The sequence below is a fragment of the Crinia signifera genome, chromosome 12, assembly GCF_055691185.1.
Source record: "Crinia signifera chromosome 12, ASM5569118v1, whole genome shotgun sequence".
Lineage (NCBI taxonomy): Eukaryota > Metazoa > Chordata > Amphibia > Anura > Myobatrachidae > Crinia > Crinia signifera.
Genome location: NC_139228.1, coordinates 71,149,298 through 71,271,539, shown reverse-complemented (window position 1 = coordinate 71,271,539; position 122,242 = coordinate 71,149,298). Strand labels below are relative to the sequence as shown.

General features: G+C 47.7%; 4 protein-coding genes and 1 long non-coding RNA gene across 6 annotated transcripts in view; 3 read left to right on the top strand and 2 right to left on the bottom strand.

Moving 5' to 3' along the window:
- Positions 1-713: 713 nt before the first annotated feature.
- LOC146049544 (uncharacterized) lies at positions 714-45,819 on the bottom strand. Its single transcript, XM_083166074.1, has 10 exons — positions 45,664-45,819; positions 41,563-42,193; positions 39,868-40,138; positions 31,790-31,937; positions 28,803-28,991; positions 27,120-27,166; positions 7,978-8,663; positions 6,236-6,509; positions 5,209-5,356; positions 714-2,528 (listed from the first exon to the last, which is right to left on the bottom strand). The coding sequence occupies exons 2-10, from the start codon at positions 42,170-42,172 to the stop codon at positions 2,331-2,333; spliced, it is 2,571 nt and encodes an 856-aa protein (XP_083022200.1). The 5' UTR covers positions 42,173-42,193; positions 45,664-45,819; the 3' UTR covers positions 714-2,330.
- Positions 11,062-24,507, top strand: LOC146049824 (uncharacterized). Its single transcript, XR_014466212.1, has 3 exons — positions 11,062-11,157; positions 19,776-20,276; positions 24,238-24,507. It is a non-coding gene; the product is annotated as an uncharacterized LOC146049824 (long non-coding RNA).
- Positions 45,820-52,594: 6,775 nt separating the features above from the next.
- Positions 52,595-64,158, bottom strand: LOC146050712 (alpha-1-antiproteinase-like). Its single transcript, XM_083167865.1, has 5 exons — positions 64,007-64,158; positions 57,818-58,443; positions 57,293-57,563; positions 52,946-53,090; positions 52,595-52,837 (listed from the first exon to the last, which is right to left on the bottom strand). The coding sequence occupies exons 2-5, from the start codon at positions 58,437-58,439 to the stop codon at positions 52,649-52,651; spliced, it is 1,227 nt and encodes a 408-aa protein (XP_083023991.1). The 5' UTR covers positions 58,440-58,443; positions 64,007-64,158; the 3' UTR covers positions 52,595-52,648.
- A 6,173-nt stretch (positions 64,159-70,331) lies between these two features.
- Positions 70,332-99,741, top strand: LOC146050423 (cholesterol 24-hydroxylase-like). Its single transcript, XM_083167429.1, has 15 exons — positions 70,332-70,614; positions 73,292-73,369; positions 74,204-74,285; positions 74,809-74,879; positions 85,066-85,152; positions 86,293-86,431; positions 88,795-88,905; positions 90,037-90,193; positions 92,105-92,167; positions 94,093-94,165; positions 95,233-95,317; positions 96,134-96,244; positions 96,371-96,459; positions 97,352-97,418; positions 99,309-99,741. The coding sequence occupies exons 1-15, from the start codon at positions 70,478-70,480 to the stop codon at positions 99,468-99,470; spliced, it is 1,512 nt and encodes a 503-aa protein (XP_083023555.1). The 5' UTR covers positions 70,332-70,477; the 3' UTR covers positions 99,471-99,741.
- A 10,995-nt stretch (positions 99,742-110,736) lies between these two features.
- LOC146050717 (tyrosinase-like) overlaps positions 110,737-122,242 on the top strand; it is a 17,177-nt gene continuing 5,671 nt past the window's right edge. The window contains exons 1-4 of one of the 2 annotated variants that reach the window (XM_083167871.1): positions 110,737-110,913; positions 115,323-116,141; positions 117,442-117,592; positions 120,145-120,286. In XM_083167871.1, coding sequence (XP_083023997.1) covers positions 115,332-116,141; positions 117,442-117,592; positions 120,145-120,286 — 1,103 coding nt within the window. In that variant the 5' untranslated portion in view covers positions 110,737-110,913; positions 115,323-115,331. Of the gene's footprint in view, positions 110,914-115,322; positions 116,142-117,378; positions 117,593-120,144; positions 120,287-122,242 lie in introns of both variants that reach the window. The other variant, XM_083167870.1, reaches the window with a different exon arrangement.

Below are 122,242 nucleotides of genomic sequence, written 5' to 3'. Positions count from 1 at the left end.
CGCCCTTGCGAATGGTGGGCCGGCGTACCACCATTCGCAAGACGGGATCTGGTTGACTCCCAAGGATGCGAAATCACATCCGAGCGAATCAACCAAAATTACCCCCCATGTTGTTATAGGGATTGCAAGGGAAGCAAATACATTTATATTGTTTATGTGCAGGGTAAATACTGGCTGTATTTACATGTAGCCCAGAGATGTTAGTCAGCTTTATTTTTACATTGCAATTTCGATTTCAGTTTGAACGCACCCCTACTAAATCTAACTCTCTCTGCACCTGTTACATCTGCCCCACCTGCAGCCCAGCATGCTTTGACCATTTTCAAAGCTGAATCAGTCCCATTATTGATTATGTAGAGACACACCGTGGTACATCTTGCTGATGGAAGAGACAAAGGAGAATTATTATTTAAATATCTCTATTTTTCAATTTAGTTGGAAATAAATATGATTTAACATTTGCAGTTTATTTCATTACAAAATGGTACTTATTTTTTAGTATACTTCTTAAGTTACTATCTGCAAGAAAGCGTTATTTAAAATGGCGCGGCGGTCATTTTTCCAGCTTTTTTTGCATCGCTGCTGCTCCCGGCGTTGTGGAGTCTGAGCACTAGCAGTGATTCATGCAGTTGTCACAATATTTTATACATTTATAGCTGTCACATGCATAGATTCCCAAATAATATATGATCATTTCTGTTCCCTCATAGAGGTGAGGAGCAGCATTAGTATTTTATTATATACTGTAGGATACGTTTATTCACATACATGCGTTTCTTAGTTAACAGTTGTACAGTCAAATCCACATAATACAGAAAATTGATTCATGAGCGTTTTGTTAATACAGTTTGCATCAGGAATCAGTTCATCTCCCAGCCACATCTACAAACTTGACAATATAAGCATAAAAAAAAAGAATGTGTGATGGAGTATTCATCACCCTCCTTCCCAATAGCTTTCAATAACTATGTCACATAGCTCTGTAGCTGCAAACTAATACCCCTTTCACACCAGAAAATGCAGGGACCCACCCGGGAATATGGCCCAGGAATCGTGCCGGCCCATTCCCGGGTTGGCCCCTTTACCACCAGAAAAGTCCCTGCATTTTCTTCTGGTGTGTGAAGGGGGCGGGGAGGAGGTGGGGAGGAGGCGGGATGGCGGTGGAGGCGGGCAGGAGGTGTGTAGAATACGCACCCCGGTTGCTGGTCCTCCGTGCAGGTGAGGGATCCACACGGGCGGCGGGAGCAAATGACGGGACAGCCGGCGGATGAAGATGACGTAGCTCTCCGGTGCCCTCACTGCCGCCAGAGAGCTTTGTCATCTTTATCCGCCACCTGTCCCGTCATTTGCGCCCGCCGCCTGTGTGGATCCCCGGCCGGACAGCACACCGGCAACCCGGGTAAGTATCCCCTACCCCATTCACACCGGCCAGGTCCCCGGGTTAAACCCAGGAAAAACCCTGCTCCATAGCAGGGTTGAAATCCCGGCAATTTTAGCCGGGATTTTGTTTCGGGAACCTTTACACCTGCGCTAGTCGCGGGTTGTTCCCAGGCCCAACCCGGGAAATTATGCTGGTGTGAATGGGGTATAAAGGGCCTTGGCATCCATGGTGCGCAATGTGTGAGCTGCTATATGCATCTCAGACAGGAAGTTGCAGAACTCCACGTGTCTTTGGCTTCTGGCGAAGGACAAAAAGTTAAAACGGCAAAGCAGAACTTGTCAGTTACGTATGTTGTGTTATGATTAGAAATGTATGTGAACTATATGTGAATCTACCAATCTGAATTGTTATACAAGGTGTATTATTAATATGTACACTATGGGTGGGATGTATTAGCAATACAAAATACATACCAACAGTTTTCGCAACGGAACTAATCCCATATGTATTAACATATGCGATTAGTATCGCAAAGGGCAGTGCTTGAGAAAAGAGCCGCCCTTTGCGAAGGCGCCGGGAGAGAGGGTCCCCGCGGGTCTCCCTCACCTCCAACACCGAGGAGCCTCCTCATCTCTGTACCTGGAAGGTGAAGTCACTGTTGCTAGGGATGAGGAGGTGACTAGGTCCGGAGAGCACACCAGCAGGCTGCCCAGACAGGAGGTGAGGAAGGCGGGTGCAGGGTGGTGGTGGTGGTCAGCGGAAAGCAGCGGGATGAAAGAAAGCATTAACAACAGATTGCCTCCAAAGCTGCTGTCCTGCTCAACTGGGGCTGATAATAATGGGTGCTCCCTACTCAATATCGCACAGGGTTCCTACTTTGGGAACTCTGCTTTGAGCATAGATAATCTTTAAATCGGGTGTAACTGGTGCTTTTAGTAAGCAGTGAGGCTTAGTCTTTGGAACTTGTTGGGTTAATAATTCTTCCAATAAAGAGCATTGATTTGTACTTTTCATCGAAAATCATGAAGATGAAGGGACGATTAAGTCGGATTGTGTACGGCATTGAATAGGCGATAATTTCGGTGCCGGTGACCCCGGAGGCTTCTGTCCCGATCTCGTCGATTTCTATCACAGCTCGTTGTGTTACCTGAACATAACAATAAGTAAAACAAGTCATTGTAATATTACATACACGTGTGTCATTATGCAGGCATAACCCTAAAGTGCGAGCCCTTTGCTACACAGCGAAGCACTCGCACAGTACCGGCTGTCCCCTGGCTAGCGCATGTCAGCCATGTTTCTGGTGGCAGCTGCTGCGTGTGATGTCACTCAGCCGCCCCGTGAGTGATCCAGACACACCTGCGTTGTTGGGACCGCTCCTACAAAATGCTGCACCGCCGCCCGCGGCCAGCACTGACACTGCGATCTCCTGCTGAACGCAGTTTCGGGGCTTGCATATGCGCAAAACTGTGGAAATCGCAGAATAAAGAATTCCGCACTTCTGCTATGGTCTGAATCAGGCACAATAGCCAAATCCATTCAGACCTTCATTATCTATCTCTAGCATACGGTTTTATTTAAAGACTGGAATTTGGTTATTACATTGCTGCACTGTCATTATCTGGTCATTCATTTCCGATTGGACGAAACCAGACAGTTTCCCAAACCTCAGGCGAAAGTGTGGAGGTGGCGTCTTCAGGCCCGTACACACTGGGCGATTCTGAGCTGAAAAACGCTCAGTTTTGTCGTTTGATCTGCTTTCAGCACAAAAACCGCCCAGTGTGGTATTACCAGCAGATGAGCAATAAAGTAGACGAATTTCCATAGCATCCTGCTATGGAATGTCTTCCAACCCCCGGAAAATCGATTAGATGGGTGAAAATCACTCAGTGTGTATGTACTGAGCCGATTTTCGGCCCAGCGATTTTCCCCATCATCGCCCCGTGTGTATGCGCATCGATTTTCCCCAATCCGCCCTGTGTGTATGCGCCTGTAGATGACCAACAGCTGCCATTTGCAATAAGTTCAACAAGGATCCCTCCCTTAATATTTTGATAGTGACACTCCAGGACACCCCCCAGGGAATGCCACAGTCACGCCAAACAGCCCCTTTTGACTGGCCAGTTTGTATAAGAATCTGCTAGTGTTGGGCAACTTTTTTTGCCAAAAATTGTGTCTGAAATGTGAAGTGACTCGGACGCACCAGGAGACTGTGCTGATTAACGTGATATGAGACACTTGAATATAGTATTTGCGTGCAACTGAGTCTCTGAGTCTGTACACAAGATCTGTTCTGCGCCGTATACAGACTCTGGCGCACACAATATACAAGTGTCACGTATCTCTAATTTTATGGCAGCAACATGTCCGCCACTGTCGGTATTTGTGCGTGCACCGGCCTCGTGCTCAGTGTAAGAGATCTGTCAGAGTCTCCCTTTTCTGTGCACACAACTCAGGTTCTCATGGAATTTTTGACGCACACAGTGGTGTAACTATTATATATGCGCCCCCCCCCGCCGCAAATTTTGGCAGCGCCCCCCCAGTAGGGTTAACAAACCCCATACCCCTCTGTATAATGTCGGTACATCTGTCTGCTCCTGCTGCTAATAAAAAAATGTGACACTCAGAAAATGGCTGCCCACATACAGCAGACTGTTTTTAAGGATGCTAGAGGAGGCCTTCTGTTTAAAAATGGCAGTTAGAAGCTGTTTGGTTGGTACTTTATCGTTCTCCACTTTATCACTTTTCACAGCTTAGTACATATTGGGCGGGATGTATTCAAATACATCGCCATCCCTCGCCGCTGGACCGCAGTGATGCAAGCGCATATGTATTAACTTATGCGGCTAGCATCGCAGTGCGGGGTCGGAGGCCCCCCGCCATACCTGTGATATAGTGTCTCTGTCACCTCCCTAGGCTGCTCCTCCTCCTCTCACTCCGGGAAGCCTAAGCAGGCTGCCCCCGGCGCCTCCTCCTCCCCCCTGCAGCCAGAAGGACGTCCGACTGCGTTGCTATGGGGAGGAGGGGTTAACCTTCCGGGAGGACCTGCAGGAAGGGGAGGGGGATCAGTGGAGGCAGTTTGCGGTGGACCTCGATAGAAGCCCATAGGGTATCGCCACCCAAAGGTGGCGATACCCTGCCCTGCGATGACGCAGCAGCTGGGTATTAGTACTTTAGAAAATGCGGCAACACCGGTTTTACCGTTTTTTACTGAGTTTTACCGCATTTTTAGCTTAGTACCCTCTATCTCACTCTCCACATTATCACTTTTTGAGGCTTGGTACATTTGGCCCATTAAGCCAGATCCATCCGAGTTCCATCCACTCAGAATAGGTTGGAGGTATGAAGAAATGCATCCATTTGCATCTATGCTTGGACTGTCGGCCAAACTTTGTATCTTGCATCAATGCAAAAGGATCCGCTTAATTCAGTACCAGGGCCACTATCTGCGTACTTCCCAACTGTCCCGATTACAGTGGGACAGTTCTGCTAATTGGAGGCGTGTCACAATGTTCCGCGATCTCTGAAGAGATGCAGGAAGGGAGCCTGGGAGGGAGGGAGCAAGGGGGCTGGCCAGCTGCTCAGGGAATGCTAGGCACGCCCCAGAGTGATGAAAACGGGGGTTACAGCACTAGGCCCTGCCCCTCTGCCAGAGGCCACGCCTACTTCAGAGCGGCAGGACCCCGTTTTACATTAGCTAAAGTTGGGATGTATGACATGTGCGCATTCTGTGGAAAAACATTCCAGGCCTCCCACAGTTTGTCAGCGCCCAGTGATAGCTGCATTACTAAACAGAGCCTCATGTCTGGAAGGTCAGCTGTACGCACCTCGGAGAGCCGCAGGTTCCGTTCCTCCGTCATGCTAGTCAGGTTCGCCTTCCCAGTGAATACGTCTTTAATTCCCAGCTCTTCCAGGGAAGTTTTCAGTTTGTACTTATGGTCCAGTTTGAATTTTGGAAAGAAAATATCCGTTTTTCTGTCAGGCGTGAGAAATGGAAAGAACACGCTGATAACACATAACACGAACATGGCCTAATACACAATTATCTGTCACGCTGTTCCCATAACCACAAACATTTGCTACACTGTCACCCAGCCTCCTCCCAGACAGCGCAGGGCTGTCAGCATGCTGATTGGTGGATGATTGGAGCTATCCACCAATCAGAACGATGACAATCATGCACTGTATGGAAGCATGTTGAAAGACCACAAGCGTCTGCAGGAAGTTACAATTTCTTAATAACTTCCGTAAATGGTTGGGCAGGTACCCCGGTACGTTGGGTAGGTACCCCGGTATGTTGGGTAGGTACCCCGGTACGTTGCTTTGTGCAAGGCATACAATGGGATAAATGGAATAGCCTCCAATGCTAGATGCCAGGTGTGGGTAAGAATAATTAAATGGGAGCAGAGTGTGTGGTGGGCCCCCCTTGACCCAGGAGCCCGTGGCACCCATTATAGTTACACTCCTTGCCTATGTCCCCCTTGTGCCCAGCTCCAGTGCTTACAGTGTGTGATTAGCTACTTTGGGCTGGCGCATCCTCCGGGACTAAGTCCTGCGCCCTTCTGGGGACAGGCATTACTATCCATGCACCTATGTTTATATAGATCGATGTATATAGATGGAAATTGATCAATCGACAGAGATAGCTAAAAAATATAGATATACTAGTTAAAAGCCTGTCAAAATGACAGCACCTGCGATGTACTTTCACTTTGAGCTGTGACCGTTTTTAGCCCACAAACTCTCCCGGTCCATATCTTCTCCTACCTCCAATCTCTGTTTTCACAGCTCAGCAATTTAGGGTGCATCACCCCAATAATGCATCAGATCAGTTATAGTGCTCAGTGCCAGTACCTGGTCTTCATCTTCCCCAGCCACCTCGCCACAAGCTCCATTGTTAATCCATCCTCTAACGCGTCAAAGTTCTCCTCCTTCTCTGGCATGATGACCAGCATGTGAGCGCCCCCTCTGTACGGGAGGCTCAGGACGGTGCACGACCATAATTTGTCAAACATTGAGGCAACTTTATCCGTCTTGTACATCATCGGCACTTTTACTGTGTTGTATTTGTTTATAAAGAACTTGTCTGTCTCTGTTGAGTCCGGCTTAAAGGGGACTTGCCATTTACCTAAGAAGAGATATGTAAAAACATAAGTATAAGATTATACGTCAAACATAAGTCGCTCTCTAGGGTACAACTTTAGGTCATTATCTTTAGAACACAGTTTATGGGAATATTTCAGGAACTTTTCTACTCTGAACACTGTAAAGGGGATTAGGTAAAATCCTGAAAGGTCTGGACCGGTTCCCTGCAGCAAACTCTGCCATTCTGGAAGTTGTGGTTCTCATCCCCATCTGGCCGGTGTCTATCCAAGTGGGTGTCTGTGACAGCAGGGTGGGAAAAAGGACAGTATGGTCCAGGGATGGGATAATAACCAGAAAGATCCGAACCATAAGGGGAGGCTATAATCTCCCCCTCTCTCCTGAATAGGACACCCCCTTGAACGAGGACAAATGGGGGAGTGCACTACAAGTTCCAGTTTGCTGCAGGGAGCTGGTCTGGCCCATCTCCTACTTTCAGGTCAGCTGATGACCTTGAATTCATTGAAGTCAAATCACGCTTAAGGCCCCCATACATCAGAAAGATAGTGTACCCAGTCGTACAATCTCAACTGGTTGTATGACTGATTGATTGTATGACAGATTGTGAGTACATTGTGTATCCAAACACCACCAACGACTGCCGGGGAGTTGAAGGAAAAGTTGGACACAATCGTGATTGTAAGACAGGTCTTTCTGATGTATGGCCACCTCGACACATCAATTCCAATTCAGTTGATTTGGATTTGTATGAATGGGCCACTCAAGCTATAACAGACAAAATTTTTAACAAAAGCCAACCAAGTCCCCATTGTGCCTTACTGCTAATATTGTCTCACTAATGTTACTAAATACAAATATGGAGGACAACATTTTTGTGCAGATTAAATTATGTCTCTTCCTGAACTTTTTAACAAGCAGAATTGTAAAACACAACTCGTTATTTTTTTTATTATCATTCATTTTCTTTTAAACAGGATGCTGTTATTCCAACCTCCAGCCACTAGAGGCCACTGATTTCTCTTAAAGTTTCTTTTAATCAAAATGGCCAATTATATCTCAGAAGGCCTTATCTTGGCTCATGACTTCTATTTGGTCACTTAAATAGACATTTCCTGTCCTGCTGCCATAATCTGCACCTGCTGCTTTCGGCACAACCCCTGGCTTATATCTCATTAGTCATCTTTTTGGGCTTTGACAATAAATGGCAGACCTGCTGGTGTACAGCCTTCTTATAGTCAAAGCTGATTTATGCCTGTCTACCTGCTGGTGTCCCAACCTGATTTATGTCTGATTACCTATCCACATGCCAACCTAACGTATCTGAGTATCTGCTACTCCATAGAACTGGGTTGAACTTGAAAGCTTTTCAGATACCTGTGATCACGATTGATCACTGGACGTTGGCACTTTCCGTACCTAGCAGGACCATGGAGACAGGTATCTGATACACCTAACCATTCTGAAGATAAGCAACCATCAGTGACAAAGAATACCTTTAAACAAGATGAAGTCTAAGATCATCAGTTTGGTCTGAGGGTCAAAATCGTCCTGAAGCTCAGAAATTCTACCCCTTGACTTCTTACTGATCATGGCACCGATGGCATGCTTAGCATTAGGGTTGTGGAAATCAATATTTTGGTATTCCGTATCAAAGTACATAATAGTCTGGTTAAGAAATTCCTCTTTGAGGGAAAACTGTTCGTGTACAAAGGAGAGGCTTCCCAGGTCCAGAGAATACCCTTCGCTCTTTGTGACTCCTTCCTTTACCTCTTTCAGCAACATGGGCAGTCTAGAGGAATGTTGGTGCTTCTTAAAAGTCTCCCAATTTAGGCCACTCAGCAGCTGCTCGTGAGTGTCTCCTTGGGTCCCGAGCACTAAGGAAGCCAGAGTGAGGGACACACTGAAAGGGGAGAAGAAGATATTGTTGTCATGTTTGTCGGCCATCTTCCTGTAGAGGTTGAGCCCAAAGTTGCTATTCATTTCTGATAAGTTATAAGCTGAGAGTTCTGTGGTGTCATTTGCAGGATACATCAAAAGTTCTTCAGGAATCGGAATTTTCTCTTGGTTGTGCTTTTCCTTCCTTGATTTGCCTCCTTTAGTGCCCCCATGGGCAAGGCACAACCCCAAAACGACAAAGAAGACAAGAGTGCCTCGCAAGTTGTGATTTCTTATTGCCATCCTGTTGAAAGGTACAAGTGACACAGATATGTTAGGACTAGTGTTGCAATGATAGATCGGGAAGTACTGTGCTGTTGTCAGAGTATAGTCCCAGTAAGCCAGATCAATCTTTCATACCCCTTTCAGACGTATGACCCGGCAATATGACCCGTTATTTAGAGTGCCGTGTCATTTTGCCGGGAGAAGCCGGACCCCCGCGATGCTGTGTGCTGATCGATTGTGCTCAGCAGGGCTTTGCCTAATTTTAATAGGCAAATCCCCGCGATCTTGGAAGGGTAAGTGCATGCATTTGCTTTCCTTGCGGCCAATAGCGACATGCGGGACCGTGCATTGGCATCGCTGCAGGGCATACACCAGAGTTGCCGACTTATACAGTCTCCACTCCGGGAGAACACCGGAGAGGAGACTGTCAGCATCACTTCTGGGGGCAGGGCCTGATGGAGACATCATCAGTCCCTGCCCCCAGTGATGCAAATCCCACAATATGCGGGTCTCCGATGAAGAGGCAGAGCTAAATATGCCAGATTTGCATATTTAGCCCCACCCTTCTGCCGAAAAGTCGCGAATCGCGGCAATTTCAAGCTTCAGCCCACAGGTGCATGAGGGGGGGAAGGGGACTGCCGGAATCCGGGAGGGTTGCCCACCTTTCCGGGGGCCCGGGAGGGAGACCCAATTTTCGGGATCCTCACGGCCATTCCCGGAGGGTTGGCAACCCTGGCATACACAGAGTGATCCGTGCTCCTTTTCTAAGTGATCTAGTCCGATCGCCCTGGGTGTATGCCCCTTAAGAATAAATCAGCCAGAATTTACCCTGCACGGAAACAAAATAACTCCCCCCAAATCTAACTCTCTCTACACATCTGCCCCACCTGCAGTGCAGCATGGTTTTGTCCATATGCTAAAAAATATGCCCTGCGATCAGGTCTGAATAACCCCCTCAATACAAGAGGTGCAAGTGCAGGTTATATATTGTAGGCCTTTCCTTTTACATGCAATTAAGGGGCCGTTTCTGGATCACACGTAGTGATCCGAATTTGGCCCCTGCCCCGATGGTCGGGATTTGCGCATGTGCGAACCCCGACTGGGAACGGCCGTGGTGAGTTACACACTCCCCGGGCCGTTTGCAGCGGGGAGGGAAGGACGCAGGCAGACGGGGGCGTCGCTGGGCCATGGGAACACCCAGCATTTTATGGGCGTTCCCATGGATCAAGCCGATTTCTGTAGGGGGCGGGTGGCTGACGTCACATGACCTTCTTGTATCTTTAATGACTGAAGTGATATATGCAAGAGATGTGGTCGCTAGGTCGACACTGTGAAGGTCGACATACATTTGGTCGACCATTATTCTTCCTCCACACCCTAGTGTCGACTGTTTGGGGGAAAAAAGGTGACAAAATCATGTTGACCTTCCCGTTGTTGACATAATGCTTGTGTCGACCGTCTGACCACGTCGACCTTGGCCATGTTGACTTATTCATGTGTCGACCTAAGCTCTGTCAACCTTTAGTGATTGTAATGTATGTCGACATTCATAACGTCAACCCTATTGCACTTAGCCTTGAAAAGTGATAAAATGGAGAGTGATAAACCACCAGCCAATCAGCTCCCACCAGACATTTTTCAAACACAGTCTGTGACATGGCAGGTAGGAGCTGATTGGCTGGCTGTTTATCACTGGCCCTATTACAGGACAATTTATCAATCAATACAGTGTTTGCGGCACATCCCTAGATATAGACCCACCAATAGCATCACCCTAATGTATGACGGAGAGATCGCAGCAAATGTATCTAATAACTGCTGCAGTCCTTTCATTTCTGACACTACAAGCAGCCGTTATAGGCATACTTACTAAGATGGGAGTTTTACTAAAGATGGGATGTTGTCAATAGCAACCAACCTGTTCTATCTATTATCTTCTAGAAGGTGCTAACTAAATAAGAAAATGAATGTCATTGGTGGCTATGGGAAACATTCTGTCTTCAATAGAACTCCCATTTAGTAAATTCACCCCATGGAGTCCTGTAAAGATGTCTGATCTATACGGTAACAATAATCATAATTTGTGTGTCTGAAACCTATTCATTTGATACCTATGCCTCATTATTTTCAGTGACTGGCTGCCCCTCGGGAATGTTCCGTTTATCATCTGCCTTCCAATCCCCTTTAGAATTTTGAAATAAATAATTCTAATGATCACTAAGCTACGATGGAAGAGGTTTTTGCAAATAAAAATGTAAAAATCTTACCTGCAGCCACTTTTGTCACTTCACCGAGCAACTGAGCCGGTCACAGCCTAACGGCCTCTGTCCCAGCAAATATTTGACAATCCAAAGGATAGAACAGGATGACTCCTTTCCAGCACTTATTAACAGGTTTACACACACAAATGTCAGCAAGTGTCGCCCAAAGTCACATCTGGAGATGGCATTTTACCTTCCTGGGATGTCCTCTTGAGTGAGGACTAGAACCCAACAGACTCAGTACAATGAAAGGTGAGAGCGTGGATTAAATAAATTTTTCTATTTCTCCAGAATGGAATTTATAGACTATTCTAAACATCACATTGCGGTGTATTGTCGCTTGTTACTATTTATTTATTTATTAACAGTTTCTTATATAGCGCGCACATATTCCGCAGCGCTTTACAGAGTATAGTTGAACATTCACATCAGTCCCTGCCCCAGTGGAGCTTACAATCTATATTCCCTACCACATGTACATGCACACACAGACATTCTAGGATTAATTTTTTTTGGAGCTAATTAGCCTACCAGTATATTTTTGGATTGTGGGAGGAAACCGGAGTACCCAGAGGAAACCCACACAAGCACGGGGATAATATACAAACTCCACACAGTTAGGGCCATGGTGGGGATAGAACCCATGACCTCAGCGCTGTGAGGCAGTAATGCTAACCATTACACCGGCCGTACTATGGTATTCATTTTCAACAAAGAAGGATGCTCTAGTGCAAATATTTTTGTGATCCCTGCAGGCCTAACGATAGGTGCAGACAGTTGAGGGGCCCCAACCCTCATGAATCTCTGGAGTGAAATGACTGTGTGCTCTCCCCTTGTCTGTGCCATACTCTAGTCATCAGGCCAAATGCAGAAAGAGAAGGAGAGGGAGGTCGAGGGCAGGGCTGGGTACTGGGAGCTGGCACAATAAATTTGTTTTGTGTTGAGTCCGATGCAGAGCACGTGATGTCATCAGGGCTGCCACTAGGAATTTTGGGACCCAGAACGGATTTCCGATCCGGGCCCCTCCAGGCCCCCCCTCCCCCCCCCTCCCTTTACTTAGCACCCGACTCCTGCTCCCTCATCCCCTCCTGACGAACGCAGCAGGTCCCGAAGCACAGGCTTCTCAAATGCAGGACGCCTGCGGCCAATTAAAATGCAGCACTGGCGAGTAAGCCAATCAGAGTTGTGTACCAGCATGGGAAGACAGGGAGAAGGATGTACCAAAACAACTTCAGTACATCCCGCCGCACATCGCAAAGACACTAACTTCATATGTACTATCACAGGAGTCCTCAAACTGTTTTGCTCTGGGACCCCATCAGACAATAAAAATAATGACAGGACCCCAGCAAGTTACTGCAGAAGGTCATCACATCACACGTGTAGTCAGCAGGCAGCACATACATGGCAGCATTGTGGGGGCACAGAGTGATGGGAGGAGTCTAATATACCATAACCCATCACATCACACATGTAGTCAGCAGACAGCACATACATGGCAGCATTGTGGGGGCACAGTGATGGGAGGAGTCTAATATACCATAACCCATCACATCACACGTGTAGTCAGCAGACAGCACATACATGGCAGCATTGTGGGGGCACAGAGTGATGGGAGGAGTGTAATATACCATAACCCATCACATCACGTGTAGTCAGCAGACAGCACATACATGGCAGCATTGTGGGGGCACAGAGTGATGGGAGGAGTCTAATATACCATAACCCATCACATCACACGTATAGTCAGCAGACAGCACATACATGGCAGCATTGTGGAGGCACAGAGTGATGGGAGGAGTCTGATATACCATAACCCATCACATCACACGTGTAGTCAGCAGACAGCACATACATGGCAGCAGTGTGGAGGCACAGAGTGATGGGAGGAGTCTAATATACCATAACCCATCACATCACACGTGTAGTCAGCAGACAGCACATACATGGCAGCATTGTGGGGGCACAGCGTGATGGGAGGAGTCTAATATACCATAATACGCCACACGTGTAGTCAGCAGGCAGCACATACATGGCAGCATTTTGGGGGCACAGAGTGATGGGAGGAGTGTAATATACCATAACACATCACATCACACGTGTAGTCAGCAGACAGCACATACATGGCAGCACTATGGAGGCACAGAGTGATGGGAGGAGTGTAATATACCATAACCCATCACATCACAGGTGTAGTCAGCAGACAGCACATACATGGCAGCAGGGGCGGATCCAGGATAAAATGACAGGGGGGGCACCATGATAAAAGAGGGTTTAGGTGGGGGGGCGGTGTTAGTGGTGCCAGTGTACATGCTAAGAGGGTGAGAATGGGATTAAAAATAGGCCCTGGCATTTAAAGTACGCAGGCCCACCATGGTTACAAAAGTGAAGGATGTAGTTTTGCGCGCGCCTAAGGCGCGCTCCGGAAAATGTGGTGTGGCCACTCAACAGGGGGCATGTCCTTGAGTGTAGTGTACAACACCATATACAACTTCTACACATTATGCAACAAAATACTAGACCCCATTATACTTGCCCCTTACACATGATGCCAAATGGAATGAGCCAAAATTCACATAATGCCACACGGATTGAGCCAAAATTCAAATAATGCCACATGGATTGTGTCAAAATTCACATCAAGCCACACGGATTGAGCCAAAATTCACGTAATGCCACATGGATTGAGCCAAAATTCACATAATGCCACACGGATTGAGCCAAAATTTACATAATAACACACGGATTGAGCCAAAATTCACATAATACCAAATGGATTGAGCCAAAATAAACATAATGCCACACGGATTGAGCCAAAATTCACATAATGCCACACGGATTGAGCCAAAATTCACATAATGCCACACGGATTGAGCCAAAATTCACATAATGCCACACGTATTGAGCCAAAATTCACATAATGCCACACGGATTGTGACAAAATTCACATAATGCCACATGAATTGTGACAAAATTCACATAATGCCACACGGATTGAGCCAAAATTCACATAATGCCACACGGATTGAGCCAGAATTCACATAATGCCACACAGATTAAGCCAAAATTCACAATACGTTTCATAAACAGGAACATTGTCCACCAAAGCCGCGCATTAAACATTTGCACCATAATGTCCATTACACATTAAGTTACACGCCATTATATCCATTATGTATTATGTCAAACACCATAATGCCTATTAAAAATTATGCTACATAAGTGCTGCTTATCTACATGCTCATTGCCAAGGGTTCCATGCTCATTGCCAAGGGGAATACATGCTCGCGGTAAATGGGGGACAGCCGCCAGGCAGAAGTGATAGCCACTGACAGTGGCAGAGCCTGGATGTATTCAGAGCACTGCAGGTCCCGGCTATTTGAAATAATACCCCTTTCACACCAGAAAATGCATTCCCAGGTTGGCCCCTTTTACACCAGCCTAGTCCCTGTATTTTCTTGTGTGAGGGGGAGAGAAAACCACCCCTCCCCCCTTTAACCAGTTATCTCATTTAACCGGCTATATCTTCGGAACCAACTGATCCATTTACATGAGACAAGTATCATATTGAAGAACTTTTGAGTCGGCTTTGAATGATTTTGGTCCAGTGAAACTGGAACGTTTGGTTCCAGAGTAATCTGCCCTCAAAGAACATGAACAGCCATGTAATTACATTTCAAAAATAAAAAAATTAGTTTACACGTAATATCTCTGGAACCGATTGACGGATATGGACCAGCCTGGTATCATATTGAAGACCCAGCGATTTGGAATTGAATGAGATCAACCACAAGCTTCTGTGATGCCAGGGGGGGAACTGGCAGCCGTCGGAACCGGGTGGGGGTCGGAATTGACGGGTCCCATATTATCCTATGGGGAAAAAACGTTACAGATTTGCCAGGCGATATCTCTGGTTCCCGGGGGGCTAGAGACACGGGGCTCGGCTCGTTGGAAAGCCCTGGTCCTCAGCTACAAAATGAAATGACAGGGGGGGGGCACGTGCCCGGGTGCCCCCCCCCCCTGAATCCGCCACTGCATGGCAGCATTGTGGAGGCACAGAGTGATGGGAGGAGTGTAATATACCATAACCCATCACATCACGGGCCTTATTCTGCTTGGAGCGTCCGGGCCGTACGCGTACGTCCCGGGGTTTTTTACGATCTGCGCATGTGCAGATACGCTAATGCGCCGGCGCGAGCACTCCACAACGCTTACGGCCGGTGTCTCAACGTGCGAAAAAACCTGTACGCGAGCGTACGGGTAACGGGGCGGCATAGGGGCGTGTTGATGGGAGCGGCCGAAATAATGAGGGAAAATGGGCGTAAATATGGGCGTACACGGGGGTGTGCACCCAAAATGAGCGGTGCTACTACCGCACGATAGACTAAGGCACCGTTCATTTCGGACACCAAACAGGCGGCCGCCAACCGCCAGCTAAAACCACCCCTACAGATACCGCATGCCAGCGTGCGCCTGAGTTGGCTAATTAACGCTGATTACTACTCAAACACATACACCTGAATGTAATAAGCAATGCTGCAGTCTATTAACACCAAACCATGATTTCACTGCCTGCAAGCCACACATGCAGCACGCAAACACATTGGAAGCTTATGTTTCTATACTTCTCCACATTTAAAGGTTTGTTTAATTGAAGGTAAGAATCTTTTTATACGCTAAGGTAGGTATTTGCTAAACAGACACATTCACTACCTGCTTTCATAGACTTTACGCAGTAGCACACTCAATCTACACAAGTCGACATGTGTCAACGTGTTCACTCTAATACTAACATAGGTTTTGTATTTAGGATACAATAACATAAACCACATCTAACACCTACAAAGGATGTTTCAGCAATGTTTTAAGCCCATGACCACTATTTTCCACACAATCTTTGTATAGTACCCAAAATTATGACCTGTACCACTATCTCATCTGCTATGATTTGGATTTCACTACACTCTGGATGTAAGATGCCACCAATCACATTATTGCACTCTCATCTCTCTAACAAAGGATTCCTACATCTGCTTATGACACTGTCAAATCATATATATTTTAAAAGTTATGCATGTTTGTTCACAAGCTAATTTATCATGTTTGGCCCATTCACACATCTTTTTTTAGGGAGGACACATATGCATTCCTACACAAATGTACCTTTTCACCCTTGTTTGTCTGCCTCACCCACTCCATGAGGAAAGCATTGTTCTGGACCTGCTTTTACCTACTACTGTAGGAGCTACCTCACCTGCACACAAACTGCTTTCTCACCTATTAAGTTGCTCTGCACATGTGCTGACACAAACTAATTAGCAGGGAAAAGTTGGATAGGAACATGGGAATGGCCATGGAGAGGGTTACACATGGGAAACTTCCACCACACTTCCACAAATGTTCAAAAATACCCTGGTCAGTAAGTACACATAAATCTAGTATTTGTTTCACACAAGAAATTACACATACCACAACCTGCAGCTGGTTTGTGGCCTTCCACTCCGCCAGAAAATCCGCCACCTGCTGCTGACGGATCGCAGCATCCACCCCTTGCTGCTCGATCCTGTCCAGCGTCACCAACAGGCTCTCACTCAATGTCTCCTGTGGCTGGGGCTGGGGGCGACGTCTTGCTGTAGGCTGGACCACCTGCTCCACCTGTGGCTCTGCAGAGGAAGATGCTGCCGGTACATCCTGACTTTCTGCTTCTGCTAGGATAAGAATTGAAAACAATGTCACCATCACATACGCAATAAAAAATATCTTTCTAAATACAATGCATTACTGTGACTTACCATCAAAAGCAGCAGCAAAGACCTCCGCCGGGAGCTCACTGTCCATATTGGAGATCCCCCTGATCTCCCCCACATCGATGACATCACAGGAGTCCAGCTCCAGGGGGGTAAACTCCAAATGGTCAGGCATAGGACCGCTCCCGGTGGACATGCTGTGGTTGTACCGGTCAGTCATCTTCCTCTTCAGGGCACTTTTGAAGTCAGTCCACCTACAAGTTTAAAAATACAAATATCACCATGAGATATGTGCACCACTGTGCTACGTGTAGGGTTACCACCTAGTCCCTTTAATTCCGGACACATGTTACTTACACAGGTTCTGTGGCAGTTTAAAATTAGGTGAAGTGGAGTCTTGAAGTCAGCCAGCCACAGAACCTGTGTAATTAATATGTGTCCGGAATTAAAGGGACTAGGTGGTACCCGTAGCTACGTGACATTTCCTAGTGTGGGTGATCTTATGTTTTTTGGCCATGTGTGGCCAAATATTTCTTTGATGGACAAAACCATGTGCACTGCAGGTGAGGCAGGTGTAAAACCCCACCCAAATCGGATTATCTCTGCACAAGTAACACCTGCCTCACCTGCAGTGCACATGGTTTTGTCCATCTAAGAAATATTTGGCCAGAAAGAGTGAACTAGAATAAGGGCCTCAGTTCCTGCTGGAGACTGCTGAAAAATTGCCCTGACAAACACACTAACCTTTTCTTCACCGCGTCCCAAGTTCTGACCACTGGTGCCACCTGGTTCACTTCCTCTGTGATCTTGGGCCTTATTTTGGTTCATTCTTTCTGACAAAATCCTTCTTAGATGGACAAAACCATGTGCACTGCAGGGGGGGCAGATGTAACATGTGCAGAGAGAATTAGATTTGGGTGAGTAATTTTGTTTCTGTGCAGGGAAAATACTGACTGCTTTATTTTTACACTGCAATATAGATCTCACTTTGAAGTAAAACCCAACCCAAATCTAATTCTCTCTGCACAAGTAACACCTGCCCCACCTGCAGTGCACATGGTTTTGCCCATCTAAGAAGGATTTTGTCAGAAAGAATGAACCAAAATAAGGCCCCTTGTCCCAAAGGTTTCGCCTTGCACTGGCACCCGGCCTCCTGGTTGCCAATTCAATCCATTCGCGTGCCCTGGGCACGAGAATTCGCATTTCGGCCTCTACAAATGCAGGGTTTCTCCTTCTGGTGGTGGTATCCTGCTCAGTCATCACCCTAGATGTTGCAGCACGTTTTCTGGTGGCCCCAGTTCTCTCACCATGCACCTGCTGGGTCACACCTGTTTGGAGAGATGCAACCTCTTGTTCTGGCTGGTTGCTTGGCCCTTGTGGAGCTGGTGGAGGTTCACCAGGGCCTGTTACTGAGGGGCCCGCTTGATCTTGCAGGCGACTCCTCTCTTGGGCCCTCCTTCTCCGCTCCTCTTCCCTCTTCTGTAATGCTTCAAGCATGGATTCTGCTTGTGCTCTCTGCAGAGCGTCCTCTGCTGCTGAATCGTCAGAGTCAGACATGTTTGCAGCAATTGTGGGCTGCATCTGACTGAATATTTATATGTTAATCTCCCGCCACGAACAAGGGGGCGTATATTTTTCCCCGCAAGGTAGATGCAAATTTACGCCGATATTTCCCGCCGATAATTGCCGCTTAAATTACGCAGGTCTCAATGCACCTGATCAATCACCCGTATATGTATATACACAGGTTGTGGAGCATTGTGGGCTACATCGTGAAATGTGTGCACCTGTCATTCCAATGATGAGTGTTGTCAGCTGGTATCTGTTGGAGTTCGTGTATGCTTTGTGAGTCACATTTCAAAACATCACGTTATAATGCTTTCCTTACATATGTAATGTGTATGAAATTGTCATACAGCAACATGTTGCATTGTGGCCCTTTAGGCAGCGTAGTTATAAGTAGAGGGTTGCGTGTATTATTTTCCGCCTACTGTATATACAGTACTCCTCCCCATGCATATCGGTGTATCGTGCCCCCTTTAAGCAGCGTAGTTATAAGTAGAGGGTTGCGTGTATTATTTTCCGCACACTGTAAATACAGTACTTCTCTCTTCATTGAATGCATGCTGTTGGTTGTGGTGTGTGTATATCGGAACGGTCCGCGTAAGTTTCTATTCGCATCCAGTTTGTTAATGTAAGAGGGATTAATAAAGTTAATACCAAACAAACAATTTTTTCGACCAATCAGCAAGCACCAAAAGTGATATATGTACCTGCAATTAATAACTGCGCCATTGCCAATATGACTTGTACAAGAGCTAGGCCCTTTTCGACATCAGAGCATTTGGCCCTGGTGGAAGTGATGGATCGTCACCTGGGGCCCAGGGGCCCATATGTTTCTAATGCGGACAAGCGGCGGGCGTATAATGCTGCCCGCCGCCTGATATTTTCCACAACCGGCGTCCGCAGAAGCCTGGGGCAGGTTGAGCGGCGCTGGTCCGACCTGCGCCGGCGGCAGCCGGTTTTACTCAGCAGCCTTCGCCGCCATATTGCCCGATGTAAGTTTTGATTACTAGTATGTCAGCGTTTTTTAGCAATGTTTTGTGTACTTTTTATAAATATGTTCCTGAGTATGGGGGTGTATATGGGTGTATAGGGGGTGTATATGGGTGTATGGGGGGTATATGGGGGGTATATGGGGTGTATATGGGGTGTATATGGGGGGTATATGGGGTGTATATGGGTGTATATGGGGGTATATGGGGGGTATATGGGGGGTATATGGGTGTATATGGGGTGTACATGGGGGGTATATGGGGTGTATATGGGGTGTATATGGGGGTATATGGGGGGTATATGGGGTGTATATGGGTGTATATGGGGTGTATATGGGGGGTATATGGGGGGTATATGGGGGGTGTATAGGGGGTGTATAGGGGGGGGGTTTAAGTAGTTGATCAGTTTTTGGGTGTAGGATATCAAATAGTTTGCATGATAAATGTCTGAAATTTCACAGCAATGATAATTTTGAAGGTTATGAGCATGACTAATGTGAATTTTTCTTTCCCCCTTTTTTATGAAACCCAATCTTCGATTTCTATGCCATCAACATGAACATTTCAGCACGGGCAAGGGCACGCATTCAAGCCCGGGAGCAGGCAGCCCGGGACCAGGCAGCCGAGGAGGAGGAAGAAGAGGAAGAGGAGGAGGAGGAGGAGGAAGAGGAGGATGAGGAGGAGGAGGAGGAGGAAGAAGAGGAGGAGGAACAAGAGGAGACCCAGGGTGCAGTTTGGACCCACACCATTTCCCCATCCCCTTCCCCCTCCCCAACCCCCACCCCCTCCACAACCCCCACCCCCTCCACAACCCCCCCCCCCTCCTCAACCCCCACCCCCTCCACAACCCCCCCCCCTCCCCAACCCCCACCCCCTCCACAACCCCCACCCCCCCCCTCCCCACCCCATTTCCAACCCCCCTACACCTCTCCACCACCCACCCCCAAACCTCTCCACTCCCCAGTCACACCCACTACCTCGGTCCAAACACCAGGACCATCCTCCTTGCTCCTGCCCCCCCCAACCACTCCACAGCCAACCAGCGGCGCCCAGGATGGCTCAAGTAGCCGTAAGTAAATAATGTGTCTAATGTTGACCTACACATTTCTACACATAAACAATCACAACAACCACATATGTGTATCCAACATCAACATTAGTTGCAACATATCACTGCAGGCCGACCATGAGGTGTGTCCTGTCCTTCTCCAGGAACAAGGCTCCCCTTGGTGGTTTTTTTGAGTGTGGCCATGCCTCACCCCTTGAATAATTGACATAACAGTACATCCAATGAGATATCCGAAATTAGTGGTGTGGTAGTTATGTGGCTCCAGGTGTTGGGTAACTCCAGTTCCCAGCATGATGTGCAACACAGGGCCAGATTATAATGGAGGCGCAAGGGGTCAGTGCCCCTGGGACCCCCTCTAGCTAGGGGCCCCCTGTGGTTGTCATTTTTTTTTTAAAAAAGAAAATGTTTAAGTTATAATTTTTTTTTTTAGCTAAATGTTTTGTGCATGGGTGGGGTAGTGCTGCAGCTTCACCTATCTGCCAATGTGACAATGATTTATGGTGCTGAGCATCGGGAGGCAAGGCACACTGATTGCACAAGTGTGCAGTGCATTTCTGGGAGTTGACTAAGTCCCATGACACTTTGCACCAGAGGACAGAGGCTGAGAAGTTTGTGCTGAGCTCTGATTGGTGGAGCTCATTACATACTTCTCAGGTCCATGGAGAACAGAAGCAGCAGCTTAGTCATAGGAGGGTTTTTAATCAGAGGCAGCACTAGGACTGTGAGGTCTCCTCCAGAGTAAGGGGCAGAGGGACAAACACAGGCTTTTCATGTGGTGTGTGTATATATATATATATGGTGTCTATTATTATTCCGAGTGCCGCCAACCCCCTGTCTATATATATATATATATATATATATATATATATATATATATATATATATATATATATATATCCCCTGCAGGTAACCATTGACCAAGTTTATTCTGCCTTTACTCTATGTTTTGACAGTATAATATTCGCCCATGCAGTGTGCGGCCAGTAATGACAAGTGCAAGGGGGCCCCCCGCTCTAAAGTACCCCGGGCCCCCCAAAGGCTTAATCTGCCACTGGTGCAACTTAACCCCTTCATGACAGAGCCAGTTTTTGCCTTCCTGACAGAGCCCTTTTTTTCCAAATCTGGCATGTATCACTTAAGTGGGGATAACTTTTTTTTGCTTTTACTTATCCCAGTGATTTTGAGATTGTTTTCTCCTGACACATTGTACTTCAAGTTAGTGGTAAATTTTCGTCGATACAGTCTGTGTTTTTTTGTGAAAAATACCAAAATGTCGTAAAAAAATGGAAAATTTTGCGATTTGCAAAATGTTAAATTTTCTGCTTGTGAGACAAATAATCTTACCACTCAAAATAGTGAATAACTAACATAGACCATATGTCTACTTTATGTTGCCATCATTATTTCAACCTCATTTTCATTTTTTTGGACACTAGGAGGCTTAAAATATGAATAGCAAATTCTCAAATTTTCAAGAAAATTTCAAACTCTGATTTTTTTAGGGACCAGGTCAGTTATGATGTGACTTTGAGTGACTTGTATGTGAGACACCCCCATAAATGATGCCATTTCAAAAACTGCACCCCTCACAGTATTCAAAACAGCATTTTGGAAGTTTGTTAACCCTTTAGGTGTTTCACAGGAATTAAAAGAAAGTGTAGGTGAAATTTCAAAATTTCATTTTTTTTGCAGATTTGCAATTTTAATACATTTTTCTAAGGAACACAGTAGATTTTACTAGAGAAATGTGACTAAAAATTGATTCCCCCAATTCTTTGGTTTTCATAAATATCCTATATGTGGCCCTAGTGTGCACGGTGACCAAACCACAGGCTTCATAATAGAAGGAGCACCTACTTGATTTTGGAGCCTCCTTTTTATGAGATTATTTTTTTAGGCACAATGTAGGTTTCTAGGCACCATAAGATGCTAAAAGTTAGGTACCCCCCCACAAGTGACCCCATTTTGCAAACTACACCCTTCAGGGAATTCATCTAGGGGTATAGTGTACATTTCAAACCCCCAGGGGTTTCACCAATTGTGGTACAACTGGGCAGTGAAAATGAAAAAAAAATAATTTTTCATTTTCACAGCTCAGTTGTATCAAAATTGGTGAAACCCCGGGGGGTTTGAAATGTACACTATACCCCTTGATGAATTCCCTGAAGGGTGTAGTTTGCAAAATGGGGTCACTTGTGGGGGGGTTCCACTGTATGGGTGTTTCGGGGGTCATTCAACCAGAATCTGTGCTGCAAAATCCAAAAATCACTCCTTCCCTTCTGAGTCCTGCCATGCACCCAACTGGTATTTTTTGGTCACACATGAGGCATTGCCGTACTCGGGAGAAATTGGGGCACAGATTTTGGGGTGCTTTGTCTCCTTCATTCCTTGTGAAAATGAAAAATTTTGAGCCAGATCTGCATTTTTGTGTAAAAAAATGTAATTTTTTACAGAAAAATGCAGTTCTGGCTCAAAATTTTTTATTTTCACAAGGAATGAAGGAGACAAAGCACCCCAAAATCTGTGCCCCAATTTCTCCCGAGTACGGCAATGCCTCACGTGTGACCAAAAAATACCAGTTGGGTGCATGGCAGGACTCAGAAGGGAAGGAGTGATTTTTGGTGGTGGAATGAATGGTGGGTGCTATGTCGCATTAGCAAGACCCCCGAAGCACCAATACAGTGGAACCCCCCCACAAGTGACCCCATTTTAGTCACCAGCTTTGGGAGGGGGGCTGGCGCTGCGGCTGGCGGGGGGGTGGGAGGGGTGCTGGTGCTGCGGCAGCCGGGTGGGTGGGAGGGAGGGGGGCTGCCGGGTGGGAGGGGGGGGGGGCTGGCGATCGGTGCGGTATATACACACACACACACACACACACACACACACACACACATATATATATATATATATATATATATGTGTGTGTATATATATATATATATATATACATATATATACACACACATATATATATATATGTGTGTATATATATATATATATATATATATATATATATAGTTTTTCAGTGCATATATTTATTTTTTTTACTTTTTCTGCAGCTTGATGCTGCTGCTGCTGCTGCGGGGGGGAGGGGGGAGGAGGTCAGCGCTGCGTGCGCTTCAGACGCTCCGGGGGAGCCGGGGGAGCTGCTGCTGCTGCCGGGTGAGTGCCCGGCGGGTTGGAGGGGGGGCTGCACATCGGAGGTGATCGGTGCTGTACTTGACAGCACTGATCACCACCGATCCCTGTGTTACCGAGCGGCTTAGCCGCCGGTAACACAGGAAACGCTGTGAATGGCTGTTCAGATTTGAACAGCCAATCACAGCGATCGCCGACCGGGGGGGGCACCCCTGCCCCCCCTGGGCGGCGAGGGGGGATGTCTGCTGTCAGGGACAGCAGACATCACCTAACTGTCACTGCGTCTCTAGACGCAGTGACAGTTAGAAGTCATGACGTATATATACGTCATGTGTCGGGAAGTACTTCCCGACCATGACGTATATATACGTCAAATGTCGTGAAGGGGTTAAATGTAGAGATTGTTTTGGTAATAGTGTGTGAGGCCATGCGGATGCATGCTTTACAAACATAGCTGTAGGCCTATAATTTGTACAGCAATGTCCTAAATTTAAAATAGTAAGGAGTGCTTAAGCCACAACAATGTCATAACCCTTAAATAGCACAGGCTAATTGTGAGGTTAGAGGAGAGTCCCCCAAAACCAAAGTACCAATTGGGATACAGCATACATTCATTGATGAAGGAGTAATTGAATTAATGTTATTTACTATGTACAGTATGTGCATGTTAACATATTATTTTTTAGTACTGTGTTTACAGCAGACCCATCTTCAATGTAGTTTCTAAATGTATGTGGCCTTCACACATAACTCTGAACTTTTTATTATGTACAAATACAACAAACATTTGTGTATATTAATTTTTTGTTTTATCCCTTCATTACAGACACTGAACAGCAGCAGGAGGAGGTGGCAGCCCTCATGCGGGAAATAATGGTCACCCTGGTCTACCTGCAGCTACTTTTTGGCCTTCTGGAGGCCCGCCTTTAATTTTTTATTTATCCCCCCCCCCTTTTTATTTTTGTATCCAATAAAAGTTTGATGACAGTTCGAAATTGCCTGTGTTTTTAATAATAAATATGTTAGAGGGCGTGTAAGGGTAGGTACATACAGATGTGTACTGTAAGTTATACTTGTAATTTGAGGTGAGGGGTAATGATTGATGTGTGAATGTGTGTGTTTTTGAGTAAAATAACACATAGTGAAAATGCATGAATGTTTAATGTTGTTCGATTAAAACATCACACATAACATCAGGGTAGGTATACATGTTACACATTTTGGAAAAAGTAATTACGTACATAATTTAATACATATACAGAAACACCAACATAACTTGATTTAAAAGTAACAGCAATATGGGGACACATAGATAGTGATTAAAATGCCACATTAGAACATAACAAATATACATGTAATGTGGGTTAAAATGTAGTTTTATTAGGTCTTTATTAAGGTAGACAATTGAGTTAATAGAAAACAATAAGTGAATAACAAATAGATTAATTAATCAATTGTCAGATTAGTAGTTGAGAGGCAAGATTTGCAGGTCCATATATGTGAAGGGTATGCCAGCGTGCACGGACGTACGCTCACTCTCACGAGCGGTGACATAAGCTGAGTTTTCCATTGAAAACAATAGGGACCCGTCCGTGCAAACTGGCGTACGCTCAGATCTCCGCAAGAAGTCGGTGGGGAGACGGAGGAGAGACGGCCGTAGACGGCGCCGTACGCTCAGTCGTACGCCAGTTGTCGGAGTGTAAGGGCTGGGCCGACCGCGTACGTTGCCGTACGCTCATTTGTACACCACTCCCCTTCTACGGTATTTCTGCCCGTACGTAAGCGGCTGATTTGTGGGTGGACTTAACCCTAACGGCCGCGTACGGCTAGCGTGCGGTAATTGTGAACGTACGCACGTTTGGCCGCTCCGATCAGAATAAGGCCCCACATGTGTAGTCAGCAGACAGCACATACATGGCAGCATTATGGAGGCACAGAGTGATGGGAGGAGTCTGATATACCATATCACATCACATGTGTAGTCAGCAGACAGCACATACATGGCAGCAGTGTGGAGGCACAGAGTGATGGGAGGAGTCTAATATACCATAACCCATCACATCACACGTGTAGTCAGCAGACAGCACATACATGGCAGCATTGTGGGGGCACAGAGTGATGGGAGGAGTGTAATATACCATAACCCATCACATCACGTGTAGTCAGCAGGCAGCACATACATGGCAGCAGTGTGGAGGCACAGAGTGATGGGAGGAGTCTAATATACCATAACCCATCACATCACACCTGTAGTCAGCAGACAGCACATACATGGCAGCATTATGGAGGCACAGAGTGATGGGAGGAGTCTAATATACCATAACCCATCACATCACAGGTGTAGTCAGCAGACAGCACATACATGGCAGCATTGTGGGGGCACAGAGTGATTGGAGGAGTCTAATATACCATAACCCATCACATCACACGTGTAGTCAGCAGACAGCACATACATGGCAGCAGTGTGGAGGCACAGAGTGATGGGAGGAGTCTAATATACCATAACCCATCACATCACACGTGTAGTCAGCATACAGCACATACATGGCAGCATTGTGGGGGCACAGAGTGATGGGAGGAGTCTAATATACCATAACCCATCACATCACACGTGTAGTCAGCAGACAGCACATACATGGCAGCAGTGTGGAGGCACAGAGTGATGGGAGGAGTCTAATATACCATAACCCATCACATCACACGTGTAGTCAGCATACAGCACATACATGGCAGCATTGTGGGGGCACAGAGTGATGGGAGGAGTCTAATATACCATAACCCATCACATCACATGTGTAGTCAGCAGACATCATATACATGGCAGCATTGTGGGGGCACACAGTGATGGGAGGAGTCTAATATACCATAACCCATCACATCACACGTGTAGTCAGCAGACAGCACATACATGGCAGCATTATGGAGGCACAGAGTGATGGGAGGAGTCTAATATACCATAACCCATCACATCACACGTGTAGTCAGCAGACAGCACATACATGGCAGCACTGTGGGGGCACAGAGTGATGGGAGGAGTCTAATATACCATAACCAATCACATCACACGTGTAGTCAGCAGACAGCACGTACGTGGCAGCATTGTGGAGGCACAGAGTGATGGGAGGAGTCCAGAATAACAGGCAATTCAACAGATTTTTCAGACTAACTGACAATAGAAAAGTCATCAGCCTGATGGTTAGCAACATGGAGTCGCAACCTCATGCTGAGGAGGTCGGGACCCACTTTGTGGTCAGGACCCAAAGTTTGAGTACCGTTGTACTATCATATGGGATTAGTATCACAAAGGGCAGCTCTTGCGATAAATGCTGCCCTTTGCATAGCAGCCGGCGGGGGTGAGCTGGTCCCCTGGGCTCTCCCCCCCATCCGGTGCCCGGCATCCTCCTGCTTAGATAGCTGCAGGGACTGTCGGGCTCCGCCAACTCCTCACTGCACCTGGAAGGGGGTTGTGCTCTGGTGCTAGGGAGGAGGTCACTGGTCCGGGCAACATAGCAGGAGGCTGCCCATACATCTGGTGAGGTGGTGGTGGGGGGGAGTTTTAGGTTGGCGGCATGGGAAGTACAGGGTTGGCGGGGGTCGGGGCGGGGGTCCCATGGGCTTCTATTGGGTTAATCCCACACAGCAAAGCTCTGGCGGTGGGGCTTTGGTGCATCTGAAACTGCGGTAAAATTCCAATAACAGGGCTCTTACCGCATTTTCACTGCGTTTAGTACATCCCGTCCATGGTTTGGAAAAGGCTGACAGACACAAAGGTATGAAGGAGGTTGTTGAGAGACACAGGGGAAAGCTATGTCATAAGGAGAGGGGGAGGCTGAGAGATACTAGAGAAAGAGGAGGCTCAGAGACACGGGGAGGCTGAGAAGCAAGGATGGGGGCTGAGAGAAACGAGGCGAAGTATGGTGCTGGAGTGATACAGGTGAGGTTGAGTCTGGAGTGATACAGGTGAGGCTGAGGCTCGAGTGGTACAGGTGAAAGTGAGGCTGGAGTGATACAGGTGAGAGTGAGCCTGGAGTGATACAGGTGAGAGTGAGGCTGGAGTTATACAGGTGAGGATGAGGCTGAAGTGATACAGGTGAGGGTGAGGCTGGAGTGATACCCTTTATATGACCAATTCACAAGGATTGTGGGGTACATTTTAGAAGATGGGAGTACTACTGAAGATGGGATGTTTCCCATAGCAACCAATCAGATTCAGACCGAGAGTTAGGCCCGCCCACCAGCAAGTCATGTTCGGATAAATTCCAATGCCCGATCATGATTGGCTGGTGGGCAAGCCTAACTCTCAGTCTGTGGGCGAAGCCGCAGATGTAAACAGAACATCGTAGAGTTTGTCCAGCGTTCCTGTGTAGTCGGAGAAGCAATGAAGACAGCTTGAGTATGATTTCTTTCCACAGGAACCCCAAGTGGATTCTACATGGACAAGAGGACAGGCCAATGGTGGACCCATAGGTAATGTATATGTGTTTTTTACTGCTTGTATGTGTGTGTTTGTGTGTTTTCAAATATTTGTACTGTTGTGAGACTACAAGTCCCAGTGGGCCCTTTAATGCCCCGCATGCTGGGACTTGTGGTTCTGAAAGTCCCTGCATGCGGTGCAGGCATGCTGAGACTTGTAGTTCCACAACGATACACAATAGTTTGTTCTATTTCACACCATTTATCAGCCCGATGCCCACTGCCAAATGGGGATCGGGGGCAGCCCTGGGCTTCAGTCTGGGCAGATAAATTCTGGAGGGGAGGACCCCTTAATTGGGGGAGTCTACGCTTCCCCAGGATCCCAGCCCAGGCTGACCAGTCAGGGGGTGAATGCTTTGGCCGGGGGGACTGGTTCTTGAAATACGGGGGACCCCTTCTCATTTCCCCCCGTATTTTTGGAAACAGGACCGGCCCTTTAGCCTGGTGCTGATTTAAAAAAATTACGGGGGACCCTATTTCTATTGCCCTGTGATTTTTCAAAACTAGGCGCGGGGCTGGTTATGATCAGGAGGGGTGATCTCACCCCTCCTCATTTTTTTTTCCACAAAAAGGCACATTACCGTGTCTCAAAAATCGCACATGTTCTCAAATTCATGACTAAAAAATTGCACCATATCGCACTTTTCACCTGCAAATTCGCATCCCATTAAATAGTCGATTTAAAAAAAAAAATCCTGATGTCGGAAAATGCGATAATGTGCAATTTCGGAACCTTACTAAGTATCGCATCCCATTAAATGTCACCCTAAATGTAAAGTAAAAACCTCACCCATAGTATATACTTCTGTATACAAAAGAAGAGGGAGAACGGAAATTGTTCAGCGATAACACTTTTATTATGCCGAAGTCTTGTTTGAACCTTCCATTGAAGATACGATACAGCCCTTATGGCCTTTATTCAGCCGATGGATCCATGACTCTGCCCATTAAGAGTATGGTGTCGGCAGTCCTGCTGTAGACCAGGGTGATGTACGGATGGTCAACCTTCAGTACTGTGGCTTGGCTTTTGGCCAAGTTGCGCGTGGTAGTGTCTGCTCTTGTCTGTAGTCTTTCATTGGAAATGCTGAGCGAAGACTTGTGACAATACTGTAGGCGGAAAATGAATGATATCAATGTTCTTATTGGTTCATACATGCTAAAAACACCTAGTACACTATTGCTGATTCTTCATGCAACAATATATACCCAGGCATGTCCCGCCGGCCCATACTGATGTCCATATAGGGGCCTTTTTAGCAGTTAATACTTGTGGGACAATCTCTGAAAGAAACCCGTCTTAATGCTGCCCGCCACCCAGCCGAATGCCCCCTCCCCTGCTGAATCCGCTGGGTAACATGCGAGGGGATCAGAGGCAGAACTTTTGGAGGCAATGGAGTCATCTGCCGCCTGGCTCCTGCTTCCAAGGGGCACCTCTCCTCCCCTGCAAGTTTAAATCAGTTAATTGAAAGCCGCCGATATCACTTCTCTGGCTGAGTTCTGAGAAATATGTGTGTTCTCTCCTTTCCAAGTGCCAATACTTATTTGCATGGGTGATAGTTACATAATTACATAATACCACAAGATGGCGCAAGAGCTGGCAATCTTTTCTCCGTAGATACAGAAGTTTGCGTTGAACTTTTTTAGAATGAACACTCAGGATCGATCCTTCCTTCTGCCCCCCCCCCCCCCCCCTTTCCTTTTGTGTATCTCTTTCTTCCTTCCTCTCTCACTACCTCTATCCATACTTGCCTACTTTTGGAATCTAGTTTCAGGGAAATTATAGTTGGTAATAGAATTTAGCAAAGCGCCCCATTGAGATCTATCTATCTATCTATCTATCTATCTATCTATCTATCTATCTATCTATCTATCTATCTTTTTCTCTCTCTCCCCAGCTCTCTCACTTCTCTCGTCCTTCTCTTCCTCTTGCTCATTCTCACACACCCTATCTCTTCCATTCATTCCATTTGTTCTCCTCTCTTTCTACCCTCTTTCTTCCCAACTCTCTATTCCTTTCTCATTCACTCATCCCACTACCTCTCCCTCCCTCTATGTCTCCCCTTCCCTCCCTATCTCTCCCTCCCCTCTTTCTCCCTCCTTCTCTTTCTCTGTCTCCATGTGTCCCTTTTTCTCCCTCTCTCTTTCTCTCCCTCACTCCTTCCTCTCTCTTTCTGCCTCCCTCACTCTCTCTCTCTCTCTCTCTCTCTCTCTCTCTCTCTCTCTGTCTTACTCTCCCTCCTTCCATACTTCCCTCTCTCTCTCTTTGTCTTTGTCTCTCTCCCTGCCCCTCCCTATCTCTCCTTCTCTCTCCCTCACACCTTCCTCTCCCCCCTCTTTCTCTCTTCCTCCCTCTCTATCTCCCTCTCCTTCCTCTATCTCCCTCTCTGCCTCCCCCTCTCAATCTCTCTCTCTGTCTCCCTATCCCTTTCTTTCTTCCCTCGCTCGCTCTGTCTCTACACCTTTCTTTGTCTCTCTCCTCCCCCTTTTTATCTCCCACTCTCTCCCTCCCTCCCTCACTCATTCCTCTCTCCCTCTCTTCATCTTTCTCTCTCTGGGCAGTAGTCAATGAAAAAAATTCTCTGTGCATGGCGAGAGATTTTTTCTCTCGCCATGCACTCTCCCTGTTCCGGAGCCTCCTGCTCCCACTATTCAATGTATTTAAGACTCGCCGCCACTCGCGGCGAGTCTTAACCCCTGCAGCGGACGAGCGTCCGCGGCAGGGAGCTTTCAGGGAGCCAGGGGACGGAAGCAGCCAGAGAGATTAAAGTCTCCCTGGCTGCTCCAGAGGAATGTGGACTGGGAAGGAGGGCTCCCCGAGACCCAGGCAGCACAGGCTGCCCCCCCTATAGCCAGCGGGGGACCCAGTATTCACTGCACCCGATCGTGCATATTAACGATCGGGTGCAGTGAATATATGAATATCTAATGAGCGGCTCGAGCGCTCCGGCCCCCTGCTGGCTGCACTGTGTACAAAAAAAAAAAAATATATATTTTTTTTTAAATTAAATATATATTCATGTGCTATAAGCACATGAATAAAAATAATATGCCCCTTCACAGAAAAAAAACCCTGATTTTTTTACACCAAAATTAAAAAAAAAACCTTTTAGTTTAAAAGTTCACATTCCAGCTCTCCATCAAAAGATGGAGAATTTCTACACGGAGAGAGACGGCGAAAATCACTTAGAAAGACGGCGAATATTTCACATTGAATAGGGTGGTTCACTTTTGGAGAGCAAAATGCTCCGTCCAAGGTGAAAAAAGCAAAAATTAAAACACGGAGAATTTTTCTCATTGAATACTGCCCTCTGTCTTCATCTCTCTCTCTCTCTCTTTCTCTCTCTCTCACTCTCTGTGTTTCCCTCACTCCTTCTCTTTTTCTCCTTCACGCCTTCCTCTCTCCCTCTGTCTCCATCTCTGTCTCTATTGTTCTCTCTCCCCCTCCCTCTCTCTCTTTCTCTCCCTCACTCCTCCCTCCTCTCCCTATTTCTCTCTCTCTTTCTCTCCCTCTCTCTCCCTCTTTCTCTCCCTTACTCCTTCTCTCTCTCTCCATCTCTTTCTCTCTCCACCTTTTTCTCTCCCTCTCTGGCCCTCGCTCTCCCGGTATCAGAAGGCATATATAAATGCACAGTTCCCGAGCACTACTTTCCCCTTGTGGACAGAATAACAATAACTGATTTCTAGATGGAAAATGACCTGTCCATATACATTTTATTTAGAATGTGGTTTCTGGTAAACCTGTGCACTTGGCTGTCCGTTCCCAATCGCGATTCTGGGCGGAGTGAGAGTTGTGCTAACACATCAGTGGTGGATTATGTTCATGCATATATGGTGTTGTGGATGATTGTTGTAGTTATTTGGGGACCAGCTGAGTTAGTACAGTAAACCACCATAGGAGAACTTACAGTGGAGACTTTGAATCCTGGATGACCCGAGATCCCAGACAAGTCAGCTCTGTCACTGAACACTTGTGTCATTCCCATGGATGTCAAGGCACATTGGATGTCGACCTGTCCACCATATACCAGCTTGGGCATGTAGAAATCTAACGTTCTGTTGGAAATAAAATGGTTTGCATTAGTGTTCGGTGGAAACCTCCTTGGATCCTCCACATCATATGTATTGTTGTTAGATTTTAAATTCTCTTCCACTTACCTGGATATCTTTTCCGATTTATGCTAAATCTGAACCCTGGTAGGCACAATTATCATGTTGGTCTATGGGCCAGTGAGAGGAGCTGAAACAATTCTAATATGGGGCATTACGCGTCCATAAGTCAATTGTTTTCTTTGTAATGGGTAAAGTGAATCTTCTGAGTATGGATGGGCAGCGTTGGCGATCGCACAAAACATCGTGATTTTAGATTGATTTTGGAGGCGTAATGAATTGGCAACAATAATCGTATCTGTTCCCCGGCATTTGCTGCTTCAATTTGTTTATCTTATTAGTTTTAACGGCTTTTCTAACTGCGCGTACGTCACAATAATGTTGATCATGAGAAAGATTCCGATTATTTTCTCTATTTTTTTCTGTATTAAACACATACTAGCTGATGTGCCTGGTTTCTTTCAATCAGGCAAAGGTTTGCTCTTTAGAACTTTGTAGCCCGTTTTCACCCTCTTAAGCCCCATACACCAGTGGCGGCTCCTGCCTTTAGTCTTAAGGGGGGCTGCAGTTTCCTGGTTACTGCTCGTTGCAAACGGTCATTAATTATTTGCAGGTTATCAGTTTGATTTGCACTGTACCAGTGTTTGTATGCAATTACTGTAAATAAATGATGTACTCATATGCACACAAACACAGGTACAGAGCAAAATACACACTTTTAATAACTTTAATAGTAATAAAAGTATACAAAATTATACTCTTAATAAAGATCTACACCAGGGTTGCCGACTTTAAAAAAATCCTCTCCGGGAGAAGCCCGGAGAGGAATCTTGCATTGCGCGTTTTGGGGGCGGGTCTTAACTGTGACGTCATTAAGCTCCGCCCCCATTACGACAAATAGCGAAAAAACTGTTATCCATGGAGGGGGCGGGGCTAAAACGTCAGGATTGTGCCGTTTTAGCTCCGCCCCCTCCCCTGAGACCCGCGGATTGCGGCATATAAATGCCGCGATCGGGGGGCTCAGTGGGGTCCCCCTGATTCCGGGAGGGTTGCCCACCCTTCCGGGGGCCGGGAGGAAGGACCCGATTTTCGGGAGACTCCCGCAAATTCCGGGAGGGTCGGCAACCCTGATCTACACACAAATATTATTACATTTAAATAAAATTCCAAGCACCTCTCTGTTACCTCTCTCATACCTTCCTTCAGCTGCATCACACTGAGTGACTCACTGAAGTCTGGGCATGCTCACTGCAGAGAATTGCTGCTGGGCTGCACAGACAGCAGCCCATAGAAGCACTGTAGCTCTGGTGATTTGCACAGAATGGCTTCCTGTTGGAAGCTATTGCTGCCATCGCTTCATGTACTGGCAGCCCAAGAGGGGGAGGAGTTTCCAGCTCTGTGTATGATGAGCAGTAGCAGCTTCCAATAGGAAGCTACTACATGCTGAACTCCTCCCCACAGGGCTGGGCTTTGGCTGTGTCTTCCCTGCTGCTTCATGGAATCTAGTGAGAGGAGGTTACCAGCGTGTCAGAGACGCAGATAAATCCACCCACGTGCTACTGGTGTTGGCTTACACACTTACACTCTAGGCGTCCTATATCCAGCCGGGATGCGGTCATTTGGTCTACAGCATGATGGTAGACAGTCATTAGGTCGACACCATTAGGCCGACATGAAAAAGGTTCGACATGGGTCTAGGTCAACATAGGTAAAGGTCGACATGGGTCTAGGTCGACAGGTCATTAGTTCGACAGGCCATTAGTTCGACAGGTCATTAGTTCGACACTGTCTAGGTCGACAGTCAAAAGGTCGACATGGGGTTTTTCACTGTTATTTGAGCCGACACGTGACGACAGGTGGTATTTCCTTTCGACCTAGAACCATGTCGACCTTTTCCCATGTCGACATAATGGTATCGACCTAATGACTGTCGACTATCATGCTGAAGACCAGGGATGGGGAACCTTTAGGGGGCCAAGGGCCGTTTCCATTGGTTGAAAATGGCTCGGGGGGCATTTAAAAAAAAAAACTTACAAACTGCAGCCGCAGTTTGAGAGTAGCCGGGCTGTGTGGTCCGGCGGCTGTACAGGGAGTCTGATACAGGGGAAATCTCGCGAGAGTTACCAACCTCTTGCGAGATTTCCCCTGTACTTGACTTCCCTTCACAGCCGCCGGGAGGGTGGGCGGGCCACAAAGACCAGCTGCGGGGGCCGTATACAGCCTGCGGGCCAGAGGTTCCCCACTGCTGCTGTAGACCAAATGATCCCAACCCATCCACCCATGCACTACTGGTGTTGGCTTACATATTTACGCTACAAGCATCCTGTCTCCATCCATGTGCTACTGGTGTTGACTTACACACTTTCACTACACAAGCATCCTATCTCCACCCAGGCGCTACTGGTGTTGGCTTACACACTTACACTACAGGTGTCCTATCTCCACCCATGCACTACTGGTGTTGGCTTACACACTTACAGATGGAGCTGGCCTTATTATTGCTGGCGGAGCGCCAGGACCGTGTCCCTGGCGATCCGCCAGCAATCTGGCGCTCTGGCTGAATGAGACGCTCGTGCGTCTCCCACGCACGAGCGTCTCAATAGCCGGGCGGCGAGGCGGCGCGGCGGGTGCAGTCCTGCCCGTCTCCAGCTTCAGGGAGACGGGCAGGGCTGCGGGGGGCTGCGGGGGGGCGGTGTGGACCGGCGGGGACCCGGGGAAGCCGGCGGGGACCCGGGCAAAAGCACCGTCGGAACGGGACGCGCGTGCACCTCGTGCACGCGCGTCCCCTTCCGACATACAGATGGCGCGGGGCGGGGGATGGCGGGTGGCGAGTCCTCCGCCATCCCCAGCAAAGACAAGCCCGGCGCCATCTGTACACTACAGGTGTCCTATCTCCACCCATGCACTACTGGTGTTGGATTACACACTTACACTACAGACATCCTGGGTGACATTCTATGCGTTGAGATAAATGCGCATGTTTTTTTAGCGCACCACATCGCCGCAAATCGCACTTTTTCAAATCGCACTTTTCTGTCAAAATTCGCATATTTAATGTGATGTGTTTTGGAGGCTGAAAAGTGCGAAGTGGTGCGATTTGCGGCGAATTGGTGCGCTGTCTTTAGTCCTGAAAATGTGCGATTTTCATGTCTGAAAATCGCACGTTTGCAGGAAAGCGCAAAGTAAAAAAAAAAAAACGCGCGCGGGGTCCCCCGCCCGAGCATAACCAGCCCCGGGCTCATTGAGCCGGTGCTGGTGACATAAAAACAGGGTCCCCGACAAATCGGGGTCCCCTTGATTTCATGAAACCAGCACCATGCTCAAGGTCCGGCGCTGGTTCCCAAAATACGGGGGACAAAATGACTAGGGGTCCCCCGTATTTTAAGAACCAGCACCGGACCCAACCAGCCAGCAGGGTAATGCCACAGCCGGTGGACACTTATTATATAAGGTCCCGCGGCCAAAGCATTAACCCCCTGGCTGGTCAGCATGGGCAGGGGTCCTGGGGAAGTGGGGACCCCCCCAATGAAGGGGTCCCCCCCCCTCCAGGACTTACCAGCCCATGCTGATAGTCTGGGGCTGTCCCCGATGCCCCTGGGCGGTGGGCATCGGGCTGATGAATTGTGTAAAAAAAAAGAAGTAAAACTATTGTTTTCTACTGGCGAACTATGAGTCCCAGCAAGCCTACCCCGCATGCTGGGACTTGGAGAACCACAAGTCCCAGCATGCGGGGCATTAAAGGGCCCGCTGGCACTTGTAGTTCTACAGTACAAAAAATAGTTAAAGAAAACACACTGACACCCTGAAAAATAAAAGTTTAATACACACAGAACACACACACACTGATACTTACCTACCTTGAGCCCGTAGGTCGGTCCCTGGATCCTGGGTCCGGGCTCCGGGGCTCCAGGGCAGAAGAGTCCGGTTTCGGGGGCCTTGGTCCTGGTTCCGGGGCTGGTCCGGGGTTCCGGGGCTCCTGGCCTGAAGAATCCGGGATCCGAGGTAGTCCCCAGGGGTACCTAAGGAAGGAAATCCTACTCACCTGGTCCCCGGCGACGACCTCGGCATCCTCTCCGGCTGAAGCGCTGCTCCCATCTGGTACCCGGCTTACAGGACTTCACCGGCGCAGAGATGTTTCTTCCTCGGCGTCTCTGGACAGAATGATTTCTGGCCAATCAGGAGCCGAGAAAGTCGGCTCCTGATTGGCCAGAAATCATTCTGAATACAGATGCCGAGGAAGAAACATCTCTGCGCCGGTGAAGTCCTGTAAGCCGGGTACCAGATGGGAGCAGCGCTTCAGCCGGAGAGGATGCCGAGGTCGTCGCCGGGGACCAGGTGAGTAGGATTTCCTTCCTTAGGTACCCCTGGGGACTACCTCGGATCCCGGACCCTGGATTCTTCAGGCCAGAAGCCCCGGAACCCCGGACCAGCCCCGGAACCAGGACCAAGGCCCCGGAACCGGACTCTTCTGCCCTGGAGCCCCGAAGCCCGGACCCAGGATTACCTACGGGCTCAAGGTAGGTAAGTATCAGTGTGTGTGTGTTCTGTGTGTAATAAACTTTTATTTTTCAGGGTGTCAGTGTGTTTTCTTTAACTATTTTTTGTACTGTAGAACTACAAGTGACAGCAGGCCCTTTAATGCCCCGCATGCTGGGACTTGTGGTTCTCCAAGTCCCAGCATGCGGGGTAGGCTTGCTGGGACTCATAGTTTGCCAGTAGAAAACAATAGTTTTACTTCTTTTTTTTACACAATTAATCAGCCCGATGCCCACCGCCCAGGGGCATCGGGGACAGCCCCGGACTATCAGCATGCGCTGGTAAGTCCTGGAGGGGGGGGACCCCTTCATTGGGGGGGTCCCCACTTCCCCAGGACCCCTGCCCATGCTGACCAGCCAGGGGGTTAATGCTTTGGCCGCGGGACCTTATATAATAAGTGTCCCCCGGCTGTGGCATTACCCTGCTGGCTGGTTGGGTCCGGTGCTGGTTCTTAAAATATGGGGGACCCCTAGTCATTTTGTCCCCCGTATTTTGGGAACCAGCGCCGGACCTTGAGCCTGGTGCTGGTTTCATGAAATCAAGGGGACCCCGATTTGTTGGGGACCCTGATTTTATGTCACCAGCACCGGCTCAATTAGTCCGGGGCTGGTTATGCTCTGGCGGGGGACCCCGCGCTCGTTTTTTTTTTATTTTAACCGTTTTTATTTTTTTTTAACACCAGAACCATACCTCCCAACCGTCCCGGATTCGGCGGGACATTCACGATTTGCGGCCGATGTCCCGTCGTCCCGGTACTGCTTACCGCAGTCCCGGCTTCCCGAGACGGTTGGGAGATATAAACCACGATAATATTACGACGAGCGGCGAAAACGGGGGCGTGACCGGATTTCGCGGCACCCCGTGAGGCCACGCCCCTTTTCTTGAGGCCACGCCCCCTTTTCGGGAACGCCGCGCGAACCTCCCGACCTCCCAACTTCAAAAGTTGGGAGGTATGCCAGAACCCTGCACAGAACATTGCGACCTGTGCAGGGTTCTGGCTAATTCGCCAAACAGACCCTGGTCTGAAATAAGTGTGATAATTAGACACCTAAAAATTGCGATTTGCAAATGCGCATAGCATTAAATAAGCGAGTTGTATACTTTTCTGTACGAAAACATCTGGATGCGATAAAAATGCGAATTAATCTCGCACTTTTGGTCAGCATGCCTTAACGCACATAATATGCGATTTCAGTCCCTTAGCGCATCCCATTACATTGGCGATTTGAAGGAAAAATGCGATATCGCCATTTTTTGGACTAATTAACGCCAAAAAAAGCAAATCGCATTCCATAGAATGTCACCCCCTATCTCCATCCACGCACTACTGGCTTTGCGGTACTTGTGAGTTATCCGGGCGTCCGATTTGTAAATCGGGTCGGATCGGGACATCGCATCGCATCGCATGCGACCATCGGATGCGATGCGATGCGATGCGATGCGATGACCCGATTTTTCCATAGGAATCAATGTTAAAATGGACTGAGTCCATTTTAACATGGAATTCAATGGGAAAAAGGGTCCTTTTCATACCCCTACTATCCAAGTGGGCATGGAGTTGGATATAAACCTGTGGCGAGCGTAGCGAGCCACCGAGCCCGAAGCGTGGCGAGCGTAGCGAGCCCCGCGAGGGGACACGGAATACCGTCCCCTCGCGGGGCTCGCTTCGCTCGCCACGCTTCGGGCTCGGTGGCTCGCTACGCTCGCCACAGGTTTATATCCAACTCCATGCCCACTTGGATAGTAGGGGTATGAAAAGGACCCCTTTTTCCATAGGAATCATTTTAACATTGATTCCTATGGAAAAATCGGGTCATCGCATCCGATGATCGCATGCGATGCGATGCGATGCGATATCGCATCGCATCGCATCTGATTGTATGCCTTAACTTAAGGCATACAATCAAAAAATCGGACGCCCAGATAACTCACAAGTACCGGCTTTGCTTTACCTGCTTAGGCTTCAGGAGTCCTATCTAGTATCTCCGCCCGATGTTGGGTTACCTACTTACGCTAAAGGTGTCCTATCTGCATCTGTGCACTACTGGTGTAGGGTTACCTACTTACGGTAAAGGTGTCCTATCTGCATCTGTGCACTACTGGTGTTGGATTACTAACTTACACTTAAGGTGGCATATCTGCATTTGCGCACTACTGGTGTTGGGTTACCTACTTATACTAAAGGTGGCCTATCTACATCTGCGCACTACTGGTGTTGAGTTACCTACTTATGCTACAGGTGTCCTATCTGCATCTGCGCACTACTGGTGTTGGGTTACCTAGCTATGCTACAGGTGTCGTATCTGCATCTGCGCACTACTGGTGTTGGGTTACCTACTTACGCTACAGGTGTTCTATCTGCATCTGCACACTACTGGTGTTGGGTTACCTATTTACCCTACAGGTGTCCTATCTGCATCTGCGCACTACTGGTGTTGAGTTACCTACTTATGCTACAGGTGTTCTATCTGCATCTGCGCACTACTGGTGCTGCGTTACCTACTTACGCTACAGGTGTTCTATCTGCATCTGTGCACTACTGGTGTTGGGTTACCTATTTACCCTACAGGTGTCCTATCTACCATCTGCGCACTACTGGTGTTGAGTTACCTACTTATGCTACAGGTGTTCTATCTGCATCTGCGCACTAATAGTGTTGGGTTACCTACTTATGCTACAGGTGTCCTATCTGCATCTGCGCACTACTGGTGTTGGCTTACACACTTATGCTTCTGTGACATAGGGCTCTATGTATTACCCATTCTTATTGGCAGTGATGCTATTGAATTTGCCGCAGACATTTAACATTACTTATTCCTGAGGCCCCGCAGTGCTGCCATCCTACTTGAAGCAATGTTCATTGCTGGCAATCTACCTTGCAAGGTCGCGGACATGGAGGAGCACAGGCAAAAAAAGGGGGAGCTTCAAGTTTCCTGGACACCCCCCCACAAGCCATATCATGACTCCAATTGAATATATAATGTGTACTTTATTACAAGAACAACAGTCACTTCATGCAGTACAGGGGCAGAAAGGAGCTGCAGCACATGTCAAGACTAGAGGAAGCAACTTCTACCAAGTCTGCTGTGTGTGTGACTGAGCACTCAATCAGCACACCAGACCAGAGAGCAGCTACCAGCGACAAGAGACTGGCATCTTATCATGAGGTGGGAGAATGTTTGCTTAGAAAGCAAATATTGAAATAGTGCTATTTGAATGTGGCTTAAAGATTTTTAAGTTCTGATCATGCCCAACATATACACAAACACACGTGCGCACACACACACACACACATATTGCCAACTTCGGAATAGGCAATTCAAGCAATGTTCTCACTTACCTGGCTTTTGTCTTACGTAAATATTTTCTTATGAGCTCAGTTGTCAATTTTTTTTCCACTTTCTCAAGATATCCCATTTTTGGTACAATGAGGAGCAGGACGAGGTCACCAGCCAACGGTACTTCAACCACTACAGACTTCAAACTTTTGTGCTTGTAAGTTTTATATTGGCATAAACGGTGAAGCATTGGCACTTGGATTGTTTTCTGCTTATTAACTGTGAAGTCTTCGTGTTGTATGTCTCGGGGGTCGAAGTGGTTTTGGAATTTTGCTGGTGAGATGATATAAGATATATTACTAGTATGTACCTCATCGTGATCATGCAACTTGTACAGAGAATAATGGTCTTTCACAGCAGTCCCTGATCCAATGCATGTTAATAGCATTAACTATATATATATATATATATATATATACAGTATATATATATATATATATATATATATATATATATATATAATTGTGCAAAAACGCTGGCACTGAACTCCAGAAGGAAACTTTTTGCCCGGTGCCTTCAGTATAAGTACAGGCAATGCTGTCCCATGTAAATAATAGGAGAAGACTGCGTCACTCGGGACTGGTTCAATAACAAACAACTCATAGCCAGACAATGGTTAAGTTGACGTTTCAGCCCTCAGGCTTTTATCAAAACAGCTTACAGCTTAAGCTGTTTTGATAAAAGCCTGAGGGCTGAAACGTCAACTTAACCATTGTCTGGCTATGAGTTGTTTGTTATTGAACCAGTCCCGAGTGACGCAGTCTTCTCCTATTATTTACATGGGACAGCATTGCCTGTACTTATACTGAAGGCACCGGGCAAAAAGTTTCCTTCTGGAGTTCAGTGCCAGCGTTTTTGCACAATTATATATATATATATATATATATATATATATATATATATATATATAATAAAAAATATACATATATACAGTATAAAATATAAAAGCGAAAATTTGTCCTTCTGTCTTTCTATACAAATCCACAAATTACAAGCAAAGATCATGAAATTTTACATACGAGCGTATTAAAACACGTCCGAGGCAACTAAACAAATTTGAAATCGAAATTAATTAAAAACCACCATTTTTGCTGATTTTACGCTCATTGTGGCAGTGCTGTGCGGTGGTGGCTCTGTCGCAGCCACCCCTGCACCCTCTCTCCCCCGGTCCTGCCGCCGCTGACACCCCCCTCCCCCAGGTCACCGACGCCCTAACCACATCCCGGCAAAAAATATATAAATTATGCTCACTAGGGGAGCACCAGGGGAGAGGGGAGCTGGGACGCGGGGACAGATGAGAGGGGAGAGGGGTGCCTCAACGCGGGGACAGATGACAGGGGACGGGAGAGTCGGATAAAAGCAGCACTTCTGGAAACTAATTGACAGGGGCTGCTGTGATTGGACAACAGCTGAATCTGCTGTCCAATCTCAGCAGCCCCTGTCAATGAAGCCACTTCTAGAAGTGCAGCTCTTGACATTATTTTGAATGGGCTTTTCTAGCCCATGGTGGGAGGCATACTTATTGCTGCCTCCTAAACTAATTTAAATGTTACAAATTGCAAAAATAATATAAAGAAGTTTATCGGCAAATGCTCCAGCAACGGATTGTCAGTCCATTTACCCGTGAACAGGCCGATGATTGTATAAGTGTGTACCAAGCTAAAGTCTTCTGCAGGCCATGATTACCATGCGCTTACCGTTAAGGGACAAAAGGTTGATAACGATCATCTTGGTCTGAGAATCCAGGGTACCGGCAAAGTCTATGGCTTTCCCACCTGTCCGCATTCTCACATAGCCGTTGATCTCTTCCTCTTTCTCTTCCGGATCATTGTACTTAAGGTACTGCAAGGAGGCGTTGTAGTAACTACTCACTTCTTGCTGATATTGGGGCATAATGTCTACTACTCTCGCAACAAAGAACCGGTTGTCAGGGGTAATTGTTACATTTTCCGTCTGTACCGCTAGCGTATCCAAGAGATTTTTATACTCATTATTGAGCTCTGAATTGTCTTGGAATCCATCCAAGGACAAACCTTCCAGAATCTGGTTACGGGTGTTCGATTTTGCTCCGATGGCTAACATAACAAGGGACGTAGAGATGCTGAATGGGGAAAACAATATATTTGGTGGGGTTTTCGCGGTTGTGGCAGAGAGAAAACGATAGAGCTTGACCGCAAACTGCATGTTGGCTTGGCATACTTTGGACTGTTCCTTTCTGTCGTTTGGGCAAGTACAACAATCTTTTTTCTTCTTGCCATGAGTGGTGGCCAGGACCAAGGAGGTGACCAAGAGTAGCAGAAGCTTCATCTTTCCTCAGTTGCTGTACACCTGTGAGATATATGTTGGGACGACATAATTAGGTGTCCAAATTAAAATTCTAAGCTGGTCAAGTTTAGCATAAAATCATCAATTTAGTAATTGTTCACCCTGTAGGTTCATGCCCGGAATCCAATTATCAATACACTCTCATCCCATGTTCCCAGTGGCGTGTCTAGGGCACGGTGGAGGGGCACCATGGTCACAGCAGATTCAATGTAAAACATGCTAAAACAGCCCTGCAAAGATGGCTGCCCCCTTGTTGGAGACAGGCACTAGAGGTTCTATTGGACCTCTATCATTTGTCAGGGAAGCGCAGTGCATACAGTGCACTGTGAGCCTGCTTCCCCTGGCAATGAGTATGTATCTCCACTGGCAAAGAGCATAGAGACCCTGACAATGACCATAGAAATTAGCATGATGTAACCCCCCTGGCAACAAGCATTTAACCCCCCTGGCAATGAGCATGTATCCCCACTGGCAACGAGCATAGAAATCCGGGCAATTAACATGTAACCTCCCTTGGCAACAAACATGTAACCCCCCTGGTAATGAGCATTTAACCCCCTGGCAATGAACATTTAACCTCCTGACAATGAGCATGTATCCCCACTGGCAACAAGCATAGAAATCTGGGCAATTAACATGTAACCTCCCTTGGCAACAAGCATGTAACTCCCCTGGCAAATGGCATGTAACCCACCAGGGAAAGAGCATGTAACCTCATTTGCAACAAGCATGGAAACCCCTGGCAACAAGGATAACAACCCTTGGCAATGAGCATATAACCCACTGGCAATGAACATGTGAGTAAAAATTAAATAAACAAAAATATATAATTAATGTGGGGGGGGAGGGGGGGGGTGCACCAGAAACTTTTTGGCAGGGGTGCAAAATTTCTAGTTATGCCAATGTCTCTTACTTGGACAATTAGCTAATTGCTCAAGGGTGAGACTGGTTATGGGCCTGAGGCAAAGCCGGTGTTTTTTTACCTGTGCGATTATTAGCCAATTGCATACAGATGTTCATGATGTTCTTATGATGGAGAGTCTACTGTGCATATGCAGGTCTCCAGAAATATGGCGCCTACTCTTTGTTTCTGGGGACTTTTCTCTCTGTTTCTTATTGTCAGAAAATTAGCGTTGGTCAATTTATCACACAATTCCAGCTGATCTACAATGCCAGCTGACCTGGTACTCCAGAGACAGTGGAGAAGTATAACTTTATATGGGTGTAGGGGGGTGTGGTTTGGCCCCCACAGGACCCAATGGCCGTGTGCACCGCACAACCTGCACCCATTACTGACATGCAGGCAGACATGTAGGCAGAAAACATGGCTTCAGTGTCCACAGCCGTTCTGCACTATCGTTACTCAGGACTACGATGATGGAAGGTGCTGCCACCGATGTATCTTTGCAGCAGTTACTTAGATCTATGAAACTACAGTCGTGGAAATGTAATAGGGTTCGAGATTGGCCCTATTTTAAAGAGGCAATCATTTACAAGGCAAAACCAGGTTTGTTTTTACATGGTAAACGATCGCCACTTTAAAGAACACAGCTGCCATTGTATTACTGCGTGCATACACACTGAGCGGCTTCCCCACTGACCGGCGCCGACGGAGGGGGGAGGATGGCGTTGCATAGCGGAGCGCTATGCAATGCCCTCCTCAAAGCCGCTCATCGCCGGGCCATACACACTGGGCGGCTTTGAGCTGAAAACCTGCTGTTTTGAGCGACTTTCAGCTCAAAGTCGCCCAGTGTGTATGGGCCTTAAGTGCACAATATATTGCGGGTGCAGCCCTGCCTGGCAGAACAACATGAATTCTGCAGCCAAGCCTGAATCAGCCCCAAGTGATAAAAAATTAACTGAAGAAAATAAAATAAATCTAAATCCATTTTCCCTTTGGCCCGTTTGAAAAATAAGAATTTTCTTCGTAGATAACTATTTCTATCAACCTGTTTATGGGTTGTACCCCTCAGTATTAAGTGGGGTGCATTCAAACTGAAATCTAAATTGCAGTATATATAATATAATCGTACAATCTCGAGGGGTTGTATGATGGATTGTACAAAATCGTGCAATGCGTGGTCCCGCTGGTTGAATAGTTGGTCCTCTGTTCAGTCTTGCTGCATACAGATGTAGCCCCTGCCATCCTTGGCCGGGGCTCGCCAGACCCTCCCCGCTGGCAAGCGCCGGTGGCAGGGGCTACACTGAACTGGGACGCGCGTGCGTGTCCCTGCCCGTCTCCGCTTCAGGGAGACGGGCAGGGTTAGGGGGGGGGCTCGGGGGGTCGAGGGGTACCTGCGGTGATGGCGGGGGAGGCAGCGGGGACCGGAGGCAGGCTCCGTTGCCAGGGGGTGCGCATGTGTCTCGTGCGCGCGCGCCCCCTGTCGGGAATGGCGGGAATGGCAAAGATGTCCTGAGCCCCATCTGTATCTGATCAGTCGTGATTGGGAGCAGATTGCATGGGCTTTTAAGCCCATGCAATTGGTCGTTTGACGGGTCATATGACCGGTGTCATTTGAGTGGCAGTTTTCAGGCAGGTTAGGTGCATACAATCCATTGTGAGATGACGGGTCGTATGCAGCAGCTGGATTGTACGACGGATTGTGTGCACACTGTGAGCACATTGTGTGTCCAAAAACCACCAATTCATGAGCCTGGGACTGCTGGGGAGTCAAAGGGAAATCTGGACATAATCATGATTGTGAGCAGGTCGTTCTGATATATGGGTAACATTAGAATAAAGCAGCCAGTATTTACCCTGCACAGAAACAAAATAACTCACCCAAATCTAACTCTCACTGCAAATGTTACATCTGCCCCACCTGCAGTGCAGCATGGTTTAACACATTTGTGTGCTTTTTTTGCAACTCTGGGCCTATTTCAGACCTGTTAGCAAAGCAAAAAAAAAACACACAACTGGGTAACACCATGCTGCACTGCATGTGAGGCAGATGTAATAGGTGCAGAAAGAGTTAGCTTTGGGTGAGGTATATTCAAACTGAAATCTAAACTGCAGTGTAAAGCTGTCTAACATTTCTGGGCTACATGCAAAAGCAGCCACCATTTACTCTGCACAGAAAACATATAACCCATCCAAATATAAAAAAATGCACGTTATATCAGTTTCACCATTTTCGCAAGTAGCAGGAAATTTACTAAGATGGGAGTTCTTCTAATCAGAAACTGCTTAGCATTTATTTAGCACCTTCTAGAAGATAATCGTTTCGGATTGGTTGCCCATAGCAACATCCCATCTGAAATGGAACTCCCATCTTAGTAAATTCCCCCCCCCATAGTGTTTATTATGAAAACCTAGAAGTAGGGTCTTGTACTCATTGTCCCTCTTGGTTACATTTCACTTGAAGTGTTTGGAGAACCAAAGAGATGGAATTTTCTATAAAATCAAAGATAATAATATAAGTGATATAAATAAAATAAGATGTCATTAAAATGCAAAGAAAACAAGGGGTTACCGTTATGTCCGGGTGGTTGTCCTCAGCAACTAGGGGAATCTCCATGAGTTTGATAAATATATATCCTCCGCGTTGCCTTATCAGCTCCATCTTCATGTCATACCAACCTGACCCAATAAAGGGTTTTAACCAGGGCAACGTCAAGCCTGGCTCTTGAACAACAGATAAAAGAACATTTAGGCAAATCCATGCAACGGGACGTTCCAGAAAACAATACAGTGTTTAGTTCTGTGGATGTTGAACAAAAAAGTAAACATTTAAATTTACCTACTTATTTTATACACTGTCAGGAGGGGTGTGTCATTGGGTGGATCCTATTTAGTCGACATTAATTGGGTCAACCACTGAAGGTGGCTAAGGTCAACAGGGTTGGAAGGTGGACACAAGGGATGCCAATCCTGGGGCATTTTTTGCCACCGGGATCCTAGGATTGGCATCCATAAAAGAACCCCCCCCCCCTGTCCTCCAGCCGCTGTGCAGTAGGTGGAGGCAGTCGCCGGGTGTGGCGCCAAGCAGCGGAGCTTCTGTAGTGGAGCTGGGAGCGTGCGGTGAGAGTTCCGGCGGTGAGGTGCAGCAGTGTGGCCTTCGCAGCATGACCTATTTCTAGTGTCCCGGCAGGGGCCACTCGGGTTCTTGATCTCGGGGAAGAGAGAGGTGTTTCGGATGAAGACAGACCACAGAGGGAGAAGAATGCATTCCTTTTAAGGATAAACAACATATAGACTTCAATTTGGGTAAACATATAGCATTGGTAATACTTCACCACAAGGCAGTGTGTATACACTACAATAAAATTACAAAGGTAGAACAGGCTGTGCTTCGATAATCCGGCCCGACGGTTCGTAACGATGCTGCTCGACTCCTGACCCCACTGGTCTCTTACGGAATATCTCAAGCCAATGCTAGAGGCGCTACAGTACCGTTACCAAACTCCGGCACACCGCGCTTGAACGCACAGGAAGGCTACAATGTACATTATACTCTATAGCATTATCACAAACACAAAAAAAAAAATATCACCGTAATAGGTGTAATACAGGCCTAGATGTTACCGGTAACACTAATTAACTCTCAGTCAAATTACGTAAGGTAAGCTGGCCGACTCTCTTATTGGGCCGCTAGGCAACAGATCCTTCTATACCAAATTATGCATGGTTTTATAAGCGTCCTGTGCAAAGAGCACTATACTAGAAGCAGTGTGAGTTACTCCAATTGTGAGTGGGATGTCCTTATTCTTAGATCACGAGTTGGGGAATACGGGAGTTATCACAGTTTAGTTGAACGGTTCCTCCAAGGGGAGTTCATGTGCACCCTCATCAGCTCCTATGGTTTTCATTACCACCTTTATGCTGATGATACCCTAATCTATCTCTCCTCCCCCGACCTATCCCCATCACTCCTGTCCAAGGTCTCCGAATGCCTCACGGCCATCTCAGCCTGGATGACCCAACGCTTCCTGAAACTAAACATGGCTAAAACTGAACTTCTAATCTTCCATCCCCCGAACATCCCCTCTTCTCCCACTATCTCCATCAGCATTGGTGAAACCGAGATCACCTCCACCGACCAAACGCACTGCCTCGGTGTCATCATTGACTCCTCCCTCTCTTTCACCCCCCACATTCGTGCTCCCTCACAGTCTTGCCGCTTTCACCTACGCAACATCTCACGCATCAGACCATTCCTCTCCACTGACGCGACCAAAATTCATATTCACTCTCTTGTCATCTCCCGCCTCGACTACTGCAACATCCTTCTCTCTGGGCTACCTCTCACCCGCCTCGCACCTCTCCAATCCATTCTTAACGCTGCTGCTAGGCTCATCTTCCTCTCCCGCTGCTCTACCTCCGCCTCCCCCCTCTGTCTATCTCTTCACTGGCTCCCCATTCCTTTCTGAGTTCTCTTTAAACTCCTCACCACCACCTACAAGGCTCTCTCCTCCTCCACCGCTCCTTACCTCTCTTCACTGATCTCTATCCACACTCCCTCCCGTCCTCTTCGCTCCATCGCTGACTGACCTCTCACCTAATCACCTCCTCCCACTCCCGTGTCCAAGACTTCTCTCGTGCTGCCCCCTGCACTGGAACAACCTCCCGCCACCCATCAGGCTTTCTGATTCCCTTACCTCCTTCAAGCGCTCCCTCAAAACCCACTTTTTTCGACTAGCCTATCCCTCCTCCTAACCTCTTTTGATCCTCCTATCCTGCCTCTGTTCCCCTCCGTTCCCACTTATCCTATTGTTTTTCGTTCGTCCACCCACCTATTTTTAGTATGTTAACTCTTATGAGTAGGGTCCTCCTTCCTCACGTACTCACCCTACCTCTTTACCTCACCTGTGCTCCTGTCCTGTTCTTCCCCTTCTCTACTTCATCTTCAGTCTCCTCGACAATTTTGACACCTACTTCTGAACTGATGCTGATTTTAGTTCTACCAGCTATACCCCTATTTATACTGTATTTTTCAACACACCCTGTACGTTACCTTGTAATTTGTTTTTTTGTTTGCTATGTACGGCGCTGCGGACACTTTGCGGCGCCTTATAAAAAAACGTATTACTACTACTACTAGGAGGGTTAAGTTAATGGGATGCCAGTCCACGTCCCAAGATGGTAAGGAGGCCTCCGGGTCCTTATAGTGGCTCGTGTTTCCTTACCGGTGAGGGTAGTGGGAGGGGCCTTAACGATGATTCCTCCCTGTCGTTGGTGTGTAGGGGCAGCAATGGTCCGGTGGACAGCAATGGTTCTGTTCCGATGCAAATAGGCTCAGCGGGGGGTAAGGGATGACACAAACAAAACATAAGTCAGAATGCGGGAAGGAGGGTACTTTCTTCCTGGGTCCCACTGTTTCCCCTGAAGTCAATACTGGAGAGTGTCACTAAACTCAGAGTGGAGGATTCCGGGTCACTTTAACCCTTATGACTAATTGGGAGACCCGGGTGTATTGTTCCCAAGGGTCCCGGTTCAGTAAGGATGAGTAGGTGGCCAGGGAGCTCGGGCGGAATGTACCTGACTGGGACAGGCACTGAGACATTAAATGCCACAAGGGGCAGACTCATGGTTGGTGGAGCTGAGGTCACTGTTCTGTGCCTGCCGCGCCGATGGACACTGCTGCTTCCGCTCACTGCGGCTTCCCCCGTCTGACACTGCGGCTGGAGTGCATCAGGCGCCGCTGCTGCTGGGGATACACTGGTGGGCACCAGACCGCTGGCTGATGCGGCACCGAAGGGGTGAGATGCGGCCGCGCGACAGGACCGGAGCTGTCAATCACTGCTCTATCTCCGGCACGGTCCTCCGCTCCGCTGCACACTCTGCTAAGCGCCACTTCTTCTTTCCTCTCCATGCTAGAGCAGGATGCTACCTACACATGCAGGGCTGCGATCAGAAATGGTGGGTCCCGGGACTGACAAAATAGGCAGGCCCCCCCCTTGATAATCTCAGTTGTTGAATCAGGCCCAATATTCCAATATGAAGAAAGCATTTAATCCATGTAATAATAATAAAAAATAAATAAATAATTAGAAAAAAAAAACCCAAAAAAACCTAACAAGCGAGATAGATCAGTGGCCGGCAGGGGAGGGTGGAGGGATTCTATGTACTCAGAACCTCCTGGTCTGACAGCAAATTATCCAGATCATTTTGTGTGTGCAGGCTCAAGCAGCAAGGCTGAATGCTGAAACACTGTAGCCTTGCTGCTTGAATCTGCACACACACTCAACAAGATCTCAGCAGCAGCCTGTTACTGTTTTACAGGCTACAGTCTGCTCAGATAGATGCTCCGGGCTCACCTTCCCCTCTCTCTGATGTATTACAATTCCTTTGAAGGCTTACCCCTACGTGCTACTACTCAGGATGGTGACACTTGCTCCTCGACCCCCTTCCTCTGGCGCCCTAGGTGTAATGTCATTAAGTCACGCCGAGCGCAATGACGTCATGCTGTGGGGGCTCCCGGTGTTCTCGCTGCCCACTGCACTGCCTTTTTAAACATCCTCAGGCAGCGGGCAGCAGGCGCTGTTAAGGTCTCTCACAATGCTGGGCTGTGCAGTGGGCTTCGGATGACCCGCGGCCCGCTGCTGATGAGGGGAAAAGGTGGACAGATGACTTGGGGTACGGGCAGCTGTAGTGAAGGAGGGTGCTGCGGGGATAGATCTGGTCGGGCACCTACCCTCTGTTAGAGAGGCGGGGCCCGGGACAGTTGTGCACCTAGAACCCCCCTGTCGGCGGCCCTGTACACGTGTCCCCTCCTTGCTCCAGGCTTGCCACGCTGCCTTCACTCTCTCCTTCTTCCGGCCTTCTCGTCACTTCCTTCTCCCTCCACCAATCGGGCTCCTTGGCCGCCCCCCCTGCCCCTGTCCTTCAAGGTCCCCTGCCGGAATGCCCGTTGCACAGGGGTATTGCATATTACCTAGTCATGCTGCAGAGACCGCACGCCAGGCTCATGAACAGCTGGGCAGCGTCTAAATCGTTGTTCAGACGCTGCCCGGCATTATACTGCGCATGCACAGTCTAATACCGAAAGTGCCATCCTAGTTGACACAAGCATTAAGTCGACAATGGCAAGGTGGACAGTCAAAAGGTCGACATGAGTTTTTCACATTCTTTGTACCGAATGTTGACATAGTCGACATGGACACTGTCAAAGTGCACGACGTCCCCTTGCATGGATTGCAGCGCTCGGCATGCTTTGGGCACGGTGCCTCACTGTCAGCACACTATTTTATAGGTTATACATAATTTAATTTTAGTAATATAAATGGACGTTTATTTATTTTAACCCATTGAGATTTATGGCGTAACTACTCGATTTGTGCCTCCCCCCGCCAAAAATTTTGGCAGCGCCCTCCCTCCCCCCAAGTAAAGTTAACCCATCCTAAGTAAAGTTAACTCCCAACCCCCATGCCTTACCCCTCCGCATGCCGCTTCTGTGGCAGGGACCCGCAGATTTACATGTCTGTGGTGCCGGCTCCCCTCCTGGCTTCTGCTGCTTAACAAGTAAATCTGCGAGTTCCAGCCACAGACACGGCAGGTCCCGGCAGGCTGCAGCGGCATTACAATAGCCCCGTAGACCCCCAGATCCCACATGTACACAGCACCTTCTCATCACCGCCAGCAGGCAGGGAGACACTGGGAGTTGGGCAGGGGGAAGGCTGAGAGTTGGGCAGAGGGAGCCTGGAGGGGAAACGCTGAGAGCTGGGCGGGGGGACACCAAGCGCCGGGTGGAGGGAGCCGAGAGCCGGGCTGCAGGAGAATTTAAAAAAACCCACACAAATGAATGGGCGGCCACCTATCCAATATATATATATTTCAATACGCCCACCCATCGCTCAGTGTCCCCCAGCCGCAGCCCCCACCGTCGCGGGGAGGTGCTGTGTAAGTGCGGGCGCCGGGGGCTGCGGGGCTATTGTAATAATCCCTCCCCCCATCCCCCTCAGCTTTACCTGTATTCGCTGCGGTGGTCCGGGCTCTCCTCCTGTCTTTATTCTAATGCTATGGAGACGGACTATCATAAAATGTCCGCCCCCATATAGCAGACAGTTCTCTGAAACTGTCTGCTGTATGGGGGAGGACATTTTGTGATGGTCCGTTTTTCACAGCATCGATCAGAACGAAGCCAGGAGGGGAGCCGGGACCACTGCAGCGAATACAGGTAAATCTGCGGGGGAGGGGGTAGATTGGCGTCCAGGGGGGGGAGGTGGAGGGGCGCTGCTTTATGATCCGGGGGGGGGGGCGCTTAATTTATAGTTACGCCACTGATACTAAGCATTCTTTATGCTCTTCAAAATATCTTATTTATAACTGATTAACCAAAAGTCCTCAGATGCAGTTGTTTAATGTCCCGGCACAAATTCTCCTTATCGGTAATACAAACATTTCCTGTCGTTAATTCAGTCCAGAAAAACAGAGCAGCCAGAAGTTCAACAAACTCCCTGTTTGCCATACAGCGGGGGAGCAGGGTGTTGATGAAAGGGTTAATTGGCTATTCTGGTGTGCACTGCGGGGGCGAAGATGGGCAATAATCCCCTTCCCCATTTCCTTGCCTACTTAAATAATGTGAAAAGGGTGTGAAAACAGACTTTTCTACATTATTTTAGTAAAAAAATATTGTTAATTATTCTGCCCCAATCTTTTTTTATGATTCTGGGTGATATACTAAAGGTGCCCATACACGGCGCGATGATCATACACGCATGCGTTTCGCAGGAGATACGGGAGCGCGCATCTCATCGCATTGGATTGCACGGTGCTATCGCACTGTGTATGGGCACCTTAAGCCTTGAAAAGGGACAAAATGGAGAGGTATAAACCACCATCCACTCAGCTCCTAACAGTTATTTTTCAGAAAAGCCCGTAACATGATAGGAGTTGATCGATTGGTGATTTATCATTTTCTACTTTATCACTTTTCAAGCTTAGGACATCTGGCACAATATCACTACCTCGGTGCCCCATGTATACCTCCTAACTGTCCCGCTTTTCATGGGATTGTCCCTTTTTTTTTGGATGTTCCCATGTCCTGCCCGAGGCGTGCAGAAAGGGGGGGGGGCAGTTGGGAGTCCCCCTTGTTACCCATGAATAGACGCTGTGCAAATGCATACAGTATCTATTCCTGCAGCCAGAGGAGCAAAATGGGGGCGTGGCCTCACGGGAGCCTCGCGAGTATAAGCCATGCCCCCGAATTCCAGGCGCACACCCAAGTCGCGCTCAGTGTCCCGTTTTGCCTCCCTTTAATGTTGGGAGGTATGCAAATGTGTATTTTGATATTTTGGGCGAGATGTAATGCCACCCGAGTTAGGCGCCCCTGCGAGATGCTGGCCGATCTCAGACATTTATTTTTAAAGGGGCAATCGCTAAAACTCTCCCTTGCAAGTGATTCTCCCTTTAAAAAAAAGTTTAGCAACCATTTTTTTTTTTTATAGAGACATCCAGAAACAAAATAATGACATGTGACACTTTATTTCGAGAACAAAGCATGTTAGACCAATATAAATCTAATTCTTTGGATTCACGATTCTTCCAACGAAGAGATTAATGTTATTGTTCTTATCGTTAATAAAGACGATGAATGGCCGATCAAATGAAATGTGCATCCGAAGGCTCAACTTCACAAGGGTAACAGCAGTGGCGGCGGCAGCCTCTGTCCCCTCCTCATCAACATTCAGCACTGCCCTATGTATAGCCTGCAGTAGTAAGGAGCGGAAACAAGATCATGGGAATATTATCCATAACATATGATATGAGCACTCTATAACGCCTATTAAGGAATTTTTTACCAAAGTTATTCTCACCTGGGACACCTTCAATTGGTCTCCTGTGATCCCCGAGAGATCAGCGCTACCTGAAAAAATGTCCGTGATGCCCAATTCACTAAGCTCACTTTTAAGATCGAGTGTGTTGTCGGCTGAAAATCTTGGCATTGACAAACGCGTCCGTCTGTATAAGAAGTAATAAACAAAATAAGTCATTAAGGCTCCATTGTCTTCCCGGAGTCAGATAACATTAGCGGATTTTTAGCAGACGTTACACATGTTGAATGATGCTCCCACCAATCAGCTTCTGTCATGTGTTTGCAACATGACAGTGAAAGTAGAAAGTGATTGGCTGAAACAACATTTACTAGAATATCACTGATTTGGACCTGACTGTAAGGCCGGTTTCACACACTCCGGCTCCTGCCGGACGGTGAAATCCCGCACGGCCAGGGAGCCGTGCCGCACAGATTAGTTGTGAATGGACACTATTGTGGCCATCCCCTCCATGATAAACTAGTGTGTGCGGCACGGCTCCCTGGCCGTGCGGGATTTCACCGTCCGGCAGGAGCCGGAGTGTGTGAAACCAGCCTCATGTAGGGTACACACCAGGACGGGAAGGGAGGGGGTTTTTGGGGTGATCGCACAGGACTGCAATATGTGGTGGACCCCTATATACCAATAGTCTGAAAAGATGTTAGTAGGGGTGTGCTACCTTAGGACAAGATGAATGGACATTAAGAAAGAAAGAGAAGAATGTCCTTTTGCTAGGTGCACCTCATAGAATCTAAAACATAACTTTTATTGATTTTATTTATTTATAAAAGGCTGCGTAAATTTAAAACCATATAACGAACAAGGGTGGGTAAACACACATAAAAACGGGGGTGGCAGGCAGGGATTTGCTGATAGTAGCTGGAATATTCAAATTTTATTATAACTGCAAGGATGGCAGTGTGTAGGGCTACTAGGGTATAAGACCAGTTATGTGTCTGGTACTTGAGTAAAGAATATAGTTCTGCTCAAAGAGTCTCACTAGTTGCCTCTAGTTATACAGCACTTGCTGGTGGCTCAGTTACACTAACACAGTTGCCGTGTTTATGCTAATCACAGGCAATATTAAACACTGACACAAATGGCTAGAATAATTCCAGCTTTCCGATACGTCTGCTCTGTATAATGTAAGAGAGACCTAAACACACATAAATCAGTGTGCCGTCGGAAGTTAGTGGGGGTGTAGCGGGGTTAGGTGTATCGCCCAGCCACAATCACACCCCAATAAACTAGAGTCCCAACCAAGGGAGCCTCTAGTCTGAGCACACCAGCAGGTGGAAGCCCTAATAAGGGCTGTCAAGTTCTGTGCACTGCTTAACATCAATCAAAATGCATTATATGAAAAATAATAAAACTATCAGCAAGTCAATACTGCCTGCACACCGCTAGCCGGCGCGCTTCGCAGTCAAGCTTCCTCAGGGCCAGATTGATGTTGATTGATGTTAAGCAGTGCACAGAACTTGACAACCCTTATTAGGGCTTCCACCTGCTGGTGTGCTCAGACTAGAGGCTCCCTTGGTTGGGACTCTAGTTTATTGGGGTGTGATTGTGGCTGGGCGATACACCTAACCCCGCTACACCCCCACTAACTTCCGACGGCACACTGATTTATGTGTGTTTAGGTCTCTCTTACATTATACAGAGCAGACGTATCGGAAAGCTGGAATTATTCTAGCCATTTGTGTCAGTGTTTAATATTGCCTGTGATTAGCATAAACACGGCAACTGTGTTAGTGTAACTGAGCCACCAGCAAGTGCTGTATAACTAGAGGCAACTAGTGAGACTCTTTGAGCAGAACTATATTCTTTACTCAAGTACCAGACACATAACTGGTCTAATACCCTAGTAGCCCTACACACTGCCATCCTTGCAGTTATAATAAAATTTGAATATTCCAGCTACTATCAGCAAATCCCTGCCTGCCACCCCCGTTTTTATGTGTGTTTACCCACCCTTGTTCGTTATATGGTTTTAAATTTACGCAGCCTTTTATAAATAAATAAAATCAATAAAAGTTATGTTTTAGATTCTATGAGGTGCACCTAGCAAAAGGACATTCTTCTCTTTCTTTCTTAATGTACACACCAGGACGACCCGCTCACGATGCACATCGTGAGCGGGTCGTCAGTGTCTCGTCCGACCCGCTCACGGTGACGCGGGGGGGGGCACGACCCGCTCACGATGTGCACCGTGAGCGGGTCCGATCCGATGGCGACCCGCACCCGGCTGTATGGTCGTCATTGAGATCCTACCTGCAGCAGGTAGGATCTCAATAACGACCGACCGACCCGCGGGACCGCGCATCGGATCGGTATGGTCCACACCAGGTCAGAAAAGGGCCCAATCATCACACAATCTACATCCAATTGATCGGAATTGGATCTAGATTGTGGGGATCGGGCCCTAGTCGTCCTGGTGTGTACCCAGCATTAGGCAGCCTTGCGATCAGGTAAGCACCGCCCGCCGAACGCCCGGAATCCCCTCTCTGACATGACATTTGCATGCTTGCGGGTAAAATCTACGTGCGCACCTTTGTGCGGGTGGCGGGCGGCGTTTAGTTGGCTCGCAATGCTGCGAAATTCGCAGCGTTGCGAGTCAACCTGAATGATCTCCAAAGTGGAGAAGCCTAAAAAGACCAATGCGCTTCGAACACAGTCTTGCATAGTCTTTGAAAAACTGATTGGTTTACTTTCGTCAACCTCTTCACTTTATCTATGGATACATCTCCCACTGGGTGAGATCTAAGCTGATAGGATGCATTCTGAAGTGCACTGTATTGATTCACGTACATCTTGGACCTTGGGCTACAATTCAGCGTTTTCTTGCTAATGTCATATCCCTCTTCATAACTTAAAAAGAATCACAATATATACTAAAGATATATACTTCCGTAATGCAATGGAATAACTTCAAAATACATTGGAGGCAGTAGCTTCCAGGCTCCAGCTGTTAAAGGGGCCCCCCAAAAAAGAGTGGCTGCTGAACTTGGACACTTATTTCATAGAGATTTGCAACAGTAACCCCCTATTGCAGCCCCCTTGAGCAGAAGAGTCTCTGAATGTAAGATAACAGATCAAAGTGCTTATATAGCGATCTACAGCTCTTCTGCTGTATCTTAAAGAAAGGAGAGCAGAAGCTGTTTTAAGAAAATGCACCAATTATTATAATACAACTTTTAGGGGGTTTACCAAAGCTTGGAGAGAGAAAAAATGTGAGAGATAATGTATCAATAAATCCACTCCTAACTGTCATTTTTCAAACACAGCTTGTAACATGTAAGGCAAAAGCTGATTGGCTGCTACGAGGAAAGCCAATTCCAACTCCCTAGCTTGTACTTTATCTCTCATAATTGTTTTATCTCTTGTTTTATCTCTTTGAGCTGTATTAAAACAACAACCTCCAGGGCTCTCTTTATTATTATTTGCAGCCAGCACCCAAAAAAAAAACATTCCTTATCGCCACATTTAACTGCAATATGGAATCTTTATTCTACCGGATGTGCCATTGGCGAGTCAATGGGACGTCAGAACATGTGCCACCCAGAGCCACTGGGGGTGGGCACCACCTTCTTTACCTGATTGTGATTTGCAGAATAATCCGCAGTGGACATGGAAAAAAATTACAAAAATGGCCCCCTTACACGCCCACATCGCCATCCTGCCACCTTCTACCCTCCTAACACACTTTCACCAGCATGCCACCCTCTACCCCCCAACATGCCTACATCACCAATCTGTCAGTCTCTGGCCACAGGCAGCCCCATAGTCATGTTGAGCCAACATGGATATTCCCTTTGGGTGGAATTGACTCGCCACCCCGGCAAGTGCCTCTTATCTGCCATCACATTCTATATTTCTATGTTCATACTGTAGATCAGGCATTCCCAACCACGGTCCTCAAGGCACACCAACAGTGCAGGTTTTGTAGATATCCAGGCTTGAGCACAGGTGACTTAATTAGTACCTGAGTGATTCTGATTAAACCATCTATGCTGAAGCCTGGCTATCACTAAAACCTGCACTGTTGGTGTGCCCTGAGGACCGTGGATGGAAATGCCTGCTGTAGATGGATCAGTCCATATATTAAATTGACCTTCGTCCATTACTAAGAAGCAGATTTAACAATTAATGAGATTATTGTTATCAATCGTTGAGTATGTCAAATGGTGCTCCATCATTTTTCAAAAACATAGGATCTGATTGGCTGTAGCACCATGTAATGTATGCAATGAGTTATACCAAGAAAATCACTTGTTAAGTCTGCCCCTGCAGTAAGTGTGCTATGTATCTAACATCTCATCTCCATGTTATCTTACACAGGAAGAGCCTTACATTGGTCTCAGTAGTTTGGTCCATGTCTGCAGTGACCCGTTCCGGAGAGCCTGGTCCACCTCGGGCAGTTTACCAGCATCTGGTAATATTAAGATTGCAGAGGTGTTTCCTTTGTATGGGATCTCGACCACTACACATCCTGGCTCCTGTATGAAAGTCAAGTGGTACTCCCCTTGTCGGGTCATCATTGGCACCTTCACAGTCGTGTTCTCATCCACATGAAAGTCTCTCTCCCTTGTGGAATTCTTATTGAAAGTGTTCTTCCATGTTCCTGAAATAAATTCAATTAAAATTGAGTCACAATGTCCATTGGCTCCACCCGCACTGGGTCAAGTATTGGGAGGTGTCCAAATCAAGCAGTAGATTTAATAAAGCTTCTAAAAATTTAAAAGTGGTGCTTTTGCCTATACTAGCAACCAATCATTTCTCTATAACACACCAGTAAACTATGGAGCTTAATCTTATGAATAAGCACCTCATCATCTCTTTATGATAGATAATTAGCTTTCCCAATTTCATACTTACCCTTGAAGAAAATTGTGTTTAGGAGAACTAGAACTGTCGCTGGATCCAGACTGTCCACCAAGTCTTTGATTTTCCCATTGGTTTTCTTCTCCACGTAACCATTGATTTGTTTTTTGGCTTCTTCTGAGTTCTGGAAATCTGTAGGAACCGTCTCAGAATCATAGTAGTTCTTGGCATCATCTACAAACTTCTCCAGAAGTTCTACTCCTTTGCTAACAAATAGAGCGTTTGACATGCTGAGCTGGACATCATCGTTGGGCTGATTAAGAACATGAAGCAGCTGCAGGAAGCCCTTATGGATGTCTTCTGTCGTCAGAGCAGAGGTGTTGAATCCAAGTCCTTCGAGGATCTGACTGTGGCTCTGAGACTTGGCACCAAGAGAGAGCATACTAAATGCTACAGAAATACTTAGCGGAGAGAAGAAGATGTTGCCGGTGGGATATTTGGCAGCTAGATGTCCAAAGAGCTTATATGCAAAGTTGGCATTATATGGTGCTATGTGGTGGAGAGCGTGGTGGTCATCATCATTATCATCATTGTGGTGTTCTCCATTCAGATGGTGACCAAGGACCAGCGAGCAAACCAGAGCTTGGCTCAAGAGCCCGATGAGAAAGACCTTCATTTCTCTGCAACACATAAATGAATCTATTAATGGACAAACAGCTTCATATGCATCTCGTCTATATGCAATGCGTCGTTCCATAAAAATAGAATCACAGGGGGTAAATTTACTAAAGCTTCTTAAAACGAAGAGAGGTGATGTTGCCCACAGCAACTCAGATTCTGTCTTTCATTTTCTTGAATGCAACAGATAAATATTAGGCAGAATCTGATTGGTTGCAATGGGAACATCATACTTTTCACTTTTAGGGGCCCATTTATTAAAGGATCGCATATGTAAGGTGATCTGGTCGGCTTTTACCGCTCAGGATCCCATTGCAATATGCTATCCTTTCATCACAAAGTATAAAGGGGGTGATTCATGTTCATTATTTTTTTTGCCAAACTCTGCCCCTTTCCAATGTTTTGGGCACTGCGAATGCGCGTTAATGCACATGTGCGAATTCCTTCAGCGACTTTCACACTCGACCAGGCATTTGAAGACATCGGGGTGGGCAGGGGAAGGAACGGGGGCTGGTGCATGGGAAAGCACAGGGTTTTTTGAGCGTTCCTACAAAACGGTGGGTGCGCCAAGAAAAATGCTGGACTTTTATGGGGGAACGGGGGAAAAAAAACATTTGATGGTCGGTGACATTGAATGATTTTCCTGTGCGCCCGCATGCAAATAACTGTGTGAGCGGTACACATCCATTCACGAGTTCCCAAGAGGATTGCGGGGGAGGGGGGGGCATTCGTTTATCCAGCGGGCGGCGATTATCCGCTCGCTAAGCAACGAACGACCGCTGCTTAGCGAACAGACCTGAATCAGGCCCAATATGTGTTTTAGTTTACTGAAATTTTGTAAAAAAAATAAAAAACAAGTAAAACAAAGAGAATGTATCTGCTTTCATTCTGTACAGTTGGCGGGATGAACCAACCACCGGCGGTACATCCTGCCGCCCATCGCGCAGATACTTATCGCATACCCACAAATGTGTGCAATGAGCAACGTAAAGGGCAGCTTTTCCAATCAATTATTTTCCAATAATCAACTTGCGAACGGCTTAACGTGATTAAAAAATACAATTGATTTCATCGCTATCATACGTGCGCATGCCCAGTCGATCGATAATCGGCCAGCCTGCGAATTCGCGGCTGACTCAGGTTACCTCACGTCAGGGACTCATCGAGTTTCAGGTCTAACCATAAATAATGTTACGGCTAATAATATCAGGGAATATGGGGCAGTCCGCACATCCTGGACCCCTTTCCCATGCGGACACACCCCCTGCTTATGAAGACACTCCCATTTTTTTTGCTTCCCCACAGAGTCAAATCATATTGTTTAAAATGACATTATTGTACCATAGTCATTGTAGAAAAGTGGGCAACAATGAAGAGGAGGTCGATTTTGTGCAAGACTGTGGCCAACCCACCAGCTCCTACCTGTCATTTTTCAAACCCAGCCTGTAACATGACAGGTAGGAGCTGATTGGCTGGCTGTTTATCACTCTCCATTTTATCCCTTTTTTGAAGCTTGATACATCTGGCCCTCAGTCATAAAAAGTAATTAAGTCAGATTTTCATATTTTATTTTGGGTGTTGTATTAATGGTGCTATTTTATTTCAGCATTCATGTAAAAAAAGTCACTTAGAAGCCCAAATATATATCCCCGTGTTCTATTAAATATTGGGTCAGATTCAATAAAGCAAAAATGCAAGTACTTTGCATTTGTTGGAATAAACCATGTTGCTATGGAAGGTGAGCAAATACATTTATATTGTTTCCGTGCAGGGTAAATACTGGCTGCTTTTGCATGTAGCCCACAAATGTTAGATGGCGATTTCTTTACACTGCAATTCAGAATTCACCCCACCCGAATGTAAATATCTCTGCACGTAAGTGTATATCAATTTAAACATCACTTAAAATACTTAAGACATATAAGAAATGATGCAACTGGGAAAGTTTCTATTAAATATGTCAAACAATCTGTAATGATAATATTAGAGCTGGGGCAACATGGATGGTGTAATGGTTACATTACTGCCTCACAGCACTGCGGTCATGGGTTCTATCCCCACCATGTGTTATATATACGGGGCAGTACGGATGGTGTAATGGTTACATTACTGCCTCACAGCGCTGAGGTCATGGGTTCCACTCCCACCATGTGTTATATATACGGGGCAGTACGGATGGTGTAATGGTTACATTACTGCCTCACAGCACTGCGGTCATGGGTTCTATCCCCACCATGTGTTATATATACAGGGCAGTACGGATGGTGTAATGGTTACATTACTGCCTCACAGCGCTGAGGTCATGGGTTCCACTCCCACCATGTGTTATATATACGGGGCAGTACGGATGGTGTAATGGTTACATTACTGCCTCACAGCACTGCGGTCATGGGTTCTATCCCCACCATGTGTTATATATACAGGGCAGTATGGACGGTGTAATGGTTACATTACTGCCTCACAGCACTGAGGTCATGGGTTCTATCCCCACCATGTGTTATATATACAGGGCAACATGGATGGTGTAATGGTTACATTACTGCCTCACAGCACTGAGGTCATGGGTTCTATCCCCACCATGTGTTATATATACGGGGCAGTACGGATGGTGTAATGGTTACATTACTGCCTCAGAGCACTGCGGTCATGGGTTCTATCCCCACCATGTGTTATATATACAGGGCAGTACGGATGGTGTAATGGTTAGCATTACTGCCTCACAGTACTGAGGTCATGGGTTCTATCCCCACCATGTGTTATATATACGGGGCAGTACGGATGGTGTAATGGTTAGCATTACTGCCTCACAGTACTGAGGTCATGGGTTCTATCCCCACCATGTGTTATATATACGGGGCAGTACGGATGGTGTAATGGTTAGCATTACTGCCTCACAGCGCTGAGGTCATGGGTTCCATTCCCACCATGTGTTATATAAACGGGGCAGTACGGACGGTGTGGTGGTTAGCATTACTGCCTCACAGCACTGAGGTCATGGGTTCTATCCCCACCATGTGTTATATATACGGGGCAGTACAGATGGTGTAATGGTTAGCATTACTGCCTCACAGCACTGCGGTCATGGGTTCTATCCCTACCATGTGTTATATATAGGGGGCAGTACGGACGGTGTAATGGTTAGCATTACTGCCTCACAGCACTGCGGTCATGGGTTCTATCCCTACCATGTGTTATATGTACGGATGGTGTAATGTTAGCATTACTGCCTCACAGCACTGAGGTCAAGGGTTTGATTCCCACCATGGCCCTAATGGTGTGGAGTTTGTATATTCTCCCCGTGCTTGCGTGGGTTTCCTCCGGGTACTCTGGTTTCCTCCCACAATCCAAAAATATACTGGTAGGTTAATTAGCTCCCAACAAAAATTAACCCTGGAATTGAATGTGTGCGTGTACATGGGGTAGGGAATATAGAGTGTAAGCTCTACTGGGACAGGGACTGATGTAAATCTCTTATATATTTGGCTACATCTGTCACTCAAAGTGTGAGTGTGTCTCTAACGCTGGGTGGAGCCTCTGACTCACATGACAGAGAACCAGCCCAGTGAGCCCACAGTGCCAGACACCCTCTGCCTCCCCATGTTACCCAGCAAAGACACAGCTACTCACCAGACACACCAGGTGAGCGCCCCCCCGCCGCCCCCCTCCCACGATTCGCGCCCCCCCTCCCGCGATTCACGGCACCCCCCGCGACCCCCCTCCCGCGATTCGCGACCCCTGCGACCCCCCCTCCCGCGATTCGCGGAACAACCCCCCCGCGATTCGGGGCAACCCCCAGCGACCCCCCCTCCTGTGATTCGCGGCAAACCCCCCCGCGACCCCCCCTCCCGCGATTCGTGGCACCTCCCCGTGACCCCACCTCCCGCGACCCCCCCTCCCACAATTCGCGGACCCCCCCTACCACGATTTGCGGCAACCCCCGCCCCCGCGACCCCCCATCCGGCGATTCGGGGCACCCCACCCCCCGCGACCCCCACTCCCGCGATTCGCAGAACACCCCCCTGCGACCCCCCTCCTCCTGCGATTCGCGGCAACCCGTCCTCGTGACACCCCCTCCCGCGATTCGCTACAACCTCCCGCGACCCCCCCGCTGCACCCCCCCACCCCCCTGCGACCCTCCCTCCCGCAATTCCCGGCACCCTCCCCGTGACCCCCCCTCCTGTGATTCGCGGCAAACCCCCTGCCCCCGCAACCCCCCCTCCCGCGATTCGCTGCAACCCCCTGCCCCCCCCTCCTGCAATTTGCAGCACCCACCCCCCGCCCCCGCGACCCCCTCTCCCGCAATTCATGGCACCCCCCGCGACCCCCACCCCCCGCTATTCGCGGACACCCGCCACCACCCCCACCCCCCCAGCCGCCGCGATTCCCAGCAACCCCAGGATTAAATGGCACATGCAAAACACTGACATGGCTATGGTCGATGATGAAAACAGTTGACATGAGTTTTTGAAGATTTATTTTTCATTTTAAGAATGTTTTCATATTCATTCTCATGTGTCGACATGGACACCAATGAAGTGCCACACTTATGTCAACATTTACATGTGTTGACCTTTCTGTGTTGATTTTTTCTTGTGGCGATTCGCAGCACCCCCGCAACCCCCCCTCCCGCGATTCGTGGCACACCCCCCTCCTGCGATTTGTGGCACCCCCCCTCCCGTGATTCGCGGCAACCCCCGCAACCACCCCCCTCCCGCGATTCGTGGCACGTCCAGAAGGGAAGCTATATAATACATAAGTGCCTCAGAGGGTTATGCGTGTAGAACTTAAATATGATAGGCTTGCCTGAAGAGGTGAGTTTTCAGGGAACGCTTGAAAGTTTGGAGGCTAGCCGAGAGTCTAATTGTGCATGGAAGGGCATTCCATAGGATGGGAGCAGCCAGATGAAAGTCCTGTAATAGTGAATGGGAGCTAGTGATCCGCTCAGATGAGAGACGGATATAACCAACTAGGTGATTCATCGCGCCCCGTGCCCCATCGGACACCTGCGCCCCCTGCGTTAAATAGTTAGTTACGCCCTTGAGTCCACCTTATGCCCACACACCCCTATCACTACCCAGCCTCCTGTTTTCCTGTGTCGTGACCTCTGCCAGTGGAGAGCCGCTGACTCAAAAACACCCTACTATACTATTGCACACACACACACCTAAACAACACGCACGCACACACACACGCACACCCCCCTACACCCATAAATGTCACTGTACCCTCCACACTATCAATGTACATCTTACTCTGTAGCCGCTTTTTAATTAAACAAAACAATACACCCCCCCTTCCACATCATATGCTCTCTATTTAACACATTTCACCTATAACTCAAGTTGCAATACAGGCATCTTACATACAATTCTAATTATATTTCTCATATACAAATGTTCACAAATTAAGGGGGCGCAGCCCCTTACGCCGGTGTGAAGAGCGCCCTAAGGGCGCGATGAATCACCTAGTGTTCAAATATTTTCTGTACAGCGCTGCGGAATATGTGTGCACTATATAAATAACTGGTAATAAATTATAACAATAATTATAATATATTATACTCACCAGTAGCTTCCAGTTATCTGCAGGGTCTGACAGGTATTCACTTTTAAATGAATATGCTTCCCTGCAATTGTGCAATTACAAAGCTCTGCAAACGCTAATCAAACAACCCCTGATCTACGAGTTCAAGAAACTTAAGGTAAAGTAAACAGTGAGTAAATGCGCCATCAACAGAACTTATGACACTGTTTGATGAAGATGTTCTGCAGATTCTGCAAAATCCTCTGCAATGACCTGTTCATTAGGTTTAGGGGATATACAGTACAGTAAATAATTGTTGGCTGACGGGATGCCTAAAGCTGCCTAGTGGCGGCACCGGCCCTGACCCTATATGTAATTGTACAATAATTTGCTGTATTTCTGAAAGAGGGGCTACCAGAAAGACCACAGTTCCCCATGTTGAAGTAGTTTGTTTCTATGCTAAATGCTATAATGACTTTACAGACAGGGTAGTAGATAAGTGGAATAGCCTTCCATCAGAGGTGGTAGAGGCAACATGAATACCCTTACTAAGATCTAAGGATCAAATAGGGTTGAGGTAACCTAAAGGTTTTAAAATGGGGCAGACTAGATGGGTCAAGGGGTTCTTATCTGCTGTCACATTCTATATTTCTATGCTAAATTGTATCTAAAGGTGCCCATACACTTGTCCAATTTCAGCCGATTTCACTCGATCCTGACTGATCGGGATGAGAAATCGGCCCAAATCGTCCGCCTTTGATGTCCCCTCAGGTCCAATGTGCGGTCCAGTGCACTTCGAAGGTCGGACCTGCATGCCTTGGGCCCCCCCTCCTGGCAGCGAGGAATAGGCGTTACATGCGATCCTGCTCTCTGAGACGGTCTGTTAAGGGGGTGATACATTGCAGTGATACATCGCCGCGATGTATGGCCACCTTAACTGTGGTATACAACCAGCAGATCAGCATTTGAAATGGATACAATTATGAGAAGGGGGCGCCACCTAGTGTTGTAAACTGATATCTCCTCTATGAAAAATAATGAAAACAAAATTGTGTACTTTGGGGGGTGATTCAGGTTGGCTCGTTGATATGCGGCATTCAGTCCTAGTACCGATGTTGTGGATCTGTGCATGCGTATCGGTGAAAATACGCATGTGCAGACCCACAGTGCGAATGCACAGCAGGGCGGGCAGGGGGCACAGCGTTTCCTGGGTGTGCCCACAAACAGTGGGTGCACTCAGAAAAACACTGGGTATCCCCATGCGAATGCAGGCATGTTGACGTCCACGCCTGCCCAGATTTCGGCCATATCCGAGGCAAATAAAAGTCAGACTAGCCTGACTTTTATTTGCGAACGGGTAATAAAATAATTCGATCATCATCGACCATCGAATGATTTTTCGCCTGTACGCCCGCATGCAAATGGATGTGTCAGTGTACATTCCCTTTGGTGGCAAGGGACGGTGATCGATCGCCCGGCGGGCATTGTTTACCCTCTCGCTAAGCAGCAAAAGAACGCTGCTTAGCAAGCAGGTCTGAATTAGGACCTTTATATATAGGTATCGAAAAAGCTTGTGTGGCAACTCTCCTGGGGAATGGTATATTCCTCTAGTGTCAATCTACTATTAAGAATTATTGGGGCTCGGGGTTCTATCCATGTAAAAAATGAACTCGCTACCCAAAAATAACATTATATTGCATACTTGCCGACTTTTTATTTCTCCTCAGACAGTGGGACAGCAGCATGTCAGAGGGGTGGGACAGGCAGACGTCATCAAGCCCCACCCCCATGACAGTAAAACAACGTAATTCGTGGGTCCGCAAATTGGGGGAGGGGCTAAAATGACACAAAATAACACGATTCGCGTCATTTTAGCCCCGCCTCCAGCCGCGGACCCGCAAAAACCGGTAATTTTGTGCTGCATGGAAGGGGGAGCGGGGGCTGCCTGGCCAATGCGGGAGGATTGCCCGCCTTCCCGGGGGGCCGGGAGGGTGAATTGATTTTCGGGAGCCTCCCGGCAATTCCGGGAGGGTAGGTAAGCCTGCTATATTGCATCATACTGATGTGATTTACGTTAAATGTTTTACAGCCAGTCAGAAAACACAATAGGTAAGGATGGAAAACCTGGTCTGCTGGTACAGTGCCAGGATCGTGTGTGCAGAGCTTACCCTGGTGCCCATGAGATGAGAGCACTATTTGGTTTGATTTAGCTCTACTTAGAATCCCGACTGTTAAATACCAGACAGTCGGGATCCCAACTGAGGGGCTTTTCTCCCTCATGGAGGTCCACGACATATAGCAGTTTAGGAGGTGTAGTTATGCTGATTGTATATTTAAGGGCTGGCGTTACAGGCCAAAGCCTTCGCTCCCCTGTTGTTGAAGGTTGAGGCTTTTGACGCTGGTTATTTGTGGCATGAAAGAACGGTAGGTCACCAGTACGGGTGCAATTGTTAAGTTGAGGAGCACTCCCTTCATTGGCTGGTTGTTGGCTGTACCACCTCAATGGGGGCGGTATCATCACCCAAGTGGGTGGGTAGTCAAGATTCTGTAGAAGGTGAGGTTTTATATCTGTGTTTGTGCACATACGTCCCAACTTTCAGGTGTTTCAAGGAGCGACAATGGCTTATGCCCGAAATGAGGGTCGTGGATTACAGCAAAAGGGGGTGTGGCCTATAATTGTGCCGTCCTGCAAGGCCACGCCCCTGTTTAGACGCTGTGGAGGCATGGCAGAGAGGCTCTGTGAGCCTCTAGCCATGCCCCCTGCCCCTCTGACTGAGACACGCTCTTTGGGAGGAGCATGACACGCCCCCTCAATGGGGCACTATGCAAAATTCGGTACTTGTTTCCTAGCACGGCACCTGTCGGGTCCCATCGCATACCATAACTTAAAGTATGCGATGGGACCCGATCAGACCCGACCGACCCGATTTTTAAGCTTTAAAGACATTTCCCTTACAATTTCACGCTTCGGGTTCGGTGGCTCGCTGCGCTCGCCACACTATATAAAATCGACTCCACGCCTACATGGATAGTGGTGGTATGAAAAGGTCAGAGGACACGTACCGCCGCCCCTCGCGGGCTCGCTGCGCTTGCCACGCTTCGGGTTGGCGTTCATCGTGGGTGGCGTTAACAATGGGGGGCATTTGACATACAATTAACCATTAGGGTGGGTATACAATCAAAAATCGGGTCTGGGGGGCATTAAACATTGGGTCCAATGTAAAATTGGGTCTCAGGGACCATTTAACATTGGATCCAATGTAAAAATCGGGTCGGTTGCGTCGCATCGCATGCGATTTGGTCGCATGCGATGCGACCGATTTTTCTGACCCGATGGCATACAATTAAAGTTGGTGGCGCCGTGCTAGGAAACAAGTACCCAAAATTCTATTACCAGCTATTATCTCCCTGAAACTAGTTTTCAAAGGTAGGCAAGTATGATATCAGGGCCGTAACTAGGGGGGGGGGAGCATGGGGGGTCACGCGCACCTGGCACTGCATGTGGGGGGGTGGGCGCTGTCGGGCCGGGCAGCGGGGGTCCGGGGATGGGCAGCAGGGGTTCGGGAATGGGCAGCGGGGGTCCGGGGACGGGCAGCGGGGCTCCTGGGACGGGTGTAACGGCAGCTGGAAGCAAGCTACGCTATTTGCCCAGCGGGAAGCTGATTTTGAAAAGACTTGCCGGACGCTGATTGGCTGAATTCTCTTAGCCAATCAGCGTCCGGCAAGTCTTTTCAAAATCAGCAGCGCTTCTCGCAGCCAGGCAAATAGCATAGCTTGCTACAAGTGAAAGCTGCGTGGCGCTGCCCGTCCCCGGACCCCGCCCCCCCGCTGCCCGGACTGGAACACCCGCTGCCCAGACTGGAACCCCCGCTGCCCAGACTGGAACCCTCGCTGCCCGGACCGGAACCCCGCTGCCCGGACAGGAACCCCCACTGCCCGGACCGGAACCCCCGCTGCACGTCAACGGACCCCGCTGCCCGGACTGGAACCCCCACTGCCCGGACCGGAACCCCCGCTGCACGTCCCTGGACCCCACTGCACAACAGAGGTATGTGGGCACAGGGTTTGCTCAGCCTCCGGTGCCAGGGGCAAGGCAGTCATTTGCCCACCCCCCCCCAGTCAGGGGGAACGACAAAATGACTGCCTTGCCCCAGGCGCCTGAAACCCTAGCTTCGGCCCTGATGATATGTGTGTGTGTGTGTGTACTACTTATTTAATAAATGAACATTAAAAGTTATATTTTAAATTAATTCTTTTATTCAAACCTAGGGATTTTTCTCCCATGAATAAACCATTCATTTGCGTTAGAATCTACTAGGATCTTTTGCTATATGGTTTTATTTTCATAATTAAGAGTGCCCCAGCAAAAAAGAGAGTGCTTTTCTTCCACCCTATCTTAGATTATGCTGGACTGCTGCAGTGTGTGTGGTGTGGGCTTCCTCTGGACCAAATTTGCCTACCCTCCTGCATTCTGCAGGAGACTCCCTGAAATAGCAGCAATCTCGCTCTCTTCCCTCATTAGTCTAGCAATCTCCCTCATTTCACCTAGCCCACATTACACTGTTACATTTTTTGGGAAAAAAGGAATGAAATATAGATATGTGGTGACCGGTGCAAGGTTTCCCCCCAGTAGCGCATGCAGGGGGGTTTCTGAGTACCCAGAAACCTCCCCAGGAGTCTAAGGGCCCTCACCTGAAAGGTGAGGGTCCTCTCTTTCCATGGGTACAAGAATTTTAAAAATCGGCCTTCGTGAACCGGAGATATCTGACTTCAAAGCAGTGGTCCCCATCCAAGCCTGTTAATTGCTCTTCCAAGTCAGATATTTCAGGTTCTGTCTGATTCAGAGTTTTTCTGAGGATATATTCCAAAAGCTGGGTCTCTTCCCCTTTGATGGACACTAGTAGCTTGTCTCTACTGTTCCCAGAACCAGAGATATCAGCCTTCAAGCAGCTGGTTACTGCTCCAGCTCCACACACCTGGTATGTAGTTTTATATACTCATTGGCAGATTGCTCTGCCTCCTGAACTCTAATCCCCTAGTGCCCAATACCATTTGGTAGGTGGGATTCTCTAGTTTTTAATTCCATTAAAATCTAAGAAATTTATTTCTGGGAACTGGAGATATCTGCAGTCAAGCAAGCTGTCCTCCCATCAGAAAATTATGAATAATAAGCCCACTCCACTATACACCCCTCCTCTGCATATTAAACATCCTCTACCACCCTGGAAGTTATGTATTAGGACCCCTTCATTCAGCCCAATGCCCCCTTCTCCCACCCCATCTCCCACCATCTGTGCAGTAAAGGGGTAATTAGTGGAAATAACTGATCCAGGCCCTACATGCTGAGCGGTTGATACAATATTATTATTATTATTATTATTTATATACATTTGGTCTATCTATAATACTTGAACTGACCCGGCATATACTGGGTCACCTAAGTGTCCATCTCCGTGCTTTGTTTTGCCCCTCTGGAAAACCCCTTCTGAAAATCCTGCGTTTGCCCCTGTTTCCCCCTTACCTGAGATCTCAGGAGCGAATCAGGTTTGTCTGCTTCTCTGTTATCCGGTGGACAGGGAGTAGGTACTTCAATGAAAGGGACAATGGGTTTGCAGAATAAATTTTAATTACACACCCACACTTCTAGGTGCCACGTTCACAATCTCTTTTCATAATCTCTCCATATATGGAACTAGACACGCCCTTTGGTTGGAGCATGACACCCCCCTCAATGGGGCACTATGCAAAATTCTATTATCAACTATAGTCTCCCCGAAACTAGCTTTCAAAAGTAGGCAAGTATGCCCTGGACCCGACAGCCAGTGGGCACTGCACACACTGCACCAAATATAGATACACCAATATATTTTCTCCCCTTATGTGGCAACATGGTTGGTTCCAGACACAAAGGTACTTGCTTGTTTTGCTTCACTTCCAAATCAGAATGATGTTGTAAACCAGACTTGTCCAACCTGTGACCCTCCAGCTGTTGTGAAACTACACATCCCAGCATGCCTTGCCTTAGTTGTAGCATTCCCTAATAGCAAAACTGTGGCAAGGCATGCTGGGATGTGTAGTTTCCCAACAGCTGGAGGGTCACAGTTTGGACATGCCTGTAATATAAACAGTTTATTTAGCTTTAGTATTTCAATCACCACATTACTATATCCGTATTGTAGTAACACTGCTCCTGTATAGCGTCTGTCATATAAGTAGGACATAGGTAAAACACTTTTATCATAAGAGACACACAGACAGAGGCTGGCCCAGGGCTGTCACACTCACACCCCGTGCGTGCACTTCAGTGAATCCTTGTCAGATGGGCCCCAGCCAGGAAGAGGCCAAACCCCCTGTATAGAGAGAGAGGTAACTGCTGGAATGTCTGAGTCCGCCCCATAACAATACTGCTGTCAGCCGCGGCCTGACTGTCCCTTAGAACATTACACAAGTGTCACCCTGGGCGTACAGTTATAGCTACAGTCCTCCTGTACGTGTACGCTCCCTGCACCCACCATGGGGCTGTGGGGACTTCTCTCCTGGGCCTTTGTGCTGCTGCTGGCTCTGGCTGTGATCTGTTTCCTTCTGTATTGTGGATACGTCCACTACATCCACATACAGTATGACCACATCCCTGGCCCCCCCAGAGACAGGTAAGGAGCACTCAGCACTGATAGGGTTACTAAGCTTATATGGTGAATGTGGTAACGTCTGTACTGTGTCAGTAACTGCACTCTGTGCTTTGTCAGTAACAATGTACTTCGCTCGGGATGGTGTATAATGTATCAGAAATAGTGCAGAGCATACCTCCTAACTGTCCTGATTTTCATGGGACAGTCCTGTTTTTTTTACCCCGCGTGGTGGGGGAAGTTGTGAGTCCCCCTGTCATATTTTCTGCACCATTATGCATTTGTTCACATACCACCTACTCCTACATATACATTGTTCTGCCATCAAGGGGGAACGGTGGGCATAGCTTGTCCCGGCAGGGAAGGACCACTCCTTCCGACTGCCTCCGCTAAGGTGCCCCATGCTGAATCCTACTTCTCCCGGAGCACAGGTTTCTCCATCACCTCTGTGCGCTGACGGCCATTTAAAATGTGGCACTGTCCAGTGAGCCAATCAGAGCTTGCTTACCGACAGCCGTTCTGATTGGCTGCAGGGTGGCAATCCCCTATTGGCTTACCAGCTGGAGCCATATTTTAAATGGCTGCCAGCATCCAGTGGTGAAGGAGAAGCCTGTGCTCTGAGAGGAGTGGGAGCAGCGCAGCAGAAGGGGGGAAGGGGGGGGGGGGATGGAGCCTGTGCTTCGCTTCACTCTTCTCAGTGGGCGGTATTCAATGAGGCTGATTCGTCAGGTTTTTATGGCGATTTTGTGCTGTAAGGCGAATATCTGACTAAAACGGTGAATCACCCTATTCAATGACCAGATGGCGAATACATTTCAAGGTTTTTTTCGCCATGATTCACCGAGTAGCAATCGCTATCTTTTTATGGTGAAGTGGAATGTGAACTTTTAAAATAAAGTGTTTTGTTTTTTACAATTGGTGTCAAAAAATCTGAAATTTTATTCTGAGGAGGGGCATGCTATTTTTATTCATGTGCTGTAAGCACATGAATATATATTTTAATAAAAAAAAAATATAATTTTTTTTTTTTTTACACAGAGCAGCCAGCAGGGGGCCGGAGCCGAGCCGCTCATTAGATATTCATATATTCACTTCACCCGATCATTACATATGAATGATCGGTTGTAGTGAATATACCCGGTCCCCTGCTGGCACCCCCGGGGGGCAGCCTGTGCTGCCTGACACCCGGGGAGCCCACCTCCCCCCCACAAACGTTCTGGGGCAGGCAGGGAGACTTCCATCTCCCTGCCTGCCACCGTCCTCAGGCTCCCTGCGGCATCCGCCGCAGGAGCTCAAATTCACCGGTCAGGGGCAGCGAGCCCCTGACTCGTTGAATACCGGAGCCGGCGAGGCTCCGGAACGCAGCGAGCAGTGGCGAATGTGCAGCGAATCCTAAACAGGATTCGCTGCACGTCGCCAGTATTCACATTGAATACTGCCCAGAGTCGGATGATAAGTGAGGGGGTGGGGGGAGCCCTGACTAGAAATCAGTCCTGGGCCCCACAATTTCTAGTGGCAGCCCCAGCCCAGGGTGTGGATTATTAGATAGACAGTCAATAGGTCCACTCTAAAAGGTTGACATGCAGTAGGTCAACAGGGTCAAAAGGTCAACAGGGTCAAAACATTGACATTGGATCGGTTGTCATGGGAAAGGTCTTCCGGGTCAAAATGTCGACAGGGTCAAACGACATGAAAAAGGTAGACATGATTTTTTAAAAGTTTTGGGGTGTAATTGTCATCATGGACCCCCAATTAGTGTAACGCGTATCCTCGCTGTGCTCACCATGCCTCGCTACGCGCCACGCTATTATATTTTCCCTCTAACTATGCCGACATGGATGGTGGAGTAGCAACAAGGCAGTTAAAACATTCATGTTGACATTTAGACCTGCCTACATTTTGAACCTGTCGACCTATTGCATGTCGACTTTTTTGACCTGTCAACCTTTGACCCTGTCGAGCTGTTGCGTGGAAACCTTTGACCCTGTTTATTACTGTTCTCTGCGGGAGGAGTATATACAGTACAAAGAATAATGGAACATACCAAACAATAACAATAATCCTGCTTTCCGACCAATCGGAGTGACCAATCGTTTAAAAACTTACCGTGTGTGGGCTTGATGACGATCCGATGTGGGTGCCCGCGGGTCGTTCATAGATCCTGCTGATCCCTTCAGCAGGCGGAAAGATAAACCACCCGTCCTGCAGGATCATGGCCATTTCGCTCCATGTGTAGGCATGATGAACAATGTTCCCATGTCCCAGCACTGGCATCTCCCGCTCCCCCACTGCACCGCTGGCAGACGGAGAGGGAGGCCGGTGGCGGGCAGGAGATCTCAAAACTCATATTCAAATAAACAGGGCGGCTGTTGATTGGCTGAGAGAGTGGCCCCCTATTCAAATGAATAGGAGTTTTGAAATCTCCTGCCTGCCGCGGGCCTCTCTCTCCGCCTGCCAGCGGTGGGGGTGCGATGAAAGGGCGGCGGAGGGTGGGTGAGCCCGAATAACCCTGGTTGAGTAAAACCTCTGATCTTTTACTCAATCGTTCTGTGTGTGGCCATGATTGGGGTGTTCTGGATTTCAAGGGAAATTGGATAGATATCGGATTGGATGTGTGGGCACCTTTATGGTCACAGAAGGAAGGGTCAGTGACTACTGTATATATTCCATATACACTTATTGAGTTGTTTTCACTTTTCAGCTTTTTGTTTGGAAATTCCCCAACAATACTGAAGGTAATGAGGAGCGATCGCCTTGTGTATGACCAGTTTATGGATTGGTGAGTGATGCGTTCTCTTACTAGACAACGGCTAAGGCTGATGATACAGTATGCGCTGTACACACAGACCAAGGCCATCCATCCCCAGGTCTACTGAAAGATGACATGAGTCCTATATTGTATATGCATTGGTCCTTATTCTGGTCCGTTCGCAGGCCCGCGCACGGGGTCGATGTTTTTGCATTGCGCATGCGCATTTCTGCGCATGTGAATGTGCTTGATGTGTGCATCCACAGCGACCAAACTAGTTGCAGGCACCCATGTTTGCAAATGCCCCGCAGGGAAGGCGTTGGGGCGGTGGGCTGGCCCATTAGCATATGGGAATGCCCAGCGTTTCATGTACGTTCCCATGAGAACGATGGACGTTCTCATGCTAATGAGGCCGTAACGGACATGCAGGAGGTGGGCAGCTGACATCCCCGGATGTCGCCCACTTCCCCCCGAACGTACACGCATATGTAAGGTTACTCAGAGCAATCTTACGTACAGTATGTGTCCACATCTTTCGATGGTCGGCAACCATCGAAAGATGTGGGAGGGTCCCGGTGGCATGCGGATAGATGTTTATGTAAAACACCCATTCGGAGCCAGTGCGAACGTACGCGTCTTGCGAATGGTGGGCCGGCGTACCACCATTCGCAAGGCGGGATCTGGATCACTCGCAAGGCTGTGAATTCGCATCCGAGCGAATGAACTAGAATAACCCCCTTTATGTGCTTTAATTTAGCATTTGCTATTACCGATGTGCAGCTTCCGTACCCTTCATGAGCCGGGTGCATTGTGCGTGTACTCAGATATCTTCATCACCTAAAGTATTTACTTCTTCTTTCCCAGGGTTCTGGTGTATGGTCCCGTGATACGGATTAATGTATTCCACAAGGTCACAGTATTAGTTGTCAGCCCTGATGCAGTAAAGGTACAGTAGGCACCTACCTCCATATATGGAATGCTCATTATCGTTATATGCATCTGTGTGACTCATTATTGGCCCAATGAATCAATATTCGAGGCTTGGACTTTATTCCAGCGTTTGGGAGCAAACAGTCGATTGTAATTTGTTCCCAGAAATTTCCAGATTTTCATTCCAACCAGCCAGATTGGAAAGATAATCTTCTAGTGTGTACAGGCCTTCCCTTCACATTGAAGCAATATGCACAGGGCCATAACATATAAGGCAGCTGCCCAGAGACCCACAGTCCTCTGAGCAGGAAGGGGCGGCAGGTTTGATAGCACTAGTGGTTCTGCTAGTGCCATTATAAACTGTCAGGCTTGCTGGGGCCAGTAGTTCACCTGTAAAAAGCAATATTACACGTGTCCTTTTTACATCCCTGCTGCGATGAATACGCAAGCACCCGCTTCCCAATCGCTTGTGTTTAAAGCTTTTATTAGACAATAAATATGCAATAACATAAAATAATATATTTAATACTTGGTCATAGGAATTTCTGATGGTTCCAAAATACAAGAAGAGTTGGTTTTATGAGCGCCTCTCCAAAATATTCGGGATCCGGTAGGTATCACTATGAAAGTTCAACCGGCTTTTACCGTTTAAGCTGCTTTTAGTTCAAAAGCGGCCCACTTTAGGGCTGATTCAGCCCATTTTGGAGGACTGCGAATTTGCATATCCTGATGATTAAACAACCGCGCATGTGCACGCTACGCTGTGCGCATGCTCAGGATCCCCTCGTGAGTGGACCATGCAAAGGCTAGCCTTTGCTGATTCTACGCAAGGTGATTGACAGGTGCCGGGTGTTTGGGGGCAGAACGCCGGATTTTTGCGGGAGTGCCCCAGAAATCGCAGACATTGCCTGGCCGTGGAGAGGGAGAACCGCTGATGACAGCAGCGACCTCTTTCCCCCCATGCCCTTCACAGCTGCCGATTTGATGGTGAATATTTACGAATGGACTTCCCCCTGTGCGCATAGCTGCGAACGCATTTGGGATGGGGGCGGGGGGACAGGCTGGTGGGACGTTGTTGACCTGATGCCTGTGCTCCGAAAACTCGCAGCCCAGCCATCAGGTCTGAAACAGGCCTTTTGTAGACTCATCTTCATACCTACAGTTCTAGAGGCAATGATGTAAAGTCCACAGATAGTCCAGATTATATATTACTATTGATGAGCACCGGTAAACAGGTTAGACCAGGGGTTTCCAAACCTGTCCTCAAGATCTACCAACAGTCCATGTGTCTCAGGCCACCTGTGGATCTATAGTAGGAATGAATGTAGCAGGTTTGAAAATGTGGCAGTTAGTAATGACTACAGCTGTGCACCAGCTGGTGATCTGGGTCATGTGACCAATAATAGTGACTACAGCTGTGCACCAGCTAGGTGATCTGGGTCATGTGACCAATAATAATGACTACAGCTGTGCACCAGCTAGGTGATTTGGAAAATGTGGATCGTTGGTAGATCTCGAGGACCGGTTCGGCCACCCCTGGGTTAGACAATGTCCTGATTTTGCGATCAAACACAAAGTAATAATCACAGACACGTAAAAACCAAAGATCATCGGCATTGCACTTTAAGGCCCCCATACATTAGGCCGACTTGTCCTTAGGACAAGTTGGACCCAATTCTCCTGTGAGCCGCCCGGCAGCTCCCCGGAAGGCTCACGTACAATTTAGCACTTGATGAGACAGTTTTTACATGTGATAAATCGCTTGCGATTTATCACATGTAAAACAAATGGGGAGCTGCAGGGCGGTGAGGAGCAGTAGGGCAAGCAGCAGCGATGCCTATGAGGAGCAAGGTAGTGGGGGCGGGCGGCGGCTCTCAAATGAATTCCCGGCGGGTGCCGGGTGCGGCGAGTGATGCTGACCTTGCCCGGCATGTTGTGATCACAAATAGCAGCGCTGCGGGACGGGCAGTGCAGTGCAGTGGCGGCTATTACATTTTCAAAATACCTGTCAAATGACCGGCCGTTTTCTAATTGGCTGAGAGAGCTCTCAGCCAATCAGAGAACGGCCGGTCATTTGACAGGTATTTTTTGACACTGCACTGCCCGTCCCGCAGCGCTGCTATTTGTGATCACAACATGCCCGGCCAGGTCAGTGCGTGTACTAGTGCTCAGGGACCCGCTGCCCGCCGTGCTGCTCCCGGTCAGTCTGCATGCATATGCCTGTCAGGTGGGCAGGCATATGCATAGCATACAGGGAGGTCGGACGTGATATCAGGGCCGGATTATAATGGAGGCACAAGGGGTCAGTGCCCCTGGGCCCCCATCTAGCTAGGGGCCCCCTGTGGTTGGCATGTATTTAAAAAAAAATATATATATTTTTTTATTTTTAGCTAAAGGTTTTTGCATGGCAGTGGGGTAGTGCTGCAGCTTCACCTATCTGCCAATGTGACAATGATTAATGGTGCTGAGCATCGGGAGCCAAGGCACACTGATTGCACGAGTGTGCTGTGCATTACTGGGAGTTGACTAAGTCCCATGACACTTTGCACCAGAGGGCAGAGGCTGAGAGGTTTGTGCTAAGCTCTGATTGGTGAAGCTCATTACATGCTTCTCAGGCCCATGGAGAACAGCAGCAACAGCTTAGTCATGGGAGGGTTTTTAATCAGAGGCAGCACTAGGACTGTGAGGTCTCCTACAGAGTAAGGTGCAGAGGGACAAACACAGGCTTTTCATGTGGTAAGTATGTGTGTGTGTATATATATATATATATATATATATATATATATATAGGAGACACTTGGATAGTCAGCACAACCTTCATATCGTCATCGGGTGCCTATGCCACATATAGGTTTTAGTAGGTAGTAATTAGAGGCAGGCACAACCATTTGAAAAAGATGCAAAAATAGTTTCTTTATAAGGTTCAAAAAGCATAGCAGATACAGTCCATGTCAAATTTCAAAAACTTGCATATACTTAACAATGGCAATGGCAAGGAAGCATGGTGGTACTGCATACAGCCAGCATGGTCAGAGCTGCTCGACAGCTGTTTCGGAATGAAGGTTCCGTCGTCAGGAGCACAATTGACCAGCTCAAAGGGCCAGGTATATATAGCACTAGCAATGAAAAGACAATTACTCACCTGTGATCGCTTGTGGTATGTAATGCAGCGTAACGGCTTCAGCCCGCACTCGTGCGTCACTTCCTGGTGGAATCTAATAGGGTGTAGAGCTGTTAGGGATCTCACGTGACTCACTACGTGACACGGCTTCCGCCGGCACAGCAGTGATCACCCTGGAAACCGCAATACAACTCTTACCAGTAACGTCATCACCCGGAACCCACACTTGATAGGTTATACACCCACCTACGTGTGCGTCACCATGGAGACGCGTCTCTGGTCGCAGGTCTTAGGTGTCAAATGGCATAAAATACACTAAGCATCAGATGCCGCTGCACTGTCAGACATATTAGCGCACCCACAATATATCTTATAATAAGGCTGGCCGCTAGATCTTGAGCTCTCTCAGAATAAACTATAGCGATCACAGGTTTTTAGTCTAGATTGCTGTGTCCCATATACCTGGTTTACAATAGACATCATCAAAAAGTGAACACAATGAATACAATAATGAAAAAATAATGAAAAATATTTACAACAATTATTTACAAAAAGCAGTTGAGGAAAAACTCCTCATTAAGGCCCTTATTCTGGTTGGTGCGGCCGGAGCCGCACACGGTGCCCCGGCCGCACAAACCAAGCCCCGCCCACGAGACGGATCGCCACGGCCGTCCGTACACGGACGGCTGGCGATCCGCATAAAAATGGTGGAGGCGTACGCCTCCACCATGGTGGGAGCTGCCCCCTGCATTCGATGGTCGTCGACCATCGAAGGCAGGTCCGCACGCCCCAGCAGCTCCCGCAAGCTGAGACCACACGGACAATCGTCCGTGTGGTAGCTTGTATGGGGGCTGAGAGCTGACATCCGGCGACGTCAGCTTTCCGCCCCCATGAGTTGCGTCATGCCCTCATTACCATGCATACGCCCCGCGTTTGCATGGGAACGCCCATGAAACGCGGGGCGTACACATAGGGAAATGAGGGCATGAAGCCCCTCACGCCCCTATACGCCCCCTTTGCGGCGGACGAAATCCGTCTGCGGCGAAGGGGGCTGCACATGCGCAGATTGACCTCTGCGCATGTGCAATGTCAAAACATCGGCGGTACGGCCGCACGCGGGCCGTACCGCATAGATTAGAATAAGGGCCTAAGACCCAAAGGAGACATGGAGGATAATTGATTAATCCAATAACACTCTTTCTGTAATTGAAGTTTACCACGATCTCCACCCCTACGTAAGGGGATAATCTGATCAATCGGCTGAAATTGAAAATCCTTAAGAGTGTGTCCCTGGTTTACAAAATGTCTAGCTACCGGGGGTGTATCAGGATCAATTTTAAACATAGCCTTTTTAATAGAAGAACGATGTAATCCTATTCTCTCCTTTGCAGTGCGGATTGTTTTACCAATATAAACTTTATTACATGGACAAAGTATTGCATATATTATAAATTTGCTGTCACAATTTAATTTAAACTTTATATCATATGACTTAGATGTTAGTGGATCATTAAAGTGTGTACCCACTATTAAATATCGGCAATTAACACATTTAGCACATTTAAAGGACCCATTTTTGTTCAACACAATTTCTATAAGCAGAAGCAAATAATTGACATTAGGACCTGTATAATGTGGACTGGCGGACACAAGACTCCTCACTGCTTCAAGACCCTCATGATGTCATATGTTAGTGTACAAGCTCGAAACATCGAGCGTCACTAACAATGCTGATTTAGGTAAGGTTCCTAAATTTTTCAATTTAACAATGAAGTCTGTGGTGTCTTTTAAGTAATAAGCAGTGTTTTGAACAATGGGCTGGAGCCAAAAATCTATAAATTGTGATAATGGCTGGCAGATCGAACCACAAGATGATACAATCGGTCTGCCTGGCCAGTGGCGTAACGATGGAGGGTGCAGAGGGTGCAATTGCTATGGGGCCCGGCAGCTTGGGGGGCCCCAAGGCAATCCCCTGCACCCTTTCTATTATTTCTCCCCCAACTGCGTATTGAACATGCCTGCAGCGCAGCCCCAGTGAGCAGCGCACGAGACACTGCGCCGAAAGACAGGAACACCGCCGTGAGAGGGATGGAGCAGGGAAGGCCGCGCCGGGGAGTGAAAGACCCGGCGCGGTGATTGACAGCAGGAGACTGCAGCGTGGTTTGGAAGAATGAAACTGTGAGGGAGATGAAGCAGGAAGGCCGCGCAGGGGAGAGGAAGTCCCGGCGCGGTGATTGACAGCAGGAGACTGCGGCGTGGGGAGAAACTGTGAGGGAGATGAAGCAGGAAGGTCGCGCTGGGCAGAGGAAGACCAGGCGCGCCGCGGACAAGTGACACCAGGACTGCTGCGGGAGGGAGAAGCTGCGAGCGGGAAGAACAATAGACACCGCGCCGGGGATAAGAAGGTAACACAGCACTGGTGAGAAGGAGGCGTGGTGAGTGCCTGTGAATGGGAGCCCTGGCCTGCGCTGCCCGCATGAACTGAGAGGTGCACGCAGCTACACAGTCCCCCCTGTACTTGGGAGAGATGGGGTGGATTAGATGGGGACAAAGTGATGGCTGTTGCAACCTTTCAATCCACTCTCCCACCTCTCTTCATCTATCCCCATCATGGCATCCTTTACTCTCTCCCCCTTTCGTCCTCTTTTCCCACCCCCTCGCTTCCTCTTCTTCCCCATACTTCCCCCCTTTCTAATTTTGTACCCACCCCTCTTCTCCTTCCCCTGCTCCAGTGGTGAAACTATGGAGGGTGCAACTGCTATGGGGCCCGGCGGACAGCAAGCACTCCCCTGCACCCTCACAAAGGAGCCTCTGTTGCCTGTATGAAGTGGAGAGTAAGGAGCCGGTAGGGTATCGCGCCATTCCGGGTGGGCCCGCAAGTCCGGGAGAGTGACTGCTAGAGAGGAGCTGCCGCCTATACTCTCCCCGCCGCCTACACCCACTGTGGTCGCCGCTGCCATCTTACCTACCTAACGCTCCCCCACTAATGACAGGGGGTGGACCCAGATAATGTGTAATGGAATTTGCGGTGTGTCCCATATTGTGTAATGGGCTTTGCGGTGTGTCCCATAATGTGTGAGGGGCTTTGCGGTGTGTCACGTAATGTGTGAGGGGCATTATCGTTTGAAGCGAGGCCACACACCTTTGTTTATAAGAATGTGTGCATTCTTTATTTTTAAAATATCTATTGGAGGGGAACATTTTTACTGTTCGCACTAATGGTGGCCACACACGGTGCAATGTGCACTGGTACAGACCCGAGTTTGGGGGGGCCCCATTATAAATTTTGCTATGGGGCCCACAAAGTTCTAGTTACGCCTCTGCTGGGGGCCATACTAAAGTCTTGTAAACTTTAGGGAGTACATATATAATAGGGGTCCTGGGGTGTACCTGCGTCAGGAAGGAAGCTGTGGCATCATCAATCCAGTAATTACAAAGACCAAGTCTAATTACAGCATCAACTTCTTTTTTGTAATTATATGTCGGGTCATATGTAAGTGGTTTATAGCAGGTTTGATCAGAAAGTTGTCGCTTAATTTCATCAATGTAATCAACTCTATTAAGAATAACTACTGCACCCCCTTTGTCCGCTGGCTTAATGGTTATAGCGATGTTATCCTTAAGTGTATTTACCGCCTCATTCTGTTCCCTCGTTAAATTGGAATAAGATATTTTCTGAGTTTTCATATAGGATAAAGTATCTCTTTTAACTAAACGGAAGAAAGTGTCGATAGAAGGATTAAGGCAAGGTGGATCAAAATTACTTTTGGGTTTAAAAGGATTTAAATCCTGGGCCGGTGTGGGGTGTTTAATGAAATAATCTTTGAGTTTAAGTAACCTTTGGAAGCGGTAAAGTTCAACCTCGAAGTCAAAGGGTTGTTGTCTGAAGGTTCTCACAAAAGTGAGACCCTTGGTTAATATCTCCAATTCACTTCGACTAGGTTCATAATCAGAAAGGTTGAACACTACCGTTTCCCTTTGTTCTTGGGATTTGACTGTTTTCCTCCTCCCCCTGTTGCCCCTTCTACAAGGTCGTTTGGGGTTTGTAGCTTGTACTTGGACCGTGTCACACTGCCTTTTCCAAAAACCTGTCTCTGTGACTGGTCGGAATCACTGGCAGACGTATGTGAATCAATGTCAGTAAAATTTCTATCATGTTTGCCTGAGCGTCTCCTCCTGGGTTTGGTATTATCCCTCCAGGAATTCCTAGAATCCCCCCCTTGTAACCATCCATAAACACGCATATCCTTATAATCATCTTTTACTGTTTTGTATTTACTTTTTTTGAAAAGCAACAGATCAGAATGAAAAGCATTAACCGCCTCCTCCAATTTCACCAATAAATCACCTGCGGAATCATTTTTAAACATATCTAAAGCTGTTAAAGCAGAAGCAAATCAGTGTTAACTTGTTCTATTACCAGCAGCATTAGTAATGAACATTCATTTAAAATTTGGCACCATTGTTTGCAAAAATTTGCATAAGACCTCCCCACAGTGGGTTGATTGCGAATTCGGAAGCCTCTAGGAATCAACTTGTCCTTGTAATATTGCGACAAAGTCAGCCCATGTAAAGAAAGTTCTACCTTCCTTTTCCTCAATTCCAATAAATCGGTATAAATTTCAGCTGGAGAGTCCACATCGAACTGCAATGAATCAGTGTTAGCAAATAGTATCCTAGCAACGTCTTTGGTGTCAAATCTTTTAACGCCAGACAGGGCTTCGGCAATAGATAATGATGCATTCATAATGTCCACTTAAATGACAATGTCCATAGAACCAAGAAAAGGCCCAAAGTGAAAAAAGCAAAAATTGTGAAAAAAACAGAAAAAAAGGAAAAAAAGAGTCCTCAGGGTGCCAGACCACATATAATGGTTACAGGAGACACTTGGATAGTCAGCACAACCTTCATATCGTCATCGGGTCTATGCCACATATAGGTTTCAGTAGGTAGTAATTAGAGGCAGGCACAACCATTTGAAAAAGATGCAAAAATAGTTTCTTTATAAGGTTCAAAAAGCATAGCAGATACAGTCCATGTCAAATTTCAAAAACTTGCATATACTTAACAATGGCAATGGCAAGGAAGCATGGTGGTACTGCATACAGCCAGCATGGTCAGAGCTGCTCGACAGCTGTTTCGGAATGAAGGTTCCGTCGTCAGGAGCACAATTGACCAGCTCAAAGGGCCAGGTATATATAGCACTAGCAATGAAAAGACAATTACTCACCTGTGATCGCTTGTGGTATGTAATGCAGCGTAACGGCTTCAGCCCGCACTCGTGCGTCACTTCCTGGTGGAATCTAATAGGGTGTAGAGCTGTTAGGGATCTCACAAGACTCACTACGTGACACGGCTTCCGCCGGCACAGCAGTGATCACCCTGGAAACCGCAATACAACTCTTACCCGTAACGTCATCACCCGGAACCCACACGTGATAGGTTATACACCCACCTACGTGTGCGTCCCCATGGAGACGCGTCTTTGGTCGCAGGTCTTAGGTGTCAAACGGCATAAAATACATTAAGCATCAGATGCCGCTGCACTGTCAGACACATTAGCGCACCCATAATATATCTTATAATAAGGCTGGCCGCTAGATCTTGAGCTCTCTCAGAATAAACTATAGCGATCACAGGTTTTTAGTCTAGATTGCTGTGTCCCATATACCTGGTTTACAATAGACATCATCAAAAAGTGAACACAATGAATACAATAATGAAAAAAATAATGAAAAATATTTACAACAATTATTTACAAAAAGCAGTTGAGGGAAAACTCATATATATATCCCCTGCAGTTACCCATTGACCAAGTTTATTCTGCCTTTACTCTGTGTTTTGACAGTGTAATATATTCCCATGCAGTTTGTGGCCAGTAATGACAAGTGCAAGGGGGCCCCCCTGTCTAAAGTACCCCGGGCCCCCCGAAGGCTTAATCTGGCACTGCGTGATATTATGTGCTGACCGTCCGACCTCCCTGATCCGATCCGATGCGCACGGGACCGCGCATCGGATCAGATGTCACACAACTGCCATTTTGGGCCGATTTCACCCGGTTATCGGCCCAAAGTGCCTTTAGCGTTTTAATGGGCGCATGTTTTATTGACCAATAGATATATTCAGGGTGACAGTCTAAGGGGGCATACACACCGGGTGATTTTGCTTTTTTAAGTCCCTTGGTTATTAATACAGTACCAGAAATAGATCCAATGTGATATTGGATGCACTACTACTGCATAAATACTGCTTACAGGTATTTGTACATGGTATTAGTGGATATATGTGTGTGCAATTGCTGTAGTGTGGGAGCTAATAGATTACAGTGGATGTTACTGACGGAGCAGGTACCGCCTGCCATATATACTGTGATGGCTGCGTCATGTCTATTCAGTCCCTGTATATTGTGTGGCAGAGACTGCATCTTTACACATGAAAGTAATACATAGGATCCGGTCCAGGTTTAGAGGATATCCGGACAAGGGATCTACAGCAAAAAGATAGACAACCATTAGGTCGACACCATTAATTCGACAAGCAAAAAGGTTGACACGCAAAAAGGTCGACATGCAAAAAGGTCGACACAAGCATTAGGTTGACAGTGTCTAGGTCGACAGTCAAAAGGTCGACATAGGGTTTTCCACTGTTTTTTTGAGCCGACATGAGCCGACAGGCGGTATTTCATGCCATACCATCCACTAGGGAGTGGTGGGAGAATAAAATAGTGTGCCGTGTGTAGCCAGGTACCGTGCCCGAAGCATCGCGAGCGAAGCGAGGGGATGCGGTGCACTTCAAACTGAGTCCATGTCGACTGTGTCGACAAGCGGGTCAAAAAACTGTGAAAAACCCCATGTTGACCTTTTGACTGTTGACCTAGACACTGTCGACCTAATGCTTGTATCGACCTTTTTGCATGTCGACCTTTTTGCATGTCGACCTTTTTTGCTTGTCGAACTAATGGTGTCGACCTAATGGTTGTCTATCTTTTTTCTGTAGATCCCCTGTCCCGGTTCCGTTTAGAGCAGCAGCAGGGAAACTGATGTGATCAGGGTTAGGCTGATTAGCAGCACCTGTGCTCACCTAATAAAAGTGTTTCCAGGGCAGAGGGTCATTGCTCCTGATGGTGGCTGAAGCTGCCCAAGTGATAGGCCGGGGTGTGGGCTACGGTAGGGACCAGTGGAGTATACTGAGGAGTGTGTACTATGCTGTGACACCTGTATGCTGCAATGCTGTCACCATCCTTGCTTATGCTGTTTACCTGCTATAAAATAAAGACTAATGGTGTGTACACACGGTACTTTTTGCCTTCCAATGTTGACGATATAGCCAACATCAGATCGGAATCGGATGCAGATCGCAAGGGTTTTAACCCATCAGACCCCGATCCGTTTCCGATGCGTGTTCACGTATCGCAAGGCAAAAAGTCTTGTCTGCCTTGACTATATAGTGCAGATCTGCACTATATAGTCAGACTTGTATGCAAATTGGATGTGCCTTCAGATACTATCCACGATCCGATCTGATCGTGGATAGTATCTGAAGGCACATCTGACCATGTGTACACACCATAAGACTTCACCTTATCCAGTGTACGTGAGTCCTTGTCACATTGTAATGTCTTCTAATTTGTCCCATATATTACACTTGTCCGCTTGTCTCTTGGCAACATATCAAGGTTCATGGGAAAAGGTTTAGTGACGGATCGAGATTATGACCATTGGCACAAACAGAGGAGGATTATGGACCCGGCCTTCAGTAGAAGGTAAATCCTGGCATCCTGGGATAGGGGTTGATCATTATACAGCCTTTGTTGGAAAACATTTCTTGTTGTATGTCTGTATACGGTTTAGGGTTCCTCTTCACCCAAAATAAAACAAGAATCTTTCTAGTATTTTAGATGCCATCAAACAAACAAATTCAACTAGAAGTGGCAGAGATGTCACAAATGATTATGGCGTATTGATGCTACGCATCGTCTTAGTTGTTACACTGAGTATGGATCATTGGGCTGACCAACAGCCAATAGAAGGTCCCCATATGGTTGACGTGGAATACTGTAGGTCGACTGGGTCAAAAGGCCGCCAGTGGTAAATGCAGGATATTTACACACACTCATATGTATATACAGTGCACACATATGTATAAGTCACACAAACATTGCAGACACATGCTTACATATATACACACACTCACTTTCATGTTGTAGATAGGCTCCGCCCCTAGAGACCAACCCCCCATCACCCCCCCCCCCCCCCCCCTGCATGCGCCACTATATAAAAGAGGACATGTGGGAAAGTTGAAATGAAAATGGTTGACACACAAAATGGTTGACACTAGTTTTTTTGGTGTCATTTTATTTGTTACACCATATGTGACCCAATTAGTGTACTGCATCCCATTACATGGCTCTCTTCGCTCACCACGCTCCTGTCCAGGTGTTCCACTAGGTTACAGCTCCCAATCATAGTTAACTTGGATGAAATTTTTTTTAAAAAGTGTCGACCAGTCATGTTGATCTTTTAATTATGTTGACCTAAAGCATGTTGACAATATGGGGTCAACCTATCATCTGGATACTGCCTGGCATACAGGTTAATAAGATTGAACGTGTTCTTAGAATATCATTTGTTCTATCCATCCATTGTAATTTTTCAGGTGGCTCAATGTGTCCAAGCCCCTTATACATTTGCAGGTGTGTTCCCATGACCCTCCCAACCCCGCCGATCTACCAACCGGATCAGCCCCCTAGTGACCATCAATGATCGGCGATCTCTCAGCGCGTCGGGGAAATTTAGCAGTACAGATCATAGAATTGGGGATATTTAAACATGTCGGGGGATAGGTCCATTGAACCAATCAACTGTTTCAAGAGGTGTCCTTTTACAAAACACTTGTTTTCCAGCTACCTGATTGGATTAATGGAGCCGTTTAATGAGAAAGCGGAGAATCTGATGGAGATGCTGACACAAAGGGCTGATGGGAAATGTCACGTCGGAATGCACAGTCTGATGAGTAGGGTCACCCTGGATGTAATATCAAAGGTCATTTAATGATAACATTCATTTCTTAATTAGTAAGTGGTTTATTGCTCCTGGTGCTCAGTGTTGGGTTCTGACAGAGACACATATGATTGGATGCGATGTCTTATTAGCCTGGCACCATTCCCAGTCATTTCAATCTATCAGATCCAACCATATTGTATTGATTAGCTATGATTAATTTTCATTGGAAATTAGCTGTATACAAGTTACTGGTTACTGCTTTGAGTTTTACCTGTTTTCATTTATAATTGCATGCTACCTGCCCTGACCTCAAGTCTCTTATCTGCCTGCCCTTACCTCAATACTGCTAGCTGCCTGCCCTGACACCTCAGTTCTGTTATCTGCCTGTCCTGACCTCAGTACTTCTACCTGCCTGACCTGACCTCAATTTTGTTATCTGCCTTCCCTGACCTCAATACTGCTATATGCCTGCCCTGACACCTCAGTTCTGTTATCTGCCTTCCCTGACCTCAATACTGCTATATGCCTGCCCTGACACCTCAGTTCTGTTATCTGCCTGTCCTGACCTCAATACTTCTACCTGCCTGCCCTGACCTCAATTCTGTTATCTACCTTCCCTGACCTCAATACTGCTAGCTGCCTGCCCTGACCTCAATTCTGTTATCTGGGTGCCCTGACCTCAATACTGCTATCTGCCTGTCCTGACACCTCAGTTCTGTTATCTGCCTGTCCTAACCTCAATACTGCTATATGCCTGCCCTGACACCTCAGTTCTGTTATCTGCCTGTCCTGACCTCAATACAGTACTTCTACCTGCCTGCCCTGACCTCAGTACTTCTACCTGCCTGCCCTGACCTCAATTCTGTTATCTACCTTCCCTGACCTCAATACTGCTACCTGCCTGCCCTGACACCTCAGTTCTGTTATCTGCCTGTCCTGACCTCAATACTTCTACCTGCCTGCCCTGACCTCAATTCTGTTATCTACCTTCCCTGACCTCAATACTGCTAGCTGCCTGCCCTGACCTCAATTCTGTTATCTGGGTGCCCTGACCTCAATACTGCTATCTGCCTGCCCTGACACCTCAGTTCTGTTATCTGCCTGTCCTAACCTCAATACTGCTATATGCCTGCCCTGACCTCAATTCTGTTATCTACCTTCCCTGACCTCAATACTGCTAGCTGCCTGCCCTGACCTCAATTCTGTTATCTGGGTGCCCTGACCTCAATACTGCTAGCTGTTTGCCCTGACACCTCAGTTCTGTTATCTGCCTGTCTTGACCTCAGTACTTCTACCTGCCTGACCTGACCTCAATTCTGTTATCTGCCTTCCCTGACCTCAATACTGCTATATGCCTGCCCTGACACCTCAGTTCTGTTATCTGCCTGTCCTGGCCTCAATACTTCTACCTGCCTGCCCTGACCTCAATTCTGTTATCTACCTTCCCTGACCTTAATACTGCTAGCTGCCTGCCCTGACACCTCAGTTCTGTTATCTGCATGTCCTGACCTCAATACTTCTACCTGCCTGCCCTGACCTCAATTCTGTTATCTACCTTCCCTGACCTCAATACTGCTAGCTGCCTGCCCTGACACCTCAGTTCTGTTATCTGCCTGTCCTGACCTCAATACTGCTATATGCCTGCCCTGACCTCAATTCTGTTATCTACCTTCCCTGACCTCAATACTGCTAGCTGCCTGCCCTGACACCTCAGTTCTGTTATCTGCCTGTCCTGACCTCAATACTTCTACCTGTCTGCCCTGTCCTCAATTCTGTTATCTGCCTGCCCTGACCTCAATTCTGTTATCTGCCTGTCCTGACCTCAATACTGCTTTCTGCCTGTCCTGACCTCAATACTTCTACCTGCCTGCCCTGACCTCAATTCTTTTATCTGCCCGCCCTGACCTCAATTCTGTTATCTGCCTGCCCTGACCTCAATTCTTTTATCTGCCTGCCCTGACCTCAATTCTGTTATCTGCCTGCCGTGACCTCAATTCTGTTATCTACCTTCCCTGACCTCAATACTGCTATATGCCTGCCCTGATCTTAGTAATGTTATCTGCCTGCCATGACCTCGGATCCATGACTGACTTTTCTTTACCGTATTGTCTTACTGTTTGTTATCACCTCAGCCTTGTACATTGTGCTCAACGTCCAATATATAACGGTTTGCAGTGCACCAGCTTCTATGAAACCTCTTGTCATACACCAGACTAGCGGTCCACATCGCAGTACGCCCCTGTGCGGAGTGGCCATACCATCTTCCTTACAATTCCAGGGGCCAATTTATATCCCCTAGCCCGTCCCTGTAGATAAAGGTGATTAAGGAAACATATTTCAATAGATGGGTAACTTGCGCCTTTATCATGTACAGGTATGTATAATAAATCTCTAATCACCAGGTTGCCTTTGGGATGGAGCTGAACTCTTTGGAGGATGATCAGACGCCGTTTCCACTGGCGATATCTCTGGCTATGAGGGCGATGGTGGAAATGAGAAATCCTTTACTCCAGGTGAGAACATTATAGATCTCTTTGTTCTTCAGCATTGGTTTGCCTTAGGTTAGGTAAAAGTGATTGATTTATTTAATGACACATACCTTTATTTGGTAGCATTGCTATAAAATAACATGAAGGGCCTGATTTTGAGCTGCATGCCTAACTACCAACCTTTACCCTGTCTCCAAGCATCATAAACCTAACCATCCCTCCCCACAGCCTAACCATAACCCCCCACCCTGCTGCCTTACTGTCTCCCCACCCCCGCCCCGCAGCCTAACCGTAACCCCCATTCTAAGTGCCTAACCCCGACCTCCCGCAGCCTGACCATAACCCTCCCTCCCCTCAGCCTAACCCTAAACTCCCCGCCCCCCTGCAGCCTAACCCTAAGTTTCCCCCTAGTACCTAAACCTTAAACAAATGCTCCCTGCACACTTACATTTGGGATATTGGCGGTCAGGATTCTGGCTCTGGTTAGGGGTGGGGTGAAATGGAGGAGGTGTGGCCACCAGGAAGGGGTGGGGCCTCCAGGACGGGGCATGGTCACATCCCCGTGAATAAATTAAATGAGCGGGAGAGAGGTGACAGGCTGCCGCTGCAGCTGCCTCTCTCCCCAGCTCAGCACACGACACAACAATGTTTGCTGAGCTGGGAGAGAGGCTGTGCTGTGGTGGCAGCCTGTCATCTCTCTCCCCACTGCCCGGCTCCCTGCAACGGGAAAGGGGGGAGCGGGACCTGTGTCCCTCTAGCAGACCCGGGCCCAGGTAAAAAGTACCCCCTCTCGATGTCACTGGCATATACTTATCAGTGTTGGGATTCCGGTACCAGGCTCCTGGCGGTATCTGGGATGCTTGTGTCGTTATTGTGACTGCCGACATCCCGTCTGCCGGAATACATATTTATAAAAAGATTGAATTTCCTGTATTCCTCTGTAGTTCATACCAGATGTATATACCTCTGGACAAGATAAAATACAACATATAACTAGCGAATCATGTAATGGGTGATGCACATAAATGACCCCTTGGACTTGGTGTGTAGTAGATTGTATCTGTGACCTTACAGTTGTACAATACCTGCTACCTGTAGCCACCGTACCTCTTACACTCTGAGCATTAACTATGTAACCTATTTCTACGTAACTAGTACTCTTGGGAAAAACGAGGCTTTGTAAAGGACGTCCAGAGAAGCGTCCTCTTGCTGAGGAAGACGGGGAGAGAATGCATTGAAAGGAGGAAAAAGGCGATAGAGGACGGAGAGGAGATCCCGGTCGATATTCTCACACAGATTCTCAAAGGCGCAGGTGCATCTTGTGTTAGTAAATGTCCCTCAACCCTAACATCTATCCGGGTAGCATAAGTCAGGACGATTACAGTAAACGTTTTCTCTTATACTTTTCATCCTGTAATATAAATAATATATAATAGTGGTTGTTCAAATCAATGTAATGGTCCTCTACAGGTGTGTGAAAGGGAGGGGCCTAGTAAAAAAAAAGGGAAAACATTTCCCCAAGGACCATGCGAAGAACCATTTGGGGATTGGTTGGGGGGCGCAAAACTACACCGCTGATGCCGGCTGCCTTTACCGGTGATCAGCAACCACTTTGGGAACCTTGCTGTGAACATATCATGGATTATTATATAGTCTTCCACCCCAAATCGGTCAGAGAAATTTCCTTCTCCACATCCAAGTGAATTAGAGGACTTTTACCCATTCGGGAACCTCTTTTGAGGAAACAACTTTAGTGGACCACCCTTGCTCATAAAAAAACCTTATTCACAACAAAATATCAACGCATAAAGTTATAAACGTTACCCTGGATATATGTCCATTTGTGGATTTGCATCCATGACAACTGATTGTGATAACACCAAGTTAAAAATTGCTGTATCATTACCCCTGATGAAGTCATGTTTTTGGCAAAACGCGTTGGTTTATGTTTTCGACTTGATGATCATATTGCTGCAGTTCTAAAGATTCCACACTGGTGGAATACAACTACAAAAGTGATTTGCATTAATATATATTTTTTTAAGTAGTTTTGTACAGATTCTGTCTCTCTTTATATATATATATAATATATTTAATTTTTTTTTAATATATATACTCCTCCCCTCTATGTGGTGGGTGAAGTACCACCAGTGACCACTAGAGGCCACTCTAGTGAAAAGCAATTTTTGCAGGGACACTGATCTGTTTCAAACTTGCTGGTTATGGAGAGAGAATGAAAAAAAGCCCACACAAAATGTCCACCCCCTTACTTTTTGAGGGTGCTAGAGGAAGTGGCTGCCTCCTCTTTCATCCTCAAAAAACTGTTTGCTGTTAGGGGCAGCCATTTTGTGAGGGTAATTTTCATTAGCAGGAGCCAGCCAGAAGGAGTGCTGGGACCGCAGACAAGTAGCGGGGTAAGGCACTGTTGGGGGGGCCTTTACTATTCTGGGAAGGGGGGGGGGGGCTGCCGAAATATCCAACAGGATGGGGGGGGCACATATTATAGTTACGCCATTGGGTGCGGGGGAGTGTTTGTAGGCTTAAAACTGTCACAGCTCAAAGTGAATGCAAAAACGGCCACAGCTCAAAGTGAAAGTACATTGCAGAAGCCGTCGTTTTAACTCATAAAAAATAAACTCTATAGTAATTGAGTGACAAAAGTGATCTGCAAACATGTATGCCTCACTTGTATATTATAGCATACAGTACTTGCCTACTTTTAAATTTTCCTCTCTGGGAGAAGCCCGGAGAGGAGTCTGTTAGCATCACGTGTGGGGGCGGGGGCCTGATGTAGACGTCACCAGCACTGGAACTCCCCCCGATTTGCGGGGCCTCGTGGAGGGGCGGGGCTAAATAACAGTATTTGCGTATTTAGCCCCTCCCCTCCCGACCAATAGCCGCGAATCGCGGTAATTCAATGATGCGGCCGGGTAGCTGCAGGGGAGATCTGGAGGGTGGGGCAGAATCCGGGAGTATTGCCCACCTTTCCGGGGGGCCGGGAGGGGGACCCGATTTCCGGGACCCTCCCGGCCAATCCGAGAGGGTAGGCAACCCTGTATTATAGACATAATGTAAAAGACATGTAGATGTTCAACACAGGAGAGAACAGATGTGTGTGTGTGTGTGTGTGTGTGTGTGTGTGTGTGTGTCAGATTCTAACTCACCCACTAATAAATCTTATGGGCCATAGAGAAAGGTTTTATCATTGTATCGTCTCTTACAGCTCTGGAGGAAGACTGCGATATGGAGGATCTGCTGGATAACTTTGTCACGTTCTTTATTGCAGGTGTGTAGAGAAATCATTAAATATAATTTCAGGTAATTATTAGTAGGTTGATATTCTTAATGATCATTTAAACAATAGTTTAGAAGTTCATTTTCATTGACGATTTGCCTGTTCAGCATAGATCGCAAAAGCAAAATCTTTCTCTAATGGGCAATACCATGCTGCACTGCAGATGGGGCAGATGTAACATGCAGAGAGAGTTAGATTTGGGTGGGGTGTGTTCAAACTGAAATATAAACTGCAGTGTAACAATAAAGCTGCCAGGATTTACCCTGCACAGAAACAATATAAACCACCATAATCTAAAGCTGTGTACACACTGGGGCGATATATTGCTCAGTGTCTCCTTTTCATTAGCGTCCAGAGATGGTCACTGATGAAAGGGAACCTCTGCCGGGGGAGCCGCAGAGGGAATCAGCTGGTCGCAGGAGCAAGCTGCCATATTGGCAGAGATTTTTGCCCATGTGTACGCACCTTAACTCTCGCTGCACGTGTTACATCTGCCCCACCTGCAGTGCTGCATGGTTTTGCCTATTAGAGAAAGATTTTACTTTATTCATCATAATGACCTGTAATGTTTACCTTCTATAGGAGATATACTTTTTTTTTTATACAAAAACAATTTTTTTATTTGAATTTATATAACAAATTGTTAGCAGATACTTTGCACATGTCTCACAGAGATGTTAGCAATCACAGGGTTAATGGCCACAGACAGGAGTATAATTGTGAGTCCAGCTGTGACTTCTAGTCAAGGTTTAAGGGGTGTGTTTATTGCACCAATAAAATGTATTGCACACAATGCAGCTCTTTATCAGTGACCGCACCTGCCAACAGTAAAGTCACCAGTTCTATGGGCGCCCCGTTTTTGTGGGCACACTCATGAAACACTGGAAACCTTTTACATTTTTTATTTCTTCTGTGAAAGTGATTTTCTCAGGTTAGTAAATAGCACCATCGAATAGTCTCTTATCCATACTTGCCTACTTTTGAAAACTAGTTTCAGGGAGATTATAGTTGGTAGTAGAATTTTGCACTGTGTCCCATTAAGGGGGTGTGACCTGCTCCACCCAAACGGGCGTGTCTACTTCCATATATGGAGAGATTGTGAAAAGAGATTGCGAATCTTTTAAAATTAATTATATCCAAATGTAGATGAGCCCCAAATCAGTTAGTAAGAGATACTATACTTGGTAAAGTGCTGGGGAATGGTGCAGATGATTCAATATAAATGTATCTGTCTCTCATTCCTTTTTCCCCCTGAAATGTAACAGTGTAATGTGGGCTAGGTGAAATGAGGGAGATTGCTAGATTAATGAGGGAGAGAGGGAGATTGCTGCTATTTCATGGAGTCTCCTGTAGAATGCAGGAGGGGAGGTAACTATGATGTAACAGTGTAATGTGGGCTAGGTGACATGAGGGAGATTGCTAGACTAATGAGGGAGAGAGGGAGATTGCTGCTATTTCAGGGAGACTCCTGCAGAATGCAGGAGGGGAGGTAACTATGATGTAACAGTGTAATGTGGGCTAGGTGACATGAGGGAGATTGCTAGACTAATGAGGGAGAGAGGGAGATTGCTGCTATTTCAGGGAGACTCCTGCAGAATGCAGGAGGGTAGGCAACTATGCTCTTATCCCTCTCCAGTTGGTGCGGTAAACACATCTATATTAGTTACGGCATTGTCTATTAACAGACCAGAAAATAAAAGAATTAGAGAAAATTAGAAAGTTCGTCCTAAAAGTATTTTTCAATTAAATATGATGAAACTCAAGGTGACAAACGTACTTTACAGGTTATATAAGGGCTACAATAAAACAATGCAATTAGCTGTAAATTATTGAAAGTGGAGCTTATTTCTGATATGTAACATAATATGAATGTGCTCCAATCCGCTCTATTTGACGATGAGAATTCTGCCTTTCAGGTCAAGAAACAACAGCCAACCAATTGTCATTCGCGGTACTGGAACTGGCGCGTAACCCAGAGATACTAGAAAAGTGAGGCAAAGAACTTCCATATGGTTCATGTAAGATGTTCATGTGCTGTACGAGCTAATGGGGGCCGACAGTCCGCATAATAAATAGATAAAACAAGGTACTGTAAGAACATTATAAAAATGAGAAAACATGATATCATAAATTCTAGGCTGTATGTAGATGGCATTATAGAGTCATTTTGAGACGGTAAAGGTAATTTGCTAGCCACAAAAGGAATGACCACCCAACAGATCCTCTGCATGTATACTGTATGTGTGCTCCCCCATTTATTTATTTATTTACAGTTTCTTATATAGCGCAGCAGATTCCGTTGCGCTTTACAATAGTAGACAGTGATAAAACAAACTGGGTAGCAACAGACAGACTTGGAGGTAGGAGGGCCCTGCTGCAAGCTTACAATCTATAGGGATATAGGAGGGAAACACAAATGTATTGCATGCAGTGGCTTAACTAGATATATGCAGGCCCCATAGCAAAAGATTGTTATGGCAACTTTATACCACCCAGTGGTGAAAAATTTATATATGTCACTTTGACAGGGAAGTTGGGCCCCTCTCAGCTCTGGGTCCCATAGCAGCTGTACTCCCTGCACCTATGGTAGCTACACCCTGGAGAGGGTCATGTTGGGAGGTATGTTACTGCATTGTGACACCATTAGGTCGACATGGGCAGGGTCGACAGTAAAAAGGTCGACATGGGGTTTTTCACTGTTTTTTTGAGCCGACATGTGCCGACAGCCGGTATATCATGCCCTACCATCCACTAGGGCTTGGTGGGAGAATTAAATAGTGTGCCGAGCATAGCGAGCCATTGCTGCATGTCGACCTAATGGTGTTGACCCAATGCTTGTCGACCAACATGTTGTAGACCTAATGATCCATATCCAAAACAGGTGTGTCACCCAGCAGACTTCCCAGCCCGCAGCCCCCGCTTCCGTTGGCCAGCGGTGCAAGCTGAGGCTTTTGCTGGCTGCAATGTTGGATCCCAAATTCCTTATGTTATTCTTTCTTTTCTGTATCCGCAAATGAAAAAGCACCAAAACTAATTGGGTCTGTACAATCCTTCAGAGCCCGGGCGGAAGTGGATGAAGTTATTGGTGACAAAAGAGACATTGAGTATGAAGATCTTGGTAAACTGCAGTATCTGTCTCAGGTACTTACCATCAGATTAATACCCCTTGTGTACAGCAATTGCCCAGCTGGATGCAGCATATTCATGATCTATGATTATATTTATTTAAAATCCCATCATAATGACGACTTCTGCGATGTACTTTCACTTTGAGTTGTGACAGTTTTTTTTCTTTCACTTTGAGCTGTGACAGTTTTTAAGCCACAAACTCTCCACACCACCCCCAGGCCCTATCTGCTCCTGCCTCCAATCTCTGTCTTCACAGCGCCCTCTCTCTGTATCCAGCAAGTCTGAAACAGATCAGTGTCCCTGCAAAAAAATAGCTTTCACTTTCTGCTAAGGAGTAATTTGGTCTGTCAATTGGCCCCTAGTGGTTTACTAGGACATGATAAACAGAATCTGATTTGTTGCTATGGGCAACATCACCTCTATCTATAATGGGTGTAGAATGTATGTGATGAACATGGGACCTTCTGCCCTTGGGCAAGGGCGACAAAATATAGACTCTACTAAGTCCGAGCAGATGCCCCTCCTCTTCTCCCCTTTTATATTCTGTCAGCAGCCATCTTTCGGTAGACATGTCCTTACACATCTAGCCTCTGTACGTAATGAGTTGCTGGCCACAGGGCATTAAAGTTATCAATATTGACCCCAAATTGTCCAACATCAATGAAAATTGACCTAACAGTCCCGAGATTCCTCCACACACGATCAGTAGTAGCCTCGGTGGCCATCTTGGTACAGGGAATGAAGCCTCCAAGGAGTAGCAGCAAAATGAAGTCTGCTCAGTTACACCCTCCGCATTCAGCAACCTATAGTATGTATCTTTTCTTGTAGGTCTTGAAGGAGACATTACGGCTTTACTCTACAGCTCCAGGTACAACGAGGGCACTGGAAGAAGAAACTATCGTAGAGGGGGTGAGAATTCCCCCTAACACAACTTTGTTGGTATGTTCCAAATCTGTGTCAGCCATTGACCAGAGCAATGTATTGAAGCGTGTGTGTTAACTCAATTCAACAAAGGCGCCCTGGTGTTATTAACTCACCACGTGTCCTCCCTGGTTCCCTCCGCAGTTAAACTCCTACATCATGCAGAGGATGGAGCAGTTTTTTCCGGATCCCCTCGTCTTCAACCCGGACAGATTTCACCCAGATGCCCCAAAGTAATTCCATTCATTTTGCCTGTAACACCTTTGTTACCAGAACAATTGTTATTTATTTAAATGTCAGTTTGCACAATGTATATATGGCATCATGGGCCAGTTGTATCAAGCTTCAAAAAGTGATAAAATGGAGAGTGATAAACAACCAGCCAATCAGCTTCTACCTACCATGTCACAGGCTGGGTTTGAAAAATGACAGGAAGCAGCTGGTTGGTTATCACTCTCCAATTTATCACTTGAAGCTTGATACATCTGGCCCTAGATATGTATGTAGGGGTTTATTACCTAACATGGGAGTTCTATTGAAGATGGAATGTTGCTATGGGCAACCAATCAGATTCTATTATCTTCTAGAAGATGCTAAATAAATAGGAAGTAGATTCTGATTGGTTACTACGGGCAACATCCCATCTTAGTAAATAAATTCCATAGATTTCAATAAATACTTGAACTTTGGTGGAATAAACTTTGGGGGTTATTCAGCTCAGCTCGTTACGAGCCGAATTTGCTCTCCCATCCGATGTTAGGGATTTGTGCATGCGTGAATATGCGCATATGCAAACTCTCGTAGCGAATGCCTTTGGCGAGTATTACTGTTGCCAGGGCGTTTGCACCAGGATGGGAAGGAAGGGGGCGGGCAGTGGGTGGGTTCAGGGGAATGCCCAGCGGACTATGGCACACCCATAGAAACTCTGGACGTACCCCTATGAACGCAGGCATGTTGATTCCAGTTTGGGGCGGGCAGCTGAGGGGGGGGGGGGCGTTCGGAGGGGCTGCGTTTATCTGCTTGCTAAGCTGCGAATATATGCAGCCCTGCAAAACAGGTCTGAATCGGGCCCTTTGAGAGATGGGTGCCGTGACTGGGGCTAATACATTTTTTTTTTACCATCAGGCCGTACTTTTCCTATTTCCCGTTCTCTCTGGGGCCTCGGTCATGCATCGGACAAGTCTTTGCACAGGTGCGTACAGATAACTCCATGATTGGATAATATATTGCCAGATATACCGGGCAAAGCTGCCCCACCCAACATATACCATTATAAGATGTATTTTATGACAATATTTATAATGTATTATGTTTTCATATTTTTAAAAACAATTAGCTGAATCTTAATGTCAGAAATCAAAGCATCTGCTACAAATCTTATATACCGTACAGTTGCTAAATAACACCTTTATAGTCGCACGCAGGAATAGGGGGTTATTCTGGTTCGCTTGGATGCGAATTCGCACCCTTGCGAGTGAACCAGATCCTGCCCTAAGAATGGTGGTACGCCGGTATTCGCATCCAGTCGCAGCCTGCGGGGTAATACCCACATCATTCGATGACCGGCGACCACCGAATGATGTGGAACGTGGACGCATATGTAAGGATGTTCTGAGGACCTGTTGGACAGAATCCTGGAGAGTGTTCCTAGGATAAGGTCCTAGGAACGTTCTCCAGGACTCTGTCCAACAGAGGACACTTTTGAGCAACAATGATTAGAACTGTCTACAGCAGTCTCAGTCTAGATAAGCAGTTATCAGCTGTCTCGCTTTAGGGATAATCCACACAGTAGACAAGATGTCTCAAATGATATCCACCATCCTAAAGTCCAAAGTATATCCAAAAGGCTGATCACAGGAACCCAGCAGACTGGAAAGGGCTCAAAGCAGTTTGCTGGTATATAAGCTGCCAGCTTTATCAGGAGCATGTCCTCATGTTCCAGTAACCCTCTATAACCCCCTAAAAATACCCAATATAAGGAGATGCTTCCTAGGTATTTGTGAGGGTAAAGCAGCTGTCTGTCCTCTCTATACTCTATACTCTGATGCTGTATCCTGACAGTAGCAGACTTGATGTTGCTATTCTAAAAATGTTGGCCGTCCTCATGCGAACGCAGGCCATTTACAAGCATCCCCATTCTTGGCCATTTACAAGCCTGTATAACGTACAGCTCTAGATTCTCTTTGGAATCAGGTCTAGCCAATTCCTAAGGAGAGCTTAATCAAGGCTCCAAATAAGACCTCATCAGTATGTGTCTCAAGAATTTCTCTAAGATGTTCTCCTGATGAAGTCTCCATGAGACGAAACGCATCGGGTTTTACTGCTGAACACTCCGAAAGGGGCTGAAAATGACTCTTCTGTATGACTATATGCCGCGAGCATTGGAGGATATGATGAAAGATTTTTAGTAAATCTGATTGGACAATATCATTTTATTAAAATCTGAACCATTAAGAACACCACAGGCTTGTTTTTTATATACAGTATATCCACTTTCAGCTCTCACAAGACGCCAATCCATTATTGTTGTACATACAGATGGAGACCCTCTCGGTGTTGCTCCGCTCTTGCCAGAGGATTCCCGCTGGCGAGAGCCGGCGGAGAGAGACTCCATCAAACTGGGACGCGCGTGCATTTTTTAACCATATATTCCTTACATATAAATGAAATATCTTTTTGTGTAGATGCATGACCCTGGGTGCACCACTCACCTTGCACCCAAAATAGAAAAGCCACTGACATAGAGCCTTAGAAGTAGAACCATTAACGCTTCAGATATTTTCAGGACCTCCCCCCTGGCATCAAGTTGTTTCACATCCATTCATAACCATTGCAACCAATGGTGGCTCCAGAGGGGAGGCTGCAGCACCTTCCAAAATTAAAATAGGGGAGCCACACCAACTGCCATTCCAAACTGACTCACTGGCTGTGGGTGTGGCTCCCCTGTTTGAAGTTTGGACTGATCAGAAGACCCCCCCCCCCCTCCCTGAATCCGCCAATGCTTGTGACACAAATAAAGAAATACAGGAAGTTCAAACCAAATAAAAGACAACACTCGTTTGTCTGTTTCCTCTCTGTACAGATGGAGGCGAAGGTGGTGATGGCCAAGTTCCTGCAGAGATTTGACTTTGAGCTGGTGGAAGAACAGAGCTTCAAGATTTTGGACTCGGGGACTTTACGCCCTATGGGTGGGGTGATCTGCAGACTGAGGCAGCGAACAAACTCCGGAAGAAAACAGATCTAGACTTTATACCATGATCTGAAACATCAGGGATTTACGGTGTCATTTTTATTTGTAACAATGGCCAAAGGGGCAGCACCTTGTGATACGCTGTCACTTCCTGTGCATCTAAGGTCTGCATATGTGTTCCCGTACACCTAGCCTCAATAAGCCATGAGTGTTGGCCATGCAGAGCTTTGTTGCATAGCAACTTTTTCTTGAAATGTATAAATATACTAGTTGAGGTACCCGGCATTTCAGGTTTGGTTGTGCAATTAGTATTACATGAACTTTATCTATCGTTTGTTTTAACTCTAAGCCTATGGTGTGCCTGGCATACACCTGTCTGTGGTGAGCTCCCGGATCTGACCACAATTTAATTTTCTTAAACCCCATGTCCTCTACCCCCTTTATGATATGCAACTCTTTAAAGTGGCCATGAACCAAAGTGCATCTCTGACCCACTTTGTAGTGGCCGGACCCCGATGGGGCCCCCCGGGACCCCGATGGGGCCCCCCGGGACCCCGATGGGGCTGCTAAAGGTGTCCTTCCCACACAGGATTTTTTTCCAGATTGTAAGACATATATGTACCAAGATTGGTGTAAATTGCTCCAGGCATTCCAAAAAAGAGCAGCCATGGGCTAGCGTGTTTTCAAGGTGCCCTCAGGAATCTCCTATATATTTGGCTTCATCTGTCACTCAAAGTGGGTGTCTGTGTCTATAACGCTCTGTTCCTGGACTTTCCTCTTAATGTGTGATTGCCTTCATCTGTGCTGAACACCTTTCTGAGAAATTAACCTGTTTAAAACAGGTGATGGCAATCATACATTAAGGGGAAGTCTAGAAACAGAGCATTGTGTCCCTCCTGGAGAGGGTCATGTTGGGAGGTATGTGACAGAGAACCAGCCCAGTGAGCCCACAGACAGTGCCAGACACCCACTGCCTTCCCATGTTGCCCAGCACTGCTACTCCACAGCCACCAGGTGAGCGCCCCCCTCCCGCGATTTGCGGCAAAACCTCCCCCCCGCGCCCCCCCCCCTCCCGCGATTCGCGGCAAAAACACCCGCTCCCCCGCGACCCCCCCTACCGCGATTCGCGGCAAAAACACCCGCGACCCCCCCTACCACGATTCGCAGCAAAAACACCCCCGCGACCCCCCCTCCCGCGATTCGCTGCAAAAAGAACCCCCCCACGACCCCTCCCGCAATTCGCGGCATAACCACCACCCCGCGACCCCCCCCTCCCGCGAATCGCGGCAAACCCTCCCCCGTGACCCCCCCCCCCCGATTCGCGGAACCCCCCCCCCCCGCGACCTCCCTCCCGCGGTTCGCGGCAAAAAGAACCCCCCCGCGACCCCCCCTTGCACGATTGGCGGCACCCCCCCTGCGACCCCCCTCCCGCGATTCACGGCACACCCCCCCCCGCAATTCGCAGCAGCCCCAGGATTAAATGGCACATGCAAAACACTGACATGGCTATGGTCGACAATGAAAAAGGGTGACATGAGTTTTTGAAGATTTATTTTTAATTTTTTTAATTTTTTCATATTCATTGTCATGTGTCGACATGGACACCAATGAAGTGGCACACTTATGTCAACATTTACATGTGTTGACCTTTCTGTGTTGATTTTTTTCTTGTGGCGATTCGCGTCACACCCCCCGCAACCCCCCCTCCGGCGATTCGCGGCACCCCGGCACCCCCCCGCGACCCCCCCCCTCCCGCAATTCGCGGCAACCCCCCACCGGAACCCCCATGAACCCCGCTCTCCCGCGATTCACGGCACCCACCCCCCGCAACCCCCCCCTCCCGCAAATCGCGGCACCCCCCGCGATTCGCGGCAGCCCCAGGATTAAATGGCACATGCAAAACACTGGCACGGCTATGGTCGACAATGAAAAAGGTTGACATGAGTTTTTGAAGATTTATTTCATTTTTTGAATGTTTTCATATTCATTGTCATGTGTCAACATGGACACCAATTTTCATATTCATTGTCATGTGTCAACATGGACACCAATGAAGTGGCACACTTATGTCAACATTTACATGTGTTGACCTTTCTGTGTTGATTTTTTCTTGTGGCGATTCGCGTCACACCCCCCCGCAACCCCCCCTCCCGCGATTCGCGGCACCCCCGTGACCCCCCACCTCCCGCAATTCGCGGCAACCCCCCACCAGAACCCCTGTGAACCCCGCCCTCCCGCGATTCGCGGCACCCAACCCCGCGACCCCCCCCTCCCGCAATTCGCGGCACCCCCCGTGATTCGCGGCAGCTCCAGAATTAAATTGCACATGGAAAACACTGACATGGCTATGGTCGACAATGAAAAAGGTTGACATGAGTTTTTGAATTTTTTTTTTCATTTTTTGAATGTTTTTATATTCATTCTCATGTGTCGACATGGACACCAATGAAGTGCCACACTTATGTCAACATTTACATGTGTTGACCTTTCTGTGTTGATTTTTTCTTGTGGCGATTTGCGTCACACCCCCCCCCCCACAACCCCCACTCCCGCGATTCACGGCACACACACACACACCTCCCCCGCGATTCTCGACACCCCACCCCGTGACCCCCCCTCCCGTGATTCACGGCACACCCCCCGCGACCCCCCCTACCATGATTCGCCGCAACCCCCCTCCCGCGATTTGCGGCAACCCACCCCGCGACCCCCCTCCCGCGATTCTCTGCAATCCCTCCCCTCCCGCGATTCGCAGCATCCACCCCCCACAACCCCCCCTCCTGCAATTCGCGGCACCCCCCGCGACCCCCCCTCCTGCAATTCGGGGCACCCTCCGCGACCCCCCCTCCCGCGATTCGCGGACACCTAAGTTGCAATACAGGGCATCTTTCATACAATTCTAACCATATTTCTCATATACAAACGTTCACAAATTAAGGGGGCGCAGCCCCTTACGACGGTGTGAAGAGCGCCCGTAGGGCGCGATGAATCACCTAGTCTCTTATATATTTAGCCAGACCTGTCACTCAACCCCTGTGGAGAACGTTCCTGTGTAGAACAGTTTCACTTTCATGTGTATGACGTTCCACCCCCTTGACATCACCTCCCCCCGCCCAGCCAGGGCTACAGTACACGCCCACCATCCACCATTACTCCACAGCTACCATCCACCATTACTCCTGCACATCCCTACCCTCTGCCAGGACCCCCGCGACCCCCCTCCCGCGATTCGCGGGACCCCCTGCGCCCCCCCCCCCCTCCCGCGATTCGCGGGACCTCCCGCGACCCCCCCTCCCGCAAATCGCGGGACCCCCGCGCCCCCCCTCCCGCGAATCGCGGGACCCCCGCGACCCCCCTCCCGCGATTCGCGGGACCCCCGCGACCCCCCCTCCCGCGATTCGCGGGACCCCGCGACCCCCCCTCCCGCGATTTGCGTGACCCCCGTGACCCCCCCTCCCGCCATTCGCGGGACCCCGCACCCCCCCTCCCGCGATTCGCGGGACCCCCGCTTTCCACCCTCCCGCGAGTCGCGGGACCCCCGCGACCGCCCCTCCCGTGATTCGCGGGACCGCCGCGAACCCCCCCTCCCGCGATTCGCGGGACCCCCGCGACCCCCCTCCCGCGATTCGCGGGACCCCCGCGACCCCCCTCCCGCGATTCGCGGGACCCCCGCGACCACCCCGGTATCCGGACTATTGTTAGACAGCACTTCCATCGACACCATTAGTTCGACAGCTCAATAGGTCGACTTGGTTTTAGGTCGACATACCATTAGGTCGACATGTCATTAGGTCGACAGCTCATTAGGTCGACATGTTTTTAGGTCGACACTGCCATTAGGTCGACAGTGTCTATGTCGACAGTCAAAAGGTCGACATGGGGTTTTTCACTGTTTATTGAGCCGACATGTGCCGAAAGGCGGTATTTCATGCCCTACTATCCACTAGGGCGTGGTGGGAGAATAAAATAGTGTGCCGAGCGCAGCGAGGCACCGTGCCCGAAGCATAGCGAGCGGCTGCTGGGATACACTTCAAACTGTGTCCATGTCGACTGTGTCGACATTTCGGCCAAAAAAACTGTGAAAAAACCCATGTCGACCTTTTGACTGTCGACATAGACTCTGTCGACCTAATGGCAGTGTCGACCTAAAAACATGTCGACCTAATGAGCTGTCGACCTAATGAGCTGTCGACCTAATGAGCTGTCGACATAATGACATGTCGACCTAATGGTATGTCGACCTAAAACCATGTCGACCTATTGAGCTGTCGAACTAATGGTGTCGATGTAATGGCTGTCGATGTAAGTGCTGTCTAATATCCGTCCCAGACCCGACCACCCCCTCCCGCGATTCGCTGGACCTCCGCGACCACCCCCTCCCGCGAAACGCGGGACCCCCGCGACCCTCCCGCAAATCGCGGGACCCCAGCGACCCCTCCCTCCCGCGAGCCCCCTCCCGCGATTCGCAGGACCCCTGCATCCTCCCCTCCCGCGATTCGCCGGACCCCTGCGACCCCCCCTCCCGGCATTAAAAGGGCCCCCCGCGACCCCCCCTCCCGCGATTCACGGCACCCCCCCCTACTGTGATTTGCGACCCCCCTCCCGCAATTCGCGCCGCCCCCTCCCGCGATTCACGGAACCCCCCGTAGCGCCCCCCCTCCCGCGATTTGCGGGCCCCCTCGGCACTTCTCGCGATTTGCGACCGCCCCCTAATTCACACATTCGGGGACCCCACCTCCCGCGATTCATGCCCCCCTCACGCAATTCACGGCACCCCCCACACCCCCCTTCCTGCGATTCGCAACCCCCCACGACCCCCCTCCCGCGATTCACGAAACCCCCCGTAGCGCCCCCCTCCCGCGATTTGCGGGCCCCCTCGGCACCTCTCGCGATTTGCAACCGCCCCGTAATTCACACATTCGGGGACCCCCCCTCCCGCGATTCATGCCCCCCTCACGCAATTCACGGCACACCCCATACCCCCCTTCCTGCGATTTGGAACCCCCCACGACCCCCCCTCCCGCGATTCATGCCCCCTCCCGCGATTCACGGACCCCCGCACCACCCCCCCTGCGCCCACCCTCCCTTGATTCACGCCCCCCTCATGCAATTCACGGCAACCCCCCACACCCCCCCTCCTGCGATTCGCAGCCCCCCCACGACCCCCCCCCTCCTGCGATTCATGACCCCTCCCGTGATTCACGGACCCCCGCACCACCCCCCCTCCCGCAATTCACTAACCCCGACAACCCCCCTCCCGCAATTTGCGGACCCCCCTTCCCACGATTCAAGCCCCCCCGCGCCCCTGCCCACGATTTGCGGACCCCCGCCCCCTCCCGCTAACCGCGGATCCCCACACACCACCCCCCCTCCCGCAATTTGCAGACCCCCAGACCCCCTTCCGGCAATTCCACCCCCCAGCGGACCACCGTGGCCCCCGCTCCCGCATTTCACGTACCCACGTGACAATGGGGGATCCTGTACCACCACAAGCAGGTACCGCCCCTAGGTGGGAAATCCGGCCCTGGCTGCCGCACTGCAGGTTTCCCCACTGCCCTCTGCACCAGCGCCACAACTTTTATCAATGTCTTGCCCACATACCACTATTATACAGCCTCCTGCTCTCATGCACGCTCACTCCCTCCCAGTGGGAGGAGACGCTCACCCACTGCCAGGAGCTGCATACTGTCCCCCACCCTCCTCCAGTTCTAGGGATGCCCATCGACCATCAATGATTTTTAAATAATCGATGGTTTATGGCCGATGTTGAATACTTTTGCCATCAATGTGGGAGGACACTGCCCTGCCTCCTGTTCTCCTGCCCCGTAACTTCCGCCAGTGGAGACCCGCTCACCCTGTGTTGCCCACATTCCCCTATCATGCTTTACCGCCCAGCCTCCTGCTCTCATGCACCCTAACTCCCACCCAGTCGGAGGAGACACTGACTCCTGTATTTCTGTGCTGCCACGCTGGACCCTCACCCACTGGCAGAAGCTGCACAGTGTCCACCACCCTCTTTAGTCCCCCGTATGCCCACACACCCCTATCACTACCCAGCTTCCTGCTCTCCTGAACCGGAACTTCCACCACTGGGTAATCGCTGACGCTGTGTTGCCCACATACCCCTATCATGCCTCATATCCCAGCCTCCTGCTCTCATGCACCCTAACTCCCACCCAGTAGGAGGAGACACTGACTCAGGGCCACCGTCCGGTACTCCTGTGCTGCCACGCTGGACCCTCACCCACTGCCAGAAGCTGCAATACAGGGCATCTTTCATACAATTCTAACCATATTTCTCACAATACAAATGTTCACAAATTAAGGGGCGTAGCCCCTAACGCCGGTGTGAAGAGCGCCCGTAGGGCGCGATGAATCACCTAGTATCTAATATCCTCTGTAAATCAATTAGTTAGTAGTCCATTAAAAAAAAAAAAAATAAACCTGTTCCCCTTCTATAGTATCTACATGTTCCTTATTCCTAAATTAGCCCGTTTCCCACCACTGCTAGTCTAGTCCTAGACTTGTTCTCAGAATCTTGGCCTGTCTCCATCTTTGATAATGTTTCCTGGTATTTGCAGTTAATCTTGGTACTGTTACCATCACCTTTAATTGCACAGTGCCTCAATTCAATTGCATCATGTGAACTTACAGCTACTAATTTTGGGGTTCAAATAGCAAGAACAGTTGGACTGTTAAACAGGATTTCTGGGGACCCCCCCAGTGGGCCCCATCGTTTGAAGGTCCACCTTTTGGGGATCAGATTCCAGACTGTACACTTGAATTATACATTATACATATGTTACCTTATACTGAACAGCACTCTGTTGTGTTTTCTACTTTGCAGTGCTGTTATTAATCTGGTGCAGTTATCATGCATGGGATGTGTTTATTAAGGGACCACCACCATGTACACTTAAATGGTTAGCCAAATCTCTGTGTTGATTGGCCGCACTCTCTCTGAAGAATGACCACACCCCTAAACATGGACCCCCTACCACTGCATTCCCCCGGTTGGTCCATTATGCCTCAATCTGACACTGGTAGCAAATGACATTCAAGTATCTCTTGGATTTTTGCCAGCCTCTGATTTTGCCTGAGGGCTTTATGGGCACTGGTCATGAAACAGTTATCATTGGTAGATTTCTTCCAAACGATGTCTAAAACGATCTTTGGAGAAGGATGAGGATAAAGTAGGAGAAGGAAAAAGAGATGCGGTGGATACAGATCTAGTACATTACAGAGGGTTTTTTTTTTTAAATGGAGAGAATAACCTAGAACAAATAACGTAGATCCTTCTGGTAAGTGTTTCAAACTCCTTTGGGAATCTGCTTGATTTCTTATCAAGCACATCTTGAAAGTTGAAGCGACCATACGTTTTAATCACTAAGGTGTATGTACTAATACTAAGCAATGCTATTTCCGTTCAGAAAAGATATATGAGATTTCTTGATTAAATTCTGATTTGACTCCTTCAAGCCAACTACCTGATTTTGAGAGTCAATTTCCGTTTCCGATATTAGAGCGCTTGAGGATTCAGAGACAATTGTCTCACCAGCATTATTGGTTGGGGTAGGGGCACTTGAAACATCATGTTGTTTTTTTTAAACAAGATAAAGGGCACAATCATTGATCCAGGAACCTTTAGTACAGGAGTGTTCAAACCGAAATTAACGCATCAATAATTCAATGCTTTTATTACACTCTGTTTCTTAAATACTGTTATAATTGCTGCAGATGTCATTAGCTTGTTGTACAAGGTACTAGCCACGGCATATGAGGCCTACCCTTTGCAGCAGGTGTTTGTCAGAAGCAGCAACCATTTTGTCAACTATGACTTGCATAAAAACATTACAAAATGGCTGAAGATTCAGAACAGTGATGGAAAAGTGATTTCTTCTAGAGAATTGTTTTGATTTTATAAGTTTAGGAATGCAATGTTGACAGTACAGAGAGTGAGGACAGCTAGCTAGTGTCTACAATATGAGAAACCACATGATAAGAAGGCCACGCATGCATAGACCCCAAGGCCATTGCATCTTTCCCTAGTAACAAGGGAGTTGGGTGACCTATGACAGTATGAGTGAAGGGAAAGCTTGACAATAAGACTCAATGCTTATGATTATGTGAGTAAAGTATAAATTCAGAGCTAGAGAAGGAAGGGGCAGGCAGTTGAGGAAGAACAGGCAAGCACAGGGGGCTGGAGGTAACTATGAATGAGGTTTAATGGCTAATCACTGTCGTTGATAGGTTTCCATTTTGATTTGGTCTAGAATTACTGTTTAAGTATTAGCTAATCAATTTTATGTGTCTTGTGTTAGTCTGCATTTGCAAATACCTGTAATCAAGCTATCTTTCAAGTAAAGAATTGTCATTCATTTTTTACAAGTTAGTGTTGGTGAGCAATTATTTCAGCGTTTGCCATTATATTTACTGTTATAAGGTAACTAGTGACCCGCCCTGGCTTGGCACGGGAAACACTAATTATCTATAGCCAGATGACTTTGGATTTTTGTAGTTGGTTGTTAGAATTGGGAATACCTTGTCAACAACGGCTTGAATATTCAGTTGCATTTGACGGGAACGAAATCTTATTCGTGGCGCGATCAATTAATTGCCAAACACCCCCCCCCCCAAAAAAAAAATTCTATTGATCAGATTGCTACCAAACTTCAAAGGATCACCCGCTGGGCTAATCTGAAGATTGCCTGAAAATGTCATCAAAATCGGTCACGCCATTTTGTTGGAGTCCATACACACATCCATTATTATATATAAATAGATTATATATACTTATGTATTATCAGGATATAAGATTAAACAAGAGGGATGGGGATTTGGCACAGACAATTCTGAGCACATAACAGGTTCTCAAACATCTGGAGTTCAGGGTAAATTTCACATTTAAATTAAATCAGGGTTGCCGACTTTTACAATCTCCTCTCCGGGAGAACCCCGGAGAGGAGACTGTCAACAACACTTCTGGGGGCGGGGCCTGATGGAGACATCATCAGTCCCTGCCCCCAGTAATGCAAATACCGCAATACGCGGGTCTCCGATGAGGGGGGGGGGCTAAATATGCACGATTTGCATAGTTAGCCCCACCCCCTTCCACTGAAAACCCGCAAATTGCGGCAATTTAAAGCTTCCGCCACCACCAGGTACATGAGGGGGGAGGGGACAGCTGGAATCCGGGAGGGTTGCCCACCTTTCCGGGGGGCCGGGAGGGGGACCCGATTTTCGGGATCCTCCCGGCCATTCCGGGAGGGTTGGCAACCCTGAGAGTTAAACACAGGTAACAGGTGAAATCAGATAACCCATTGCTGCTTCTATTTCTATCTGTTCCAAGAGGTCCCCAGTAAATACTATCCCCTGATTACCAGAGATTACACCCACACCATCAACAAGTATGGGTCATAGGGTTGACTGCACTAAGGTCGACAGTCAAAAATGCGGTTTTCACTTTTTTTTTGTTCCGAATGTCAATTTAAGTGTACTGCTCACTGTGTTCGCCATGCGTTTTATTCTTCCACCACGGCGTAGTGGATAGTAGGGTATGAAATACCGCCTGTCGGCACATGTCGGCTGAAAAAAAAAACATGAAAAACCTTTTGACTGTCGACCTTCCCCTTGTCGACCTATTGCTCGTGTCGACCTTCCGACCCTGTCGGCCTTAGCCATGTCAACCTGTGTCGACCCAAGCCCCGTCAACCATCAGTGGTCAAACTAATACAGTCAGCCTTAATAGGGTTGACCTATGGACGATATCCCCCAGCAGCAGCTCGGAACATATTGTACAAACACTGAAGGTGATCTGGAAGATTATAGGAATCTGAGTGTTGCATTTATCCAGTTGTCCAGCCCGGGACCTTTTATTCCTTTCAGTCACACCCAGCACAACCATCTCCATTCGGTGACATTAGTATATCATTATCCCATCCATTTATTTGGATTAATCTTTGTATTGAATATTCGGCCAATTTACCAACATTGTCATTCATCCCAAGCTTTCCGCAAGCAGCTTTCTATTATAATGTGTTTTTAATAAATTGTTTGCCACTTGCTCCTGAAATCTTGGATCCTTTATTGCTATATTCATCCTGATTATCAGGCATTATTTTATCCTGAGCTTCGGTGAGTTTTGCGCCGATGGACACCATATTTTGTTTCCTTCTCTGAAAGAGGTAAAGGATCCGATGGAGCACGTTTATCGTTACTGAATTCACGCAGCACGTCCATGAGATAAAACTGCTACACCAAACATTCAGATCCAATTTCATTTGATATACAATGTGGGGACAGCTCGTTTGGAACTAGAGTTAATGGTGCGTGAGAAAGTACCAAAATATTTAATATTCTGTTTATGCCAATTCAGCTGGAAGGAGGATTCCAAATCAATCTAATCTGGGCCAGAGGTTTATAAATCCAGCACTTCTGCTTTACTGGTATTATATCCTGAGTTCCTAGAGTATAGTATATGTAATTCTTAGTAAAGATGGGAATGCACCTGTTACTGAGTTTAGGAAGTTGGGTCCCGATTTGGACCTCCTAGGTAGATTGCGTGTGTTCGGAGTCTAGCGAACAGGTGCATGTTGCCTCACCAAACAATGCGAGCCCTTGTGGATACTAACAAATGTGTACGGATACATGCTGGGGAGACTACAATTGCATTGCGGGGAGGGAGGTTGCATGCTGAGGAGACTACAATCACATCGCAAGGAGGAAGGGACTCTGCATGCTGCGGAGACTACAATTGCATCGGGGGAAAGACTTTGCATACTGGGGAGACTACAATTGGATCGCAGGGAGTGACTTTGCATGCTGGGGAGGTTACAATCGTATCACAGGGAGGGATGTTGCATGCTGGGGAGATGGCAATAGCATTGCGGGGAGGGACTTTGCATGCCGGGGAGACTATAATCGCATCGGGGGAAAGACTTTGCATGCTGGGGAGACTACAATCGCATTGCTGGGAGGGACATTGCATGCTGGGGAGACTACAATCGCATCGGGGGAAAGACTTTGCATGCTGGGGAGACTACAATCGCATTTCTGGGAGGGACATTGCATGCTGGGGAGACTACAATCGCATTACGGGGAGAAACTTTGCATGCTGGGGAGACTACAACTGCATGGGTGATGGACTTTGTATGCAGGGGAGTTTTTTAAGCAAAACCGCTACTGATGCTGAATTACCCCTATTGGGTGATCCTAAGGACACTTTTGAGAAAAACAGGATACATGTGAAACAAGATATCAGGAAATAAGACCTAGATAATCTCCAAACAATTAAATAAGAACAATTATAAAAACTGATGACTTATATCCTATATTCAAATCTCCACAGAAATACTGTATTTGGAGCGGAAAATCCTGTTTTGGCTGTCATGGGTCTAATACATGTATGTTGACTGATGAGGCCACAGGCAGATAGAGAGATGGATATATAAGAGACAGAAGTCGCAATAGGAGAAATCAGAAAGAGGAGTCAGGAACGGTGAGTATAATGACAGACCTGGAGAATTGTGATTTATTGTAATATTGGCACTTTGTGTAATTCATCACTTGTATATAATACGGTAGCATTTATTGCAACCTTGAATAGATTATATAATGTTTATTAATACATTCTGTAATGTTAACCGATTGAACATCAATGATACAATGCAATGCTGGGGGAAGGGGGGGGGGGGGGCAATCCGGTCCTCGAGATCTACTCCATGTTTCCCAAATCACCTAGCTGGTGCACAGTTGTAGTCATTCCTGCTTTCAACCTGTTTTTTTAAACGTGTCTTAAAACGGGTCAAAAGTCAGTTAAACTCCTTTAATATTGCATGTTGTAAAGGTATATTGCAGTTTCAATACCATTTTTGTACCTTCAGATTCAACCCGTTTCACCCATAGAAAGCCATACAATGTAATTTTAAATGTTTTTTTTTCCTGCTTGTGGTCGGGGATCATGTGTGGTTATCATTTGTAGCAAATACCATTTCTGAGCTGTTCAGACTGCAGGGAAAACGGCTCAGAAACGTGTAGGATCCTGCTTTTAACACGTTTCAAAATACCAGTATTCTGTAAACGGTAAATTGACAATGGAGCTTTCACACTGCAGCTGTTCCCGTTTTAAAATGGTAAAAAAAAAGGCAATACACCGTGTCAAAACTGCAATGTGAGGCTGGCTTTACTGTCACAATGTCAAACCTGCTGCAATCATTCCTTCTATAGATCCACAGGTGGCTTGAGACGCATGAACTGTTGGTAGATCTTGAGGACAGGTTTGCCTACCCCTGCTGTACAGGGATTGAAATCATTCATTAATATTTTTCCTGCTAATTCCACACAGATAAGGTCCAGATTATAATAGAACCCATCACCCATGATTTGTGGTAAGGGAGAGGGGGAGAAGGGGAAACCAGTGCACAGGTCAATATCGTACGGTAATGTCAACTTAGGTTAGTCATCCACAATTTCTAATGTTTATGAAGAGATGTGTTCTCATCTGTAGTAATTGCCGTGGAGGTGCACCCTAGAGAGGAACATAAGTTTAAAGGCAAAAGAAGAAGAAATCACTCTCTTTTTTTTCTGGGGCACTCTTATGGTGCCCAGTACTGCCGTATCTACCTGTCTGGTGCCCTGTACTGCCGTATCTACCTGTCTGGTGCCTAGTACTGCCGTATCTACCTGTCTGGTGCCTAGTACTGCCGTATCTACCTGTCTGGTGCCTAGTACTGCCGTATCTAGCGTCTGGTGCCTAGTACTGCCGTATCTACCTGTCTGGTGCCTAGTACTGCCGTATCTACCTGTCTGGTGCCTAGTACTGCCGTATCTACCTGTCTGGTGCCTAGTACTGCCGTATCTAGCGTCTGGGGCCTAGTACTGCCGTATCTACCTGTCTGGTGCCTAGTACTGCCGTATCTACCTGTCTGGTGCCTAGTACTGCCATATCTACCTGTCTGGTGCCTAGTACTGCCATATCTACCTGTCTGGTGCCTAGTACTGCCGTATCTACCTGCCTGGTGTCTAGTACTGCCGTATCTACCTGTCTGGTGCCTAGTACTGACGTATCTACCGTCTGGTGCCTAGTACTGCCGTATCTAGGGGTGTTTTGGCAAAACCCATTAGAACCCAAAACCTGAAGGTAATCAGGACCCAAAACACAAAAAGTGGCCAGTGCACATCCCTAGTATTAAGGCAGTCTCGTGTAACCAATTGATTTATATATCATTTGCACTTAATTTGTATAACAGTGTTGTATAGTGGTGCTTAATTTGTGCGTAATAATTTAGAACAAACTGTCTCCTCACAGTTTGGGCACTGGTAGTCAGACCAGGTACAGTTTTCACAGAAATAATTTTTTTTTTTTAGGTATACACCAAAACAGCACACTATCTATGTTTGAATGCAATAAAGGTCACAAAACAAGATTTAAGCTGGCCATGCATCAGAAAGATCGATCTTAAGATTGATTGCGCTCATGATTGTGTACAATTTTCCTTGAAATCCCTGGCAGTCCTTGGTGGTTTTTGGACACACAATCTATTCACAATTCATCATACAATCAGTCATACAATCAATCTGCTGATTGATTGTATGATTGTGTACACAAGATGTGCACACAATCTGCATACAATCAATCTTATAATCATTTGAGATTGTATGATTGGGTACAATATCTTTCTGATGTATGGCCACCTTTAGACAATATACAGAGCACTAAATGACACAGTTGAAGTAATTTTGTTACCTACTTCTGTTTTTTAGATAGTCTGGTCAGGATGTGTAATTAGTATCTTATTGCACAGGATATATAGTAACAATGTTTCCAATGTATCTATCATGTAAATAGAGAAATTCCTGGCAAGCACAAAGTACTAGTGTTTAGCTGGGAGCCTTTGGGACCAGGCTAAATTCACATAAACAGATATAATCAGATACCAAAAAGTGCACAACTTCCGTGTCTTGTAAGCCCTGTACACACACATCGATTTGCTTTTGATTCGATGTTAGATTCGATTTTCTATTGCAGTGGTTCCCAATCTGGGGTACTAATACCCCTGGGGGTACTCTGCAGACCAGTTGGGGGTACTTGAAAATAATATTGGTAATGGCGGACGATGAAAAGGTCTTTTGATGGCTGAAGAAGGCCCATTGCCATGGAGACAAACCATGTTGTGTCATATGCCTGACCAGCAATCCACTGGGAGCTTCCCGCGCTGCCCTCAGACATCAGCAGTCATCTGCCCAGCACTGACAAAGGTGGAGGAAGCAGCGGCATTAATCCTACCAGTGTTAGCGGGAATCCTGGAGATAATACACAATCAGAGTCTAGACACAGAAGGGCATGATTCCTGGCTGTATACTATACCTCCGCTCCTCTGCTCCTCCTGAATATAAGGACATGCATAAGGATCCGCATACCGCTAAGTACTGTCCATATTTCAAAATGAGAGGAGGGGGTACTTATCAATGAAAAGCCTAATCAAGGGGTACGGGAGAGAAAAAAGGTTGGGAACCACTGTATTAGAGAATGCTAAATCTATGGCAAAACATGAAAGAGAAAGAAAGGGTGTCCTTTTATTCGATGCACCTCAGAAAAATATAAAATATAACCTTCATTGATATATAGTCTAAAAGGCTGCGAAAATATAAAAAAAAACAGCAGGCGAGTGAGCCATGCCCCTGCCCCATATAGCGCCCGCACACCACTGCCCCCCCCTGCCCGTCCGGAGCTGCGGTGCGTCGCACACCGGCCCTGACCTAGCCACTGTCGACCTAATGCTTGTGTTGACCTATTGACCTAAACCGATGTCGACCTTGTCCCATGTTGACCTTCCCCCATGTCGCCCTAACGGTGTCGACCTAATGACTGTCGACCAACTTGCTGTAGACCAAACGATCCCAACCCGTACCCAGAAGCAGCAGGAATGGCTCCTGTGCCCAGTGGAAGTCCTGTCCCTGCAGACCTTGCAAGAGATGTAGATGAAGGTAGCGGCATGGGGCAGTCAGAGAAGGAGCCAGGTGCACCATTACTATTAGACATTACAGCTTGTCTGCAGTGGCACATACAAGAGGGGAGATGGCCAATTTCGCCCTACCGGGCATATGCTCTCTTTTCAAGCATGCTGGCCACACCACCCTAGTTACATCTGTGCTTGCTATGATGTTGTTGCACCTAGAACTATACATTTGAAGCAGTGGCGTAACTTCAAATATTGAACCCCCCCACCAAAAGTTTCTGGTGCCCCCCCCCCCCCGGGCGCCCGCTCGCCCACCAGCCATACTTACATACTTAGGAGTCCTGCTGTCAGCGATGCGGGCAGCGGGTGGGAGCCGGGCTGTCATCGGTGCGGGTGGGAGCTGGGATGCCTGTCAGCGCTGCGGTGGTCTCGGCTCCCGTCCTGGCTTCATTCTGATAATATGAAGAACGGATAGGGTTACCACCTAGGACCTTTAATTCCGGACACATGTTAATTACACAGGTTCTGTGGCAGTTTAAAATCAGGTGAAGTGGAGTCTTGAAGTCAGCCAGCCACAGAACCTGTGTAATTAATATGTGTCCGCAATTAAAGGGACTAGGTGGTAACCCTAAGAACGGACCATCACAAAATGTCTGCCCCCATACAGCAGACAGTTTCAGAGAACTGTCTGCTATATGGGGGTGGACATTTTATAATGGTCCGTCTCCATAGGCTCAGAATGAAGCCAGGACGGGAGCCGGGACCACCGCAGCGCTGACAGGTAAAGCTGCGGTGCATATGGGGGGGGGCATTACAATAGCACCGCAGCCACCCGGTGCCCGCAATTACACTGCGTCTCCCCGTGACCGCGGGGGCTGCGGTGCTATGTTACGCCACTGATTTGAAGTCTTCTTAATGTTATTTCTCCATGTTTTCTATCTTCTTGCAGCAGCAAGCCATGTGGTTACTGTGTGCCTTCGTGAGTCTGTGTCTGGGTGGGGCTCATAGCCAGTTTCCCAGAGAATGCACCACTGATAAAGCCTTAAAGAATTTTATCTGCTGTCCAAACTGGAAAGACGGCAGCCCCTGTGGGGTAAACTCCGGACGTGGTAGGTGCATTGACAACGTATCACCTGTTCCTTTATTTCCTGCAAGGACACATGATGGCTTCATTCGCCAATATGATGACGACCGCTTGGACTGGCCCAGGCACTATTATAACCACACCTGCGAATGTAAAGGAAACTATAGTGGCTTTAACTGCGGCGATTGCAAGTATGGATATTTCGGAGAAAATTGTGAGCGCCAAAAGATCAATGTCCGGAAAGAGATTCGGCAACTCTCACTTGTTGAAAGGAAAAGGTTCATTAGTTATTTGACTTTGGCCAAATTCACGAAAAGCAAAGACTATGTTGTCCTGTCCACTGGAGACAGACACCACCGAGACACGTACCGCTTTGTGGATGCCACCATCTACGACGTTTATGCTTGGATCCATTACTACTCCATGAAGGCCATTCTGAGAAATGGGACCTTCGATCGTAGCAAAAACTATGCTCACCAAGGCCCGGCCTTTCCTGGTTGGCACCGGTTGGGGTTACTGTTCATCGAGAGACAAATTCAGCTCATGACAGGCGATGAAGACTTTGCTCTTCCTTATTACGACTGGCGAGGAGAAACAAACTGTTCTATCTGTACTAAGGATTATATTGGTGAAAGTGATACCCAGGGGATTCTGGATGAATACTCTCACTTCGCTAAATGGAAAGTGAGTATTTTTGTTCTGTTTTATTATTACATTTAAACTGGATTTACCAGTTTCAAAAACAACATTTTCGTCCTGTATTTGCCATCTTCTAACTTCTACTATGTACGTTGTGTTATGTATATATCTTCCTTCTGTAGTAGAATTGCTTTGAACTGTTACTCTTGGGTTGGACACAGGTCAACTCTGCACTGTCCATTGCAAATGCTGTACTGGGAGCCGTTCAGCATCCCTGTGGTTAGAATGCCAGCGTACAGTATACTGACGCTGGCATCCGGACTGCCGCGAAAAGACCGGTGCCGGAACCTCGAACAGGATCAGGATGCCAATGGCAGAATTCTAACAGCTGGCATCCCATTTGGTGGGAATGTGCAGTCAGATAATTGTGGTTTAGGAACCAGTGAGGGGACTGATGGTAAAGCAGTAATAATGAGGTGTCGATTGATACCCCTATTGCACTAGAAAATAGAAACTCTGGATTTTGCGCGGGGACGTGCATCAACCCAGTGGAAATGCATCCCCAAGAATAATTCCGGGTCGACTGCCCCGGCAATCCAACCCTGGGTTAGACCTGGAATGCTCCCAGGTCCAGGTGCAGTGGAAACGGGTAAGCCGGGTTGATGAGACCCAGGTCCCATTTCCTGTAATGTAAAAGCCGGCAATGCTCACCCGGCCCCGCCTCCCTATGACATCACCCACCCGGCATTATGCTGGGTCTGGAAGCTAGTAGGAAAGGGCTTGCAAACCAAGTTGCACCCGGGTGTGACCCACCTTGTCTAGTGGAGAAGGGGTATGAGAGAGGAGTGGTCCCTTGTGCACATTCCATGTGTACTGTACCATTTTCTGAGTGATTCTGCTGCAGCAGTAGCGCCAACAAGGTAAATAATTGAACATGGATGCAGGGTACACGGTGTACCCATTTTCAGATAATTACAGTACCTCTCTGGAGTCCCATGTACCCAGCACTAGAGGGCATGCGCTCCGTAAAAATGTGATTCCGCCAACGCTGCTGCCTACATTGCGGGAATCTGGGGGGGTATTAAAGAATAGGTGCAGTGTGTGTGGAGTGGGGCCCCTGAGACTCAGGGACCTGTGCTCACTGTGCACATTACACCCATTATAAATACGCCATTGTTTGCATCCATCTGTGGAAGCAGTTTGTGGAACAGTATCTGTGAAGCTATTACCCTGTATTCTGTACTATTGGGAAGAGGTATTTAATCTATGTTTACGTCTTCAGTCTATTTGCAGTGGGTACAATTATATTGATGCCTATTGCCCCAATGCTGATGATTATTGTCAGATGGAAAAATTGCACAGGAAGCCGGGAGCTGACCCTTCATTCAAACGTCTTCCCTCCGTCAAAGATGTGAATGACGCACTTAAATGGGAAGAGTTTGATCGTTATCCATACAACAGGTTATCACTGAAAAGCTTTCGGAACACCTTGGAAGGTGGGCTTCTTTCTTACATGCTGTTACTATAATATTATTCACCAAAACAACACTGATATAGGGAGAAATTCAATTCACAGCATTGACGCCATGTGCTGAAACAATCACATCACATATACTGGGACCTCACAACTTGCAATGTTGCACTAATTCCCCCCAATTCTCTCTGACCGGCTGTCACGGCTTTAAATTAGGCTGGCGGCTATCTTCCTTACAGTGAGCGGGAGCATTTCCCTCCCCCTCGGCAACGAGCAATTCCCTCCCCCCATGGCAAATGATATAGCGCATTAACAATAAACGATTTCTTTAACGTCACCCGCCCCCACTGCCAACATGCAACATTGATGATATAGTGAATACTGTGCATGCAGCACAGATGAAGATGGGGAGGATCTATAGTAGGAATAAATGCAGCAGGTTTGAAAATGTGACAGTTAGTAATGACTACACCTGTGCACCAGCTGAAAATCTGGGAAATGTGACAGTTAGTAATGACTACAGCTGTGCACCAGTTAGGGAGTCTGGGAAATGTGGCTGTTAGTAATGACTACAGCTGTGCACCAGCCAGGTGATCTGGGGAATGTGACAGTTAGTAATGACTACACCTGTGCACCAGATTGGGAGTCTGGAACATGTGACAGTTAGTAATGACTACAGCTGTGCACCAGCTAGGTGGTCTGGGGAATGTGACAGTTAGTAATGACTGCACCTGTGCACCAGCTAGGTGATCTGGGAGATGTGATAGTTAGTAATGACTGCACCTGTGCACCAGCTAGGTGGTCTGGGACATGTGACAGTTAGTAATGACTACACCTATGCACCAGCTAGGTGATCTGTGGAATGTGACAGTTAGTAATGACTGCACCTGTGCACCAGCTAGGTGATCTGGGAGATGTGATAGTTAGTAATGACTGCACCTGTGCACCAGCTAGGTGGTCTGGGACATGTGACAGTTAGTAATGACTACACCTATGCACCAGCTAGGTGATCTGTGGAATGTGACAGTTAGTAATGACTGCACCTGTGCACCAGCTAGGTGATCTGGGAGATGTGACAGTTAGTAATGACTGCACCTGTGCACCAGCTAGGTGGTCTGGGACATGTGACAGTTAGTAATGACTACACCTATGCACCAGCTAGGTGATCTGTGGAATGTGACAGTTAGTAATGACTACAGCTGTGCACCAGCTAGGTGATTTGGAAAACGTGGACCGTCGGTAGATCTCCAGGACCGAGTACTTTAGGAGCTAATTGGTCGGAGCACCATTTAAGCAACAAGAATATCATTCAATGTTAAATCGGCCCCTAAATGACAATGACATAAGAAGACCACCAACCAAGCCCTTGTGAATCTAGGTTGAGACTGGGAGGTAACCAAAGATTAAAACCAAAACAGAGGCCACATTGTGGATGTGTAATGTAATGTGTAAGTGTGGGTGTCAGTGCAGAATTACAGGCCTATTGTGAAAAGTCAAGGAGGTGTGGCCAGTGTTATATGGTAGTGGTCAGTGCTGTGTGGGTGTGGCCAGTGTCTTGCAGGTAAGTACACCTCCTACACCATCAGCGACAATGTCTCTCTAATTATGTAAAAGCATAACATTTTGTGAGGAAAATAAAAAATATGATTAAACATACCCCTATAAACTAGGGGCGGTCACCCCGGGGCCCCCACACATCAGGGGCCTTCACACTCCAGGTGGGTGGGTGACAGGCAGTGGGGTCCAGGCAATGTATCCCTGGGGTCCGGGCAGCACAGGGCGGCCAGGGGGTCCCTGTGGTGCCTGGACAGTCAGCGACCTGCTCACTTGTCACACTGTCTCCGGGGGAACTACCTCGCTCTCCCAGCCTGATCACCCTGTGTCCCAGGTGCCATGAAGTGTCCGTGCCTGTGCAGCGATGGGCAGCGAGAATAACTGAATAACCACTCCAGAGAGTGCTGCGAGGGGGGGGTGAGAAGAGGGGACTGTTTAAGGTTTAGGGTGGGAAAGTGCGGTTGAGGTGCCCATACACTTGTCCAATTTGGGAAGATTTCACCCGACTGATCGGGCCGAGAAATCGGGCCAAAGTGGATGTATTTGATGCCCCCTGCTGCCCCTCTGACCTCCGACTCGGCCCCCCTTCCAGTGTGAAAGGACCACTTGCAATGTATTGAATGCGATCCCGCCACCTGGAAAGGTCAAGGGGGTCAGATGGCCATCACACTGTTGCGATACATTGCAGTAGTGTATGGGCACCTTTGGGGTTAGGGTGTGGGGGAGGGGGGCATTAGGGATAGGCACTAATGGGGAGGATTTGGGCTAGGCTTCGGGGAAGTAGGGTTAAGGCTAAGGGGTGCAGGGAGGAGGTAAGTATACTTATCAGACCCCTGCCGGTCTTCCAGTATCCCATACGCCGCCCATTCATATGAATTCCCTACTGGCTAATAAGGCTTAATGCTATTGTCAGTGATATTTTGTGCAGCTCAGAAAATTACAAAATTTAAAAAGGTTTTGCACATTTATATGCGTATTATTGTCTCGTAAAGTGCTGGTATTTGTGGAATGTTTTTACAGGTTTCCTAAATCCATCAGATGGGACAACGCTTGGAGAATATTTGCATAACTTTGTCCACGACTACTTTGGAGGGACAATGTCTATAGTAGCAATTTCTGCCAATGACCCAGCGTTCTTTTTACACCATGCTTTCGTTGACAAGTATGTTTATTTAGCAAAGACATCGTCCTTATAGATATATACTGTACTTTTACTAGTTAAAAGCCCGGCAAAATGACGGCTTCTGCAATGTACTTTCACTTTGAGCTGTGACAGTTTTAGCCCACAAGCTCCCCACCCCCAGTCCCTATCTGCTCCTACTTCAATCTGTGTCTTCACCCTCTCTCCATATCCAGCAGCTTTGAATCAGATCAGTGTCCCTGCAAAAATAGCTTTCACTTCTGTTATGACATCTTTTAGCACACAAAGGAGTAATTTGGTCCGTCAATTGGCCTCAGGACACAGAATTGCAATGATGTGCTGGTGCATCATGGGAAAGTTGTAGGATTGTATCCTGGGGTGTAACGAGGGTGGTTTTGGTGGAGCACAGGCTCCAGATGCCAAAGCTTTAGAGGGCATGGTGCCGGGACTCTTAACAGTTTGGTTTCCATGGAAACCAAACGAACACAAACTTAAGGGATCCCAGTTCCAAAAACAAGGCAAAACACATACCGGCATTGGATCTCAGTGTTTTGGCTGGAAAGCTGGCTGCTGTCAGTTCCATGGTAACAGACATTTATGTAGGAGCACAATAGTGATATCACTCAGGTCCATGAAAGGGAGGGGGTAATACTGAGTAAGGAAAAAATACATTGGGTAAAATATACTAAGATGGGAGTTCTATTTCACATGGGATGTTGCTATGGGCAACCAATCAGAACCTACTTTTTATTCAATTAGCACCTTCTACAAGATAATAGATAGTTGGCCAGATGCACTTAGCTTCAAAAGTGATAAAATATAGGCCCTTATTCTGATCGGTGCGGCCGGATCTGAATATGCGGCCAGCACCGTGCGTCCTAAACCCCGCCTTCCATACGGATCGCCAACTCCGTCCGTACGCGGTAAGAAGCTGTCCGAACGGACCGCACGTGTATTTCTCACGAATACACCTCCTCCATCTCAGGGAACGTCCCCCATCATTCGATGGTCGCAGAACATCGAATGCAGGGCCGAGTGGTCCGCCAGCTCCCGCAACCTCAGACCACTCGGGCATTTCTCCGTGCAAAAGCAGGGATCTGGGCGGGCAGCTGACATCCGGCGATGTCATATGTCCGCCCCCTACACGTGCGTCACGGCCGCATTACCATACGTACGCCCAGCGTTTGCATGGGAACGCCCATGAAACGCGGGGTGTAAACATATGGTAATGAGCACAAACAGCCCTTCACGCCCCTCTCCACCCCCTGTTCGGAGTGTACACATTTCATGCAGAATGGGTACATGTTTCCTAGCACGGCGCCCACGATATTTATCTTATGGCATCGGATCTATCTGATCGGGTCGCATCGCATTGCATGCGACCCGATCGCATGCGATGCGATCAGACCCAATTTTTAATTGTACAGTCACCCTGATGGGTGATTATTATGTTAAATGCACCCCCATTGTTAACGCCACCCCCACTATTAACACCAACCTGAAGCGTGGCAAGCGCAGCGAGCCCGCAAGGGGCGGCGGTACGTGTCCTCCGACCTTTTCATACCCCCACTATCCACGTCGGCGTGGAGTTGATTTCATATAGTGTGGCGAGCGGACGCGGATTACTTCACATGTATTCTGCGGCGCTCGCTGCGCTCGCCGCGCTTCGGGCTTCATGGCTCGCTGCGCTCACCACACTATCTAAAATCAACTCCACGCCGACGTGGATAGTGGGGGTATGAAAAGGTCGGAGGAGGCGTATCGCCGCCCCTCGCGCGCTCGCTGCGCTCACCACGCTTCGGGTTGGCGTTGATAGCGGGGGTGGCGTAAACAATGTGGGTGCATTTCACATATTAATCACCCATCAGGTTGGGTGTACAGTTAAAAATCTGGTCTGGGGGTCCATTTAACATAGTAATGAGCCATCAGGGTGCCTTTACAATGAAAAATCGGGTATCGTCGCATCGCATGCCATTA

Excerpts from the sequence above, each read along its gene's own strand:
- LOC146049544 (XM_083166074.1), bottom strand. The coding sequence starts at position 42,172 with ATGAAGCTTCTGCTACTCTTGGTCACCTCCTTGGTCCTGGCCACCACT. Across the intron at positions 8,664-27,119 it reads CTAAACGCAGTGAAAATGCG|GATGGCAATAAGAAATCACA; the intron begins GTAAGAGCCCTG and ends ACCTTTCAACAG. Across the intron at positions 6,510-7,977 it reads AGACTTCATCTTGTTTAAAG|GTAAATGGCAAGTCCCCTTT; the intron begins GTATTCTTTGTC and ends ATCTCTTCTTAG.
- LOC146050712 (XM_083167865.1), bottom strand. The coding sequence starts at position 58,439 with ATGAAGGTCTTTCTCATCGGGCTCTTGAGCCAAGCTCTGGTTTGCTCG. Across the intron at positions 57,564-57,817 it reads AAACACAATTTTCTTCAAGG|GAACATGGAAGAACACTTTC; the intron begins GTAAGTATGAAA and ends AATTTATTTCAG. Across the intron at positions 53,091-57,292 it reads ACCAAACTACTGAGACCAAT|ACGGACGCGTTTGTCAATGC; the intron begins GTAAGGCTCTTC and ends CTTCTTATACAG.
- LOC146050423 (XM_083167429.1), top strand. The coding sequence starts at position 70,478 with ATGGGGCTGTGGGGACTTCTCTCCTGGGCCTTTGTGCTGCTGCTGGCT. Across the intron at positions 73,370-74,203 it reads TATGACCAGTTTATGGATTG|GGTTCTGGTGTATGGTCCCG; the intron begins GTGAGTGATGCG and ends CTTCTTTCCCAG. Across the intron at positions 74,880-85,065 it reads TCCAAAATATTCGGGATCCG|GTTCATGGGAAAAGGTTTAG; the intron begins GTAGGTATCACT and ends CAACATATCAAG.